This window comes from Nomascus leucogenys, chromosome 10, assembly GCF_006542625.1.
Source record: "Nomascus leucogenys isolate Asia chromosome 10, Asia_NLE_v1, whole genome shotgun sequence".
Lineage (NCBI taxonomy): Eukaryota > Metazoa > Chordata > Mammalia > Primates > Hylobatidae > Nomascus > Nomascus leucogenys.
Window position 1 is genome coordinate 93,501,167 of NC_044390.1, and position 144,179 is coordinate 93,645,345.

The 144,179-nt window shown below is 41.0% G+C and overlaps 1 long non-coding RNA gene across 1 annotated transcript; it reads left to right on the plus strand.

Moving 5' to 3' along the window:
• The first annotated feature begins 128,543 nt into the window (after window positions 1-128,543).
• LOC115837091 lies at window positions 128,544-130,305 on the plus strand. Its single transcript, XR_004032130.1, has 2 exons — window positions 128,544-128,882; window positions 129,337-130,305. It is a non-coding gene; the product is annotated as an uncharacterized LOC115837091 (long non-coding RNA).
• The last annotated feature ends 13,874 nt before the right edge of the window (window positions 130,306-144,179 follow it).

Below are 144,179 nucleotides of genomic sequence, written 5' to 3' on the forward strand. Positions count from 1 at the left end.
AATCAGCTGACATTGAGATGGGAGATTATTGTGGATAATCTTGGTGAACCCAGAGCAACACAAGGGTCCTTAAAAATGGAAAAAGGAGGCAGAAGAGGAGGTTAAAGTGATACAATGTGAGAAGGACCTGAGCCACCGTGGCTAGCTTTCAAGATGGAGGAAGGTGCTACCAAGCCAAAGAATGTAAGCAGCCCCTAGAAGGTGAAAAGATACGGGAAATGGACTCCCTGCAGAGCCTCCAACGGGAAGACAGCCCTGCCAACAACCCGAGTTTAGTCCGGTGGAACCCATACTGAACTTCTGTGCTAGAGACCATACAATAATCATTTTGTGTTGTTTTAAGTCACTAAGTTAGTGGTAATGTGTTACAGCAGAATAGGAAACTAACACACTCATACACACAAATCAAAAGAATTTCTGTGTCACAAAAAACCATATACATGAAAGTGCTCTGAAGAGTAGAAAGTATTGAGCAAGCAAGATTTTCTTAATATTGCTGCAAATCAATATCCACTAGTGACTGACACATACAGCAATACATAAATATCTTTCAACTTGATGTAGAATGAGGGTGAGGTAACTCTCACCAACTATGAACAATTATAAATGATTTGCATTTGTCAGCATTCCTAGAGTTTCAAGTGACAGAACTCCAAATTAGAGGGTTTAAAAAAACATACACACAAAAAGGAAAAGCGTCGGCTCATGTATTAAAATCTTCCAGAACAAGTATATCTGGATCTAAAGTAAAATAAATTTTAAAATGTCATTTTATCTCTACTTCTTTGTTAGTGTCTTCATCTTAAAAAGGCTCTTTTCCCATGGTGACTCTCAGCAGCTCCAAACCCATAATATTTTTTCCCCAGCAATTTCAAAGCAAAGAAAATGTCTTTGACCCCAAATTCCATTAAGATATCCAAGCTTGATCTAATCTATGTGTCCAGGGGATTAACAAAGCTGAGTGTGCAGGCCTGAGTCCTAGGGCCACACCACCTTGGGGCCACAGAGTCCATCAATCCCACCTTAATAAGCAAAGGGCTGTGGTGGGAAGTGGGGATGTGTAACTGGTTCCTCAGGAGGAAGTGGTGAGATTACTCTCAGTTTCTTTTTTCTTTTTTTTTTAAATTTATAAAGAAAGGAGCTTTAATAGGCTCATGGTTCTGCAGGCTGTACAGGAAGCATAGTGGCTTCTGCCTCTGAAGAGGCCTCAGGAAGCTTACAATGGTGGTAGAAGGCAGAGTTGGAGCGAGGAGCTTCATGTGGCCAGAGCAGGAGGAAGAAAGAGAGTGGGGAGGTGCTACACACTTTTATTTTACTTTCAGTTTCTTAAGAGAGACACAGATAGTGGGAAAAAGCATTGTTCTCACTTTACTGTGATGGAAAGCTAGACCAAACACCGGTGTTGTCGACTTCTCTCAAACCCGTCGGAGAGTTAAGTTCACAAAGCAAACAACAGGACCTCAAATCTAAGGAGAAGCAGGTAAAGTAAAGATAGACAAAGTGTGAACCTGGACTTAAATGAGGCAGATGTCCACGGACACTAGTAAGGGGAGGTTGGCTGGGATGATTGGCAAATGGTGAAGGTCAAGAGCACATTGGTGAGATAGTGTGAAATCATCGACCACCACAGAAATCCAGAGTCTGAACTGCCTTCGGGGTTTTTCTCGAAAAACTCTAACAGGCACTCACAGAAAACATTAGAGAGAGTTCTAAGGAAGTCTCATTTAACAGGGCTGAGGACGTGTATTGAGATCACTTGTAAAAGTAACAAATATGCAAACAAAAGCATAGAGAATTATAGGAAATTATTGGGAATATATTGTTATAAGGAATTTATCTTACACGTGAAAGGTATAATATTATTTGGAAGTAGACTCTGGTAATTCTAGACGTATATTATAAGACTTAGGGAAATCATTAAAATATTTAAAGAGGTTAAATAATAAATCAATAAAAGAGACAAAATGAAATCATAAAAATTTTCTCAGTGAGCCAAAAAAATGAATGAAAACAAACCTAACAAGATGGTATATTTTAATCAAATAATGCATATAATCACATTAAATGTGCATGGCCTAAACCTATCAGTTAAAAGGTGAAGATTGTCGAATTGGGTTTACAAAGTACCTAATTATATATTGTTTAAAATAAAGCCATTAAAAAATAAAGACATAGATAGGTTAAAAGTAACTTGTACGTGGTGGGGAAAAGATGTATAATGGAAACATTAACCAAAAGAAAGTTGGAGTAGATGTATTAATATTAATATCAGGCAATGTAACTATATTACAGGGGATAGAAAAGCATTACATAATGACAAAGGAGTCAGTAATCCAAGAAATGACCATTCTGAATGTGCGTGACCTTAACAATGCATGAAACAAAAACCAGTAAGAACAAAAAAAATTGGCAAATTCCAATCCAAAATAATAACTTGATATTTTAGTGCTCCTCTCTCAATAATTAATAGAACAAATATATAGACAATCAGTAAGGACAAAGGAAATCTGAACAAAACTATAAACTAGCAATGACCTTAATTGACATTTATAGAACACCCCATCTAACAAATAATATATACACACTCTGATCAAGAACTCATGGGGCATCCACCAAGCTGGACCATTTTTTCTGAGACACAAAAAAATCTTAGCAAGTTTAAAATAATGTAAGTAAGAATACTAACTACGTACATGGATTATAACAGAATTAAACTAGAAATAGATCTGAAAACCCACTAAATATTTGGAAATTAAACATCTCACTTCTAAGTAACTTATGGGCCAAATTTGATAGAAGGCTTTTAAAATATTTTTTAACTGAATCTAAATGAAAAAAAGCTTTAAAAATATTTTTAACTGAATCTAAATGAAAATGCTTTTGGTAAAAAAAAAAAATCAAAACTTATAGGATGCAGCTAAATTAGAGTTTAAAGGAACTTTTGTAGCATTAAATGCTTGTATTATATATTTAAATATCTAAGCTTCCACCTTAGAAAATGAGAACTAGAAAAGCAAATTAAGCCCAGAAGATAAAGAGAAATGATATTCAATAATATTGAAAAAATAGATTAAAACCAATGAATCAAATCTGATTCTTGAACAGAGACTTTTCATTTCATGAGTGAATACATTTCCTTTTCTGATCAAAAACCTCTAATTTGTATTACTGTCACTTGCAACTGAATAAATCTAAAAAACTTAAAATTGTTTATAATTGTTTAAAGTTGCAAAGTATGTTCTCTTTTCTACAGGCAAGAAAGAATGGAAGGAGAGAGGGAAAGTGGGAGAAAGGGAGAGAGAGAGATCAAAATATGTACTGATGAACTCACAGCTGGATAGACCCAGAAAAAAAAGAATACACAAGCTACCAAAATTGGCAATGAAAAAGGAGACATCATCAGCAATATTACAAACATTAAAGGGATAATAAGAGATGCTAAAAACAATTTTATGCCCATAAATTCAATAACTTCAATGAAATAAATTATTTTGAGAAACACAATCTATCAAAATATAATGAAGAAGAAACAGATAACCTGAATACATACATACCTGCAAACACACATAGGTGTGTGTGTGTGCATTTGTGTATAAAATTAAATTTGTGGTTAAAAACCTTCCAACAAAGAAAACTTCAGGGCCAGATAGTTTCATTGACATATTTTGCCAAACATTTCAGAAGTAAACATGGCTTATTCTAGATAATATATTTCAGAAAATAGAAGAAGGAAACAGTTTTCAATTCATTTTATTAAGCCAGAACATGGATTAAAACCCCAAGGCTTTAAATTGCACATGGTGGGTCCTGAATGCATGCATGCCTCTGGATCTCCCCAAAACACAGTGGGAGGAAAGAATAAAACAAAACAAAACATAAAAAAACAGGAACCAGGCTTCCAAATATTCACAGTCATGTACTTCGACTTAACAAAATGATTAAATTAGATAGTTTTTAAACCAAAAGGCTAATTTGAAAACTTATTTTCAAGGAAAGTTCCCTGTGGCTTACTTACAATACGATGGGGGAGTATGAGAAAAAGTTAATAGCTTTGTAATTATACCAATTTTCCATTTAAAAAATATGATTCTCATCTATTAGTCTGTCAAGGGATTATCAAGCTAGTTGCTTTATGCCCTTAATTCACAGATCACAAATAGTGTGAATGCGTTGGATAGTTTTAACTTAAATTTTCCTTTTTTATATTGAAACAATTAAACGCATTTACTTTTATGGAAGTTGTTAATAAACACATTTATCAGAAATTTGACTGTATTAAGCTTAAATAGTCAATGGTTTTCCTGAATAATCTAAGGAAGATTGCACAGCTTCCACCTCATATCTGCACATCCGGTTTCATCTCTTCAGCAACACACACGATACGAACAAGAAACAACAACAAAGATACCCAAATTTATGGTCAGATTGTCTTTAATTCAGCAAATTAATGTTTTACAATAGTAAGAATGTTAAGAATGTTGACTAATCACACGATGAGAAAATCTCATAACATCCTTAATTCCTATTGCAGGTCACCTGTTCCTTTCTTTTCTCTCACGTTTCCAACCATCACTGACTGAAATGTTATTATGCAATGCATGACTAATTATATCCCACTAAACCCAAATTAAATAGTTATCTGCCTTAGCTTCCCCTTGGTCAGTTTCCCTAAATTATCACAGCCACTTCAGGACCACTCAGCATGAGGTCAAATGTAACAGAGGAGAAAGTGGAAGTGGAAAGAAACAGAGATCTCAAGCAGCTGACATTAAAATGTCTTACTTTTGCTAATTGTACAAAAATGTGACCATGTGTACATGTTGTTGGGGCCATTCCCGGTGCATTTCTGCATAGACGGTATTTGAGGGGAGGCATGAATAATAACTATTAACCAGACATACAAAGTTCTAAATATAGAGCATGGATATAATAATGTTATCATAGAATCATGTATGATGAAGGTTGATCATATGCCCACTTTTTTGTATGAAGGAAAAAGGCACATAGTAGACCCTCAGACAATAGGAACTAAAAATAAAAATATGTATGAATGTGTAAATAAATAAATGAATCAATTAATCAACCAACCAACAATGTACCCAAGGTTAGAAGGCTGAGCACTTTGTTGCTTGATAGATTAGATTGGGTTAGATAGATGCTCAACCAAGAGAAGGAATAGCCCTTTTTAATGTGTACACGCATGTTCCACACAATCTTCTGATGCCTTCCAAAGACCAGGAGGGCACTGGCCTGGATGCATCAATGGGGTGAGCCACTTGTTGCCCTGGTAGTGCCTGCACAGTTTCATGGAACACAGACTAGCAAGCAGAAGGAGCGCCTCAATGAGCAACAAGGTCCGAAATGATGGAGACGAGATTCTATGTTCTGGCACATTTCATATTCAGGCCTGACTAAAGCTATTAAGTAAATTATGTCCTTTAAATTCCATCAATTTTTTTGGTTATTACTGGTCATTAAGAGGAAGGCAAGAAACAAGGATCTACAAGAAGATTCCTTTGGTTGGAAGGATTTTCTTGTTTTACTATTGTCAACCAGCCGGTCGCACTAAGTAACTGAGAGGGGTGGGACTTTGCCAGATAAGGTGCAATTAATTAAGGAGGAAGCGTTTAGGAGGAAAGCTCACCCTAGATTAAGACAAGAAAATAAAACCCATGAGAATTGGATAACCTATGATGTTACTGACCTGCTGGGAGAAACAATATATAACTTTGAAATTTCTCATGTAGAAATCACTGAATTTTATTGCTAGACGGCACTTTGTGAGATCAATGGGCTCCCACCCCAGGGTTCTGTCTTAGTCATTCCCTCCACCTGGAATGCTCTTCCCAAATTTCTGAAGCTGACTCTTTCTTATTATTCAAATTTCTGCTAATAGGTCACTCTCCTTGAGAAGCTTTCCCTGGCCATCCTCCTTGTAGGAGGCATTCTTGAGGATTTCTTAATTAAATTACCCAATTTCCTTTACCTACAAAAAAAAAATTATACTTAGCTTGGAATATCTTAGGCACATACTCAGTTACAAGCTTCTTGTCTGTCTCTGCTGCTAGAAGATAAGCTGCTGTTAATCAGGAGCTCCGTCTAGTCCCGTTTGCAGCTCTATTCCTAGCGCCCAGGAAAAAGCCTGGGACCCTTACGCAAATATTTGTTGAATCCACAAATGAACCTAGATATGTTGCCCTTGAGGAGACTGGGGCCCAGCAAAGCATTTGACCAGGGTCATGTAGATGACTTGTGGCAGAGCTCAGATACAAAATGGGGCACTCGACCATTTGCGTATTCAGGTTTGTAGGCTCTTGGTGAGGAATCTAATATTTGTAACCTTGATGCTTGGTAAGAATTTGAATGCTGATGATGTGGAGATACACTGAGATGTCAAAAATGCAGTTTTTACACACTCTCAAGTCTTGCCACCTGGGAAGAAATTAACAGTGAGAATTTTCTGAAGCACTAACATTTCACCTCCACAAGAGAGTTTGGGAAATTTTCTCTCCCACAAATGACATTAGCAATTTAGAAAATGATTTAAAGCAAAAGGACATTTCACAATTTTGCCAATAACACTTAGCAAATCTCATTAATGAGATACTCTGATGTGGAAATCACTACAATTCTATTTCACAGCAAAATACTGTAATTAAGTCATTGTGTGTCTGTGTTATTTAGCAAATGAATAATTACAGGATGCCCTGGAGACTTTCTGCTACTTTGGAGCATCAGGCTAATGCCCTTGCAGTCGTGTCTGGAACTCACTTTAATGAGCAATATATTCTGAGCCATGCTCAGGGCAACTGACTGCTGCATATAAGGAGATAGTGGAACAACAGCCAAGTATTCAGTGTGCTGCAGGCCATAAAGCATCAACGATGACTGATATGTACTGATATATATGTACTAGGACATTGTGAAAAACAGAGAGTTCTTAATTCACCAATGGCAACTGAGTATCTTGTAAGGATGTACCAGACTCTGTACTAGACACTAGAAATATGAGGATGACACAGCTCCTGATACTCATAGACTCATTGTCTGTTTAAAGGTATTTACAAATAAATCATTCAATCAAATTAGAACAAATATAATATCACCATCTGTGCCATGTCTAGCTTCTGCTTTTCCTCCAATCCCAAATGTCTTTACCAAGGAGACATTTGACCTTCTGGATCTAGAATTCTGTCCAAGAAAGAGGTGGATTGTGCCAGAGAAAGAATGATGTATTTAATTTAATTTTAAAAATATATTTTCAGCAGGTCAACTCTTGGTCAATGAGACACTGGAAGAACAAACATGATAGAAAGTAGAATGCTATTGAGTATGTATGCTCCTACAACCTCTGGTGCTTTGAGCCAAGACAGAGTTGATATTTTACCAAGTATAAAAGGAGGTCTGGCCCTATTTGAGCTGCAGTCAGCAATGTATTACCCAAGCTTGAATCACCATCTTTCCACTAATGCTGCTACATTACATGTTCACATCGAAAGTAGTAATTAGGCAGGGATCCCTGTGAGGTCTAGCTAGCCTCACATATGCCCTCAGTTGGCCCCCAGTGATCCCAGCCTTCTGGTAGACACACCCAAATATAAATCCTCCCATATTAGACCATAGTTAGTCTGTGATCAGCATTATACAGAACAAGTGGTTGTCTGTCACCTCTGAGATTATGTTATAAAAGACTGTGACTTCTGTCTTGGGGCTCTCTTATTCTCTCTATCTCCCTTAGGGAAAAATCTACATTGTGAGCAGCTTGATGGAGAGTCCCAGTGGTGAGAAAATGAGGCTTCCTCCATCAGTTACTTGAGTGAACAGGGAAGTGGATCCTGCAGCCGAAGTTGAGCCTTTGGATGACTGTTACCCTGAAAACATTGAAATGCAACGTTACGAGAGACGTTGAGCCAAAACCATCCAGCTCATCCCCTGCTAGGTCCCACACCCACAGACGGTCTGAGATAATGAAGGTTTGCTATTTATACATGTAAGTTTTAGAGTAAGATACTACACAGAATATAGAACCCATACATTGTCATTCTTCAAAAGGGAGTTATATAAAACATCCTGTGTCCAAACTTATTTGAACATGAGCCCGTTGGACACAGAACATTTCATGGACTAGTATTCCACAAAACCCACCGTGCTTCAAGCATTTAATAACTCTGAAAACTCAAGCTATAATCGAGTAATAGCTAGTTCTCGCTTGCCTCCAATTCTAAAGAAAAAGAGTCAAGAAAACAGGTAAGTTTAAAAAGAAGAAGAAACAAAGAGACAGCTTTGGTTGTCAAGTGAGAGTCCAAGTGTCAAAATTCACATTGGTGACTTACTCATTACTACAGGGCCTTTAAATCTCAAGTGACAGGAACTATTTTACAGACACAGGCCCTTAAATCCCAACTGAAGGAATAAAGTCTGCAGTTTCCTCTTTCCTCCAGAGACTGAGAAGATGCCCCGTAAAAATGTAGCTGCCCGTTGAAGCATGGGTCACCCTCTAGGAAGATTGCCCTGCCTGTGACATACCAACACCTAAAGATAGGGATGCTGAATTAAATCGTGTGCTCAGGGACTCTCCGGTTTCATAAAAGAAATTGCTTCTGTTTATGAGGATCATTTTGTACCCTTGCCCTCAAGTTGAACTTCTCTTTCAGATTCCACAGCAAAATGGGCAAAAAGAAAGAAAAAAGAGCTTGGGAGCTTCTTAGTTTACTTTTCCGTGTTGGAGTGGCGCTGACAGGTCATGGATGTTGCACCAGGACAATGCTTCTCAGCTGGCAATTCTTGGAACCCATGGTCCAGTTACTGGCCTGGAAGTTCTACTTTGTGCACAGCTAGAGACAAACAGAAAGGTTTAGATCCATGAATGAATGTCATGGGATAGAAGTAAATGTCCTTCCAGGTACACAACAAACTGAGATGACTTTAAATTCCAGCTACAAGCTGCTGACTTCCGAAGTGACCTTTGCCTTGAACTCTGGACTTCTATATATCCAAGTGCCTATTAACATGTCTGATTGGATGCCTGATCGACATCTCACACAAAAACCACCCAAAGTTGAACTCTTGATCTTCTCCCCTAAACAAGTTACTCCCCATTCTCTCTTCTTTGAATGAAACCCAGCTCCTTCAAGTCACTCTGATCAAAACTACAGAGTCAATGTTAAAGATCCCCCCTCCACATCCTACACAGAGTTCATCAGCGGCCCCTCTCAGTTCTGTGTTCACCTGCATCTTCCACCTGACCATGTCTCCTTACCTGCACTACAGGCATGCCCATTCAGGGGGGCAAGGGTCTCCCTGATGCTGCCTCCCCCTCCCACTTCTGTTCTTCACACAACAGCCGAGTGCTTTTCACAACAGAAACTGGATGTCAAATGGCTCAAAACCCTGCAGTAGCTTCCAATCCTACTCGGAATAAAATCCAAAGTACTTTCAAAGCCTGCAAAGTCATGCAAATTGCAGGCCTCAGCCACCTCCATGACCTAGCCCCCTCATTGCTCCTTCACTCACTCCACGCCAACCCCCAGCCCCAGCGCAGAACCCTGGCCACACCAGGGCCAGCAGCTTCAGGGGGGCTGGGGAGACTCTCCCGTCCTCCATCTCTCCAGCGGTCCTCCCCACACTCCCTTTGGGGCTCTGCTCTTCAGGGAAGCCCTCCCTGACCACTGTGTCTGAAGGAGAACCCCTGTCCTTCTGTTCACTCTGTCCCTTTACCTGCTTTATTTTTCCTATAATCTTTTAGCATTTATCACAACCTGACATAATTATAAATTTTTCAATAGTTACATTATTTTTTCAGGGATGCCATGGAAAGTATTACAAACTGGATGTCTTAAAACAACATGAAATTATTCTGTCACCATCCTAAAGGCCAGAAGTTGGAAATCAAGGTATTGGCAGGGTTGGTTCCAATTGGCAGCTGTGAAGTGGAATTTATCTCAAGCTTCTCTCCTTGCATCTGGTAATGACTGCTCATTCCTGGGGCACATAGGCTTGTAAATGCATCACTCCACTCTCTGCCTCCGTCTTTAATGGCATTCTCTCTGCATGTCTGTGTCTCTTTGTGGTTGTCTTCTTATAAGAACACCAGTCAGATTAGATTAGGGGCCCATGTTACTCCACCTATTATTAATTTAACTAATTAATGACCTCCTATTAATTTAACTAATTACACCTTCAATGACTCTACTTCCAAATAAGGTCATAGAGATATATTAGGACTTTATCTGTTTGGGGGGATACAATTCAACCTTTAACAGTAGATGTTTATTTCCTCCCACCAAAATATAAGCTCTGGAAGACCAATGAAGGACTCATTGCCTTTTTTATTAGCTGGCTTTCCAGACCCCAAAACAGCACTCAGGAGGTGGGTGGCACTTAATAAACACTTGCTGAACTGAAGCGCAGGATGCCTGATGCAGAGACAACCTTAAAGACCTGGCTGAAGCTCAGCTGGTTTCTGTGCTGCCCAGGCCTTCAAGCTACCAACCCAGCACATCTTCCCTGTGAATCCTTGCACTTGCTCTTCCCTCTGCTTGGAAATTCTTCCCCAGGTCACTGCGTGACTGGCTTGTCCTCATTCCTTTTATCTCAGAGCCAACAACACTTCCCCAAACAGGTCTTCTCTGTCCATCCAAACTCTTGTAGCCCTCACCCCAGCTTCCATCATATAACCTATTTTAAACTCTCTGCATACTACATCTGAGCTATAGTTATATGCTTATCAATGGCTAGAAATTTAAAACCACCAGCATACCAAAGGATCTGGCACACCTTGAAACAAACACTATAGCTATGATCTGACCTGCAAATAGATACAACAGAAGAAAACAGGAAGTCGACTGCCAACCAGATCATTCTCAATTATACATTAAGTACTCATTCGTTCATTTATTTATTTAATAATTACTTAGGTGAATACCAACTGCATCCAGACTTTGCTGCAGACACTGGCCTCTGTGTTTAAATAAACTGGTGCAGCCTCTGTCCTCCGGATACTCATCATTGCAGAAGAGATGAGCATGAGAAGTGAAGGTGCGATGACAGATAAGACAGAAAGATATCTTTGCTCAGGGAAGGCTGTGAAGCTCTCCTAACAACAACTGGAAGTTGCACAAATGGTTTTTGTTCACATGCAACTTGCAAAGTCCACAAGGCTCCAAGTACTGTTCTGGAAACTATGAAGTCAGGTTCAAATCCAGCTTGGCCTCTCATAACTTTCATAAGTCCCAGCCTCACCATCTAACAGAGCTGATACTGCTATTGTCTTCACTGTGGCTTTGGTTTTGGTTTAGTTTTTTTTCTTTCTTTCTTCTTCTTTTTTTAGAGAATAAAAGGAAATGATATGTAGCAGCAGTTGGCAAACTATGGTCCATGGGCCAAATCCAGCATGCTACCTGTTTTGATAAGTAAAGCTGAACACAGCCATGCCTATTTGTTTACCTGGTTGTCTGTCTACTTTCACACCACAACACCCAAGCTGATGAGTTACAACAGACACTGTCTTGCCAGTAAATCTTAAAATATCTACTTTCTGGCCCTTTCCAGAAAACCTTTACGAACCCCTAATATATAACATAGGGTCACCAGCAACTGATGGAAGGAGCACATGTCACTCTGCTGAAAATGGTACCATTATCTCATGCCCCTGGATGGGAGAGAATGCAAGTATCTAGACAGCAGCACTAAGGACTTCTGCATGTCTTCCTGAAGGCTTGTTCAAAGGTGACTTAGCAGTCACATGGAAAACTAAGCCCAAAATGTAATCCACCCTCAATCATCCACAACCTTCATAAGATCTACCTTTGAGATGCTTCTCTTAATCCCTTACTGCTATAAACTCAATGTTTATTTCTCCAAAAAGTTTATATGTTGAAACCTAATCACCAATATACTAGACGGTACTAGAAAGTGGGGCCTTTGCAATACCATTCAGGACATAGGCGTAGGCAAAGATTTCATGACTAAGGCATCTAAAGCAATTGCCACAAAAGCAAAAATTGACAAATGGGAGTTAATTAAACTAAAGAGCTTCTGAACAGCAAAAGAAACTATCAACAGAATAAATAGACAACCACAGAATGGGAGAAAAATTTTGCAAACTATGCATCTGACAAAAATCTAATATCCAGCATCTATAAATTTACAAGAGAAAAAAACAAAGCAACCGCATAAAAACGTGGGCAAAGGACATGAACAGATACTTTTCAAAAGAAGACATACATGCAACCAACAATTTTGTGAATAAAAAGCTCAACATCAATGATCATTAGAGAAATGCAAATCAAAACCACAATAAGATATCATCTCACACAAGTCAGAAGTGCTACTATTAAAAAGTCAAAAAATAACAGATGCTGGCAAGGTTGTAGAGAAAAAGGAACACTTATAAACTGTTGGTGAGAGTTCAGCCATTGTGGAAGACAGTGTGACAATTCCTCAAAGATCTAAAGACAGGAATACCATTCAATCCAGCAATCCCATTACTGGGTATATACCCAAAGGAATATAAGTTATTCTATTATAAAGACACATACATGCATGTATTAATTGCAGCACTATTCACAATAGTGAAGACATGGAATAAACCTCAATGATAGACTGGATGAAAAAAATGTGGTACATATACACCATGGAATACTATGCAGCCATAAAAAAAGAATGAGATCACATCCTTTTCAGGGACATCAATGGAGCTAGAGGCCATTATCCTTAGCAAACTAACACAGAAACATAAAACTAAATACTGCGTGTTCTCACTTGTAAGTGGGAGCTGAATGATGGGATCACATGGACACATAGAGGGGAACAACACACACTGGGGCCTTTCAGAGGGTGGAGGATGGGAGGAGGGAGAGGATCAGGAACAACAACTAATGGGCACTGGGCTTAATACCTGGGTGATGAAATAATCTGTATGACAAACCCCCATGACACAAGTTTACCCATGGAACAAACCTGCACTTGTACCCCTGAACTTAAAAGTTAAAAAAAAAAAAAAAAAAAAAAAAAGAAAGTGGGACTTTGGGAGTTGATTGGGTTGTACGGGCAGAGCCCTCGTGAATGTCATGACTGCCCTGGTATAAGACACCACAGAAAGTTCCCTCCTTCCTTCCAACATGGAAGGACACGCACACTGGGCCCTTCACTTCATCTTTTTGTGAAAAGATGGCCATCTATGGACCAGGAAGTAAAAACTCAACCAATGCTGAATCAGCCAGCACCTTGACCTAGGACTTCCCAACCTCCAGAACCATGAGAAGTGTATTTCTGTTGCTTATACGCCATTCAGTTTATGAAATTCTGTTATAGTATCCCAAATAGACTAAGTTACTCACCAGCACCATTAAAAATGGAAAAGAGAGAGGCTCACCCTTCACTCAGGATGGGTCACATTGGTACCAAAGATAGGATCCAGGACAACTACATAAAAGATAATATTCAATGGGGTACTTAAAAATCAACATCTAAAAAATTTACATATATAAAGTTTTTCTGTGAAGATAAGAGAGAAAAAGTCATAAATCAATGCTTTGTAATATTTTCTCCAGGCTCAACTCTCCTACAGGTATATAATGAACAGTGACTCAGGCCAGCAATTCCCAAAGGGAATTGGGGGCAAGAGTGGAGCAAGTGGAGCAGAGTTCTCAGCAGCAAGTCAGAAAGTCCACTGGAATGGGAACAAGAGTAAATGTGTAATAAACCAACAAAGAAGTTTCATAATGTCCCATTCCATTGCTTCCCTCTCCATAGTTTGAAGGGGGTCCCTAACTTACAGAAAAATTATGACTAGCTTTGATCACAAAAAAATAAATGGCAATAATCTTCTAAGGCAATAATAATAATAATAAAACTAAAGATAAGAACATATTTAAAACCATAGCAATTTTTATAAAACAGGATAAAGGTTAAAACCCAATGCTGTAAAATCTCATCAGAAATTAAATAAATGCAAATAATAAAAGATTGTATTTGCTTGCATTTTATTTGCTTATGTTATGTAATCATGCTTGTCTCAGTATCTTAGTTTTACTAACGCTTCTTTTTTTTGGCATAGTGTTAAATGTTTAATTGCACAAAAAGCAATGGATCTCAAATTAACCAACAATGTGAGTCCATCCTCTGCTCAATTGCTTAAGATATTTTCTGAATCAATTATTGTATGCAAATAGGCACTTCGGAAAGATTGCTTTCAGACATCCAAACACAGAAGCACCCCTAGTGAGAATTTGACTTTGCTCTTAAATTTTTCTTGAGTTGGGATCATAACAGAAAGAACTGTGCTGTCTCTTTAAGATATCTTGGCCAGGTGTGGTGGCTCATGCCTGTAATCCCAGCAATTTGGGAGGCCAAGCCAGCAGGATCCCTTGAGGACAGGAGTTCGAGAGCAGCCTGGGCAAGATGGTGAGACCTCATCCCTACAAAAAATATTAGTTTGCAAGGCATGGTGGCACACACCTATAATTTCAGATACTCAGGAGGCTGAAGCAGCAGGATCCCTTGTGCCCAGGAGTTCAAGGCTGCAGTGAGCTATAATCATGCCACTGCTCTCCAGCTAAGCAAGATGCATCTCTTAAAAATTAAAAAAATAAAAATCTGCACTAGGGTTTTGCTATTCCTCTATACTATAAAGAAACACAGACTTTTCTTTCTGTGGTGGACCACTGAGCTTTTCACTCAGTTTCTACTTGAATTTTTAGTTCAAGCCATGCTCTATAGAATTGTTTCTGGCCACATAAGATGATACAGTTTATTTTCTCTGGAAATTGGTTCACAAGAACACAGATATAAATCATTCAAGGACAACACCCTGTTCATGTTATCTGGTGACATGAAGTTGCCACATGACAAATCTACCATGTGTCTTGCATTTCCTTTGGTCTGGTATTACCTGTCAAAACACTGCCAACCTTGCTTGATTTTTCCTCATCTCTTCTCCTTTGGCAACATTAGTCTTTATTGAATGGCTTATACCTTCATCATTCACAATTCTTCATGGCGAGAGTTCATCAAAATATGAAGTTTTTTTCTATATTTTTAACAAAATCCAAGTTTTCACCTACAAAAGTTTTTAAATTGGTGGTTTTTTTTTTTTCCTTAGAACAGTTTCAGATTTACAGAAAAAATAATGAATGGAAAGTGCAGAGAGTTCCCGTATACTATAACCCTTACAATACTTTTTAAACAATACAGACATACCTCAGACATATTTTGGGCTCAAGGCCAGGTGTGGTGGCTCACACCTGTAATCCCAGCTCTTTGGGAGGCCAACGTGGGGGGAACACAAGGTCAGGAGTTTGAGACCAACCTGACCAACATGGTGAAACCCTGTCTTTACTGAAAATACAAAAATTAGCCGGACATGGTGGTACGTGCCTGTAATCCCAGCTACTAAGGAGGCTGAGGCAGGAGAATCACTTGAACCCAGGGGGCGGAAGTTGTAGTGAGCTGAGATGGCGCCACTGCACTCCAGCCTGGGAGACAGAGTGATACTTGATACTCTGTATCCACCCCCACCAAAAAAAAAAGAAAAAAAGAAAAAAAAATATGGTGGGTTCTGTTCCAGACCACCACCATAAAGTGAAAACCACAATAAAATGTGCCACACAAACATTTTAGCTTCCCGGTTGATACGAAAATCATATTTACACTATATGGTAGTCTGTTAAGGGTGCAATAGCATTATGTGTGAAAAAACAATGAATGTACTTATCTTAATTTTAAAATACCTTATTTTAAAATAAATGCTCATGATCGTCTACGCCTTCAGTGAGTTATAATATTTTTGCTGGTGGAGAGTCTTGCCTCCACGGTGCTGCCTTCGGACTGATCAGGATGGTAGTTACTAAAGGTTGGGTGGTTATGGCCATTTCTTAAAATAAGAAACAATGAAGTTTGCGGCAGAGATTAACTTTTTTTCAATTCTTCATCCATTTAAATTTTATTATGAGTTTGCAGCAATGCAGTCACATATTCAGACGCCACTTTTAATTCTAGGTATCTTGCTGTTTCCACATCTGCAGTTATTTCCCCCACTTACACCCCGCAAGATCAGCCATGAGGGTTGGAATCAACTTGTCCCAAAGTCCTGTGGATGCTGATATTTTGTCTTCTTTCCACGAATCATGAATCTCCTTACTGACATCTAGAATGGCGAACCTTTTCAGGAAGGTTTTTAATTTACTTCACCCAGATCCATCAGAGGACTTACTCTCTACGGCAGCGATAGCCTTATGAAACGCATTCTCTAAATAGTAAGACTTTAAAGTCATTATTACTTCTTGGTCTGTGGGCTTCAGAATGGACGTTGTGTTAGCAGGAGTGAAAACAACATTATATTGTTTATATTTAAAACATAAATATTTAAATATATTTTGTAATATATAAAATGTAAATATAATATATATTTTAAATATGTCATTTCAAATATATTAAATATGTATATTATATATAAAGTATATGAATATGTTAAACATATATAATGTTAACTATTAATTTATATATAAATTACATATATTAATTATATAAATATATAAAAGTATATTAATATTTATTTATATATAATTTTATATATTAAAACAACATTCTGTTGTTTATATTTATAATGTTGAAAACAACATTAGTCTTCTTGTACATCTCCTTCAGAGCTGTTGGGTGAGCAGTAGCATTGCGAATGAGCAGTAATATTTTGAAAGGAACCTTTAGTTCCTCAGCAATGGGGATCCAGAGTGGGCTTGAAATACCCACTAAGCCATGCTATGAACAGATGTGCTATCGTCCAGGCTTTGTTGCTCCATTTATAGAGCACAAGCAGAGTAGGTTTAGCAAAATTCTTAAGGACTCGAGAATTTTCAGAGTGGTAAATGAGTATCGGCTTCAATTTAAAGTTACCAGCAACAATAGCACCTAAGAAGACAGTCAGAATGTCCTTTGAAGTTTTTAAGCCAGTCATTGACTTCTCATCTCTAGCTGTGAAAGTCCTAAATGGCATCCTCTTCCGATGGAAGGTTGTCTCATTTAGACAGAAAATCTGTTGTTTAGTGCAGTCACCTTCATCAATGATCTTAGCTGGATCTTCTGAATAATTTGTTGTAACTTCTCCATCAGCACTTGCTGCTTCACCTTGCACTTTATTACGAAGATGGCTTCTTTCCTTAAACCTCATGAGCCAACCTCTGCTAGCTTCCAACTTTTCTTATGAAACTGCCTCACTTCTCTCAGCCTTCATAGAATTAAAGAGAGTTGGGGCCTTGCTCTGGATTAGGCTTTGGCTTAAAGGGATGTTCTGCCTGGTTGGGACTTCTATCCAGACCAATCCAACTTTCTCCATATCAGCAAGAAGCTTGTTTTGCTTTCTTATGATTCATGTGTTCACTGGAGTGGCACTTTTCATTTCCTTCAAGAAGTTTTCCTTTGCATTCACTACTTAGCTGTTTGGTGCAAGAGACCTAGCTTTCAGCTCGTCTGGGCTCCTGACATGCCTTCCTCAGTAAGCTGAATCATTTACAGCTTTTGATTTAAAATGAGAGACATGTGACTCTTTCTTTTACTTGAACACTTAGAGGCCATTGTAAGCTTATTATTGGGCCTAATTTTATTACTGTGTAGTCTCAGGGAATAAAAAGTCTTAGAAGAGGGAGAGGGATGAGGAAATGGCCAGTTGGTAGAGTAGTCAGAACACACACAATCTATTTATTGATTAAGTCCATTGTCTTATATGAGTGCAGTTTGTGGTGCCCTAAAATATTTTATACTAGTAACACCAACAATCACTGGTCACAGATGACCATAACAGATATAACAAAAATAATAAGGCTTCGAATATTATGAGAACTACCAAAATGTGACACAGAGACATGAAGTGAGCACATGCTGTTAGAAAAAAATGGCACTAATAGACTTTCTCAATGTAGAGTTGCCACAAACCTTCAATTTGTTTTAAAAAAGAAACCAGAAAAACAAAACAAAACACAGTATCTGAGAAGTTCAATAAAGCAAAATACAATAAAATGAGGTATGCTTGTACTTTAAGGCACTTACCACATTATAATGTACTAAAACTCTACCCACCCAAGGTTGACAGGCTGCAGAGACTGCAACTTTTTGTATAATGTTTTATTAGGACTATATTCATATTCATATGGTTTGCAGTCAAACACATTCATCCTGTTATCCTGCAATTCACATCTCACTTGATAACACAATCTGATGACAGCCAATGAAAATACGTACATTCATATTTTAGAATGGATTTCAAGGGAATATTAGCAAGGAATAAAATGCAATTCAAAAGAAAAAAAGTGCTTTTACAGAACAAGTGGTTTCAAATTAGAAATATGAAAAAGAATAAGAAAAGAGAAAGGACATTGAAATTTAAAAGTTTTTTTATATTTATATAACTCTAGTTACATACTTTTTTCCTCATGTAATCTTTTATCTCTTCTAAAGAGATCGAAGTGTTCATCCTCACAAATCAAAGGGATGACTATGATAGGAATTCTTCTTTCATTTAAAAAACATTACAACTTGATTAGTCACATAGTTCAACAAAATATATTCCTTATACAGAGACCAGAAATATCAACACTATGAACCGAAACTGTGACTCCTGAGTTTGCAGAGCTGGAGAATCCCATTTCGACTCCTATAGCACAATTCCAGGACCCGTGAGACTATGGTAACTGGCATGGCACCCACTCCAGCTCCTGTCTCCATCAGTATCCACTGCCCACCCAGAACCCCTCCCCTACTCTTTGCCCAAATCCCTCAACTAGGGGCTGATCCCTACCCCTGGTTCAAGGCTGGCTACAGTGAGTGGTTCAAGATGGGTACATGATCCCAGTTATGCCAAACAGCCTGTGATGAGCAACCCCAGGACTTGTGCTGGGCCCATGTGGGGACAGCAGCTTTCTCCCAGAAGTGACCAAGTCAGCAGACGTTTGCTGGGAGCTGTTGGCAATCATCCTGCCTCCAGGAGAAAAGAGTCTGCCTGAGAAAAACCAAGACAGGGAGACAAGTTGCTAAGGACACTGCTTGAGGACATGGACCCCACATCCCTGGTACCAGTCCACCCCTGAGCTTTTCCTTTTGCATGAGGAACATAAGCCATCTTTTATGTTGGGTTTTATTAGTGTAGTACCAGATAAGCAGGCCAGCAAACAAGAGGAAGTATTCCACTTTGAAACACAAATTCCCCTTTACAAAGCTAGGAAGAAAACCAGTCAAACTCCAATCCTCTTATAATCAACTTTGCAGAGTGTAACAGGTGCTGCTGGCTGTCCATTCTCTCACCTGTGTGCCAGGGAAGCAAAGCTGGCCTCCAAGGCACAGCCAGATAATGCCAGGCACCACTCTTCAAGGAGAGGCATGGGATCTATTGCTCACCAGTGGGATCTGAGGGAAGCCTACTCTAAGTATTGTGGGAAAGATTTTATTTCATGGCTAAAGTGAGATGCACGAGGACAATGTCCTCTCCTGCTGATAGACCTGGGTAAAATTTGTGATGCCTGGAGGAGCTGCACTCATCTTGAAATCAAGATACAGTCAGCCTATGAATGTGGTTGAGTGGAAAGAGAGAGCCTCTGGGTGACATTGTTGTGCTGCTGAATTTACCAACCATAGAATTACCTGCCTCTGCACTTCTTATAAGAGATCACAATCCCCTATTGTTTCAGCCACTGTTAATGAGGTGTTCTATCACTTGGAGCTGAAAGCATGCTAAAGGCAGGAGAGCTGTCCCTGAGTAGCTGTCACTCCAGCTCTGAAAGTTTTCAGCAGCAGACAGAGATTTCCAGAAGTACCACAGGCTAAATGAGGTTGCAGACTTAAAGGCATAGCTGTAATGGATACAGACCTAGATATGCAGCTTGGGATAGGAGGCATCGGATTGCTTGATCACTTTTCCCCTCTCAGATGAAACTTCAAAAAGCTACAAAATTACAGACAGGTAGGAAGAAAGGCTTCTAGTGCTCTATGCCACAGTTGGATGACTACAGATAACAATACATTACATAGTTTCAAATAGCTAGAAGGAGCACGTTGAACATTCCCAACAAACAGAAAGATAAATGTTTGAGATGATGATATGCTAATTACCCTGATTTGATCACTATACATTATATGTATTAAAACGTCACTATGTAACCCATAAGTACAATTATTATTTGTCAATTAAAATATGTAGATACAATTATTAGTAAGCTTCAAAAGGTGGCAGAAGTCCTGAATGAGGATTGCTCTAGTCTTCCAAAAATGTAGCAACCCTGTACACCAACACTGGAAAAAGAGAGCTCTGGTCATTGTGCAATTCCTTATCCATCCTCTCAATCCCTCATTCCATCATTCATTCACACAACAGACATTTATTGAGCATCTATGTTGTTTTTAACACTGTGAACTTTTAAAAGAATGTGTGTTCTAGAGAAGAAGAAAAGATGACAGATTGTAATAAAATATATGGTCATGGGTACCAGACCCCACATGGCATGCACTGTGAGTTGACAGTGATTTTAAAGCAGGCAAGGACCATGTCCAGACCAGCCCTTTGGCCAGACCACCTTAGCAATCCCCAGAAGATGTGTGCTCAATGAAAGGTACAAAGCGTTCAGACAAAACAATTCTGAAGATGGCTTTTACAACAAGAGTGACCATTTGCTCTGCCTGCTAGATGCTTTGGTGCGAAGTTACTGTCAATTTGATTGTTTTTTCTGTTTCCCAATGAAATCAACCGCATAAACTCCAAGAATAACTTTCAAGATAGCAAAGAAAATATGCCAGCCAGCAATGCGAAGCTCACCTCACTAAATATTCTGAAGTCCTGAGATACATTTAGTCTCGGTAAAGAGCAGGTACCCAGGTGTTATGTCTGCAAAATGATTTAAGCACAAAGGTCCAATTACCAGCCAGTGCTACCCTAGTTTTGCACATAAAAACCTACATCTTATACTTGCCTCTTAAATCATTTCCAGTTTTTTCCTTTTCAATCCTTAACTGCACTGCAAAGTATAATAATAACTATAATTTTTTTAAAAAGCCCATGTTGTTATCCAAACTCTTTTGGTGACAAATGTGAACGAAGCTAACTTTTGCCACCTCGACTCTAATTAGGTCATTTGTATATAAAAAGCATAAAGAATAAAAGCCTCAGATAGCAGCACATCCTCCCTGTGATGGAGCCACTGGGAAACTGTATGGCTGGAGCTATACTGATGAGTTGAAAGAAACACGTCACCCGTGAAACTGAGAAGCACCGTTTCATAAGACCACACTAACTCATTGTTTTGCTATCAGGTCTCGCAGGCATCCTCTGTGGCCTTGAGGACTGGGCGCTTTCCTGATGTGTGTGCCTAGGTGACAGCACAGGCAGGCAAGGGTGGCAATTGTCTGAACATTGCTACTTCATTCCCTCCAGCACTTCCCACTGGTCTTTGTTGCTGATTTTCACTGCCATTGTCTGTATACCTGCGACTGTCTTCATTAGGCTGACTGGAAAATGTATCCATGAAATTTTGGTTCTAAACAGGTGGTGAAATTTGGTATCTGTTATGAGAGCTGGTCCCCAGTGAAAGGCAGACTTAATGTGGCCCCTAGTGAAAGGCAGTCTCCTCTGGGAGGTGTGGGGAGAGTGGCTCTGCTTGTAAGAGTGAAACAGCCCTTTATTTTGCAAGCACCCTGATGTAGGAGCTGCAGAAGTTTCCCACGTGCATTAATTTTACGTTTAATCAGTGTTTCGGGAATCAGATGACTTTCTGCTTCAGGGTCCCTAGCATGATGTGAATGAGACAGATGCCTCTGGGGGAAGTGATGGAATCTGCAGGGCCTGTACTTCACCTGTAGAGGTGGAAGCATCATCAAGGGAGGGGGGCATGAGAGGTATGGGGCTGTGGAAGCTCAGGGCATTGAATAGTTGAGGGGACAGAGTCGGAGGCTGCTGCGCTGAGCACACTGTGAGCAGGAAAGGATGGGAGCGCCCATCCTCGGAGCACTTTAGGCTGCTGCGCTGAGCATACTGTGAGCAGGAAAGGATGGGAGCGCCCATCCTCGGAGCACTGGAGGCTGCTGCGCTGAGCACACTGTGAGCAGGAAAGGATGGGAGCGCCCATCCTCGGAGCACTGGAAAAAGGCACTAGAAGACCTCAGAGCCCTGACTTCTTCCTGCGCTCCTGCAATATCCTCATGTTGCTAAAAACCAAAGTACATCTCCACAATAGCAGAAATTTCACAGGCAGCATCCAAGAGCCCCCCTAGCCTCAGGAGCTGCTGCGATGCTGTGGATGTGCCTGGAGAACAATCAGGGAGAGGGCAGGGCTGTGGAGCACCCACCCGTTTCTTGCTGTGCCTCAGTGAAATGTCAGTGATGCCCCACAGATGTGCGTGGACTTTCCAGGACAGGAATGCTCAAGAGGTCCGTGGTGCCAGCTGTGAAAATGACCATCTCCCCTTTGCTTCCCAGAGGCCTATGGACCAGTGAGAAATGCCCAGTGAGGCTCTGGGAACCCTTTCCCACAGGATATATCCAGATGAATGCCATGCTGCAGGAAAACAGTGCATGAGGGAACTAAAGTGGCTGCCAGCACAGAGAGTATACATCACACCAAACCCCTCCACCCTGCACCCAAGCAAATTGGAAGCAAAGCTTCCTTGTGAAAAATAAACTAATGAAATCCACACACCAACAGCTAGGCCCAAGTCTCCCATTATCAAAATGTCATGACTCCTCCTGTTTTTTTTTTTATTTAAGAAAAAAAAATAAGGTTAAACCACTTCCAAGACTCAGATAAATAAAGCTCTAATAAAATTTAAGAACTCTAAATAGCAATGGGAAAGAGATTCCTGAACTAAAGGGTTTTCCTGGGAATGCTTCCATTTTTTCCTGCTGTAAATGAATGCTTTTGTGAAAGATACGGAAAATACGAAGGCCTACCCATCTAATTACTCTTTGTAAAAGGATGCTTTACCTTCCTAAGCTACTTTCCAAATTACATTGAGAGGATTTTCCCCTGTAGGTTTTTAAATAGACTCTAACACATTCACCTCTACTTCTTGCTTCCATGTGTCCTAATCACTGCCCACTTTTACTAAAGCAGTTTCCCTCTGGGGATTTGGATGCCCTGACTTGAAGAATTATCTTTTACTAACTGAACCTGGTACCTCCTCAAGCCTTTCTTTCTTGTTACCATCATATTCTAAGAATCTATGTCTGTGAACTGTGGATAGAGGTGTCCTGTTCTGCCCCAGCCTCCAGCCATCCTGTCTGCTGCCTGAAGGGCAATTGAGAATGTCTCAGAGCCTGTGTCTAGACAGCCAGAGTCCCTCCCAATGTGGCCATGGCACCGCCTCATTTCTTTTTTCTACTGTTGCCTCAACCGCCTGGGCTCAAGCAAACCTCCCACCTCAGCCTCCCAAAGTGCTGGAATTATAGGCATGAGCCATTTATCTGGCTAAAGTTCTATTCAGCAGGCTTACTCTACAACCGTGGGTGTCTGTTTTCACTACTGTTCTTTTGCCATGGTTCACTTTTCCAAGAGCAAGTAGATAAAGAACTTAGCAATAAAACCTAAATTTTATTGAGTACTTGCTACGTGCTAAGGCATTGTTCTAAATGTTTTGCTTTTAATTTTTCATTCAATCCACCTTATATTCCCATAGTATAGGTACTACTGTTATTCCTATTTGCCATATGGAGAAACTTGTTTGAAATATCACCATATAAGCAAAGCAGATGGTGGTGGTGTAACCGAAAAGCATGTCAGTTGCTCACTGCATGCAAAGTGTGATTAACAAGAGTGAGGTCTAACACCCAGCATAAGTAAATGTATTCCAAAGCTAGTTTGGGGGAAGGGGCAGAAAGTGGCCTGCCTTTAAATGCACCACCTTCCCTTGGGGGCAGAGAGCGGGCACTTTTACAAGGAAGGGTGGAAGTGAGCAAAGGTAGAGGGTCTCCCTGCTAGCCTGGTGCCTTATCTACTGAGCTGGTGCTGAGTTGGCACCTTCCTGGGCAGAAGTAAGTTGTGAAAGAGGCCAAGCGGATATGCTTTCCAACAAGCCCTCTGGGGGCAAAACCCCCTGGAGGTGAGCGTGCCATGGCGACTTGCTTTCCTCTGCAAATCCACTGTCAGCTCTATGGGGGGAGGAGAGATCCCTCTTAGAACATATACATGAACTGGCCCTGTAGGGAATATCTGATGAGGAGGAGGTGAAAGGTTATATTTGCATTTTCTAAAAGGCTAAGCAGGAAGCCAGGAAAGGGGAAAGAAGAAAAAGAAGAGAAAACCAATTAAAAACTAATAATTAAACTATCTCTTAGAAAAATGGGAGTATTCCATTACAGTGGTGATCAGGGAAGAAAAATATTGTATTCTGTTTTGTGTTTTTTAGATTCTTTATTTATATTTGTTTTTTGAATAGCAGCGGATATTTTCTGAAAGTTTAGTTATTGAAAATATATTGGCTGCAATGTACAGATTTATTGACCAAAATATACCATTTAATCTCAGACATACTGTGTCTTACAAATCCAGTAAATTGCTTCATCCTTATGAGTTAGTTTTAGGAAAAACCTATTCATGAAGTTTGGTGGTATTTGCAGCATTCACTACAAAAAATAAGATCTCAATAACAACATGAAAATGGTCGATGATCTCACTACCCTTAGCCATGCATATTATGCATCTTACATTTTATTTAGATTTCTGTAAGGTCTTCATCATCCCTGCATTTGTTGTCTGATCCTCTCAAGTTATCAGATTCCATAAAGATGGAATAGTTGTCAGCATAAGCAATGTCAATTGCTGAAGTGACCTCTAATAAACTAGTCCTGTATGAAAGAGCGATACCTGTCTTCTCCAATCCCGTCAACATCTCTGCTATCTTCCCTGGTCAGACTGTAGCCAATCGTCCAATATATACAGGAGTAAATCAATTGCAATGTGATTTGTATACCTTTCAAGATTACGTAAGGTCAGTACAAGTGATATTGGAGAAGCCCCGGAATTAAACAAAGCTATTGACAACGAAGATCCGGGCAGGATCCAATCTGCTGCGAGACATACAAATGCTGAGTTACCCACTGATGACAAAAAAAAAGTCAACAAAGGCAATTAGTACCGACTGATGACAAAAAATATCAACAAAGGCAATTAGTGAGCACAAAGCTTTAATTTGAATATCAAAGTGTGACAGACTCTCCCTAGGGTGGCTCCTTATAATTTAGATATCAAAACATATACCAATAGATATTTTGAGTGTACCTGAAACTGCACTAACATTTCTTATTAACGGGGAATCAGCATCCCTCTCTGATCTTTGGCCACACACTTGTTTCTGTCCATGCTGTTTTTCTTTTGAAAATGATCACTTCACTCTCTAGGCTCAATTGACTTTTGTCCATCCTTTAACGCTCAGTTCAGTTGTGACTCTCTCAGAGAAGACATCTATGTCTCCATCCAGTTCTGGTCTGCCTCTTTCATGTCATTGCACGTTTAATAACAAACCATAATTAAATACTTAATCATTTAATTGGCTATTTAATACTGCTTCCCTCGAAAACCTCTAATTTTTATAGCATCAAGGACTGTGGTTGCCTTATCACTGTTCACCCAGCACTTAGCATGGGTGTACAGCAGGTGCTGTATTCCCAGCGTCTGTTTAATTATGCAGCGAGTGAGCCCCAGAGGCACTGTAAACATGTTAGTCTGAGATGTGTTAGAGTAACGATTGGAAACTAGCAATGTGGCAGTCACTGAAGGCTTGTAACTAACACCCACTCTTAATTCTTTTGTGCCTTGTCTACCTCCACTACATTGGTTGAAAAAGTAAATACTCATTTTTCCAGGTGCTGATATCACACGCTCTGACCGATGAGACAGAACGAGGTACCTGCCGGGGGCTTCTGGGACTGCGTTGCTTTCTTGATAAATGAGACAAACATCACTCTTCCACATTATATGGCCTGCTTGAATATGGCTGTGATGCTTGGAATTACAGCAACAACCGTTCTATGGCCCTGAGGGAACGCCTGAGCCAATCATAGAAACTCCAAGCCTAATATTTTTTTTTTAAAAAGAACTGATGCCAGTAGCTGCTCACCTCCAGGCATCTTGCTACACCAAATAAAATAAAGCACTATCAGTCTAAGCTGCTTGAGTTATCTGTTACTTGCAGTCAAAGCATTTGTAATAGACATAAGCAATGTGTATTTGATTAAGGCATCTCAACATTGAGTCTCCATTTCTCAATTTAATTTGTGAAATTAAAAAAGGATCTAATGCTTCTTACATCCAATAGTACTAAAATGAATTCACAGGCAATTCACAGTTTAGAATCTGGTGACTTGTAGAGGAAGGAGAAGGAAAGATTAAAACACAGAGTTATATAGGAGACATTTTAATTTATATGCTGGTCTCACCAAAAGTGAGTCTATCATTTTCTCTCACTCCATCAATATTACTATGAATAGTTCAGCAATATCAAATAAAACCTTCTAATGATGTGATGCCAAGTATAATGTATACTTCTTCAAAACAGTAGGAAGCCACTAGCTGTTCCTTCATCCCTGACATTAATTAACTAATTGACATCCAAATACTTGAATTCTGATCTTTTGATTTCTTCATGTCAGTTCATTTTTTGAATAAAAAAGCAAAGAATGGTGTTTCTCTATCCTATGAATAGGTATAAGTAACTCCAGAAATATCTGTCATTTAGCAATACACAGAATTTCTTACAGTCATCAAGGGTGTCACTGATGAAATACACATTGGCATCGCACTCTAAGAGCTACTAATAAGGAAAGGTTTAGATGTTACTTCTCCACTGAAAGTTTATTTCCTACCTTTGAGTGGCTGCTAAATTATCAGCAAACCTCAACCACTGTGATCACAGATCAATTTCAGGATCCGAGATTTGGTTACTTATAGAAATCAAGAATGAGCTGGATTTTTCATATGCACATTACCCACAGGCTGCCTTTTGTTGTATCTTTGTTCAAATATTATAATGCATTGTGTGCTAACTGCATTTAAATTTCTAACACAATATCCATTATATGGGAAATTTACCTAGAAATAGCAAATAAACAAATCTTGCTTCTGTTCCTGTGGTCTGTGGTTCTTATTGCCAGTAAATTTTATTAAGGTCTTTATTAACCTACTCAGTGATGAAAACATTATATATGCTCATAGATTTTCGCTGTGCAATCCAGCTCTGTTGCAAAATGGAATCTAACTCTTTATTTCTCTTTTTTCTACAGAGTGAAGCCAACAAAATTGAGTTATTGAATTTATGCCATAAGAAACTTTGGAAATAACCACCCAATTTCATTTCTTATCAAGTCACCAATATTCTCCTTTCCTCCTTCATTCAGCACATAATTATCAGTGGCTAATAATCACCAAGGGGTACAAGTTGACCAACTAAAACTTCAAAATATTGCCAAGCAGCAGTAAGACCAGACCAGAAAAAAAAAGGAATAGGGGTCTTTGCATTAGAAATTGCATTAAGAAGCCTTGGACAAATACCCTAGAAAACCTCTTTAGTGAGACAATATTCCACCTCTCTCCCAGTCTCAGGTTGAACCGTGGAAAGAAACATCTAGGACCCACAGAACTGATAAATTACAAGGCTGCCAAATTGCTATTACCTTTAAGACTAACTGCCTTCTATTTCTAGACAGTGAAAAGAAGACTATAGTTCTTGAAGATGAGTGGAGCTGAGATGTGTATCATACAAATCCTCAAGAAAATTGAGATGCTGAAGAATTTCCTTTTGCCTTAGTAGAACTTAGGTTTAAAAATTTATTTCAGATTTAAGGAGGAAGAAATTCCAGAGAAATGGATTTCAGGAAGTTGGAAGATTTTAATGCCTTTCTTGTTTGCTAACAATTTCTTCCACACAAATCCTAAAGGAAAATCACTGATAAGGAAATCCAAAGTCCAGAGCAGGATCCTGTGTATCTGCCAAGCAGAGGCACCAATTAATTCATTCATTTCACAAAACTAAAATCTGTCTTCTTGAAATCTCTAAACTGATGATGATTATGAAAAGTATGAGTCATGCAGGCAAGACAAGGATTGAGGTTCTGACTTAGAGAACCTGGGAGTTGGTTGGATTTGTCAAATCTTACTTTATTACTTCCTATCACAAAGTACGACAGCACAAGAGTTAATTATTAGATTCAAAAGCTGAACCTGTGTCCATTTCACAGATACTTACCAAACACCTATTACATGTTGAGTACTGTTCTTAGCTCTGGGTAAATAAAGTTGGAAAATTCAGACACAGCCCCTGATTGCATAAAGCTGGCATTCTACAGGGGATCACGGATGCGAAATAAATGAGTAGATTATTTCAGGGAATGAGAAATGCTAAAAGCTGAGAGATAGGGGAGACAGAGGGAGTGTCATAAGGTGTCTTTGGTATGGAGAGGAAAGGCTCTTTAGAAGGAGGTGTTGTTTGGGCTTAGAACTCACTGATGAGAAGCCAGTCATGTAAAGACATGAGGAAACAACCTTTCAGACAATGAAAAGGAGCAAACAAAATGTCTTGAGGTGAGAACAATCTCGTGATTCAAGAAACCCACAAAGTCCACGTGACTGGAACACCAGAGCAAAGGGGTGGAGTGTTGAGTGTTGTAAGAGGGTGTCAGAAAGGTTAGCAATGTGTTAGAGAAGTTCTTGTGTTAGTGAACGTAGGGTCTGGATTTTTCTCACATTCTGCCATGGCCCACATATTCACAGCCCAGTCTTTATCAAGTTTACAAAGAGAAAAAAATTCCTTTTCCTCTTTAAGCCCAATCAAAATTTCAGATATCAAGATGATCATTAAATCGGATCCTTTGGCTATGTAATGAGAAGTGGGACTGCTGGATCACATGGTAGTTCTATTTTTAGTTGTAGAGGAATCTATACTGTTTTCCAAAATGGCTGGACTAAATTATATTACCACTAAGAGTACACAAATGTTACCTTTCCTTCGCATCCTTGCCAACACTTGATATCTTTCATCTTTTTGGTAATGGAAATAATAAGTATGTGAGGTGATGGATATGTTAATTATCCTGATTTGGTGACCCTAGGATGTACACATGTCATAACGTTGTACTGGAATTCATAAATGTATACAATTATTAGTCAATGAAAAATTTGTTAAAAGTTAAAAAGTTCAGATCCTAAGCAAGGTGAAATCACTCAGTAGTATTTCTTTCTCCTAAGGAAGTAACTCCTCATATTGATCCTGAAGTCTCAATACCAAGAGCAGGCAGAAATATCCTTAAGTGAAACTCAGCAGAGCACAGGCACCGTATAAAAGTTCGGGGTTCCATTTGGAGGAAAAGCATCAATATATTTAATAAGTGTGGAATGCGACTACATTGCCATAGTGAGAACAAAAATCACCGCTGAGGACCCTGGAGGTTGGTGCAAGATTTTTAATACTGTATTTCAAATTTAATTCAAATCGACAAATATTTAATGAGCTCTAACAAGCTGCCAGTCCTGTGCTGGGGATGCAGAAACAACCAGTCAGCAACTGTCTGCAAAAGGTACATAATCAGAGTGGCAGACACAAATTCAGATAATGCTCTGAATAAAATATAAAGAGAACAAAGAAGAAAGTGTGCATAATGATTTGCAAAGAGCTTTTTGGATTTAGACTATGTGGCTCAGAAAGCATGCAATCTTACATAATTAAAATATCTAATTTCATAATTCTGGATTATAAATTATAATAGTATGTAATACATTATCTTCTTCCGTTCTCTAATTAGGTGATCTTTGAAGACTTCTAAGTGACAATAAGCTGTAATCAACCTAAAACATGACAGGAGTAGTTTGTTTTTAATGGAATTACAGAACTAAAATGTATACCCCATTTATAGAAGAAATCCGATGAAACTGTCACCAAATGATTCCCCTCTAGGTAGAATAAAAAATACCACAAAATGCAATTTGTAAGCCTTTTTAGCGCAGTCCTCTTGAATTTCTTTAGACTTGCTTGCTGCACAACTCATTAGTAGACAAAAATAAAACTTTGAAATGTGGAAGTGGCAAAATAAACCAGCTACCTATAAATGAATTAAATGCAAAATTGCAAAAATCTAATAGACCCAGTCAACTACTTTTTTTTAAGTACAAATTTCTAAAGTGAGTGAAAAAGGGAGGTAGCTATTCAATGGTTTCCTGGAAATGCACATGGAAAACTGACAAAGTCTTTTAGGCCCTCAGGAAATAAGCCTGTCTTTACCTCAAAATTCTGAAACTCACAATCTCATTTCTGCCTTTGCACAGGGTCAAGTTAATTTCAGCATTTACAAAACAAGAAAATAAAATCCGAGTTAGATATTGGGTCCCTCTCCAGGTATAGGGTGTGTTTTCACATCTACTTCCCAGCAAAAATGTCTTGAAAGAAAATGATTTTGTCTTCATTCTTTTTACCACATTTTATGTGACAGAGACTGCTCTCTGCGTATTCAGTAGAATTCCACTTCTGTTTCTAGGGAACAGAACCCTGATTTTGTTGGGGCTGGAAATACATCAAACCTTAAAAATTACATCATCCAGATCCCCTTGGGATAAGATAGCTAAATGTCACAGTTCAGGGCAAGAAGATATGGAAACAGGTGCTGGGTAGGGGAAATGGGAAAGTACCTTAAAGGGATGTGGACTCAGTTGCTATGCGTCTATTTGGCACCTTCTTTTCCTACTATCTCTTGCTTGGATGATGTGATGACTGCCACTTGAACTACCACCTTCTAGGTCTTTTACACCTCAACTCAAATATCAGCTCCACACGTAGATCTTCCCTGACCCCATCAAATTGTGGTACATGATAGAAGCTTCAAATCAGCCATGCTGAAGTATTACCACAAACATTGGCAGATGCTATAAATTGTGGGCTTTTCCCCAGAGAGCTACTTGTTAATCATTTACCAATACAACCCTGCCTCCCATGCAAGATCAGATGACCTCCTTAGCAGGCTTCGATTTTCTTGTTCAATATTATAGTGCTCAAAAATGAGTTAAATATGCATAAGGGAAGATATTATACCTGACATGCTCTATTCCTACCACTCAGAAACATTAGCAACTAGAATAAGTGCTTTATAACATTCATGGAAAGAAGGTTGGGAGAGAAAAAAGAGATTCTACAAAGCTGAAAAATGAAAAGCAGGATAAGTAGGTAACAAATTCTGGGAACATAGATTTTAAAGTGCATGCCACAAGTATAAAATACTTACAACCACAAAGGATTAAAATCTAGAATATATAAGTAATTTTTGCTAATCAATGCAAAAAAGGAAAGCAACCCCCAAGGAAAACTGGACAGAGGAGATTCACGGAAGAGGAAATCCTGAAGTCTAACATGAATATGAACAGCACTTCCAACCCATAGCTGTCAAAGAAATGCTCCTGAATATACACCGTAGAAATTCATACTGGTATCCATAACGTAATCCTCGTAAGAAGATAAACATCACAGAATTATTTGGGGACCAGGAAGTCGGAGACAATCTATAACTCAATTTGATGGGTGACCCCCATAGACAGCAGCCTTCAGAAGCAATGATTGTACCACAGCAAGATGGACGGGTATAAAAAACCCAATGTGGAATACGGACCCATATGTATATATAATTTTATAAAGCAATAACATTTATGCAAATTATAAACACATGCACAAAAATCAACAATATACATCCTGAAAATAACACCTACACCTACACACACACCCATACACCAAGACATGCATTACCTATGGGTAATAAAACAAGAATGGAGAATGGAAATAAGATGAAGAGATGAATGAATCAACCAATCAGTCAAAGGATTGGTGTTGTGTGGGGTTGACTAACTGTAATAATCTGCCATCGACTGAGTTGTGTGATTAACTCAGCCTTTGAATCCTGGGTCCAGCAAACCACACACAACCCCAGGCTCTTCTAGTTCTACACATTTCTGGCAGCAAGCTCCACCAAGCCCAACCCCAAGCCATTTCCTATTTCCTCTTCTCCTGTTGCCTCCTTCTCTGTCCATTGACCATATGCTCATCTACCAAGGTAACAACTTGGGTTCAGAATCCCCTTGACTCTCTCTCACATTCCAAATTCAGTTGGTCACTACGTTCCAGTGTGTACACCTCCCAGAGAAGACACAAATAGTCCTCGCTGTCCATACCCCACCTACTCACTGCAAAGAAGGACCTGATTCAGGCCTTGGGCATCCCTGTGGGTACTGGTGGCATGCTCTCCTACTGGTCTTCTTGTATTCATTCACCCATCCACTACCACAGTGACTTTTCACAGCAGGAATAGTTATTACTCCATTCTTGAAAAGCTACAAGTTGCAACACTTTACCTATAGATTTACTTAGCTAATTCTTTGCCAAGACATACTATGTCCTGCCCACACCTCCTAAAGCCCTGGGCTCCAGCTGCCACTGTCCCTCTACTGGTGCTTTGGGTCAACTTGTCTTCAAGACTTGCATGCTCATCCTCACCGTGTGCATTGGGTGAAACTTTACCATCTTTTAAGGTCTTGGTCAAATATCACCTCCTCCCTAGTTAGAGTTTATTTGTCCCTTTTCTATGATTTGAGCCTCCGTCATGCCCCTTCTCTCACAGATCTCTTGTGAAATGCTCCTGCCTCAAGTCCTTTGCACTTTGTGGCTTCTTCCGCCTGCAATCCTCTCCGCTGACCTGCCCATGGCAGGTTCCTTCTCATTATTCAGATCTCAGCTTCATCTCCTAACAAAGGCTTTCCTTCCCAGATTACGGTTTCTGACTATCCCTCTTCACCACTCAACCCTGCTGATAACTCTATCACATATTACTGGGGCTCATCTTCTCCACATTGCTTTCTACCATTTGAAGTGAGCTTGTGGATGGATGGGCAATTATGTTCTTATTCTGACTTTCCCTCTACAATGTACGCACTTGACAGCAAGACATGTCAGTTGGGTCACCGTTATATGCAACATGGGCTAGAACTGAGCCTTAAACAAAGTAAACCCTTGAATCTCCCCACACTGTAGATGAGGAAACTGAGGAAGAGAGATGTTAGGGGACTCACCCACAGTTGCAGAGCTAGAGAGTGCTGGTGCTGCAATTCCAACCCACATGGTCCCAAGCAGCAGTGCGCTGCCCCCTTGCTCACACTCATGTGGGGGCTGGAACTCAAAGAGGAGTTATGTTTCCACCCTCCCCAGGCCAGGGTGGCTTCTCGAGCCCTGGAGATCGTTCCATCACCTATAGGAGAAGGGGCAGAAATACATCTTGCTCTGTTAGCAGCAGGCTCCCAATACAAAGGAGAGAGATGAGGAGGTCAAGTCAGAGGGTGACTTCAATGACCTCAAATTTCTACCCCAACACAATATCTCAACATTTGGATTCACCTTCATGGTAGGCATTGTCCCCAAAGATGTTCATGACCTGAAACTGAAACCTGTGAACATGTTACATCACATGACAGAAGGAAATTTGCAGATGGAACTAAGATTGGGGGACTTCAAATGGATTATTCTGGATTTTCTTGGTGAACTCATAGTAATCGCAGAAGCCCTTAAAAGTGGAAGAGGAAGGCAAAAGAGTCAGACAGGGAGAGGTGAGGCCAGAGGAAGAGGCGGAGGAGATCTGAAGCATGAGAGGGACTCTACTCCCTGTCTTTTGGCTGATAAGATCTGAAGCATGAGAGGGACTCTACTCACTGTCTTTGGCTGATAAGAAGGAGAAAGGGAACTATGAGGCAAGGAGTGAAGACATCTTCTGTTAGTAGAACCTGGGGGTGGCCCTCAGTTAACAGCCAACAGGGAAACAGGAACCTCAGCCTACCAGCACAAGAAAGAACCTGAATGGGCAAGGAAACGGATTATCCCCTAGAGCTGCCAGGAAGAAACACAGCCCTGCAGACACCTTGATTTTAGCCTGGTGGAATTCACAGTGGATTTTCAACTTATTAAAAAAAAATGTGAGATAATAAATTTGTGCTGTTTCAAGGCACTATGTGGTAATGTGTTCTGGCAAGAATCAAAAACTAATGCAGATTTAGGCAGAAAATAATGTTTTGCCTAGATCACGGAGCTCATCAATCTTTCGGGAGACTCATGAATTGATAAGCTTGAATTTGTAAAGAGACCAGCAGGGGTTGCAGCAGGCATCCTCATCAATCAGATGCAACTTGACTGGCAGGCCAGGAGCATTAAAAGCAGTGCATTGCCTTCAGCCTCATCTTAGTGCATTGCAGATGTTTCTTTCTGCCTCACAGATGTACCTGGGCACGGGTATACTTCTGATTAATCATTATATTAAAAGAAACCATTCAGCATCCCAGTGGAGGGAGCCTTGTATTTGTCCTGTGAGCCCAGGCTGCATGACATGCCATCCCTGGAAACCACAGAGCTGTCAGCCAACCACAGCAACCACCCGTAAAGCGAGGAGTTCTGGCTCAGAATGTGTGGCCGGAAGAACTGAGGCAGAAGGAAAGGCTGTGGTGAATGAACTTCAGGAAATGAAGAAAAGTTTGCAGATAATGTCAGTAGAGTCTTATCACCTAATATCCAGTTATCTCCTGTTTGTGGAAATGTCTCCTATTTTCTTTCTGGGAAGCCACCCTGACTTGAGTAAGCCCATGTGGCCTGGGTGCAGCCCAATTGCTCTAGGGATGGACATAGGACGAGAATATTCCATTCTCTGTGTTACAGGAGTCTGTCCAGGGATAAGCTTCTATCTCAAATTTAGCCAGTGAGAAGCAGTCCCAGTATCTGTACTACAACCTCAGTGTTTAGGACAGCAGCTAGCACATAGTAGGTATAAATAAATACTCAATAAATAAATGAATCACAGTAATTTGTGCTGTTACTTAATAGATGTATTTATTTGTCAATGGTTTAATTAACGTTTCCAAAAGTTGGAAACGTTAATTAAACCATTGACTAATAAATTGTCATGGTTTTGTATGATTTGACAATGGTTTAATATAATTCATATATAATACAATTAGTCAATGGTTTAAATTGCAATATAATAACAAAACCATGACAAATAAATTGTCATAGTTTTGTATAAATTGACAATAATTTGTCAATGACTTAATATCATTCACTTATAATTTGTCAATGGTTTAAAATAATATAATTTTGTTAATAATTTGTCAATGGTTTAATGAGTGTTTCCAACTCTGGTCTGTATAGGTTTGCTTCTCTCTTTTGGTATATTTCCCTTGATAGAGTCTATGTTCCACCAGGGGAGGGACCGTATTTCTACTGCTTCCTGTTGGATCCCCAGTGCCTAGTAGAATTCCTGGCACACTGTCGGCACTCAGGAAATATTTGCTGAGTGAGTGAATGAATGAATGAATAAATGAATGGCCTCTTATTCTCAGCCTTAATACTGTTGTTCTTGCTGGATTTTTGTTTGACACTCTCTGGGTATTTAGCTTGGCTTCTGGTTCTTTGATTTGAGATTGTGAAGCCCACGGACATACAACCTTTTCACTCTAATTCAATAACAAACAAGCACTAACAGCAGATCCACACTCTCTGGCCTCTAGGAAAGCCCTGGCCAGCTCGTGAGGTCCACTGGGGTCATAATTCAGTCCAAATAACTGAATATTTAATATGTATTATATGCCAAGCTGAGCCAAAGCACATGTTAATTTACCTACCTGTCACCAACCACTTCAAAAAAAATCCCTTTATTTTGGAATCTACAGAAAATGTGCCAGCAAGACCACTTGACTGCCATTACTTGAAATTTATCATAATGTAGCATACAGAAAATAATATGACACCCATGTTCCTACCACAAAGATTAAGATTTGTCCATGTTGAAACATGCAGCATGAATTAATTTTCCCTGCTGATTAACATTTGCTTATATGAATATAGGAATACATGTGTATCCGTTCACCTGCTGTTGGGCATTTGAGATTAACTGCCCTGTGATGGGTGCCTCTATGAGCACAGCATAGCAGTGAGAATTCAGATCCAAGAATAAAAAGACCTGGGTTCAAATTTAGCTTGTTTAACTTTATTCCTTTATGAAAAAAAGACTGAGCCTCAGTTATCTCATCTGGAAAATGGGGATCATAATCATTAATGCTTCTGAAAACTGTTGTGAGGAATTGAATAAGATGGGTGAGTAAACAACACTTAGCAGTTTTCACACCTCTGTCATATGGACAGAGTTGAAAATTCTAGGCGTGTAGAACTTCCAACCACATTTTACTAATGTCCCGTGAATACCACTAGACTTTCACCAGGTTGCATTTTTCAAACAAACTCTGACTCCTCCCTTCAAGCCTCCTCCTTTAGGAAGGTTCCTGCGGTTCCCCCCTGGGCTACACTGATCTCTTCCTTTTGTGAGGTCACACCCTGTCTGCATCACTTCCTCAAAACCTTAAACACGAGACCACATGGTCACAGAATCTCTGGCTCAATGGTTTGTAACTCTCACTGCCCTGTGAGATCTGAGGCTCCTTCTGTGATGGGAGAAAGGGCTGTTACTAGAAATCAGGAATGAATTTTCACAGGATCTCACATTTTCCACATACCAAGCTCAATTTGATTCCAATTCAGCATTGCCCTGCCCCTAGTACGACACCCACTCCAAAGCACTTATTTAATGTATCTAAATATATCTCACTGAAAAATAAATTCAGTTTTGGCTAAAGCTGTTGTTACTTCTCAAATTCAGACTGAATTAGCAATGTAACATGAAAGCAGAAATTTCACAAGAAAGGACACAAAAATGGCTCTCAGACATAAAAATGAGTTCAAATTTACTCATAATTAGATGACTATTAAGAAAACACTGGCCGGGCGCGGTGGCTCACGCTTGTAATCCCAGCACTTTGGGAGGCCGAGGCGGGTGGATCACGAGGTCAGGAGATCGAGACCATGGTGAAACCCCGTCTCTACTAAAAATACAAAAAAAAATTAGCCGGGCGTGGTGGCGGGCGCCTGTAGTCCCAGCTACTTGGAGAGGCTGAGGCAGGAGAATGGCGTGAACCCAGGAGGCGGAGCTTGCAGTGAGCCGAGATTGCGCCACTGCACTCCAGCCTGGGCGACAGAGCGAGACTCCATCTCAAAAAAATAAATAAATAAAAATAAAACACTGAGATATGCAGATTGGTACAATCCTTCTGGAAGGAAATTTGGCAATACTTGGCAAAACTTCGTATTCTCTTACTTTTTGGCCCAACAATCTTACTTTTAGAAATCCACCCTGAAAATACACCTCCAAAAGCATATTTTTAAAAGGTGCAGTTTATTCACTGCAGCATTGCTTGTAATTGCAAAATATCAGAAACAATAAAAAATGTTCATACAGAGAAGACTAAATTGTGTTATACCTACATGAGGTACGATGCAGCTATTCGAAATAATACCGAAGAATGCTATGAACTAAATTGGAGTAATTTCCAGGATATACTGTTAACTGTACAAAGAGAGAGAAAATACTATGCTGTCCTTCATATAAGACAGAAGATCTGAGAAAATGTACAGCTATTTGTTTATTGCTGCAAAACAATTACAAGAACGATAAAACAGAAACTGAAGAGAATGAAGGTGATGTGAAAAGAAGTGGAAATGGTGGGACAGGGATGGGGAGGAAGGCACTCCTCCCTGAGTAGAGTTCTTATATAATTTTAACTCAGAACCACAGTCATGTTTCTACATACCAAAAACTAATAAATGGTTTTAAAAACCAGGATGCGAGGGAAAGCAAAATGGAATATAAACAGTAACACTGAGCCTAACTATATTACAAATGAGTAACATGACCACACGAAAAGAAGTGAGAAGGAAAAGAGCTAGGCTAAGTAACTTTAGAAACTACATTTTGCCGGGCGCGGTGGCTCACGTCTGTCATCCCAGCACTTTGGGAGGCTGAGGTGGGTGGATCATGAGGTCAGGAGATCGAGACCATCCTGGCTAACACGGTGAAACCCCGTCTCTACTAAAAGTACAAAAAAATTAGCAGGGCGTGGTGGCGGGCGCCTGTAGTCCCAGCTACTCGGGAGGCTGAGGCAGGAGAATGGTGTGAACCTGGGAGGCGGAGCTTGCAGTGAGCCGAGATCGCGCCACTGCACTCCAGCCTGGGCGACAGAGTGAGATATTGTCTCAAAAAAAAAAAAAAGAGAGAAACTACACTTTGACTCTAGTAAATGTAGAGTAAATCTAGTAAAGCAAAATACAGTTGGCAATTCTGAAACAGACACTAGGATTAAGCCAATAAGTAAATACATAAGGAACATGAGAGCAAGTTTTCTCACTGTCAGAGGAAGAAATGTCAAATAAGGGAAAGGGGAAACCTAGAATGAACCTTGGTGCTATATCCAAATCAGGGGTGCCAATGCAAATCATGTTTTTAATAGATAGAAGACAGACAGATAGATAGAAAGACAGATGTATATGTGTGTACAATAATTAGTATAACATGTATATTTCCTAGCTAGCTTTCTGTACCAAAGGGGATTAAGAGCAATGACACCCCAGTGGCAATAAGCACACCTGTGAGACTTAAGTGCAGAAGGACATTCAGCAAAACTCCATAAGAATATTCTCTCCAGGCACGGTGGCTCACACCTGTAATCCCAACATTTTGGGAAGCCAAGATGGGAGGATCACCTGAGGTCAGGAGTTCAAGACCAGCCTGGCCAAGATGGTGAAACCCCATCTTTACTAAAAATACAAAAATTAGCTGGGCATGATGGCTCATGCCTGTAATCCCAGCTACTGGGGTGGCTGAGAAGTAGAATGGCTGGAATCCGGGAGGTAGAGGCTGCAGTGAGCTGAGGTCGTGCCACTGCACTCCAGCCTAGGTGACGGAGCGAGACTCTGACTCAAATATATATATATATATAATTTATATATATATAAATATAAATTTATATAAATTTGAATTGAATAAGATGGGTGAGTAAACAACACTTAGCAGTTTTCACACCTCTGTCATATGGACAGAGTTGAAAATTCTAGGGGTGTAGAACTTCCAACCACATTTTACTAATGTCCCGTGAATACCATTAGACTTTCACCAGGTTGCATTTTTCAAACCAACCCTAACTCCTCCCTTCAAGCCTCCTCCTTTAGGAAGGTTCCTGCGGTTCCCCCTGGGCTACACTGATCTCTTCCTTTTGTGAGGTCACACCCTGTCTGCATCACTTCCTCAAAACCTTAAACACAAGACCACATGGTCACAGAATCTCTGGCTCAGTGGTTTGTAACTCTCACTGCCCTGTGAGATCTGAGGCTTATTCAATATATAATAATTTATATATATAAATATATATAAATATATATTTATATATATATATACTCAAATATATATATATATATATATATATATACTCTATTATGCAGGATAAAAATATTTGAAGCAGACATACTGACAATCAGATTTGGGAATAAAACATTCAAACTGTATCTTCTAAGTAAATATTTAAATTATCCATGAGTTTCACACACAGAAAAGGAAATTAAGGAAATGCAAATCTTAAATATGTGTTCTTTAATTATCAATGGGCTTATTAACTCTAAACATATACGTCCCAAACATTGATTTACACAAGAAATTTCAGGCAGCATCCTCCCTCTTCACGATCACAGTAAATTCCTCAGGGAGTTCCGGGAGGTTTATACTCCTGTCCCACCACGCCGCAAGCAAAATGTAAGACAAATTTTGTCTGAAAGCTTTTATGGAAAGTCATAAACATCAGCTGGCAGGTCCTCGTTTTTGTCCTCGAACCAGCTTGCCACAAAATGTGATATCGGAATTTAGGAACATTTTATGAAGCCACAGGGCTGTGTATGGAGAAATGGCTTATGCGCTGACAAGCCATCATTCCTCCGTTTAATCTCCAATGCCAGTATACTAGCATCAGTCTTTTTCCCATCAGTAGGTGACACAACAGATGTCTATGTTCTGAAAGAGAAGTGAAGCTGTATTTGGCTCAATATTTTCGAGATCGCGTTCACCACCCTGCTGTATGAGATATCCTTAGCCAGGAGCGTGAGAATGCCTTTTCAGGGGCCCATCTATAAGAGGCTTCTTGACATTGCCCTCATTATAAGCCATATGAAGAATTAAGTGCAGAGCTTCTAAAAGAGAGCAAGACCCCATAATGTGCACCAGACAGAAAGAAGCTCCCAGAGAAGATATCCTACCCTTGCAATGCCAAGAAAGCTGGCTTCCAGAAAGCCCCAGAGAGCTTCAAGGAAAAGCTCATGGCCTTCTGCTATGCTGGGCACAGGAATCCTGCCAGAAACGCCACGACACAAAGGGCTTGAGTGCACAAAACTTCCTTGCGCAAATCTTTACCTGGAACATATGAATCATCCTGGAAAAGTGTCATATTCAGGATGGGCACAACCTCTCCCTCCAAGTACACAGGCAGTGCAGTGTGAACCCTGCTACGATATCCAGTCTTAAAATTGACCCTTTTCATTAAAATTCCACATGTCCCTGCAGAGCTAACTACCAATCATACGGCTGCTGGTCACCAACCTGAGAGTGAGGACCTGGGTGTTTCTGCAGTTGAGAGCATTTTTCTTACTCATGAAGGACAGTTTAGGACGACTAAGCTTATTTTTAATGGCCTTACTAGTTGTAAGGTTGTGAATAAGTGTATGTTAAGAATGTAACAGTATGACCTCTAAATTGGTTTCCTATACTGCTGCATAGGAAGAAAACTATCATAAACGTAGTGGCATAAAGCAACATGAATGTATTATTGTACAGTGCTGGAGGTCAAAAGCCCTAAAACCAAGATATCAGCAGGGCTGTATTACTCTGGCAGCCCTTGGAGAGAATTCAATCCCTTGACTTTCTCAGCTTCTAGGGCCACCCGTGTTTCTTGGCTCATGGCCTTCTTCCATCTTCAAAACCATCAAGCTCATCACTTCAGCCTCTGCATCAGTAATCACATCTCCTTCTCTGATGCTAACTATACAACCTCTCTTTCACTTATAAGTACCCTTCCAAGATAATTCCCCATCTCAAGATCTTTAATCACATTGCAAAGTCCCTGATACTATGTCAGCAAACGTGTTCACAGGTTCCAGTGTTTAGAACATGGACATTTTTGGGGAACTATTATTTGGCCTGCCATAGACCTCAACTGCCTTAAACATTCACCCTTTTAAATCTTGTTTATTTGTTCAGCAAGCCCTTGTTTTAACCTCTAGTGCAAATAAAAACTTAAACCCAGCGTCTAAATTAATTTCCCAAGAAATGGTGTAAATGTTCCAACAGAGAGTATTCCATACAGAGCTGTCAAAACAACAATGAATGGAAGAAACGGTCCTGCTCTCAGAGAATTATAAAGGCACAGAGAATTTAAGTAGCTGGTCCCACGTCACAGAGCAAGTGGTGGAGTTGGGATTTGCAGCCAGCAGGCTAGCTCTGGGGTTCACACTTCAACCAACATTCTATGCTACCTCCTTTAACATTTTAGAGATGGTTATTCCCTTTTGGCCAAGGAACTGCTGGAATCCTAACCCTCATCTGCCACTTTCTTTGCACCCACACAACAGCCAGTTATGGAATTTAGTTTAGTCAGGTCTTCATCATCGCTTCTGACCTCCAGTGAGAAAACTCTGTGGAATAAATTCAATGAAGAGAAACTCAGGAAATAAACACACACACACATCATCATCATCATCATCATCATCATCATCATCATCATCATCATCACATTAATCTCAAGCATCCATGCTATGATCTCCCCAGTCAAGGGATCAATTTTCGGCAAGATTTGCTGGGGTTATTGACAGCTAAAAACCCAGTCCTTCATTCCCTATACGTAACAAAGTCCTTGCTGTATCAGGCCTGAACTAAACACTATCGATGTGAAAATGAAAAGGACATAACCCCTGGCCACAGAAAGCCCTTAGGCTGATGGAGACAGCAGATCTAATCAGAAATTAATTAGACACCTTAGGACAAACCATCAATGACAGAAGAGCAGACCAAGAGTGGGGATCAGCAAAGGAGCAAGGACTTCTCTGAGAAGGCACAGCCCGAGCAGACATGCAGGGCCACAGCAGGGCCACAGCAGTTAATTAGGTGTGAGTGGCAAGGTGCTTACTCCTTTTATCTTTTTATTTTGAGATAACTATAGCTCTGCAGGAAGTTGCAAAAATAATAGAGAGGTCTCTGTGTGCCTTCACCGAGTTCCCCCATGGTGGTTACATCTTACGAAGCTACGGTATAGTATCAACATCAGGAAACTGGCATTGGCACAATGTGTGTGCATAGTGCTATGCCATTTTATCACATGTAGACTCTCTTTCCCAGCCCCATAAATTTATCATTTCAATAAATTGTATATACATGGAATCATGTATGGCATTTTGAGAGTGGCTTTTTTTTTTTTTCCACTCAGCATAATGCCCTTGCGATACATTTGAGTTTCTGTGTCTGTCAGCCGTCCATTTCTTTCCATTGCCGAGTCGTGTTACATGAGATTTAACCATTCGCCTATTGAGGGAGTTGCTTTCAGTTTTTGGCTATGACAAATAAAGCTGCTATGAACACTCATGATAGTTTTTTTTTTTGGTGTGGATATGAATTATCTCTGTGACAAACACCCAGGGGTACAACTGCTGGTTTGCATGGTAAGTGCATTGAAATGTTTATGAAATTGTCAAACTGTTTTCCAGATTGGCCATAGCATTTTACATTTCCACCAACAATGTATAAGAGATCCAGCTTCCAACATTCTCACCAAGCATTTGGTATTTTATGTTTTCGTCATTCTAATAGGTGTGTTATTTTTCATCTCATATTGGTCTTAATTTGCATTTCACTAATGGCTAGTGATGTTGAACATATGTTCATATACTTATTTGTCATCCATATTCTTCAATAAAATGTATTTTCCTATATTTTGCCCATTTTCTACTTACATTGGCTTTTTACCGTTGACTTTTCTATCAGATATGTGGTTTGCCAACATCTTATCCCAGTGTATCATTTGTCTTTTCATCTTCTTAACAGGCCCTTACATAGAGCAAACATTTTTACATTTAACAGAATCCAGTGCATCTTTTTTTCTTCAATGAATCATGCTTCAGTGTCATGTTTAATAAATGTTCACCAAGTCTTAGGTCCCAAAGATCAAAGATTTTCTGCATTTACTTTTAAAATTATATTGCTTTATACAATGATACATTCTGAGTTAACCTTTGTATAAGGTGTGACATTTAGGTCAACATTCTTTTTTTTTTTTCTTTGCCTTTGGATGTCCAATGGCTCAATATATTGAAAAATACTGCTTGTTTTTGTTTTTGTTTTTTTGTTCTTTTGTTGTTGTTTGTTTGTTTGTTTTTTAAGACACACTATACCTCTACTGAATAATTTTCTTCCCAACAATTTTATATGAGTATGCCACTGCTGCCCTGCTCTATTAAGTGAGATTTTCCCAGGTCTTAACTTGCTAACACTACATCTCGACAAATAAAATGAGTACAGGTTATTGTCATCTTTTTTAAAAAATAAAAAATGGTATGTAAAAATACCTTTCCCTTACACTCTCTGCATGCATTCTACCATTCTGCTAGTATTCTCGTTTCTATGAAGGAAAATGGCATTTTTTTTCTCTCCTGCACTGATAACACACGCTCCGTTTGGCATGTGAAAGTCCTCTCTTTTTGTTGATATAATTGCGGCCCTCTCTTCCTTTAAGTCCACAAGATAGAGCGTGTACATGTACATGCACATAATTTGGTCTTCAGTATTAAGACAAAGCCTCCCTGAAATTAGAAACTTAATTTTTTTTCTTATTTTGAACATGCATCTCTCCAATACTGAGCAGACTCTTACCCTCTTCATGCCTCCTACCACTGGCTGACCACAGGACAATTTCCTCAGGATGAATGAATTAATGATGAAATGCTGGTGATTGTTATGGGGGCACTGACCACCACATCTTCATGTCTGACTGCCTTGGATAGTTGTCCTTATAACAATATTATCTCCAACCACAGCTCACTGAGCTAAGAACGTTCCTGATCTTCATGAAGGCCAAGGGCACCTCTTCCCTGCAAGCTGGACATGGTTTTATCCAGGCTCTCTTTTCCTAGCTGGATGGCATTGTCTATCCTAACATTACTGACAACACAGTGACAGTGTGGTTGTCTGTAGAATACAGCCTTCAAGACTTCATTCTGACTGGTCCACAGACATCTCCAAGCAACCACTGTGGGTGCAATGAATCATCTGGACAGGGGCTCCAATTCCTCAACACACAGTTCAAGGCAGCTCTTCACGCCTTTCTGATATCTCTGAAAAACAGAAATTTTTCCGTGGTGCCATGATTGTGCCAGTTCCCTTGCGCAATGCAGCATAGAATCTGTATTATAGCTCAGCTCAAAAGAGATTTTACCTCTTATGATGCGGACTCAGGAAGATTGTGTCTCTTCTGATGTGAACTTTTGGCCTCCTATTGAAAAATAAACTTGCTTGTTTGCCCTAAAAAGCTTAAAGTTGACATTAATCTCAGAGATACAAATTTAATTTTTCAAAAGACAATAAAAGCACAAAAACATAGCTAGCATTTATTCTCTGCAGCCATTTAATATAAATAACAACTCTAGATTGTGAATTTTAGTTTCTCATAAATTCCTGGTTTCTTTCAGAGGAAAAGAGGTCTCTTCACTGATGCTTTAACAGATCACAGGTAGATGGGTTCATAGTGACAAAAATCTTTGTGTACTCCGACTTCTTTTGCCTTTTATCATTCAACGTGAAAGGGAAGGAAGGAAGGAAAACCACAAAGAAAGTATTATGAATGGGTTCCTTGGAAGCTGAGTTAGGTCGACATGCAGCTTACAAATGAGGTAGAGAGATTCCAAATATACTTCATTAGAAACATCACATTTTTCTGTGATCAGCCAGAAAATAAGTCTCCATGGTTGGTTAGCCCCGTAGAAGGGAAGCATGTTACACAGGAGCAACATTTGCATGAATCATGATTGGCGTGTGTTTGAAACGTATTTGAGTGGCCGTCTCCCTCCTCTTCTCTTATTCAGAGTTTGCTATTTGTGAGCATCCAGGACTGCCAGCCCACACATTTCCACTTTAAACTCTTACACTCCCTCCCTCCCCATCCTTGAGTAAATCTGTCTGCCAATCCAGTCTCTGTCCACTGAGGCCTCTTAACCCTGGGGTCACCGAGCTGGGATCCATTAAAGTCCAAGCAGACTAAGGCTCTGGGTAAAGGCCAGCCCAGCTTGGCCACAGAAATTAATTCCAGGATCCCCATGTGACCCACAGGGAAGAGAGGGAACATTCTCTGAGAAGGAAATTTTCATTTCTTTTCTTTAAGGGACAGGTTCTCACTCTGTCACCCAGGCTGGAGTGCAGCGGCATGATCTTGGATCATTGCAGCCTCGAACTTCTGGGCTCCAGCGATCCTCCCACCTCAGCCTCCTGAGTAGCTGGGGCAACAGGCATGTGCCACCACACCCAACTAAGGAAACTTTTTGTTAACAAAAGAAGCTGAGAGACCAAGAACTCAGTAGTTGCCTCAACTGTTCACACAAGTCTGCACTAGAACGAGTGAGAACCCAGCTGGAAGTCGAGGCCTTCTCATAAGCTGTGACATTGAGAGGTGGCCATTCCAGGAGTGGGGGCATTTCCTGTCCCACCATCTTGGATTCCATCCAGGGCCCTGGGCTTCCACAGAAGTCCCACCCCTGAACTTTCACTTGTGTCTTATTGGGCAGATTGCTATCACATGACCACACAAAGGTCACTGGGAAATGCAGTTTTTTTAAAAAAAGCTGAGCACATTATAACACAAACAAAACCTGGATTCTATAGATAAGAAGAGGGGAGAATGGTCACAGGCCAGTCAAGTATTGGCCACATGAATAAAGAGCCCTATAAGGAGGTAAAGGTAAAGATACTTTTTTTTAAAATGAAGAGTTTAAAATAATCCCCCCTTTAGGAGCAAGGCTAGAAACAGGGAACAATGGAAAAGAACAATTGCATTCTTCATTGCTTGCCTTTCTGGATCACTGTGTTTGATTATAAATTACATATAGTCCCATAAGCTGAGAGAAGTCAGCAATACTTCCACTCAAGTGCACTTCCTTACTTTGTTCCCATGTGAAAATTGCACTTTGCATATTTGTTCTGACTCTGCAGGGACTTCCTCTTATCTGGACTCTTGACTGACTTGAAATCCACTCTCTGAAAAGTGTATAATTTTTTCTATACCATCTTCTTGAATAAGAATATACATTTGCATTGAGAGTAGCAGGTGGATTTAGGGTAATTACAAAGAAAATATTTTACCAAGACAAGAATTGTTTAAACACTTAATTTCAAAGAAAAGAAAACCAACTAAGGTCAGAAACATGTGTGTTCACTCTAGGCACATACATTCAAATGAAACAGAGAAAGATAATCCCTACCACCATGGTCACAGCCCTGCTTACCACCAGAAGCATTTGTGAGGACAGGATACTGTATTTCCTGGAGTGTTTGGAGGTGGGTGGGGGGAAACCTGCACCATTTTAAAACCATAGAGAGCAATATTTGTAAAGAACTGAGTCTGTTGAGCTATCCAGGAGCCTGTAGTCTCAAGAAAGGTAGATTTTCCTAGGATTCTGGGCTGTGTTTAATAATTTCTGAAACGCAAATGCAACTGTTTAACATCAGCTGGCGGCAGTTTCTACCAAAGTGTTTCCAGCCAAGCTTTAAGAGTCTCAGGAAGGAGGATGGGAGGAAAGAGCAGATGATTCCCATTGAGGAGGATTTGGCTTTTATTGACTATCAGGCCCAAGGGACTGGAATCTAACCTGAAGCCCAGCAGCAAGAAGCAGCAGGTGCAGAGGGGCTGTGCACCCAGCCAACCCAGTGAGTATAACCCACCCGGCGGCAAGAAAAAGACATTCTAGCTTTTTCCTCCTAGGACCTCAGCAGTTGCTGTAGGCTCTGCCACCTTTCTGGTCAAGCTGAGGTCTCTCTCCTTGCCTGCCCTGTGGCCACCACTTCTGTGCCAGGTGGGAAAGGCTCCTGGTGCCCGCTGTTCCCGAATAACTCGGAGACTGCCTGTCCCACGCTCCCTGCGTAGTCTGCCACTGGGCACTACCAACCTGACCCCACTTGCACATCATAAAAATGGCAATAGTCATTATGCCAGCTGGTCTCCTAGTAAACGCTCCAGAAACTATGCTAGGTGCCTACCTTGCCCATTAAATTCCCTCCTATCCAAGAGGCCATGGACTCCCATGTGGAGACGACAGGACTCCCGGGAAGCCCAGGCAGGTTCCAGAGACTCATACCCAACGCCCCCAGACACCAACATCTCTGAGCTCCACAGTCCCTACCTGCCAACTCCAAATCACACCAGACCGAATTTGGCACTTAGGAGGAGTCGCAGATTTCTGCCAAGCTGGGGTTTGCGGTTAGCTGCGTTGTAAGCACGGGTTCCTCCTTGGTTGGAGGGAAGACGCTCAGAAAGCCAGGCTCTCTGCCTGGGCACCCCAGTCCCAGTGTGACAAATTGAGACTCGAGTCGGGATGGGAGGTGGGATGCGACCCTATGCTTTGGGCAAAGGAGATACACATAACCGGGCCCCACTTCCTGGATCTTGGGTGCCACGATGTGTCTCAGTTTGGAGTGGAGGACAATCAACACCGTACCTCAGCCATTCCGCCTCTCACTTCCCGACAGCACCTGGCCTGATTCCAGTGCTTCAGGTGGTTCCAGTTTCGGGATCTGAAGATCTCAGAATGGCCACATTTGCCCCCACTCTCCTACCTGGTTGCTAGCCGGGTCCGCCCAGTGAGGGGAGGAGCGGCTCCACGCCCCAAGGCAGGCGCTCCTTGTGGCACCGGCGTCCTTTCCGGCTCTCCCCAACAACCTCAAGTTCAAGCTCCCTCCGACCCAGCGTCCCGCGAGAAAGACGCCCACTCCTGCCTTACCTTTGCCGGGCACCGCGCCCAGCAAGCAGCTCTGAGCCCCGCACAGCCCGGGGCCACACCCTCGAAGCGCGCCCAGCATCCCGGCTGCTCCTGTGTCCCGGCCCCGGCGCATGCCCCATGCAGCCGAGTCCGCTGCGCCAGGTTGCGTCTCTTAAGGGTCGCTACCTGCCCCTGCAGAGTCCTGGCCGCGCTGATTCGGGCTCTGGTGGCTGGCGCTGCCACCAGGACAACTCTTCCCCGACCCCGCGGCCACTCTGCCACGCCTGAACCCCAAACCGCGCCCAGGCCCACCTGTGCTTTGCTCCCAGCTGCGCCCGGCCTCAGATGCAGGCGGAGAAAGTGCGCCCGCGGGCAGGGAGGGGCGTGCCTGGGAGAGTCCCGCTAGGCCCAGAGAGAAAGGCTGGAGGCAGAGCCGGGCGGCTCCTGCAAGCCTTCGGGAATTCGCTCGTGCAGTCCCTAAACTCAACTGTAACCACCTCTGGTTTTCGCTGTCTGCGGCGCAGCCCTGGAGAGTTCTAGCCCAGATCCGCGCGTCACTGCGCTGGAGGCTGGAAGGCGCGCTCTCCCTGGGATGTGCGGATGCCTGGAATTCGAAATTAGAGCTGGGTATTTAAGAGTGTTTTGTTTTTTTGTTTGTTTTTTGTTGTTGTTTTGTTTTTTGTTTTTTTTTTTGTTTTTTGACGAGTCTGGCTCTGTCGCCCAGGCTGGAGTGCAATGGCTCGATCTCGGCTCACTGCAGCCTCTGCCTCCTGGGTTCAAACGATTCTCCTGCCTCAGCCTCCGGAGTAGCTGGGACTACAGGCGCCCGCCACCACGCCCGGCTAATTTTTGTATTTTTAGTAGAGACGAGAGTTCACCATGTTGGCCAGGATGGTCTCGATCTCTTGACTTCGTGATCTGCCCGCCTCGGCCTCCCAAAGTGCTGGGATTACAGGCGTGAGCCACCGCGCTCAGCCAAGAGTTCTTAAATAAAGGTTTCTTCAACAAAGGGACTGGAGAGTGGGGATGGAATAAGCAGTAATTCTTCTTGACTGCAGGAGGTAGAATGCGGCAGAGAAACTGCTTCAACCAAAAAGATTACCTGTAAAATATTGATTCTTACAGTTCTAGATGATAGCAGAAAATGATTTTTAAATGAATTATGAAAATCTCTCAGTTCTCCACTACAGATGGCCACTCCATATCTCCACTACAGATGGCCACTACCACTACACTTTAGTGTCAGGGAGGATTATTTTTGCAGCCCAAGAGACTGGAGAATTTTTCTCTTTACGTCAAGCTGAATGTATTTCTAGCCTCTCAAGATGAGTGAGAATTAAAACATATTCCATTGTTACTGACTGAGGGATTGGGACCTGCTGGGCCTTCTCCTACTCCTGTTTAAAAAAATAATAATATTTTTAGAAGCCACGAAATTCTCCAGCCCCTGATCTACTTTCTCTTAGCAGTTTCACGACTCGCAGCTGGCCTCTCCACCTCCCCAGCCCCCCGCCCCCCTCCGCCACACACCTTTCCACACAGAGGGAGCCAAACACAAGTCCTGGACCAAAAATACAGTGAGGAAATCTTCAGGGAAGTCCCAGGCTGGCTGACGTCACATAGTCGGGGAGTCCTGGCTGAGAGAGGCTTCCTTGGCTTTCTCTGTCCCTACCCAATCTCACTCCCTCATGTGTGGCTAAACAGAATACTATTTATTCGCCGTTTATTGTGGGCAGTGCACTTTCTATTATTTTATTTATTTAGTTAGTTATTTGCTTACAGTCTGTCCTGGATGCCTCTGTCTGCCCCAATCCCCATCCAAAATGTAATCTCCCTATGTTTGGCTTCTTAAGTGCTTAACCCTGAATTCTCAGAACCTTAAACCGTACCCGGCACAGTGTATCCACTCAAACAATAGTCAAAGGAATGGATCTTGTGTATTTGCAAAGTATCATGACCCATTTTACCAGTGAGGGAATCTAGATGGAGAAATGGTAAGGGAAGATCAGCTAGTGGTAATGATGATGACGATGAAAATATTTACTGAACACTTGCTTTGAGTAGGGCATTATCCTAAATGTAACACTTGGTTTAAGTCACCATGTTACAGGAAAGGGGTCCGGATCCAGAGGCCAAGAGAGAGTCCTTGGATCTCAAACAAGAATTCAGGGAGAGTCCACAGTGCAAAGCAAAAGCAAGTTTATTAAGAAAGTTAAGTGGTGAAAGCACAGCTACTCCATAGACAGATCAGGGCATTCCCAGAAGCAAGAGGAAGAACGCGTCCACCCTAGGTACAGTACTTGTTTATATACAGGATTAAAAACGATCATGGGGAGATATGCTCTGCTACGAGGGTTTATGATAAAGGATTAACTTTCTTAATTACTATATTTTGCAAGATTGATATTATGACTTTTTAAAGCAAAATTAGCAATGTTTCTGTTCTCAAGATATCGGGATATCAGGACTCTCAAGTCTGGGTCTGTTTAGTAATGTTATCCATCTGTTCCCAGCTAGAGGCTAGGGATACCTAACTTCCTGGGAATGCAGCCCAGGAAGCCCCAGCCTCATTTTCTTAGCCCTCACTCAAGATGGAGCTGCTCTAGTTTGAACGCCTCTAACAATAAGTCTTCATAAACAGCTATGGGTATACACTCTTATTATACCTATTTCACAGGCAAGAAAGGAGGTGTAGTAACTTGCAATGCCACACTGCTAGGACGTGGTGGAGCTGGAATTCAAATGCAGGTGTTCTGCCTTCAGAGTCCACATCTATAACTCCTTCACTAGACTCATTTGTGCTAGGAAGTGTCTGGAATTCATGACCCTCCCTTATACCACGTATCTTGATGATCTGTGTTGCCTGTCCCTTCTAGGTTGTCCTTCTGTGTCAGGTGTTGCCTGCTAGACTTTTCTACTTCGAGTAAAAGGAGGAGAAGCATTCATTGATCACTTCTACTGCACGGTGCAGAAAAGCACACAGAACAATTTCCTCTCAGGGCTGAGATCTACACTGAAGTTATCCTCTGTAAATGTCAAGCTACCCAAGGGGATTTTTTTTTTTTTTTTTTTTTTTGACATGGAGTTTCACTCTTGTTGCCCAGGCTGGAGTGCAATGGCATGATCTCAACTCACTGCAACCTCTGCCTCCCGGGTTCAAGAGATTCTCCTGCCTCAGCCTTTAGCCCAGCTTCCCTGGCAGCTTTTGCCCTATGTTATTAACTTTTCTGATTGATATCCAAATGCCTATTCTTGTCATTTAGACTGGTCCCCTCCTGGCCACTGCATGAAGCACTGGTTTTAGCAGAAAATCTGCGTCTGGAGTGTTCACCCACCACATTCCACTCTGGGCTCAAGATCATAAAACCATCCATTTAGTGCCAACATTAGCATGATAATGCTCAGATTCTGTTACAAATGGAATTAATTCAGCACATAGCCATTTTCTTTATTCCGTTTTCACACATTACGATAAGAGCTAACACTCAAGTGGCCCTTCATATGAGCTGGCTTTGCATGTATTGAGTCCATTTAATCCTCACAGCACCCCTATGAGGTTACTATTTTTATTATTCCTTTTTAAAGGTGAGAGATGGACATGAAGGAGTTAAGGCCTCTAAAAATAGTAATTGGAAGACATAAAATTCAAACTCAGGCAATTTGGCTTCAGAGGCCACATTTCAAACCACATCACTAGTCTGCCTCCCTGTGTGCTCTCCTAAAAATATGAGACCCAAACTCAATTTATCAAAAAAAACCAGGTTTCGGTAAACTTTTTTTCTTTCACAAAACCACATTTAATGCACTTCATTCCAGCAGGATCATAGTACTCTGTTGAGATGGGTTTATTTGTTTTGCACTTAATTTATGATATTTATTAAATGTAAGTCACAGAGAACACAAAATTTGGGGTGGAAACACAAAAAGGACTGTGCTATGAAAGAACTAATTAACCCCACATGACTCAAGGCCAGAGTGGTCACTTGCTGGTCATTTTTCATCGCCACAGCGGTAGTGACAGCAGAATTAGCTCACATAGTTTCTGTTAATAACAAACCAGACAGAATAGTCCACGTTTTCTGTTTCCTCTTTCTTTATCTCTGGAGCTTTGTTGGTTTCTACCATCCCCAGCGCTAGTCTCCCACCGTGCCACCACATGGCTGTGCCTCCGCATCCTCCTGAACACACTCTTATTCTCAGAGGCCAAAGCCAATCGGTCGCTTACAATCCACAGAGCAAAAATTGCACTAGGCAAAATTAAACAGACGTGTTTAATGCATGACTTGTGCAATAGGAGAGAAGGGCCAGAACTTAGACTGAGCTCGACTCAGCTAAAATAAAGGTTGTAAGGATTTTTAAATATGAGAGTAAAGGGGAAAACACAGGCCATCTGCGTTTGCTCTTTGAATAAAAAAAAAATTTAAAAAATCAAAGAGCAAACTTTCTCCTGTCTTTGTAACAGGAGTGAGTTTTACAGCTTAGAGCAGGACTCCCGCCCAAGCTGGGATCCTTTCCCCCCACAGAGACTGGAGATGGGACTTCATCTTCCTGGATGATCTTATTTCAAATCAATGGTTCCCAGGTCCTTGAGAAAGATATTCCTGGGTTATAAAACTGGCAGGAGACTTTCTAAAAGATTTACATCTCAAAGGGGCGGAAAAAGAACGTACTATTGCACGTTTTCTAAAGTAAATGCTCTATAAAAAAGGGAGGGAAGCGGCCTCTGTGGTTTGGGCCACTGGGGTTCTGTAAGGTCTGGGTGAGAGGAAAAAGGCCTAGAATCAGGACGGTCTGGATAAAGTTTAATCAAGCTGAGGAGGACATTAACGCTGTCTAGATTGCAGGGGACAACATGGAACACAGCTGTCATAACTAGATGAGGTTCTAGGACCTGAGCCAGGATTAAATCTTAAAGTATTAATCTGTATATTTTTAGGAATATTTCCTGTTTGTTCTGTTTCTTACATGTATCCCAGAAGGCATCTTTCCCTCCCAAACCACACACAGAAGAGGAAATAAACACTCAAAAAAGACATACATTTGAGACAGAAAATTCCAGATGCCTGTTGGTGGAGATAGGAAATAGGAGAGCTGGAGGAGCAGGGAGTTGCAAGGAAGAGGAGAGACTAAGAGGAGAAGGAAAAGCGATGAAGAGCCTGGGAGGGTCCCATGGGTAGAAGTCCCTAATGCAGCAGCAGCATGTAAGCTACTCAACGCTGAGCTATCCTTGAATGGGGCCCCCTCTGCCCTATAGTCCTGTGACCTGTGGATGTTTTCTCAGCAGCAGTCTCAGACAGAGACAAGTGCTGTCAACAGAGGAGTGAAGAGTTTAGACACCTTTGGAGGTTTGGGGATGTGAACAGAAAACTTTTCCAGGCAAGATGGTCCATGCCTACCATCCCAGCATTGTGGGAGGCTGAGGTGTATTGCTGGAACCCAGGAGTTCTAGACCCACCCAGGCAACATAGCGAGACCCCAAATCTACAAAAATAAAATAAATAGCTCAGTGTGGTGATGTGTGCCTGTGTTCCCAGCACTCTGGGGGGCCAAGGCAGGAGGATCACTTGGGGTCAGGAGTTCAAGACTGGCCCAGTCAACATAGCGAGCCCCCATCTCTACCAAAATAGAATTTAAAATGTAGCCAGGCATAGTGTGTTGTGTGCCTGTAGTCCCAGATACCTGAGAGACTGAGGCAGGATCCCTTGAGCCAAGGAGTTTGAGGCTGCTATGAGCTCACTCAAGCCACTGCACTCCAGCCTGGAAAACAGAGAGAAAGCCTGTAAAAAAAAAAAAAAAAAAAAAAAAAAAAAAAAAAAAAGACAACTTTGCTTTCTGACCAAAGTGGAAATTCTACAGTAAACCGAGTAGAAATGGTCACACCTCTACTGTTAGTTCTGCGTTCCTGGGCTAGACTTCGCCCACCCAAAAACAATAATGATGTCACTTTCTGTGGTTGTTTTAAAATTCAATGTTAAAAGGACACGTGCAAGTTTGTAGAAAAGTTCATAGTGCTGTTCAAATATAGTATCTGTACTAAGAAAATACTTAAAAAATAAAACCTTGGTATGTAGACGTAACAGAGATGTTCTGGGAAGATCATGCTGAGTGTCGTGAACATGTGAGACACTCTCCTAATTAAAAGCGATCATTAATTGATCTTCAAGTCTGTTTACTCAAGTTGGTCAAACACTTTTCACAAAATCCTACTCAATTTTTAGGAAACCCTCTGGTTATACAGTAAATCAACATCCTAGTTTGTAATTACTGCAGCCTGGGTTAAGTAATTTTTACTGGATGAGAATTTTAATTAATGAAAACAATTCAAAATGTGTGTCAATATCTTAGGATAGTGATAATCCTGGGCTATCAAGTGTGGGATTTCTGGGAGGTCAGATGGTACAAAACAGATGGTGGGAAATGAGGCAGGTGGATTAGCATCATTATTGAAACCAGTAATAATGTTAAATATAACCAAAATTGGCATAATAACTTTCAAGCATGATTACAGCTTTATTCCTCACATCCCCCAAATGGAAATACAACACACAAAAATTACACTTACCGACTCTTAAATTTTTCAGTTGACATGACAGATGTTAAATATCCTCCTCTCATGTGATGCTAAGACCTTGGCTACTTTATTACTTATACCTCGTTTCATAATATAGTACCCCAAAAATCTCATCTCATTACAGCATTACAACATCAAGTCAAAGTCCAGAATCTCATCACCTCTGTCAGATAATGATGCATGGCTCCCTACATATGGTTCCTTAAATAAAGCTATTTGTGTGCAGTTTCTCTCAATTTTAAGGCTTTTGGAACTAAATATATAACTTGTGTTCCTGCCCCCATGCACCCAATGTACAAAGCTTAAACAAGTGTAGAATAATCATTGCAGATACTCTTGCTTAAAAGGAAGAAAATGAGATCCATAGGAGAGTAACTGTTCCATAACAACTCTGAAATACAAGCAGAGGCATATTGGGAGTTTCTTGATTGGGGCCCAAGACCTGGGAATAATTCTCTACGGCGCCCAGCTCCAACCCCAGAATGGAGAAATGGTGAAAGAAAGCATAGGTTTGTAGCTGAGTTGTTTCCTTAGCTTGCTCTCTACCTGTAGAATTTTGGGGATAAAATGATGTATTTTATTTGATGTTCAAGATGATGCTATTTCTGCTAATATGATTTTCTCAAACTCTTGTGGAACCCCTGTGAATCACACTGGTGTTCACGCCATTAAACAAAAGCTACCATCATGACAGTCTCTTCTTTTTTTTTTTGAGATGGACTTTCGCTCTTGTTCCCTAGGCTGGAGTGCAATGGCGTGATCTCGGCTCACTGCAACCTCCACCTCCTGGGTTCAAGCGATTCTCCTGCCTCAGCCTCCTGAGTAGCTGGGATTATAGGTGCCCACCATCACGCCTGGCTAATTTTTGTATTTTTAGTAGAGACGGGTTTCACCATGTTGGCCAGGCTGGTCTTAAACTCCTGACCTCAGGTGATCCGTCCGCCTCGGCCTCCCAAAGTGTTGGGATTACAGGCGTGAGCCACTGTGCCTGGCAGAAATTCTTTTATATAAGATATAATCTCATAAATTTCCCAGAAGCTCACTTGTGTAAGAGGCAGACTCTAGATTTTTCTAAAGGGCCTTTTGTGTGACGGAATAATGCTCTAATGTACCACCTATGAATTTTCTAAGGTCTTCACAAATGTTCTTATGGTCAGATCCTCAGTTTCAACTCAAGAAAATATTTTTCTGCTAGTGCTTTGGATTTCTTCTTTGTGTGAGAGCCATTTCTTAATTTTTACAATCAGAATTAATGTTTGCAATCAGAAGAGATTGAGAATTTTAAACATCACTGAACTCCGGCTAATATTTTTTAAAGTGCTTCCCTCATTTTGTCTCTTTCTTCACACATTGTACAATAATTAGCACCTTCAACATTTTGCTTGGGAACCCTCTTAGCTAGATCACCAAGTTTCTACTTTCCACATTGTTGCAGGTGTCAGTTTTGCTAAGTTTCCGCCACAACATAACAAAAATTCCCCTGTTCTGCTTTCTAATAACGTGTTTCTCACTTACTTCTAAATTCCCAGAGCCCAGAACCACAGGACTACAACAATCGATTCAAGGCAACCTAAGCCTTCGCTTATACACTCCTCAGAATCATCTCGGCCTCTGCCTGCTGCTCGGTTCCAAGCAATGCTCATATTCTTATATTCTTTATGATTAACACCTCACTTCCAGGAACTAACATATTAATTTTTTTATTGCTTCATGAAAAATTACCTAACATCATAATGGCTTAAGAAAACAATGGTTTCTTATTGTATCATTTCCACGGGATAGTTTAACTGGTTGCCTATGGCCCGAGATCTTCAACAAGACTGCAATCATGTTGTTGCTCACAGCTGCAGTCATCCCAAGACTTGATCAGAAGGGATCTGCTCTCTCACTCACTTGCTCTGAGAAAATCAAGCTGCCATGTGCTAACCTGCCCTATAAAGACTCCCATGTTGCAAGAAAATGATGTCTCTGGCGAACAACCATGAGGACTTGCCAACAGCTGTGTGTAATTACAAGTTGGCTGGAAATAGAGTTTGAAACCATATTTGGAGGAAGATATATTTGTTTGGCCACCGGAAAGAAGTTAGGCTGCCTGAGATTTTGTTAACAAATGAAAAGCAAACAAAAGGGCACTATGAAATGAGATAAAAACATAAGTAGGGGAGTAACTGAGGTCTTCACGTAGACGTCCCAGAGCTGCCATCAGCCAAGCCTGTCCCCATGCCAGGGCTGGGGCCTATGCTGGTCAGAGGCTTGAGCTCCTCCCATATTACAGAAACACATGGGAGCTATAAAATAACCTTCCTCTAAGGTCTTATCAATTAGAGTCCCAGGAGAAAATAAATGCATGCTCAAATTGGGTAACTTGAATACAGTTAAAGAGATTGTTTTAAAAGCAGAATAAGGCTGGGTGCAGTGGCTCATGCCTGTAATCCCAGCAGTTTGGAAGGTCAAGGCAGGCAGATCACCTGAGGTTGGGAGTTCAAGACCAGCCTGACCAACATGGAGAAACCCCATCTCTACTAAAAATACAAAATTAGCCAGGCGTGGTGGTGCATGCCTGTAATCCCAGCTACTCGGGAGGCTGAGGCTGAGACAGGAGAATCACTTGAACCCAGGAGGCGGAGGTTGCGGTGAGCCGAGATCGTGCCACTGCACTCCAGCCTGGGCAACAGAGCGAGACTCCATGTCAAAACAACAAACAACAACAACAACAACAAAAAAAAACAGAATAAGTATTTAATATGGTGAAATAAGAATAGCAGATCAGGGGCTAGTAAGAATGGGAAGGTTATATATCTCCTGTTCCTCAAGAGAAAAGAAGGGAATGGTTTCTACAACCAGGAAAGGGGGGCTGTTTGACAGAAGCCATGACCTTTGGTAAGAGGACACAGAATATCTCCAGGGACCTAAAGGGAGAGAACTAGGGAAGTCAACATCCCCCCTTGATCTTCCCACTTGCCAATCTCCTGGAGATGTCTCTCTTGGGCCAAACCCATCAGGGAGCCAGAGGACAAGGAAGCTCATGATATCATCCACACAGGTCACTTTCTCTGGGAACAAGCAGGGTACAGAGGGTGGAAAATTTATCTTGAAGGCAAGTGGAAGATAACTAGCACTCCTTATGGCTGGTAGACACCACCAACGATAGGGAGGTAGACACAGGAACCAGAGAGGTAGAGACAGATCTACCAGATTTATTAATGGTAGAACGCTATCAGAGGATGCCCCTGGCCTGTGCACACAGTCAGGTATCCTAAGTGGACCTCCTACCAGAACTCCATTCTCTCCTGACAGGCACAGGCCATGCCAATACTCTTCCCCACAGAGTTGCGGAGAGGCCCACAACTCTGAAAAGAAAGTGATGAATGGCTGTGCGGAACACGCTTAGTTCCTGATCCCAAGCTTAACTGTCATGTCAATCATTCTCTCCAAGGGCAGGGATGAGGGATGCAGGGAGAACAAGATGCAAAGAGGCCCTTACTATCCTCAGCATAAATGGGGAAGAAGCTCACTACAGGAAAGCAAAACAAAACAAAGCAAAACATGATGGAAATTGAATATCCTCCCTTCAAAACATTACAAGGTGAAAAATGGAAGCTGTACGTGGTCAAGTGTTTGTCTGAAAATCATTTTCCTTTCCTCCAGCGCACAGGAATGTGCTTAATGTCGTGGACAGCTCACACAGAGAGAGGCCTTCAGGAGTTCATGCCATTCATGTGAAAGAACATGAGATTCACACCTCCACCCTCATCACACTCTGAGGCATTTGTTCACACCTCCACCCTCATCACACTCTGAGGCATTCTGTCACAACTCCACCCTCATCACACTCTGAGGCATTTGTTCACACCTCCACCCTCATCACACTCTGAGGCATTTGTTCACACCTCCACCCTCATCACACTCTGAGGCACTTATTCACACCTCCACCCTCATCACACTCTGAGGCATTTATTCACACCCCTACCCTCATCACACTCTGAGGCATTCGTTCACACCTCCACCCTCATCACACTCTGAGGCATTGTTCACACCTCCACCCTCATCACACTCTGAGCATTCTGTCACACCTCCACCCTCATCACACTCTGAGGCATTTGTTCACACCTCCACCCTCATCACACTCTGAGACATTCTGTCACACCTCCACCCTCATCACACTCTGAGGCATTTGTTCACACCTCCACCCTCATCACACTCTGAGACATTCTGTCACACCTCCACCCTCATCACACTCTGAGGCATTTGTTCACACCTCCACCCTCATCACACTCTGAGGCATTCGTTCACACCTCCACCCTCATCACACTCTGAGGCATTCGTTCACATCTCCACCCTCATCACACTCTAAGGCATTCATTCACACCTCCACCCTCATCACACTCTAAGGCATTCATTCACACCTCCACCCTCATCACACTCTAAGGCATTCGTTCACACCTCCACCCTCATCACACTCTAAGGCATTCGTTCACACCTCCACCCTCATCACACTCTGAGGCATGTGTTCACACCTCCACCCTCATCACACTCTGAGACATTCTGTCACACCTCCACCCTCATCACACTCTGAGACATTCTGTCACACCTCCACCCTCATCACACTCTGAGGCATTCGCTCACACCTCCACCCTCATCACACTCTGAGGCATGTGTTCACACCTCCACCCTCATCACACTCTGAGGCATTTGTTCACACCTCCACCCTCATCACACTCTGAGGCATTCATTCACACCTCCACCCTCATCACACTCTGAGGCATTCGCTCACACCTCCACCCTCATCACACTCCGAGGCATTTGTTGAGTGGAAGAAAGAACAGAATTATCTGTCATAGAAAATGTATCTCTCTCTTGCTTTCTCAGTAGGGAACATAAGAGTTAAATTTGTATAAGCTCAAATTTTGTTTCCTGTTGTTCACTGTATAATATAAATCCACTTTGGAAATAGATATGCATAGAAAAAGTCACAAAAATGATCACAAAATGCTAACAGTGCTAGAATGGGCAAAATATATTTGCTTTCTTGGACACTCTATTAAACATTTTTGGCAAGGAACATATCTTGCTTTTACAACTTAAAAATAAATTAATAAATAGTTTTTACTTTATTACAGTTGACTTTCCATCTAGGAAGCTTAATGGAGGGTCTACTGGCACCATATTTTCTGGGACTCAACTCCCAAAACAGCCGTTGAAGTCTATGTATATAGACAGACTAAAATACAAAGGATTGTAAAATCCAAACCCCTGAAATTCCAAGGAGGATTTTGAATAAGCTGATGCTCTTGACTCTACATGGAAGATGGTTACGATTTGCAACTTTTCTTTCCTTTAACCAGTTGGGACCTCAAACTTGATTGTTTCATGAGAGACTCTAAATATACTGACTGTGGTTTTAAAAGATATTTTAAAATCCATCCCAAATAATGACATTTGAGCAATCGAATTTATAACCACGGGATGGCAGCTCCAGGCAGGTAGGACCTTAACTGCAAAGTATTTTATTACCCTAATCTTGATAATTATTTTTCTCAATCAATAAAGGACTCAGATTATGCAAACACATTAAAAATAAACTATACCCACTTTATACTTGAAGTAAAAATGGAGAAAAGAAATGTATTTATTTCCCTCTTAATGTATTTTGTCTGTTAGAGATCTCCGTGCAGGAGCCAAAAGCAGGGAAGTTTCTTGAGACATTATCTATCTTTGTGTTGTTGGTCAAGACCTATTAGTAGGTCATGAAACTGAATTAGTATGCTGCCATCAGCATTCAAAAAATAATATAAACTTCTAGTTTCAGCAGTGACATGTAAAGAACTCAGAAGTCTTGGCTCCCATTCTTACAAAAAGTAAAAGGTGAATCAAGTTAATACCAGCAACTTTTTTCTAACCCATAGGACCTGAAGTTTCAGGGTAACCTTCACCCTAAAGTCTGGAGAGGGAGGTGAATGGAGAGAGTCACAGCTGAGATCTGCTTCCCTTGGGCAGAAGACTCTGGTGCCATTAACTGGCATAAAGACTTAAATGGCAATTCTGGTGGCTAACTGTGGATTGTGTGAGAGTCAGAAACTGGGGTATATTGCATGGGGTCAGATGCTTCCTTTCATGGATTTTACTTCCAGAAACCCCTCTATATTCTTATGGTGAAGATCGGAGAAAAAAATCCTCTAATGGCTCTGGCAGTGGGAGAGGAAGAATAACCATTGTGAAATATTTCCAGGGTGTTGCCCATAACAAAGAAATTATCTTCAAGGAAAAATAATTTGCCAGAGCTCATTCTTGATGTGGGAAGGATGTTGCTTCCATGCCAGCCCCCTAAGATCAGGGATAAGGCAAAGATGCCCCTTCTCACCACATCTACTCCACACTGTACTTGAAGGACTAAGGTAATAAGATAAGTAAAGGTTTTTAAAGGATATAGATTTGGAAGAAAGAAATAGAACTTTAAAACTGTATTTTCTCCCAAAGATGACATGGTTGTCTATGAAGGAAATTCCAAGGAATCAACAACAACAAAACACTCTTGGAATTAACAAGTGATTATAATGAGGTTGCAAGATACAACACTCATAGATTAATTCAATTACAGTTCTGTATACCAGTGATGAAAACTTGGATTTTGAAATTAAAAACCTATTATTGACATTAGCACCAAAAATGAAATATTTAGGCAAAAATCTAACATACTAAGTACAGGATTAATATGAGAAAAACTATAAAGCTCTGATGAAAGAAAGTAAAGAACTAATTAAATGACGATGTTATCCATGTTCATGGATGGAAAGAAAATATGGTTAAAATGTTAGTTCTCCTGAATTTGATCTACAGATTATTTTCAATTTCAGTCAAAATATTATTAAGTTTTTTTGTGGATATTGACAATTTTTTTTCTAAATTTATATGAAAAAAGAAAAAACTCAGAATAGTCAACACAATATTGAAAAAGAACAAAGTCAGAGAACTAACACTACCTGAGTTCAAAACTTATATAGCTACAGTAATCAAGTAGTATTAGCAAAAAACAATAACAGTAACAGAGACATAGATAATGGAACAGAAAGAAAAGTCCAGAAATAGGCCCACATAAATGTAGTGCACTGATCTTTGACTAAAAACAAAGATGCAATCCTATTGAGAAGGATAGTGTTTCCAACAAATGATGCTGGAACAACTGGACATAAATATGCAAAAGATGAACCCAGACACAGGCTTTACACTTTTAATAAAAATCAGCTTAAAATTATTATAAACCTATATATTAAACACACACTTCTAAATTTTTTTTTGTAGAAAACGATAACATAGAAGAAAATCTAGCTGGATTTGGCTGCATAGTTAAAACACCAAAAGCAAAATTCATGAAAGAAAAAAATGATTAGTTGGACATCACTGAGAGTAGAAACTTCTGTGCAACAAGACACTCTTTAGAAAATAAAAAGACAAGTCACAGACGGGACACAAAATATTTGAAAATACTTATTGACTACATATCTATATATATACATATATATGTGGGACATTTAAATATTTTTTTAAATCTTATATTTCCATAGGTTTTTGGGGAACAGGTAGTATTTGGTTACAGAGTAAGTTATTTAGTGATGATTTGTGAGATTTTGATGCACCCATCACCTGAGAAGTATACACTGAACCCAATTCGTCATCTTTTATCCCTCACCCTCCTCCCACCCTTTTCCCTGAATCCCCAAAGTCCGTTGTGTCATTCTTATGCCTTTGTATCTTTATAGCTTAGGTCCTACTTATGAGTGAGAACATAAGATGTTTGGTTTCCCATTCCTGAGTTACTTCACTTAGAATAATAGGCTCTAGTTCCATGCAGGTTGCTGTGAATGCCATGAATTCATTCCTTTTTTGCCAAAAAATACTGGCAAAAACTAGTTAAAACATGGGCAAGAAATCGGAACAGACACTTCATTAAAGAAGACATACCAATGACCAGTAGGCATATGATGGAGTCAGGTTTGGAGTGACACATCTGCAAGCAAAGGGATGCCCGAAGCTACCTGAAACTGGGAGAGAAGATGGCTTGGGTTCTTTCTAATGCTTTCAGAGGGAGCATGGTTCTGTTGACATCTTGATGTCAGATACCTGGCCCCCAGAACGTCAGAAGATAAATCCCTGCTGTTCTAAACCATGCGATCTGTGGTCCTGTGTTATAGTAGTTCTGGGGAACTAATACAAAAACCAATTCCTGAAAAAGATGCACAGCAACAGGAAGCTGTTGTTTATTACTAGTAGAAATGCAAAACAGCATAGCCATTTGGAAGAAAATTTGACAGTTTCTTACAAAGCAAGATATATTATTAACATATAAAAACGAGCAAATTCCTAGATATTAACATATAAAAACAAGCAAATTTCAACTGATTTGAAATTTTATGTCTATGGAAAAGTGAGTGTTTTTAGATGATTATGAATAATCATCTAAAAACTAGAAGGAACATGTGAGTGTCTTTAGATGATTATTCATAATTGCTAAAAAACCAGAAGGAACCATACACTAGGTGAATGGATAAATAAGTTGCTGTACATCCATACCATGCAACAGAATATTACCCACGGAGAAAAACACATGAGATATCAGACATATGGTACATCTTGAAACACGTGGGCGAAACTAAAATGTATATTGCTAAGTGAAAGAATCCAGTATAAAATAGGCTACAAAATCTATTATTCCATTTATATGACATACTGGAAAAGACAAAATTATGATGACAGTTAAAAATATTAGTGGTTGCAAGAGTTTGAAAAAGAAGGAGACAGTGGAAGCACAGAGAATAGTTTATGGCCATAAAGCTATTCTGCATGATATTGTAGTGGTGGATATGTAACACCATGGATTCGTCAAAATCTATAGGACTCAACATCACAAAGAGTTAATGTTCACACATAAAAATGTTAAAAATCATGTAAAGATTTGGAGAAACCCAAGAAGAAATGGAGAAGGTGGAGAAAGAACATATAACTCTATTAAAAATACATGAAACCACCTCACTGAATGGGGTGGAAGTTGAAAATTCGTGGAATCTGTAAGTCTATAGGCAAAAGAAACTGTACATAAGCATTATACCTTGGTTGATAAATGTATCTTCCGTATGAAGTGCTGTTTTAAAATTATGATCACAATATATAGATGTATAGGAATTGAAAAAATAAGCAAAGGGAAGATGCTGAGATGCAGGATTCTCAATGTTGGCATGGACGGTTACAGATAACGAAAGGAAAGAGAACAGAGTGATTTGTGTAGTAATGGATTAGAGTTGGAGACATCAGCATGTATTCATGCTTATCTTAATATAAATACAAATAAATCTAAAATACTTATAGATATGTATACGTGCACAGGTTAGTATACACATGTAGATTTATATGCTCTGTCAGTCGAGAGGCCAAAAAGCAACGATATTGACAACAATGAACACACCTAGTGCTCAAAGGTTGCTTTCTAATGTCATTCTCCAGTAAAATGAAAAATGATTCATTGGAGAAATGCCTGATTATATGACCAGGTCAGGAGAGATATAGAATGAACCTGGGGCCTCTTGCAGGGCATGAAAGAAAGTGTTCAAAAATTAAGAAAAAAATGTAAAGTGAGGTTATATTGAAGCAACACAGGAAGTAACTAAAAGAAATCTCAATAGCTAGAGTTGGAACAATTTGAGCAACAAAATAAAGTAGTCTTTCATTATAACCCACAACATAAATATCCATGTGTCCATACTAATATAAATACATGATTGAATAAGTAAATTGTGAGAATAAAATTTTCCCATTCAGAAGGATTCCAAATAGCTTATGGGAGAATTCTGCCCTCAGAGGCCGGGAACATAACCATCCCCACCCTTGTGAAGGCTGGGCTGTATACGGCAACTTCATTCCCAAGAGTAGAATATGGAAATAAAGGAAAACAGTAACTTTACAGTGGAGACGCTTGCAAGACACTGGCTCATCAGAAGATCAAGGTTACCCTCAACAGGGATAACTCATGGTGATGTGCACCTTTGACATGACGTCAGTAATGCAATGTTAAGAATGGACTTGGCTGGGCGTGGTGGCTCACACCTGTAATCCCAGCACTTTGGGAGGCTGAGGCGGGCAGATCACCAGGTCAGGAGATGGAGACCATCCTGGCTAACACGGTGAAACCCCATCTCTACTAAAAATACAAAAAATTAGCCAGGCGTTATGGCGGGTGCCTGTAGTCCCAGCTACTCGGGAGGCTGAGGCAAGAGAAAGGCGTGAACCCAGGAGGCGGACCTTGCAGTGAGCCGATATCACGCCACTGCACTCCAGCCTGGGTGACAGAGTGAGACTCCATCTCAAAAAAAAAAAAAAAAAAAAAAAAAAAAAAAAAAAAAAAAAAGAATGGACTTTACTTCTGAGGTCTTCCTCCCCAAACACATAACCCTCATCTAATTATTTAAAAAATCAGACAAAACCCAACTGAGGGAAATTCTGCAAAATACATAGCCACTGCTCTCCTCAAAACTGTAAAAGTTATCATGAAAAAGGAAAGTCTGAGAAAGTGTCATAGCCAAGAGATGTGGGAACTCTCCCTATGATTTTTTGAAAGTTTTCTGTAAATCTAATTTTTTTCTAAAACAAAACTATATATACATATATGTTTATATAAATATATGTATATTTAAAAATACATGTAACTCAACAATTTTCTACAAAATAATGGTGTTGGTGATTTTAGGTAATGGTGCTTAATTAAAATTCAGGTGTTTCTCAGTCTGTTCCAGCAATTCCCAGTCACATCCCTCTCTTTGCTTAAATACTGGGTTACTTTTTCTGAGCCTCTCACTGTATCTCAGAATTGTTTTCTTCTACTTCTGAACAAAAAGTCAACACTTCGTCTTCATCCCCTGACACAAGTGAAAAAGTTGCTCTTCAACTCCAGCAATGCAAAAGTTTCTGATAGCCGGTGCATAACTAATGGACTAATCCTTCCGAGGGAAGGAGATGTGTCAGGAGGAATATGATGTGATAAACCAATATTGGCATCTGAGGACAGAGTGAAAAGCCAATTAGCAGAACAGTAAAACCATGTGCTTTATGATTAGCCACCAAGACAATGTCAGTTCTCTTCTTGCTGTGTTCACCTGTCAAAGTAAAGAAAGTTTCTTTGAATCCTTTTGCATGTTCTGAATTTCTAACTCTGAACCCTTGACCCAAGGTAAAGGGAAACTTAAACTTTCCTGCTTGCTCGCACCAAGAGTGAGCTATCTATTTTTCATTATTCTGCTGTGTTTTAGAAGAGATCACACCCTTCTCGGTGTCACTGAGGCTGAGATAATTCTGACCACCCAGGACACTCACTATTACTCTGTCTTGGATTCTGAAGTCCTCACATGCTCTCTCTTGGGTGTGGCCCCTGATGGGACAGCAGAACCTCTATGTGCTCCAGAGGCCTGGACACGCTATACCCAGAGTCACCTCCACCCCACTCTGATTTTCCTGCTCCAAACAAATGCTAAAAGTAACAATCAAATCATCCCCCAAATGGTCAATTTTTTGTTTCCTCTCAAATTCTTTCAGATTATTTGACATATTTTGGTTTTATTTTTTAAAATGTATTTTTAAAATGTCAGCTTCTAAAAAGTACACACAAATCTCACTCCCTTCCTTGCCATTGCCTTTACAGTACATTTTAAGTGGAAATTTGGTTGCATTGACACAAGCCAAGCATTTTCATCAGCTTCTAACAAAGACTTGAGACTATTTATTTATTTATTTATTTCGAGATGAAGTTTCACCCTTTCGCCCAGGCTGGAGTGAAGTGACGCGATCTCGGCTCACTGCAACATCTGCCCCCCTGATTCAAGCGATTCTCCTTCCTCAGCTGGGATTATAGGTGCCCACCAGCACACCCGGCTAACTGTCATGTTTTTAGTAGACGCGGGGTTTCCCCAGGCTGGTCTCAAACTCCAGACCTGACACGATCTGCCTGCCATGGCCTTACAAAGTGCTGAGGTTACAGGCGTGAGCCACTGTGCTCTGCCAACAGAACAACAGAACATTTGAAAGAGACATAGGAATCGTGCTCTCTTTAGAAGTTTCACGTCTGCTCCTAAAACCAGGTCAGGTAACAGTGACTTTTTTTACTTGTTTGGTTTTTAAAGTTTTTTTTTTTTTTTGCTTTTTATTGATACATAATAATTGTACATATGTATGTATTTGGATACATGCATAAAATGTGTAATTTACTATAAATTTCAAAATAGCTATAAAAGAAGATTTGAAATGCTTTCAATAGATTCAAATTTCTGTGCATTTCTGCTCTGGAAAGACAATCAGCAACATCTCTTCTCCTTTATGATACATGTTGTTTCTTCACAGGATATCCTGGAGTCTGAGTTTTAATTCAATAGACTGAAACCAATGCCTAGTCAGAAAGCATTTTTTATATCCACAGCTCTTTCTTCTTTTAAGGGTAGAGTTTTGTAACAGAAACGCTGATAATCAGGTCTAAGTATCCCTGGAGACTGTAGCCCTCTCTTAAGATTAATAAGAAGAGATGCTTCTAATAACAATAGCAGCAGGAGATGTGCTGAGAAGTGATCTGGAGATCTTAAAATGTTTTCACAAATACATGACTCAGACTCTAGGTCACCAGTCTCCATCTTAGTTTTAATTATTTTTTTAAGTCCATCAATTCAGAAAGCCCTCAGTGCTTTGGATGTGCTTTTTCCATATTCCATTCTGCACTCCTAGAGAGGCTCTTGGTGCCCAGTGTTCAACCATAATCACCCTTGCATTATAGATATGATTTCAGCCTGGAATAAGCTTGTGTGCAATATGATGAATCACCCTCCAGTGGGATCGAACACTGAGAAGATTTGCAACAGCTTGTATTTAGAGAATTAATAAAGGCAGTGATAGTGATTCACGTTTTAAAAAAAAATAAAAAATTCTTTCCATTCTGTAAATGTTAGCTTTCTTAGTCCACAGCATTATATTTGCTTACAGATCTTGGGCTATAAATGTCTAGCACAATGCCTCCTCTTAAATTGGAATTGAGCAGAATTTAAAAGCTGGCTTGTGCAAGCATGAGAAACGTTGGGCTAAAATGTTAGGTTTGCATTGGAGATTAGGAAGGGAGAAGTGACATTTTCTGTTAATGTGAAATAGAGGAAAGTTTATCAAAATCGTGTCCCAAAGGCTGAAGGGGGCAGATGCGACATACATTGGTCTTTGGTTTATCTTTGGAAGGAAAGCAGATATTAAAGAGAGGCGTGTCCTCAGGGATCTCCTCTTTTATTGGCCTCAGGAAATACAGGAGGATGAATGAAGAGCATGGAAAATTTCTAGCAGGGCCTAGAAGCCAGAAAAAAAAATGCACATGCTGATTATCAGTGAGCCTCTCCCATACCACCCTGCCCTCCTTCCTTTGGCCCAACACCCTGCATAGCCTCAGCTCATGTAGCTTTCTCTTGTTTGTGTGTCAACTAAAAATATCTTGCACACTTTATATAAATCATATTTTTAAATACGCCAGAGTGGTTCAAATAACCTCTATTGGAGACAGTTAAGAGATCTCACTAGCAGTCTAAGCTCTGCTGTTAACAGGATCTTAGACATATTCTTTTCATCTGTAAAACAAAGTTGTTGGGTAGGATGACGACCAACACTGCTTCTAACATGGCCACTCTATGATTCTAATTTATCAATAAATAATGTGATGCAAGATAAAGATAGCTTTCATTTTGCTATATTTTCAGACATACTAGGAAAAATCATCAATAACCTAATTTTAAATTTTAGGCTACCACATCTCTATTTTGGAAGCTATTTCAAGTTTTCCACACTCTCCCCCAAAATTTTCTTCTTTAGATACTGGGGTTGAAGAAAGTCATGCAGGTTGGAATCTTAGAGTTGTTCAAAGATAGTTTTGCTCAATGTAGCAAATAAAAATACTGGACACCTAGTTCATTCTGAATTTTAAATAAACAACAAATAATTTTAATGTAAGTATATACCATTAAATATTTGTGATATACTAAAAAATGTACCCCTTACTTACATGAAATCCAACTTTAACTAAGCATCCTATATTTGATCTGGCAATTCTATTTGAGGATCAACTAAAAGAGTTTGCAAAAATGCTGTGCTTAGTAAATGCTAGTTTCCGTTTACTTACTTAGTATCCCTTGCAGAACAACCCAGAAGTGGCATATTCCCTAATCTGTGAGTCATTACAGAGTATAAAACACAACCTTATTTCTTTAAGAAAATATTTATGGAAGGGAATCTAACTACCTTCTATCATATATGCATAGGAAATGAATTTTAAGATGGTTTTGTAGGGAAAATACATAATCCCGCTTATGTAAATACAATATGCTATACATTATATATAAGAAAACAATTCTGGATTGGAAGTAATAGCCAACTAGTGCTGAGAAATTATAAAATAACATAGTTAAAAGATATATATCATCATCAGTGAATGCAAAAGCACAGCAGAAAAATACCTCAGTAAGTTGGGTCTATCTCTTCTGTGCATTATTATAAAAACAAATGCCAGTACAGTCATTCATAGATATTGGTAACTAACAATCACGGTGTAATATTAAAAAATGACATTAGGATGAATTTCCATCCTGTACTTGCAGGCTGGGTAAATCAAAAAACAAGGACAACAACAAAAAACATGAATTTTGAATGAACTCCCACTCAGGGAATGTGGACAAATTATATGTAGATTATATGTAGACAAAACAATATTTCAGTAAAACACTAAAAGAACAAAAAACTTTAATGAGATTCCAATGCTATGCTCATGCATGCAGAAAAAAATAATTTTCCTGACAATTACTATAGAACAAACAACAGGGGAGAAAACGAATGAAATCCTGGAAAGACTAGCTTAATCAAGAACTCACTAGAGCTTCTGTTACTGTTTGGGGCCATCAAGCATTGTGGGAGTAATAATTATAAATCAAATCTATACAAGAAACCAACCCTACCTGCAGTTTTCCAGGTATCCCAGGACTTGAAATTTTTGTTAAGCAAACCTCCCTGGGATGTGAGGTTTCTGTGTTTACTCTGATGTTTTTGGCTTGCTTTTCTGGTCGTTATAGAGTAGCGACCTTGGTACTCTCTTGAAATCCACTATCTATAGCTCCTATTAGAGGTGGGAACAACTAATGGCTTTCAATGTGCAATATGGGTTGGCTGAACCCACAATAATGGTAAAATAAGTTGCTTTCAGGAAAAAAGCTAGCATATATATATATATATATATTTATATTTATAATGAGGTGATGACCATATTTGATTAGAGAAGTTAATGAGGAACAAAATATAAAACTATAATAATTACTAAGTGTTGGCAACTAATTTTTAAAAATTCAGCCCTGATTAAAATAAAGGGGCCCAGATACATTTTCAAAGACCAAGCAAAAAGGGTGACTTTAGAGCTGAGAGGCAATAAATTTATAATTGGCACAGAGATCAAGGAACATCGGCCATGTCCCATGTCAGCATCATGGATCAGAAAACAGTGGTAGAAGTTATAACAAAGTGAAAGAACCCAAGAGTCTATTAGGATACAGAGTTGGAAATGACTGGAAAATAATCTCCTGGGCAGTGGAAGACCCATAGACATCACCACCGGCTTTCCCTCTACCCCAGGTCCTGTAAAGGGACTTGGCACCCAAGGAGCATTGGTGAAATAAATGAACAAACAAAAATGAAATTTAATTCCCTAGTGTCCATGAAAATACAGAGTGAAGACATTGAACTTCCCTATGGATATAAAAGTAGACGATTAGCCAATTATCTATTTTTAGTAAAATATCAAAAAGTTAAATTGACTTCAGATGGTGTGTGTGTAGAAAAAAGGGATGTGCTTAACAGAAACAAAACTCTACTATCTTTAAATAGTATATTTTCAGGTGATTTTTAAAGACTTTTTCACAATGCGTATATATAATTTTATGATAAAAATTATGTTCATTTGAATTAATTTTAGGGAAGCACAAACTAGGTGACAATCGAGCAATGAGCAGATAGGATACTGATTGCCAGGTCACCAACTGTTGCCCTAAAATGACTTTCACTCAAATCTCAAGCCTGGTATCGATGCCATAATCCCCAAGAACGGATAAGGAGAAAAATAAAATGAACACACTGCATCACTACTTTGTAAATGCTGTGATGCAGGGGCTGTTTTCCTGATAAGAAAGAGCTGCAGCATCTGCCATCAGGCATCCATCCTGCCTCATTCCTTCCCTTCTCTCAGTCCACACATCACAATTCTGACCCCAGCCAGCCTCGCACCTAAGTGGTCCTGCCAGCTGCTACCTGGAGCCAGAGCTCAGAGGCTAGATTTATTTTCCAGGATGAGGCCCCAATGACCTTAGAAAACATTCACCAAAATGATGGTTGTCTTCTCCATAATTCTGTCTGGAAAGCAGCGTCTGACCTGTAGCTTATGTTATATCCCAGGGCTGGTGTGTCATGACAGAGGCTATCAGGGTAGACAAGAGGCATCTGGGAAAGGGCGATGATCCAAACTGCAGGGCTCCAGAAGAGGGATGGGAGAGCGCAGGGCCAGGCATCCAGCCTGACTTGTGCTTTCCCATCACCGATTCCCCACCTCTCTTCGGGAAATGCTCCCAAACACAAATGCAAGTAAATGAATGAGCCTTTTGCTTTGATACCAGTGGCTGGATTTGCCAGTGTCCAACCCTGCAGGAGGGTGTGGGTGGGGCTCAGGCCTCTGTTGCAGTCACCAGAGACGGTGTGCTGCTTCCTTCCTACGTGCTAGAGTTGTAGGCTTGAGATTAAGGAGGGCTGAGATAGGGGGATGGGACCCCTGAGAGAAGAGAGACATTTTTTGCTAAGGTAGTCCTTTAGTTAAGATGTCAGCACCTAAACAAAACAAGAAGGGTTGGGTGCAGTGGCTCATGCCTGTGATCCCGGCACTTTGGGGGCCAAGGCAGGTGGATCACTTGAGCCCAGGAGTTTGAGACCAGCCTAGACAACATGGTAAAACCCCGTCTCTACAAAAATTAGCCAGACGTGGTGGTGTGTGCCTGCAGTCCCAGCTACTCAAGAGGCTGAGGTGGGCGGATCACCTGAGCCTGAGGAGGTCAAGGCTGCAGTGAGCTATGATTCTGCCACTGCACTCCAGCCTGGGTGATAGAGTGAGACCATGCTTAAAAAACAAACAAACACACAAACAACAGTAAAGAAGAGAAAAAGAAAAAAATAAAGAAAACAGGAAGGTATCCAAGAAGAGACTTGGCAGGCATGGGTGAGTCACAGGACTTGGGTTCGAGTCCCGCCTCTGTCATCTGTTGACACAAGGATCTCAGGAGAGTGGCTTTCCCTTTAGGCTGTGTGCTTCTCTCTATGGGGGAAATAATAGTTCCTACTTCACTACGTTTAGCAATATTGATAATACACATAACACACTCAGCACAGCATTGACACATTGCAAATACTTAAATAAATGTTACTGCTTAAAAAACAAAACAAGAAAAGCAGAAGGAAGAGCCAGAACCCCAGAGTGAAGATCAAAGTTTTAAAGATGTCAGAAGTGCAATGTTTTATGCTTATACACTTGCAGGTCCATGGATCCAAATGTGGGTAAACTGAGGCAGTGTGCGTCATCTCTACACCACCTCAACAATCTGAACAACTGGGCATCAGCATGGCGGACAGCTTATTTTCCTTTAATAACTTCCTTAATCATCTCTGGCTACAGATTAACTAGCCTATTAAAATGAAGACAGACATGAGTTGCAAACCTCACGCTCTTTCTGCAACCGAAACTACAACCAAGGTTATAGCTGGTTGCCTTCTCAGGGTGGTACTGAATCCTCCTCCGAGTAGCATTTGGAAGGTAATTTTTCTGAGCGTCCTAGTGGCACAGACATCTTAAAATCCAAAAAAGGTGAACTGTGGTTAAGCATGTATTGACAACTCATAGAATGATAATTTTCTCCCATCGCTAGCAGGAATCTAGTAGGAGTCTTTTGAAACAACTGTTGATTTGAAAGTCCAGAGTCTTGTATCCTAAACCAAGAACATAGTAATGAGATGCAAAGAAACTGGAAACAAAGGAAGAGATGTATACATGACCGTAAGCTGATCTTTTAGGATTTTGTTGAAATCTGCAAACCTTTTTCATTTTGCTCATTTGCCATGATTTGTCACCTTCACCAAGATAAATACAATTATCTCTTCCCCCAGTTCTTCTATCACTGCCTGGTCTAAGGTGAGAAAAACAACCTTAACTCTCTTTTGTCTTTGGAGTTTATGCAGGATATTTATGAGGAGGTGACTGGGTGACTTTATCCAGGGGCCACTCATGTGATGTATGCCCTTCATCCGTGGTTCACTAAGCAACACCAACTGGCCCATACCATTTACTCACTTTGCATAAGAATAAACAGTTACTTGGAGGTATCAAATAGATACCCACATTACAGTCACACTGAATGAGTTTATCACAGAATTTTCTTTGTCCTTGGGTCTGTAGAACTGATACTGGACATCACATTCCTCCTTGTTTCAATGGAACTCATCAAAATCTCCAAAAATAAGTTCAGAGATGTCTTTCTTAGCCTGTTGTTCGCTGATGCGCTCATGAAGGTGATGTTCTGTGGGCGTCCAAGGATCATCACCTGCTCCAAAGTCTGATCCATCATTGGCTGGCCAGTGGCCAATCAGATAATCTCAATGGCATGAACCAACAGTGAGCTGTGGGCACTGCACTGTGATGTCACAGAACCTGGGACCTGCTGCCCTGCTGGGCTAGGCCAAGAGGCAGAGGCAGAGAGACAGAGAGGAGCTACCCTTAGAAGAGAGACCAGGTGGGCTTTTCTATGTTGGTGCCTTGCAGTTTAGCTCTTTTTTTACTGTATGCTCCCAGATCAACCCCAGATGAACTGCTATAGCTTTCAAATACCTCTTGTTTCTTGGGCTTTCCTAAGTAATCATCTCTCCTTCCTGATACAAGATAACTGTCCCTGGAAGACCACTCCACAATCTTCTGGTAACTTTGTGAACTTAGACAAGTTACTTAACTTCTCTGGGCCTCAGTTTCCCCATCTGTAAAACAGCAACAATAACCCTCCCCCTATCCCACAGAGTTGCCCTGAGGGCCAAAATAACAAACTCATGTGAGAGATTTGTGTGTATTGCCTGAGACGTAAAGCACACTTAATAACAATGACTGATTATTATACTGGGTACTTCATTTTTCTGAACGCCTACTGGAGGGTTGGAATTAGGATAGGGTCCACCTGCATCCAACCTGCTGCTCCCTCTGGTTTGGGAGTGGTGCAGTGCTGTGGTAGTTAATAGCAAAAACGCTGGGGCTGGTCTGAGGTTAATCCTGGTTCTACCACTTACTAGTTGTGTGGCCCTGGGCAAGTTACCTAACTTCTTTGTTCTATAATTTCCTCACTTGTGAGATGATAATAATAGTAACTATCTCACAAAATACATTTTCATAAGAAGGTAATGTATCTAAAATGTTTAAAGCAATGTCTGACACATATTGTGAGTGCTGTACCAAGGTTGAATATAATTACATTAATAATGTTATCCTCCCAGTTGTCCCCAGCATCCAGACTGGTCATTCTAAATCACAGGTCTCTCCAGGCCCCACTTCTGCTCCACACACCTCAGTGACCCCTCAAAGTGCCCTTCAAGCTTGTGCTCCTTGGCTCAGATATCACACTAGTGACCTGACCCCTGCCATATCTCCAGCCCCATCTTACTCCACACAGCAGCCACAGATGCACTTCCTCCCCCACAGTATTAGTCCATTTTCACACTGCTGATACAGACATACCCAAGACTGGGTAATTTATAAAGAAAAAGAGGTTTAATGAACTCACAGTTCCACATGGCTGGGGAGGCCTCACAATCATGGTGGAAAGAGAAAGGCACATCTTACATGGTGGCAGACAGGAGAGAATGAGAGCCAAGTGAAAGGGCAAATCCCTTATAAAACCATCAGATCTCATGAGACGTATTCACTACCATGAGAACAGTATGGAGGAACCTCCCCCATGATTCAATTATCTCCCACCAGATTCCTCCCACAACAAATGGGAATTATGGGAGCTACAATTCAAGATGAGATTTAAGTGGGGACACATCCAAACCATATCATCCACCCACTCTAGGCCTAGACAGATGCTATGGCCTCTGCCTGGCAGTTGTTCCCAGCATCCATGTCTTCTACGGTAGAGCAATGACTCCTGTTCATCTTTTGAGTCTCAGCTTAGGGTCCACCTCCTCCAGGAAGCCTGTCTTGACTTGTCAGGTTACGTCAGATGCCCACTCTCTGAGCTCATCTCTGCCAGACCACTTACCACCTGTGCTGTAATCCTTGGTGTATACATCTGCTCCTCCACTAGTGTGTGTGTTTGTTTGTTTGTTTTGTGTGTGTGTGTTTGTTTTGTGTGTGTGTGTTTGTTTTGTGTGTGTGCGTGTGTTTGTTTGTTTGTGTGTGTTTGTTTGTTCGTTTGTGTGTGTTTGTTTGTTTTGTGTGTGTGTTTGTTTGTTTGTTTTGTGTGTGTTTGTTTGTTGTGTGTGTGTTTGTTTGTTTTGTGTGTGTGTTTGTTTGTTTTGTGTGTGTTTGTTTGTTTTGTGTGTGTGTTTGTTTTGTGTGTGTGTATTTGTTTTGTGTGTGTGTGTTTGTTTTGTGTGTGTGTTTGTTTATTGTGTGTGTGTGTTTGTTTGTTTGTGTGTGTGTGTGTGTTTGTGTGTGTGTGTGTGTGTGTGTGTGTGCTTGGATGCTATATCTGACTAAAGGTTACCTCGTCACCAGGCAAATATTTTTCTCACCTAACAAGAGGCAAGTGGTTCTGGGGTGGGCTTGTATAAGGTACATGGATGTGCTTTGGTCAAGAATTAGGCCGAGGCAGACATCAGGCCTGCATGACTCCGCGGGATTGGTGAGCAGGTGCACACCTCCACTTGTTATATAACCTGTTTGTGTAAGCTCATGCATGGATCTACACCACTATTGTCTGTTAAAGATATAACTAACCTGCTGATGCTGTACAGGTGCTGTTGGTCTTGGCTCAGCTCTGTATGGCACAGCATGGCATGGCACAGCTCGGTGCTGGTGCCCAGAGAGAGAGTATGAAACTGCTGATGCCTGTGAGAGCTACCCACCTTGAAGGTGGGTAGTTGGGAGCCAGGCACTGGCGTGTGCCCGGAGAGAGAAAAAGTTAAGCTGTGAACCCTGACAGAGCTGGCCTCGCAGGCCAGGAAGAGCAGCTCCTGGCATTGGGGTGGCAGGAGCCACAGAGCCGGAACAGACAGCTGAGATGAAGGTGGGCGGTGTGAGAGAGCTGCTGAGAGAGCTGCTGAATAAACAATATTCACCTGCTTGCAGCCCCCCAAGTGTTCTCCCTCTTTCTTCTTCCTCCTCTTCCTTATTCTTCACCCCCTTCTCCTTTTTCTTCTTCCTCTCTCTCTCTCTTTCTCTCTCCATCCCTCCCTATTTTCAGGAATGTTAATAATGCCTAGAAGTCTCAAGCAAACTTTCTCGCTGCAGGCCTCATTCCCATGCACTAGCACCAAGAGATGCTGAGAGATGGACATCTGGGAGAGAAGGGATCCATGGGCAGGGAGAGTGGGCCGGGATGGATGCCACCTGGCCAACCCAGAGTGCCATCCCTGGGATCCCTGAATTCTGTAAGGATAGGACATGAAGCTGTGTGTATTCCCTGGAGGTGCTTATTGCCTGTCTATTAATAATAACATTAAAAACAACAGCAAGCATAATACCTATTTCAGAGTCACTATATTGCAAAGTTCTAGGAGGCTCATTTACCCTGAGTGTCCTGGGATGGGTCCCCTCTGGGAAGGTGTGATTGGAGCTACTGCCGTGCATTGGTCCCCACTGTGCAGCGTCTGTACCAATGACCTAATTCATTCCTCACAAAACAGCACGATGGGAGTGGGTGTGGCTACAACCCCCCTTTATAAATGAGGAAGTGAAGAATTGGGAGGGTTTTTTCCATAGGGATGAGAGATTCTGATTTATTCTGGGCTTTATCATCATTAGTACCTGCAGCCAAAACACGTTTATTGTAGGGATTTTCAAACTAGTTGGACCAGGGGCAAGGATAGCAGAGACGGTTTACTCCCTAAACACAGGTGGTTCTCTTAGGGTTGCCTAAGGGCCTAACCTCACCTGGACCAATTCAACTTCTGCAGTTTGCCAGCTACTTGATTAACAGCCACTGTCATTCACTCTGGCCGCAATATAAACCCAGGTGTTGAGCAATTAAAGTCCTAGGGAAAGATGTATACAGTTTGTTCTCCTTGAAAATCATAAGCATCACCAGTCAACAATACAGGCTCACACAGCAAGGCAGAGAAATCTGGATGATTGGCAGCTACTTGTGTGTCTCTTCTATAATGCAGGGTCATCACTAGCCATCTGAGGGCTTCTCTTTGCAGACCCTGTGCATGTGGACAGGGCCTTGTGGTTAGTTCCTGCCAAAAGATGTGTGCAGACTGGTGTGTTTCACTTCAGAGATAAGGACTTTCTATGCTGAAGAGATGGGCATCCGGGAGAGAGGAAATCCATCAGCAGGGAGAGATTCCTTCTCATACTCTTCTTTTTTTGCAATGACTTTAGAAGCCATGTGTTGACTATGATGAAGCTACAAGAGGGAACACATCAGACCCCTTGACTCACCATGTGAGAGAGAGGGCTGTGAATGAAAGCAGCTAGAGATGAAACAAGAGTATTAGGCTGTATATTAAAAAACAAACAAATAAACAAAAAATCCCATGCTTTTATTGCTGGGCTACTGATAGGTGGGGGATGGTTGTTACCCAGGACATTAGCCTATCTGGCTAATACACATATCCTGTCTCTATGACATGGACTAATTTAAAGAGGAAAGAAGCTCAACATCCAGTTAATATCTGGTTACTGACCAATTTCAGTACAACAGTTTTATCTGCAAACAAATTTGTGTGTAGATGCAGCCAAATATGCACAATTACACCTTTCTGCTCATTGCAATGATACAGAAAAACAGTACATAGAATGATCCTTGAATTGTGAATCTTTCAGGGTATTGGCAGGAAACACATGATGCACTAAAAAGGGGAAAGTGATGAGAGTGTAGGGAACAGACTATTTTCATAGATGAGAGGAGACTTGAAGGTAAAAACAAGGGACAGGGAAGCACATCAGGGTGATAGTAGGAAGCCCACTAGCTCTGGGCCAGAAGATAATGGAAAGGAATACGTGAGTGGAGCCCAGAGGGAGCTGCAACTGTCAGATCTGGACACCCAACAGGAGCTGTGGTCTCTGGTAAAACAACTCAGGCTCTGCTACCTGTGGCCAAGCAGACAGCGTGGTAGGCACGTTGATATGCTGCTGTCCAGACCCTCTTTTGATGAAAGGTGTGTTGCTGCAGCTTCAGGGAGTGCTGTCCTGAATGCAGACTCCAGCTGCAGCCCCTTCAGGGAGTGCCTGAGCTGCTGAGAGTCATCATCTCCAAGGGCAAGCCCCTTCCCAGTGGGCCCACAAACAGTGACTTGCCCTGGGATTATAAAGGCCTGACCATCTCAGACCACCTTGCAGAAATCACTATGACCATCCTAGCTCCCAAGCTCACTCCAGAGTTGGCCATGCTTTTCTGGGCCTGCTTCACAGCTCAATATATCCCTCTGCCCACTCCTGCTTCCTTTTCTTCCTTTCCAAGGAGTGGGTCCCGAAGTCACTCCCCAATAAGCATCCTGCACACTAATCTGCATTGCAGAGTCTTCTTTCTCAGTGAACCATCCAGCGACTTGGGGGCGGGGGGAATGTGGGGTTGTAAACACCCTGATCTCTCCCTCTCTTCCTGCTCTTTTACCTGCAGGCACCACTCATTGGCCAAACCCAACTGAAAGCAAGAGGGTGAAGAAACTGAGGTGATTTTCAGAACTTGTTTAAAATAGGGCTGGACAAGGGTGGGGAATACATGTTTGTTCTTTTAACCATAAAAAGAGATCATGTATCTAGGGAGGAAGGAGAGGGGGAAGCCATTAGCTGACGGTGTAACAAAAGCAGTGCCCCTGATGAAAACAAATGTCTGGATAATAATCTGTTCCAGATGAACAGCCAGATGCTGATGAGAGTTTCTACAGTCCCTTGTTAATATGAATCTGTTTTTCTTGTGTGGTTTCCTTTAAGAATCAAAGCATCAGAGCAAAACGTGGATGATGCATGTTATCCACAGACTCATGTTCCTGTAGTAGGATATCTCATTCCAGACAAAAACCTAGAGGTCACCTGCAACCCAGGGTTGTCCCTGGTATGCTCCAGTCTGGTCAGTGAGCATCCATCATGCATGTGCCCAGCAGTGGGTTGGTTTGCATGTGGCACACCTGAGACCCTAGTGGCCTACAGATGTATTTGTTTATCCTGTACAGTATTTAGAAAATGAAGTGTTTGGCAACAATTGCAAATTGGAAGATTTTTAATAAAAATATGCAATTATGGTTTCCCTCGGAAAGGCCAATGCTGCAGTGCCACTGGGACTCCAAGCCTACTGAGTGGCAGGTGTCCTGCAGTCCCCACCTCTCCCTATTGCCCCTGTCACAGAAGCTGAGTGTTAGATGCTGTTTATCATTGCACATGAGCAGACCTAAGGGAAGAGCAAAGTATTTTTTCTACCAAAGTCCCTGTCCAAGTGGGAAAACAAAAACGAGCGTGGACCAGGTGTTTCAAGAAAAGTGCGAAGGAGCATATTTCTTTGAGGTAATGATAAATATTCCTTCATGCCCCATATGTAATTGTGTCTGTGCGATAAGGGTATATATTATGCTCCACTTGATTACTTTCCAGGTTGGCCTGAGGTTATTTCTGCTTGGAATCCTGCTATGGGGCTCTATATTATACCAGAGCCACTGGAAAGAGGAATAGTCATGTAGGAGAGGAAAAACTCATAGGAAACAATTGTTGACTGAACAATTGATGGAAATTTTATGCAGACTAACAAAAATCAGTGCAGGGAAATACAAATACAAACCTAGGCTTTCAATTGGCTGGTTCAAAATCTTCAGAGATCAGAGCAGATAATATGAGCTGGAAGAGAAAGGGAAGACTCCTGGAAACCGTGAAAGACGGGGTTAGGAACAGCAGACTAGGCTTGTACTTTTTAGCTTCTTCATCATAATCCATAATAAGAAATAATGCTGGACATGGTGGCTCACACCTGTCATCCCAGTACTTTGGGAGGCCAAGGCAGGAGGATTCCTTGAGGCCAAGAGTTCCAGACTACCCTGCGCAACACAGCAAAACTCCATGTATAGAAATAAAAAAGTTAGCTAGGCGTGGTGGTGCACGCTTGCAGTCCCAGTTACCTGGGAGGCTGATACAAGAGGATCACGTCAGCCCAGGAGTTCAAGGCTGCAGTAAGCCATGATGGAGCCACTGCACTCCAGCGCGGACAACAGAGCAAGACAGTCTCTTTAAAAGAAAAAAAGGAACACAAACACAAATACAAACACCTAAACAATTTAAACCAACATTTCATTAAGAATATACACCTTTGTTCCAAGAATATACCCTGATATATTTTATTCTATTCCATGCATTTTAAAAATGATAGTGATCCGTAAATTGATGTCATTGATTACTAACAGTTGAACCATGGTTTACACCTAGGAAACAGTAATACCCACTGAATTAAGTACCTAAAACTGGAGCATTCTACAGCCTAGAAATATTTCAGGTCTAGCTCTTTTCTCCTCTCTTTTCTGAATTATCCCTGTCTCAGGCTCTGTAAGACTGCCCATCAGGGAGGGTCCCAGCGTGGCACAGATCTGGGTTTTTTTTTTTTTTTTTTTTTTTTTTTAGTATTGCTTGATTTATTTTAAATTTAATACAATTAGACATGGTATGCACTATACATGCTCTTTAGCTATTTTTTTCACTCTACATTGTGTTTTGACTTTTTTCTTTTTTATTATACTTTAGGGTTTTAGGGTACATATGCACAATGTGCAGGTTTGTTACATATGTATCCACGTGCCATGTTGATTTCCTGCACCCATTAACTCGTCATTTAGCATTAGGTGTATCTCCTAATGCTGTCCCTCCCCCCTCCCCCCACCCCACAACAGTCCCCGGAGTGTGATGTTCCCCTTCCTGTGTCCATGAGTTCTCATTGTTCAATTCCCACCTATGAGAGAGAACATGCGGTGTTTGGTTTTTTGTCCTTGTGATAGTTTACTGAGAATGATGTTTTCCAGTTTCATCCATGTCCCTACAAAGGACACGAACTCATCATTTTTTATGGCTGCATAGTATTCCATGGTGTATATGTGCCACATTTTCTTAATCCAGTCTATCGTTGTTGGACATTTGGGTTGGTTCCAACTCTTTGCTATTGTGAATAGTGCCGCAATAAACATACGTGTGCATGTGTCTTTATAGCAGCATGATTTATAGTCCTTTGGGTATATACCCAGTAATGGGATGGCTGGGTCAAATGGTATTTCTAGTTCGAGATCCCTGAGGAATCGCCACACTGACTTCCACAATGGTTGAACTAGTTTACAGTCCCACCAACAGTGTAAAAGTGTTCCTATTTCTCCACATCCTCTCCAGCACCTGTTGTTTCCTGATTTTTTAATGATGGCCATTCTAACTGGTGTGAGATGGTATCTCACTGTGGTTTTGATTTGCATTTCTCTGATGGCCAGTGATGATGAGCATTTCTTCATGTGTTTTCTGGCTGCATAAATGTCTTCTTTTGAGAAGTGTCTGTTCATGTCCTCTGCCCACTTTTTGATGGGGTTGTTTGTTTTTTTCTTGTAAATTTGTTTGAGTTCATTGTAGATTCTGGATATTAGCCCTTTGTCAGATGAGTAGGTTGCAAAAATTTTCTCCCATTCTGTAGGTTGCCTGTTCATTCTGATGATAGTTTCTTTTGCTGTGCAGAAGCTCTTTAGTTTAATGAGATCCCATTTGTCGATTTTGGCTTTTGTTGCCATTGCTTTTGGTGTTTTAGACATGAAGTCCTTGCCCACGCCTATGTCCTGAATGGTATTGCCTAGGTTTTCTTGTAGGATTTTAATGGTTTTAGGTCTAACATGTAAGTCTTTAATCCATCTTGAATTAATTTTTGTATAAGGTGTAAGGAAGGGATCCAGTTGCAGCTTTCTACATATGGCTAGCCAGTTTTCCCAGCACCATTTATTAAATAGGGAATCCTTTCCCCATTTCTTGTTTTTGTCAGGTTTGTCAAAGATCAGATAGTTGTAGCTATGCGGCATCATTTCTGAGGGCTCTGTTCTGTTCCATTGATCTATGTCTCTGTTGTGGTACCAGTACCATGCTGTTTTGGTTACTGTAGCCTTGTAGTATAGTTTAAAGTCAGGTAGCGTGATGCCTCCAGCTTTGTCCTTTTGGCTTAGGATTGACTTGGCGATGCGGGCTCTTTTTTGGTTCCATATGAACTTTAAAGTAGTTTTTTCCAATTCTGTGAAGAAAGTCATTGGTAGCTTGATGGGGATGGCATTGAATCTATAAATTACCTTGGGCAGTATGGCCATTTTCACGATATTGATTCTTCCAACCCATGAGCATGGAATGTTCTTCCATTTGTTTGTATCCTCTTTTATTTCATTGAGCAGTGGTTTGTAGTTCTCCTTGAAGAGGTCCTTCACATCCCTTGTAAGTTGGATTCCTAGGTATTTTATTCTCTTTGAAGCAATTGTGAATGGGAGTTCACTCATGATTTGGCTCTCTGCTGGTCTGTTATTGGTGTACAAGAATGCTTGTGATTTTTGTACATTAATTTTGTATCCTGAGACTTCGCTGAAGTTGCTAATCAGCTTAAGGAGATTTTGGGCTGAGACAATGGGGTTTTCTAGATATACAATCATGTCATCTGCAAACAGGGACAATTTGACTTCCTCTTTTCCTAATTGAATACCTTTTATTTCCTTCTCCTGTCTGATTGCTCTGGCCAGAACTTCCAGCACTATGTTGAATAGGAGCGGTGAGAGAGGGCATCCCTGTCTTGTGCCAGTTTTCAGAGGGAATGCTTCCAGTTTTTGCCCATTCGGTATGATATTGGCTGTGGGTTTGTCGTAGATAGCTTTTATTATTTTGAGATACGTCCCATCAATACCTAATTTATTGAGAGTTTTTAGCATGAAGGGTTGTTGAATTTTGTCAAAGGCCTTTTCTGCATCTATTGAGATAATCATGTGGTTTTTGTCTTTGGTTCTGTTTATATGCTGGATTACATTTATTGATTTGCGTATGTTGAACCAGCCTTGCATCCCAGGGATGAAGCCCACTTGATCATGGTGGATAAGCTTTTTGATGTGCTGCTGGATTCGGTTTGCCAGTATTTTATTGAGGATTTTTGCATCAATGTTCATCAAGGATATTGGTCTGAAATTCTCTTTTTTGGTTATGTCTCTGCCAGGTTTTGGTATCAGGATGATGCTGGCTTCATAAAATGTGTTAGGGAGGATTCCCTCTTTTTCTATCGACTGGAATAGTTTCAGAAGGAATGGTACCAGTTCCTCCTTGTACCTCTGGTAGAATTCAGCTGTGAATCCATCAGGTCCTGGACTCTTTTTGGTTGGTAAGCTATTGATTATTGCCACAATTTCAGAACCTGTTATTGGTCTATTCAGAGATTCAACTTCTTCCTGGTTTAGTCTTAGGAGGGTGTATTTGTCGAGGAATTTATCCATTTCTTCTAGGTTTTCTAGTTTATTTGCATAGAGGTGTTTGTAGTATTCTCTGATGGTAGATTGTATTTCTGTGGGATCGGTGGTGATATCCCCTTTTTCGTTTTTTATTGCATCTATTTGATTCTTCTCTCTTTTCTTCTTTATTAGTCTTGCTAGCGGTCCATCAATTTTGTTGATCTTTTCAAAAAACCAGCTCCTGGATTCATTAATTTTTTGAAGGGTTTTTTGTGTCTCTATTTCCTTCAGTTCTGCTCTGATTTTAGTTATTTCTAGCCTTCTGCTAGCTTTTGAATGTGTTTGCTCTTGCTTTTCTAGTTCTTTTAATTGTGATGTTAGGGAGTCAATTTTGGATCTTTCCTGCTTTCTCTTGTGGGCATTTAGTGCTATAAATTTCCCTCTACACACTGCTTTGAATGTGTCCCAGAGATTCTGGTATGTTGTGTCTTTGTTCTCGTTGGTTTCAAAGAACATCTTTATTTCTGCCTTCATTTCATTATGTACCCAATAGTCATTCAGGAGCAGGTTGTTCAGTTTCCATGTACTAGAGTGGTTTTGAGTGAGTTTCTTAATCCTGAGTTCTAGTTTGATTGCACTGTGGTCTGAGAGACAGTTTGTTATAATTTCTGTTCTTTTACATTTGCTGAGGAGAGCTTTACTTCCAACTATGTGGTCAATTTTGGAATAGGTGTGGTGTGGTGCTGAAAAAAATGTATATTCTGTTGACTTGGGGTGGAGAGTTCTGTAGATGTCTATTAGGTCCACTTTATGTAGAGCTGAGTTCAATTCCTGGATATCCTTGTTAATTTCTGTCTCGTTGATCTGTCTAATGCTGACAGTGGGGTGTTAAAATCTCCCATTATTATTGTGTGGGAGTTTAAGTCCCTTTGTAGGTCACTCAGGACTTGCTTTATGAATCTGGGTGCTCCTGTGTTGGGTGCATATATATTTAGGATAGTTAGCTCTTCTTGTTGAATTGATCCCTTTACCATTATGTAATGGCCTTCTTTGTCTCTTTTGATCTTTGTTGGTTAAAAGTCTATTTTATCAGAGACTAGGATTGCAACCCCTGCCTTTTTTTGTTTTCCAGTTGCTTGATAGATCTTCCTCCATCCCTTTATTTTGAGTCTATGTGTGTCTCTACACGTGAGATGGGTTTCCTGAATACAGCACACTGATGGGTCCTGACTCCTTATCCAGTTTGCCAGTCTGTGTCTTTTGATTGGAGCATTTAGCCCATTTACATTTAAAGTTAATATTGTTATGTGTGAATCTGATCCTGTCATTATGATGTTAGTTGGTTATTTTGCTTGTTAGTTGCTATAGTTTCTTCCTAGCCTCGATGGTCTTTACAATTTGGCATGTTTTTGCAGTGGCTGGTACCGGTTGTTCCTTTCCATGTTTAGTGCTTCCTTCAGGAGCTCTTTTAGGGCAGGCCTGGTGGTGACAAAATCACTCAGCGTTTGCTTGTCTGTAAAGTGTTTTATTTCTCCTTCACTTATGAAGCTTAGTTTGGCGGGATAGGAAATTCTGGGTTGAAAATTCTTTTCTTTAAGAATGTTGAATATCGGCCCCCACTCTTCTGGCTTGTAGAGTTACTGCTGAGAGATCAGCTGTTAGTCTGATGGGCTTCCCTTTGTGGGTAACCCCACCTTTCTCTCTGGCTGCCCTTAACATTTTTTCCTTCATTTCAACTTTGGTGAATCTGACAATTATGTGTCTTGGAGTTGCTCTTCTCGAGGAGTATCTTTGTGGCGTTCTCTGTATTTCCTGAATCTGAATGCTGGCCTGCCTTGCTAGATTGGGGAAGTTCTCCTGGATAATATCTTGCAGAGTGTTTTCCAACTTGGTTCCATTCTCCCCATCATTTTCAGGTACACCAATCAGACGTAGGTTTGGTCTTTTCACATAGTCCCAAATTTCTTGGAGTCTTTGTTCATTTCTTTTTATTCTTTTTTTCTCTAAACTTCCCTTCGCTCTTCATTTCATTCATTTCATCTTCCATCAGCGATACCCTTTCTTCCAGTTGATCACATCTGCTACTGAGGCTTCTGCAATCTTCACGTAGTTCTCAAAACTTGGCTTTCAGCTCCATCAGCTCCTTGAAGCCCTTCTCTCCATTGGTTATTCTAGTTATCCATTCTTCTAATTTTTTTTCAAAGTTTTTAACTTCTTTGCTGTTGTTTTGAATTTCCTCTCGTAGCTCAGAGTAGTGTGATCGTCTGAAGCCTTCTTCTCTCAACTCGTCAAAGTCATCCTCCATCCAGCTTTGTTCCGTTGCTGGTGAGGAACTGCATTCCTTTGGAGGAGGAGAGGTGCTCTGTTTTTTGGAGTTTCCAGTTTTTTTGCTCTGTTTTTTCCCCATCTTTGTGGTTTTATCTACTTTTTGTCTTTGATGATGGTGATGTACAGATGGGTTTTTGGTGTCGACGTCCTTTCTGTTTGTTAGTTTTCCTTCTACCAGACAGGACCCTCAGCTGCAGGTCTGTTGGAGTTTACTAGAGGTCCACTCCAGACCCTGTTTGGCTGGGTGTCAGCAGTGGTGGCTGCAGAACAGCGGATTTTCGTGAGACCACAAATTCAGCTATCTGATAGTTCCTCTGAAAGTTTTGTCTCAGAGGAGTACCCGGTTGAATGAGGTGTCAGTCTGTCCCTACTGGGGGGGGTGCCTCCCAGTTAGGCTACTCAGGGGTGAGGGACCCACTTTAGGAGGCAGTCTGTCCGTTCTCAGATCTCCAGCTGTGTGCTGGGAGAACCACTACTCTCTTCAAAGCTGTCAGTCAGACAGGGACATTTAAGTCTGTGGAGGTTCTTGCTGAGTTTTTGTTTGTCTGTGCCCTGCCCCCAGAGGTGGAGCCTACAGAGGCAGGCAGGCCTCCTTGAGCTGTGGTGGGCTCCACCCAGTTCGAGCTTCCTGGCTGCTTTGTTTACCTAAGCAAGCCTGGGCAATGGCGGGCGCCCCTCCCCCAGCCTCGCTGCCGCCTCGCAGCTTGATCTCAGACTGCTGTGCTAGCAATCAGCGAGACTCTGTGGGCATAGGACCCTCCGAGCCAGGTGCGGGACACAATCTCCTAGTGTGCCGTTTTCCAGGCCCGTTGGAAAAGCGCAGTATTAGGATGGGACTGACCGGATATTCCAGGTGCTGTCTGTTTCCCCTTTCTTTGACTAGGAAAGGGAACTCCCTGACCCCTTGCACTTCCCGTGTGAGGCTATGCCTCGCCCTGCTTCGGCTCGCGCACAGTGCGCTTCACCGACTGTCCTGCACCCACTGTTAGGCACTCCCTAGTGAGACGAAACCGGTACCTCAAGCAGAAATGCAGAAATCACCCGTCTTCTGTGTCGCTGGGGCTGGGAGCTGGAGACCGGAGCTGTTCCTATTCGGCCATCTTGGCTCCACCCTATATCTTTTTTTTTTAAAATAAGGTCTTGCTCTGACACCCAGGCTGGAGTTCAGTGGTGTGATCACAGCTCACTGCAGCCTCCACCTCCTCAAACTCAATCAATCCTCCTGCTTTGGCCTTCTGATGTTTATCTTTCTTTAATAAAAATGGGATCCTTTTAAATCTCAGGAAGCTTCAGCCAATTTAGATGACCCATAGATTTTAGTACCTGCACCACTCCTGTAATTATATTAATTTACCGTCTTATCATATTCTCCAATTCTTCCAAATATCTCTATCATAAGCACTTGAAGGAGAAGAGCCTGATGCTTGCGGTTCTTCAGTGCCTGGGCAACTGTCCCGGTCCTAGTGAGACAGCATTGCATAGAGATCACGAAACTGGATGCCTGCAGGACCTAGGCAGGTAGGATGTGTGGGTGGGAAGGATTGTTTTGTTTTGTTTTTGTATAGTAAAGTTATAGACATATTGTTTACTTTTATAAAGTGCTATGTTGACCCTATGTTTTTTCTTCTAAACAGATTCCTGTATGGTTCTCTTTCACGTCCCCACTTGAGGGAGGTGCGGACGGGAAGCAAGCATGAAGATAAACCACAGCTGACAGTCAGTTCAGTGGTGGAGCCAGACTTGGGCCAGTGGCCCTGATGTGTAAGACATTGTTACTCAGTTCCAGCCAGCTGCTGCCATGCGGGATTGCGGATTTACTGTTTCCACTTACTCTATCTTTTTTAAAAGAGACTATAATATTCTCAATTTTTAAGTGAAAGCTGCCAATTAACAAAATTATTGACTTGTACTCTTTTGAATTTCCCAGAGTAAACAAAATAAAATTCCAGGCAAGAAAAATCCATGGACTCACCTATTAGCAACTTCCGGTGCAGATAAATGACTCAACCGAATATTAAATATCTCTACACTTCTGTGATTATGGAAGGATAGATCTGCATTTTGAACAGATTTCAGTTACTTTATTTTTTAGCTTAAAACGTATGAAGGGTTAATTCATTGGCATGTATTTCATATATTTGTCTAAGGTACAGAAGGCATATTGACGATTATATATTCAAGTATGTGTTTTAAGACATATATATGTACATTTGCTTATATATGTGTATATATACCTATATTTTATTATGTATTCCGTTTTAACATAGAATTGGAGTTATATTTGGTTCTGAAGAATATATATTAATTGGATAGTTTAATTAGGTTTGGTGAGGATCTAAAATGGAAGGTGTATGATCTATTATTCAAGATAGATTCTATACTCCTTGCTGATTTACTTTTTCTCATTAACAGTTGTCATCGCCACATTTATGTAGCTGATTTGTTATCTGTCTTCCCCACTGGAACATAAGCACCATGAAGCAGGTTCTCTCTGCATCATTCACTCATGTCCCCAGTGCTCAGAACAGAATCTGTCATAATCTAGGAACTCATTAAATGATGGTTGAATAATCGAATGAAAGAGGCATTTTGTTTTTGGAGACCATTTTTTAGAAAGCCAAGGAAGGATAATTACTGCTCTCTTGCACTGATCACGTATCACCTTGGTCCGTTTAATTCATATGTCTGTAGTAACAAAGACAATTCCTGGTGTACTTATCCCAGCATGGGGATAAGGCAGGCAGGGCTGAATGCCAAGGGCCACACAGCCCAATCCCCTGTGTTGAGGTGGGCTGGACTCAGGCATCTGCACCGTGCTTAGGATACAAAGCACTCACTTTTGGGATGCCCCAGCCTCAAGAGGGTCAAGACGAGGTTTCGTGGTGACAAGGAGAATGAGGTGTTCCGGGTCAGGATATGTATGACCACAAGTGGACTCATTGATGCCAGTTCATTTCACTTTATATTTGACAGACATTACTGAGCATCTATGTTATTCCAGGATCTGTGAAAGTGTGTAATAGAAATAAAACATTTCCATTCACATCTTACGATAAATTTTCTGATCAATTACCTAGAGCTTAGTCTTTGGGGAGGAAGCAGGGGCAATAACTACTCTCAAAACTATGTTAGGAGAGTAGATAGTTAAACAAATAGAGGTAACATTGTGGGGAAAAAGCTATAATAGAGTATCACAGGCACACAAATGAGGAAGTGATCCTGCTATTTGAAAGTTGGACAAAACTTCACAGGAGAAAACACTGAATTGCTTCTTTTTTTAAAGTGGTCCATATTTATAATAACATGACCTAGAATCCCACCAAGCAGAAATAACCACTTTTAACATCAGGAAGCAATATTTCTACACCTCCTTTGCATATATAGTGTGTAGAACATATTACTTGCTTCTCTTTTTACTTAATGGTATGCACAAACATATTTCTGTGGCTTAATTTTTTATGATATCCCATTATTTGTAATTTATGCAATTGCTCTCATCATTTCTCAGTGAGCTACATATTTAGGTTGATTTTAGTTTTATTTTTTCCCCACTGAAAGCAATGCTATGATAAGTATCCCTCTTGCTAAATGTTGTATAAATCCATTTGTTTTGCTAGGCTACATTCTTTGTTTCTCGAGATGTTTTTCTTACACTCTTTTTGACAGTGCAAAAATTTTAAGGATAAAACTTGATAAATTATCTCAATATTAACAGGCTTTCACACATACCTCTGAAATCAAGACTTAGAACATTACCAGCATGTCAGAGGTTACCCTGTGCCCCTCTCAATTGTACTGACTTTCTTCTTTTCCGAAGGAAATCTTAAGCTTAATTTTTGGGTGTGAAGTTATGTTTAAGAGGTAGTTCATTTATTAGGCTTTTGAAACATACTGCTAAATTTTCCTCCAAAAAAGCTTTACCTGTCTATCCCATTTCTGTTCACTTTCTTAAACCTCTATTGTAAATATATGTATATAGTAAATACATACATGTATTGTGAATATATATTGTAAATACATCTGTATTGTGAATATATAGTAAATATATGTATACTTTTTATAAATATGTATCTATTATAAATATGTATATAAGCATTGTCATTTTGATAAATTGCATCTCAATGATGTCTACTGTGTACTCCTTTGACTACTAATGAGATTAAATGGTTTTCCATATGACTTTTTTATTATTATATTTCAAGTTCTAGGGTACATGTGCACAACATGCAGGTTTGTTACATATGTATACATGTGCCGTGTTGGTTTGCTGCACCCATTAACTCATCATTTACATTAGGTATTTCTCCTAATGCTATTCCTCTCCCATCCCCCGCACTCCACAACAGGCCCCGGTGTGTGATGTTCCCTGCCCTATGTCCAAGGTTCTCATTGTTCAATTCCCACCTATGAGTGAGAACATGCGGTGTTTGGTTTTCTGTCCTTGCGATAGTTTGCTCAGAATGATGGTTTCCATCTTCATCCATGTTGCTACAAAGGACATGAACCCATCCTTTTTTATGGCTGCATAGTATTCCATGGTGTATATGTGCCACATTTTCTTAATCTAGTCTATCATAGATGGACATTTGGGTTGGTTCCAAGTCTTTGCTATTGTGAATAGTGCCACATTAAACATACGTGTGCATGTGTCTTTATAGTAGCATGATTTATAATCCTTTGGCCATATACCCAGTAAAGGGATCGCTGGGTCAAATGGTATTTCTAGTTCTAGATCCTTGAGGAATCGCCACACTGTCTTCCTCAATGGTTGAACTAATTTACACTCCCACCAACAGTGTAAAAGCATTCCTATTTCTCCACATCCTCTCCAGCACCTGTTGTTTCCTGACTTTTTAATGATCACCATTCTAACTGGTGTGAGATGGTATCTCATTGTGGTTTTGATTTGCATTTCTCTGATGACCAGTGATGATGAGCATTTTTTCTTGTGTATGTTGGCTGCATAAATGTCTTCTTTTGAAAAGTGTCTGTTCATATCCTTTGCCCACTTTTTGATGGGATTGCTTGTTTTTTTTCTTGTAAATTTGTTTAAGTTCTTTGTAGATTCTGGATATTAGCCCTTTGTCAGATGGGTAGATTGCAAAAATTTTCTCCCATTCTCTAGGTTCTCTGTTAACTCTAATGATAGTTTCTTTTGCTGTGCAGAAGCTCTTTAGTTTAATTAGATCCCATTTGTCTATTTTGGCTCTTGTTGTCATTGCTTTTGGTGTTTTAATCATGAAGTCCTTGCCCACGCCTATGTCCTGAATGGTATTGCCTAGGTTTTCTTCTAGGGTTTTTATGGTTTTAGGTCTAACATGTAAATCTTTAATCCATCTTTAATTAATTTTTGTATAAGGTGTAAGGAAGGGATCCAGTTTCAACTTTCTACATATGGCTAGCCAGTTTTCCCAGCACCATTTTTTAAATAGGGAATTCTTTCCCCATTTCTTGTTTTTGTCAGGTTTGTCAAAGATGAGATGGTTGTAGATGTGTGGTGTTATTTCTGAGGCCTCCGTTCTGTTCCACTGGTCTGCATCTCTGTTTTGGTACCAGTACCTGCTGTTTTGGTTACTGTAGCCTTGTAGTATAGTTTGAAGTCAGGTAGCATGATGCCTCCAGCTTTGTTCTTTTTGCTTAGCATTGTCTTGGCAATGCAGACTCTTTTATGCTTCCATATGAACTTTAAAGTAGTGTTTTCCAATGCTGTGAAGAAAGTCATTGTTGATGGGGATGGCATTGAATATATAAGTTACCTTGGGCAGTATGGCCATTTTCACAATATTGATTCTTCCTATCCATGAGCTTGGAATGTTCTTCCATTTGTTTGTGTCCTCTTTTATTTCATTGAGCAGTGGTTTGTAGTTCTGCTTGAAGAGATCCTTCATATCCCTTGTAAGTTGGATTCCTACATATTTTATTCTCTTTGTAGCAATTGTGAATGGGAGTTCACTCATGATTTGAAACTCTGTCTGTTATTGGTGTAAAAGAATGCTTGTGATTTTTGCACATTGATTTTGTATCCTGAGACTTTGCTGAAGTTGCTTATCACCTTAAGGATATTTTGGGCTGAGACGATGGGGTTTCCTAAATATACAATCATGTCATTTGCAAACAGGGACAATTTGACTTCCTCTTTTCCTAACTGAATACCCTTTATTTCTTTCTGTTGCCTGATTGCCCTAGCCAGAACTTCCAACACTATGTTGAATAGGAGTGGTGAGAGAGGGCATCCCTGTTTTGTGCCAGTTTTCAAAAGGAATGCTTCCAGTTTTTGCCCATTCAGTATAATACTGGCTGTGGGTTTGTCATAGATAGCTCTTATTATTTTGAGATACGTTCCATCAATACCTAGTTTATTGAGATTTTTTTGCATGAAGACCTGTTGAATTTTGTCGAAGGCCTTTTCTGCATCTATTGAGATAATCATGTGGTTTTTGTCTTTGGTTCTATTTATGTGAGGGATTACATTTATTGATTTGCATATGTTGAACCAGCCTTGCATCCCAGGGATGAAGCCAACTTGATCTTGGTGGATAAGCTTTTTGATATGCTGCTGGATTCGGTTTGCCAGTATTTTATAGAGGATTTTCGCATCAATGTTCATAAGGGATATTGGTCTAAAATTCTCTTTTTTTGTTGTGTCTCTGCAGGCTTTGGTATCAGGATGATGCTGGCCTCATAAAATTAGTTAGGGAGGATTCCCTCTTTTTCTATTGATTGGAATAGTTTCAGAAGGAATGGTACCATCTCCTCTTTGTACCTCTGGTAGAATTCAGCTGTGAATCCATCTGGTCCTGGACTTTTTTTGGTTGGTAGGCTATTAAATATTGCCTCAATTACAGAGCCTGTTATTGGTCTCTTCAGTGATTCAACTTCTTCCTGGTTTAGTCTTGGGATGGTGTATATGTCCAAGAATTTATCCATTTCTTGTAGATTTTCTAGTTTATTTGCCTAGAGCTGTTTATAGTATTCTGTGATGGTAGTTTGTATTTCTGTGGGGTCGGTGGTGATATTCCCTTTATCATTTTTTATTGCGTCTATTTGATTCTTCTCTCTTTTCTTCTTTATTAGTCTTGCTGTCAGTCTATCAATTTTGTTGATCTTTCCAAAATATCAGCTCCTGGATTCATTGATTTTTTGAAGGGTTTTTTTTGTGTCTCTATTTCCTTCAGTTCTGCCCTGATCTTAGTCATTTCTTGCCTTCTGCTAGCTTTTGAATGTGTTTGCTCTTGCTTCTCTAGTTCTTTTAATTGTGATCTTAGGGTGTCGATTTTAGATCTTGCCTTCTTTCTCTTGTGGGCATTTAGTGCTATAAATTTCATTCTACACACTACTTTAGGTGTGTCCTAGAGATTCTGGTATGTTGTGTCTTTGTTCTCATTGGTTTCAAAGAACATCTTTATCTCTGCCTTCATTTCGTTATTTACCCAGTAGTCATTCAGGAGCAGGTTGTTCAGTTTCCATGTAGTTGCGTGGTTTTCAGTGAGTTTCTTAATCCTGAGTTCTAATTTGACTGCACTGTGGTCTGAGAGACAGTTTGTTGTGATTTCTATTCTTTTAACATTTGCTGAGGAGTGTTTTACTTCCAACTATGTGGTCAATTTTGGAATAAGTGCGATGTGGTGCTGAGAAGAATGTATATTCTGTTGATTTGGGGTGGAGAGTTCTGTAGATGTCTATTAGGTCTGCTTGGTGCAGAGCTGAGGTCAAGGTCCGGAATATCCTTATTAACCTTCTGTCTGGTTGATCTGTCTAATATTGACAGTGGGGTGTTAAATTCTCCCATTATTATTGTGTGGAAGTCTAAGTCTCTTTATAGGTCTCTCAGGACTTGCTTTATGAATCTGGGTGATCCTGTGTTGGGTGCATATATATTTAGGATAGTTAGCTCTTCTTGTTGAATTGATCCCTTTACCATTATGTAATGGCCTTCTTTGTCTCTTTTGATCTTTGTTGGTTTAAAGTCTGTTTTATCAGAGACTAGGATTGCAACCCCTGCTCTTTTTTTTTTTTTTTTTTTTTTCTTTCCATTTGCTTGGCAGATCTTCCTCCATCCCTTTATTTTGAGCCTACATGTGTCTCTGCATGTGAGATGGGTCTCCTGAATACAGTACACTGATGGGTCTTGACTCTTTATCCAATTCACCAGTCTGTGTCTTTTAATTGGGGGTATTTAGCCCATTTACATTAAGGTTAATATTGTTATGTGTGAATTTGATCCTGTCATTATGATGTTAGCTGGTTATTTTGCCCGTTAGTTGATGCAGTTTCTTCCTAGCATCAATGGTCTTTACAATTTGGCATGTTTTTGCAGTGGCTGGTACTGGTTGTTCCTTTCCATGTTTAGTGCTTCCTTCAGGAGCTCTTGTAAGGCAGGCCTGGTGGTGACAAAATCTCTCAGCATCTGCTTGTCTGTAAAGGATTTTATTTCTCCTTCACTTATAAAGCATAGCTTGGCTGGATATGAAATTCTGGGTTGAAAATTCTTTTCTTTAAGAATGTTGGATATTGGTCCCCACTCTCTTCTGGCTTGTAGGGTTTCTGCCGAGAGATCCACTGTCAGTCTGATGGGCTTCCCTTTGTGGGTTACCCGACCTTTCTCTCTGGCTGCCCTTAGCATTTTTTCCTTCATTTCAGCCATGGTGAATCTGACAATTACGTGTCTTGGGGTTCTCTTCTCGAGGAGTATCTTTGTGGTGTTCTCTGTATTTCCTGAATTTGAATGCTGGCCTGCCTTGCTAGGTTGGGGAAGTTTTCCTCGATAATTCCTGAAGAGTGTTTTCTAGCTTGGTTCCATTCTCCCCGTCACTTTCAGGTACACCAATCAAATGTAGATTTGGTCTTTTCTCATAGTCCCATATTTCTTGGAGGCTTCGTTTGTTTATTTTTACTCTTTTTCCTCTAAAATTCTCTTCTTGCTTCCTTTCATTAATTTGACCTTCAATCACTGATGCCCTTTCTTCCACTTGATCGAATCAGCTACTGAAGCCTGTGCGTGCATCACGTAGTTCTTGTGCCATGGTTTTCAGCTCCATCAGGTCATTTAAGGTCTTCTCTACACTGTTTATTCTAGTTAGCCATTCATCTAATATTTTTTCAAGTTTTTTAGCTTCTTTGCAATGGGTTCAAACATCCTCCTTTAGCTCAGAGAAGTTTGTTATTACTGACTTTCTGAAGCCTACTCTGTCAACTTGTCAAAGTCCTTCTCCATCCTGCTTTGTTCCGTTGCTGGTGAGGAGCTGTGGTCTTTGGAGGAGATGGGGCGCTCTGGTTTTTAGAATTTTCAGGTTTTCTGCTCTGGTTTCTCCCCATCTTTGTGGTTTTATCTATCTTTGGTCTTTGATGATGGTGACCTACAGATAGGGTTTTGGTGTGGATGTCCTTTTTGTTGATGTTGATGCTATTCCTTTCTGTTTGTTAGTTTTCCTTCTAACAGTCAGGTCCCTCAGCTGCAGGTCTGTTGGAGTTTGCTGGATGTCCACTCCAGACCCTGGTTGCCTGGGTATCACCAGCAGAGGCTGCAGAACAGCAAATAATGCTGCCTGATCTTTCCTCTGGAAGTTTGTCTCAGAGGGGCACCCGGCTGTATGAGGTGTCAGTCTGCCCCAGCTGGGAGGTGTCTCTAAGTTAGGCTACACGGGGGTCAGGGACCCACTTGAGGAGGCAGTCTGTCCATTCTCAGAGCTCAAACACCATGCTGGGAGAACCACTGCTCTCTTCAGAGCTGTCAGACAGGGACGTTTAAGTCTGCAGAAGTTTCTGCTACCTTTTGTTCAGCTATGCCCTGCCCTCAGAGGTGGAGTCTACAGAAGCAGGCAGGCCTCACTGAGCTGTGGTGGGCTCCACCCAGTTTGAGCTTCCTGGCTGCTTTGTTTATCTACTCAAGCCTCAGCAATGGCAGACGCCCCTCCCCTAGCCAGGCTTGCCGCCTCGCAGTTCGATCTCAGACTAGCAGTGAGCAAGTCTCCATGGGAGTGGGACCTGCTGAGCCAGGCGTGGACTATAATCTGCTGTTGTGCTGTTTACTAAGACTGTGGGAAAAGCACAGTATTTAGGTGGCAGTGTCCCGATTTTCCTGGTACAGTCTATCACAGCTTCCCTTGGTTAGGAAGGGAAATTCCCTGACCCCTTCTGCTTCCCGGGTGAGGTGAATGCTCCACCACGCTTCGGCTCCCCTTCCGTGGGCTGCACCCACTTTCCAACCAGTCCCAATGAGTTGAAACAGGTACCTCAGTTGGAAATGCAGAAATCACCCGTCTTCTGCATCAATCATGCTGGGAGTCGCAGACTGGAGCTGCTCCTATTTGGCCATCTTGGAACGGACTCCGGTTTTCCATATGATTTAAAGTGCTTTACATTTCCTGTTTGTGAATGTCAAATGTCCAATCATGTGTGTGTCTTTGTGTGTGCCTGTGTGTGTTTCTATCTCTATGCATATCGTGTGTGTGTCTTTGTATGTCTGTATGTGTGTCTGTGTGGCCATATGTGTCTGTGTATGTCTCTGTGTGTCTCTGTGTATGTCTGTATGTGTGTCTGTGTGTCTGTGTATGTGTATGTGTATGTGCCTGCATGTGTGTCTGTATGTGTCCCTGTGTATATATGTATATGTTTGTATGTTTATATTTCTGTGTGTGTTCGTGTGTGTGTCTGTGTATGTCTGTATCTGTATATGTGTGTGTGTCTGTGTCTGTGTTTGTCTCTGTGTGTGTGTGTCTGTATGTGTGTATGTGTTTGTCTGTGTATGTGTGTATCTGTATGTATCTCTGTGTGTATCTGTGTGTGTATGTGTGTCTGTGTATGTGTGTGTGTGTGTCTATGTTTGCAATGTGTATATTTCTCTCTGTGTATGTCCACGTGTGTGTCTATGTATGTGTGTCTGTATCTGTATATGTGTATGTGTGTGTATATCTGTATGTGTATGTCTTTGTGTCTGTCTCTGTGTGTGTGTCTGTGTATGTGTGTGTGTCTGCATATATGTGTCTGTATATGTGTGTTTATGGGTGTATCTGTGTGTGTGTGTGTATGTGCGTGTGTGTCTGTAATGTGTCTTTGTGTCTGTGTATGTCTGTATGTGTGTGCCTATGTGTGTGTCTGTATGTGTCTCTGTGTGTATTTGTGTGTCTGTGTATGCCTGTATGTGTGTGCCTGTGTATGTCTGTATGTGTGTGCCTATGTGTGTGTCTATATGTGTCTCTGTGTGTATTTGTGTGTCTGTGTATGCCTGTATGTGTGTGTCTGTGTATGTGTGTGTGTGTGTGTGTCTGTGTATGCCTGTGTGTGTGTGTCTGTGTGCGTGTGTGTGTTTTTCCTTCTATGTCCTTCTTGGGGCTTGCCTTCTTGGGCACATCTTTAATGACCTGGATATAATTTTTATGAGGACTTAGACATTAGCTATCACTTTCCATTAACATCTTGCAATAAATTTTCTGATCAGCTGACTAGTGCCTACACTGTGGGGAGGAAGCAGGGGAGACAACTTAGCTCCAAAAATTAACTAGGCCTGCCTGAAATTATTGTTCAGACAAGCCTCGGGTTGTGGTTTTGCATAACAGAGTTCCAAATTTAATATCATTCTGACTTACAATTTCATCTGGTCTTCCAGTGATGACCTTGATTAATTGTGCTTAAAGATTTCTGAAGAGATACCATCTCACACCAGTTAGAATGGCCATCATTAAAAAATCAGGAAACAACAGGTGCTGGAGAGGATGCGGAGAAATAGGAACACTTTTACACTGTTGGTGGGACTGTAAACTAGTTCAACCATTGTGGAAGTCAGTGTGGCGATTCCTCAGGGATCTCGAACTAGAAATACCATTTGACCCAGCCATCCCATTACTGGGTATATACCCAAAGGACTATAAATCATGCTGCTATAAAGACACATGCACACGTATGTTTATTGCGGCACTATTCACAATAGCAAAGAGTTGGAACCAACCCAAATGTCCAACAACGATAGACTGGATTAAGAAAATGTGGCACATATACACCATGGAATACTATGCAGCCATAAAAAATGATGAGTTCGTGTCCTTTGTAGGGACATGGATGAAACTGGAAAACATCATTCTCAGTAAACTATCGCAAGGACAAAAAACCAAACACCGCATGTTCTCACTCATAGGTGGGAATTGAACAATGAGAACTCATGGACACAGGAAGGTGAACATCACACTCCGGGGACTGTTGTGGGGTGGGGGGAGGGGGGAGGGACAGCATTAGGAGATACACCTAATGCTAAATGACGAGTTAATGGGTGCAGGAAATCAACATGGTACATGGATACATATGTAACAAACCTGCACATTGTGCACATGTACCCTAAAACCCTAAAGTATAATAAAAAAAAAAAAAAAAAAGATTTCTGAAGACATGTGTAAAATTTTGAATTGAATATGACAGGGATTTTAATATATTCAACCTCCTGCATTTCATTTTTGTGACTGAGGAGACAGGGTCAGGTTTTAGCATCCTATAAATTACCTCGTCTTTACTCTTGCTTTTTTTTTAAATAACAGCTTTATTGAGATATAATTCACATTCCATATATATATATACTTCCCTAGTTTAAAGTATATGATTCAGTGGTTTTTAGTATATTCCCAGAGTTATGCAGCCACCTCCACAGTACATTTTAGAACATTTCCATCACCCCAAAAGCAACTCCTTCCCATTATCAGTCCCTCCCCATCTCTCTAATCTGCCCCCTCCCTCTCCTCGAGATCCTGGCAACCAATATTTTTTTTCTGTGTCTATGAATTTGTCTATTCTGGATATTTCATATAAATATAATGATATAATATGTAGTCTTTTGTGACTAGCTTCTTTCACTTAGCATTTTTTTTAGGTTTATTCATGTAGTATTAGGTAACAGTACTTCATTTCTGTTTTTTTCCTGTTAATAATACTCCATGATAGGCGCATACCACATTTTGTTTATCCATTCATTAATTGATGGACTTTTGAGTTGTTCCCAATTTGGGCTATTATGAGTAAAATGTTGTTATAAACATTCTTGCATAAGTCTTTGTATGGACATGGGTTTTTAATTTTCCTGAGTATGTACCTAGGAGTGGAAATGCTGCGTGATAGTTTTACTCCACATTTAACCTTTTGTGGAGCTGCCAGCTGTCTTCCAAAGTGGCCGAACCATTTTACTTTCTCACTGTAAGTAGATGAGGTTTCCAATTTCTCCTCATCTTTGCCGGTATTAGTCATTTTATGTTTTTTTGTATACAGCAAACCTAATGGGTGTAAAGTAGCATTTCATTTCCATGTATTGCATTTCCTTCATGGCTAATAATTCCAGGCATCTTTTCCTGTGCGTATTGGCCAGTTGTATATCTTCCTTAGAGAACTACCTATTCAGATCCTTTCCCCATTCACAAATTGGGTTACTTTTTATTATTGAATCGTACTTCCTTGGTCTTCTATTTCACTTGCGGATGAGCTACTGGTGTGAAGGCAGAACTTCTGGGCAGCGCACGTGCTCATCTTTTGCTTCCCCCACGACACAGAGAGGATTTTGTGTCCACATTGCACCTAAGAGTCAATGAAAGGACCGGGGCTGCCAGCCCCTGTGGAAACTTCTCCAGCTCACTCCAGTCCCCACTCAGCCTGCTTCCTGCATCAGCACTACTTGCCTGGCCCTGGTGGCATCAGAGTTTAGAATCCTTGATGGAGAATGTGGGGGCACTTAGGGAGGTAAGCACTGCAACTTCTTATGGGAAGAAAAGGTAAACAAGCCCAAGTCTTGAATTTAATGGTCAGAGATAGCACTTCTTATGTGCTACCCTCCTCTGAGAACATCACTAGAAGATTTTACTCTACAAGTTGTAGAGCCATGATCTCATTTCTTTTAAGTATAGGAAATTTCTCATACAGCTGTCTATTACTTTGTTAATTTGGGCATAGAAATGCATTGTAGTATTATAAATTTGGCCAACTCCTAAGTATCAATATAAGCAGGTGAGATATATATGCTTTTTTGTAAATATGTTTTGCTGAATTATGTACCTGGATTTTATAGATGATCATTACAAAGATGACTCATTTTTCATAATGCGAACATTCCATGAAAACATCTTTAGCCTAACTTGCCTATACAAATTTCTAGAGAAATCTATTAAGCAGTCAGGTGTTTACTTATGCTATTTAAATTATTAATTTAATTGAACATATATGTGGTTTAAAAAATCATATCCACAAAGTACATTAATTCTAAAATACAATTGATGGTTAACCATTTCACATTTCTTGAATAATTTTATTGCCCTCCTCACTGGCACCTTTAACATTAGCGTCCACATCGCTAGAGGCACATTCGCAATCCCCTTATAATTTTTCTGAGCAAAACAACTTACTTCAGTTGAAGTAATTTGAGACATAGCATTGTTTTTAAAGGTTTCAGTGTGGCCACTGGAAATTCCCACACATAGGTTGCTGAAGTTTTGTCTTCCTCTAGGTGGATGTTTACTACCACTACAACGTAATTGCTTTCCATGTTGCTTCTTAAAGCAATGTTTAATTGACTTTTTAAAATAACTTAAAAAATGACTTTTGCATTAACATTCAACACTTATAATTATGAAGCTACATCCCAAGTGGGGAAATACGAAGCCTGTGTTAATTATTTCTGCCTTTTTTCCTCAAACTGTGTATGGCTGTTGACCTCTGTAAATACCTGTATTAGTCTGTTCTCACACTGCTGTGAAGAAATATCCACGACTGGGTAGTTTATTTTAAAAAAAAGAGGTTTAATTGACTCACAGTTTTGCATTGCTGGGGAGGCCTCAGGAAACTTACAATCATGGCAGAGGGCAAAGGGGAAGCCGGCACCTCCTTCACAGGGTAGCAGGAAGGAGTAAGTGCCAGCAGGGGAAATGCCAGACGCTTACAAAACCGTCAAATCTCATGACACTCACTCACTATCAGAGAGCAGCACGAGTGAAACTGCCCCCATGATCCAATTACCTCCACCTGGTCCCGCCCTTGACGCGTGGGAATTATGGGGATTAGAATTCAAGGTGAGATTTGGGTGGAGATACAACCAAACCATATCAATATCCAAAGTAGTGTTGGGTGAGAGTGTTTCACACATTTGTCTCCCCAAGCATTACTTGTTTTTTGTACAGATTAAAATAAATGAGAGGACGCTGTGTCATATGAGAGATTTCTTGAGGATTTGAATGTAAGAAAACTTTAGTTTCTGTTTCCTTAGGGACCAGAGGAAATGAATAGTTTAACAGATTTCCTTTTAGGGGAAATCTTTTGCCTTCTATTCAACAATATCCAACAGTCTGTTGTCCAACATTTTAGATTGGGAAAGTTCTGTGATGCATTGCTGATTCAAATGCAGACGTTTCATCCATTTTTCTCCCTTCTGAATAACTCTACCTCTGCCCTGCCACTCTTTTGTGTGTGAAACGTGTGTCAATGGAAAAGACTTGAGGTCAGGATTTAGGAGGTCTGTCTTCCTGTCTAAGCTTCAAAAGCAATTCCCAACAAAGAAAACCTGCGTGTGCCAGGTTCTGTGCTGATTTCTGTGAATAGGTGGTCCAGGCCTTTAAGGAGCTTACAGCCAGGCAAGGGAGAAAGGCAATGAGTTGATAGTAACATTAAAAAAGAACTAGAGTGATGTGTAATAACAGAGGTCAGACATGCCTCATGTGGAAATCTCTGAGCAAAAAACATTTGGACTGAGATGAAAAGAATGAGTAGTTTAACAGTGTGAAAACTGTGGACGAGAGGAAAGGAAGATATTGTTCTAGGCAGAAGGAAATAAGAGCTAAAGGGTCTGAGGTGGGAAAATCATAGTACACTCATTGTTGGTGGTCAGTGGAGCACCATGAGGTTGGAGCATTGAACAATAGAAAAGAGTGGTGTGAGATGAACCTGCAGAGGTAAGTGGTGTAAACAATGAAAAAAGATAGTTCTTTCTTGATATGAATAACTATAGGAAACCATTGATGTGTCTAAACAAGGGCAAAACAATATATTTTCATTTATAAAAGTGCTCTCTGGCTACAGTGCAGAATTGGGAGGGGAGGTGGTTAGAAGTCAACTGGAATTGTCCAGGTGAGAGACGATGGAGGCTTGGATTAAGAAAGATACCAGTGGAGAGAGAAACTGGCATACTCAAGAGAGATGGAAGAGTAAAATCAAGAGAACTAGTGATAGATTGGATATGGAAGATGAGGAAGAAGGATAGATTGAGATAGAAAGATTGGTTTCTGGCTTATACAATTGCTGGTTACTATATGTGAAAATGATGGATGGGTCATGAACTTGAAGTTGGACATGCTGAGTTGAGATACCTCTGATCTACTCATGTGAAGATGTCAAAGAACCCAATGGACATGAAGACTTAATCTTCAAGTATAAATTGGGGTAAACAAAAGAGCAATGTCCTGAGGTTTATATCTTGCAAAATGGGCTGTATGGTGGCTCCACTCACTGAGGTGGGGAGTCCTTCAAGCAGCCCAAGCCTGATCTTGCATCCCTAAAAGTAGTGTGTATCTCTGAACCAGTCACCTTGATGGCCTTAGTTGCTTCATCTAGAAAATAAAATTGTAGGTACCTTGAAGTTTTGTGATTCTGTGTTGGATTGATTGTTAATTTTATGTCTTCTGCATATGAAGAAATAGTTGCCCCACCTTCTCTTCCATACCTAGACATACAAGTGACAGTTTCCTGAAATTTTTTTTTTTTTTTTTTAGACAGAATCTCACCCTGTTGCCTAGGCTGGAGTGCAGTGGTATGATCATAGCTCACTGCAACCTCTGCCTCCTGGGTTTAAGCAATTCTTCTGGCCTTAACCTCGCAAGTAGCTGGAATGGCATCCACCAGCACACCTGGCTAGTTTTTGTATTTTTGGTAGAGATGGGGTTTCACCATGTTGGCTAGGCTGGTCTCAAACTCCTGACCTCAAGTGATCTACCCGCCTCGGCCTCCCAAAGTGCTGGGATTACAGGCATGGGCCATCATGCCTGGCTGAAATATTTTATTTGGTCATGAAGATGATGTGGTTTTAAAAAGAAGGGCTTACACTGGGTAAACATTAAACTGCTAACCTTTGTATCTTAAAGAGTTTTCCGAGAGCTGAATCAAAAGATCATAATGAACATGATAGACTCTCATTGCTATTTTGCAAAGTTTTTTTCCAAGGGCGTAAATATAATTATACCCATGTTTCAGTGCAGCTCTGAGCACTTTGCCTACATGTCCTTTAATCTGACAACATGAGTGCTGTGATTTTAACATATAAATTTTGGGAGACACAATTCAGTCCATAGCACTTATGGTCTCAGGGTCCCCAACAGACGTTGAGAAACCAAAGATGGGAATGACTTTCAGAGAGAAGGTTGTGAGTCTGATGCTCTTGAGGCCCAGATCTTAGTGGGAGGCAAACCTGGCCTTTAGGGACCCTGGCCCTGGGGAAGCAACATCCACAGTGTGTGGAAATGGGCTGGGCTTAGGGTTCAGATGGGGCTGACTCTTCTGCTTATTAATAGAAAGAGAAATTCAGAGGGTTGTGAAGATCACAGACTCAGAGCCAGAGGCTGCTCATTAATAAAACTTTCATGAGAGAAAATTACACAAGTTCTTTGAGCCTCAATTATTTCACCCAAAATGTGAATAATAATAGTATTTGCCTCACAGGATTGCTGTAAAGCAGGGGTCCTGAACCCTCCTGCCACAGGTTCATGGCCTGTTAGGAACCAGGCCACACAGCAGGAGGTGAACAGCAAGTGAGGGGGCGAAGCTTCATCTGTAGTTACAGCCGCTCCCCATTGCTCACATTACCACCTGAGCTCTGCATCCCATCAGATCAACTGTGGCATTAGATTCTCATAGAAGTATGAACCCTATAGTGAACTGTGCATGTGAGGGATCTAAGATGCATGCTCCTTATGAGAATCTAATGCCTGATGATATTTCATTGTCTCCCATCACCCCCATATGGGCCATCTAGCTGTAGGAAAACAAACTCAGAGCTCCTCCTGATTCTTCATTATAGTAAATTGTATAATTATTTCATTATCTATTACAATGTAATAATCATAGAAATAAAGTGCACAATAAATGTAATACTCTTGAATCATCCTGAAACTATTGCCCCCCACCCCCTAAGCCCATCCATGGAAAAATTGTCTTCCAAGAAATTGGTCCCTGGTGCCAACAGTATTGGAGACCACTGCCACCAAGACTCAATGAAATGATGCATGAAAAGCACTGAGGTGCTTAACAGTTATTATTTACTCTCTACTTTCCTATTTTTCATAACCTGTGATATTCTTTCTTAGATACCCTACCTGTAAATATCAACCAGTATTTATATAGTATAAGATTGAAAGTGTGGGCTTCGAATTCAGACTGGATTCACCACTTACAGATGTGTGGCCTTGGACAAGTAACTTAAACTCTCTGTTCCTCACTTTCCTGATCTCCAAATTGGGGATGATAATTTCCCATAGTGTTGTTCTGAAGATTTAATTTTATAATGTGTACAACACACTTGGAACAACGCCTGGCACATGGAAGACATGTGATAGACATTAGGTTTACTGCGTGAGTTGGAGTAGTGTACTTTATTGTACATCATGTTGTAATAAATAGAACCCAGGGCACATAATGGCCCAAACACAATATCAATTAATTTTTTCGCTCACACAATAGCTCGTGGCTGGTGGGCAAGTCTTTTCTATGATTCTGAGAACCAGCTGAGCCATCTCCCTGGAATCTCAGCACTGCCTGCACCTGGCTGGAGAAAAGGAGACGAGAGCATGGAGGGAGGGGAGAGGCAAAGCACTTTTTAAAAGCCTTGGCCTGAAAGTGGCATGTACCATTTTCTCTCTGGTGTAACTGCAAGAGTTGTTCTCACATCCAAGTCTAAATGAAGGAGGCTGGGTAAGACAAGCCCCATTGGGCAGCAGCTTCCCAGCCACTGCTAGGCACTGTGGAGGAGGCAAGGGCTGGCTTCTTGTGGAGAGCTGGCTGCCTCCTCCACCGTTCCCTTATTAGCACCTGTCATTCTAAGATGTGGTGGTCCATGTTTGAAAAATGGGCCCCCTTCTGTTGGGCCGTCAGGATCTGACCAGTTCTCCAAGATCTCTTTGAGGTCCTATCGGCTGCTGGAAATTACATGGTAACCCAACCTTCTGGTTATTGGTTAGGACACCCAATATTCCCCAAAACAGCCTCAGGTACGTGGCTTCCTCACCCTTTAATCTGTGCGTAGACCAGTGCAGTATCTTTAAGCAGTAATTATTTCCTCCATATAGAGATGACAAACCCAGAGCCAATCTGCACAGCCAAAAGAAAGTGCAGCTATTTCCCTTGTAACAAAGTGTTCCAGTATCACGGGAAAAAAAAAATCCTTCAGTTTCGGCAAAAAGACAAGGTAAAACATAGATTATAGGCTGATATGTTTTCCTAGCGCTGGAATTATACAGCAACTTTGCCTCCGGAGGGTACATTAATAACACATCTCAGAAAATATGTTACTTAAACTGAAGAGATATTTTCTTCTTGAAGGGAAACATTTAATGATGGTATTAGGTTAACACAATCCATTGGCAGTCGCAAGAGCATCACTGTAATTTGGTTGGATTCTAGCAAGTTCAGGAAAGTAAATTATCTCTACTCCCTGACACTGCAGTGTTTAAGAATGTGATCTGTGGCCTGAAGGAGGAATGGAAAAAGAAAATATGTCTTTGATTTTTTAAGGCTGAATTTAAATCGTTTGACTCAAAATAAAAACACAGATTGAGAAATCTAATTATCCTATGCATCCCTACTCCATGCTCTCCAATCTGAAAAATAAGCCATTGCTATTAATTTATATAGACCCCCTTTGTTTTACATTTCAAGTAAAAGCAAATAGGAATCTATGTATTCTTATATCCTTAGGCCCTATTTCTTATACAAAATGTAGCATCCTGTACTTTGCTTGTTTCACTTAACAATGTATCCTAGAGATCTTCCCATAACTACATGGATAGTAACCTCACTTTCTGTAAGCTCATGGTACTTCAGTGTAGGGTATATCAGAGTTGGCTTCCAGGTTTTTTTTAATACCTTTGTGTTAATAAAATCTATTTGCCACATTCACTCCTCCAAGCGGAATGTGGCCTGATATTTGTCCAATCGTTCACCATTTTCAAAGTCCCTCTAACTTGGCGCTTACAACAGCTTTGTAAAGATAATGCTAATGCCCATTTTCACAGTTGTAGCCACACACTCACCAAGTGACACCAACACAACCACATTATTCCCCCCAGAGCCATCGCTGGGTCCTCCGCTCCTGGGGCCAGTGCGGGAGGGCTTCCTACAGCCAGCACTCCTCTCTGATGGCAGCTTCCTTCCCTCACCCTCTACTGGTGAAATATGATTTGAGATCTCCAACTCCCATGAAATTGATTTTGGTCTTTTGAGACTAGAGTTTGCAGAGTGAGTATGAAGTTATACTGTTCAAACGAATTATCAACTTAATAATAGTGAATTTGAAAAAAAGTTGCAAGCCCTCTAAGCAAGCGGAGATTGGAAGAAGGAAGAAAGCCAAAATGGCTCAACTTTTAATTAAATACATCTGAAATTATATCTACCTATGAAAATACTTATCTCCCCATACAAATCTGTCACCCAATAAGATCTGGGGCTGAGTCAAATTTACTCCCACACCCACTAACTCTCCATGCAAAACTTAAGACAAATCATAATACGCAATAGGTGTCTGAGTGGATTAATAAAATCCACATGGCTGGCTCAGCACGAGGAGGGGGAAGAGCCTGGCCCCTGGCCTTTGCTTGACAACATTCCCAAGAAGCTCAGATTTCCAGTGGAACCATGGCACATGCATGTTCTTTCTGGGTTGGTCCATGGTAATTCAGTAAGGGACAACTGATTTGTTTTTGTTTTTGCACATCTGCGTCATTCTGCGTCGTCAGCGAATGCCCAGTACTTGCAAAAGAAAGTGGCTGTCCTGTGTTAGAATATAATAGATGATGCCTCATGGTAGATCTTTAAGCAGGGAGAGTGGCCACTGAGTCCATGAATGAAACAGAAAGAGGGAAGCCAGACGTCCACTGAAGATTCCAATTCGAAGTTAAAGGAGCCACTAGAAATGGTTCTCTTTCCAGTGTGCTGCCATGCAAAGACGTTCACAGCAATGAGTTAGTTAAATTATAAATAAAATTTATTTTTGAGAACATATTAGCTATCAGATGCTGTTTTTCCTGGATTTACAGACATGAATAAAAGGGACACAGTTCTCTGCCATTGGTGGAGTTGTCGGTATCCAAAAACACAAAAATGAGTAAGACATTCTTCCCATCTTAAACCAATTAATATCATATTTCTAAATATTCATGAATTTACTTTCGGAGGATATCACTGTTACTAATATCATCTATGTTGTTACATACTTAGTATGTTCTATTTTTCTTACTTTATTTTATTTTATATTTTATTTTATTTTTTGAGACAGAGTCTCGCTGTTGCCCAGTCTGGAGTGGAGTGGCGTGACCTCGGCTCGCTGCAACCTCCATCTCCGGGGTGCGAAGGATTCTCATGTCTCAGCCTCCCAAATAGCTGGGACTACAGGCAAGTGCCACCATGCCCAGCTAATTTTGGCCAGGCTGGTCTCAAATTCCTGGCCTCAAGTGATCCATCCTCCTTGGCCTCCCAAAGTGCTGGGATTACAGGCATGAGCCACCATGTCCAGCCCCATCTTTCTAATTTTAATCAATTTATTTAAATGAAATTTTTCATCACTCCCATAAATAGACAAGTGCTCTTATTTTTTAATAAATTAAATATAAAAACTAAAGCAAAGAAACAAACTCGTGTTATTAAATTTTCTCTGCACACTGTATGTACTGATACAGTGTACAGATGCAGTGTGGGCTTTGGGCTTCTGAATCTGCTAAATAAGGGGGGTTAGCAAGGGTCAGCGAGGCATTAAAGAATCCTAGAACACAAGAGACGTTTTTGCCTCATCATCATGATCAGATGGACCGAAATAAAATAGAAAGGGAGGAACTTAACACTCCACGAGTCAACGCTACTCAGTTCTGGTCCATGTGTCACCTAATATCACCCCCAGGAATGTGGCCCTGGGGGTGCTCACTGTGCTTAGGCAAGTTCACATGTGAAAGTTTAGTGGTCTTGAGGTTTTTCAAGAGCCTTGTGGCCTGAGAGTCAGATGAAATTAGACCCAAAACTGCTATTCATGTGCCAGGTGGTTCATGTCGTTTACCACTTTGAGTATGCATTTCATTATGCATAAATAAGATGATACTAACTTCCAGTATATCATATAATTAACACAAACAAGAAAAAAATGTTGTTGGAGTGGGGTGACAGTAACAAAGGAAGGAAGCTGACCTGGTCCTGGATTCCACCTCTGCAGATCACTAGCAATGCAATCTTTAAGTTATTCAACTTCTCGGTGTCTTGAATGCCTCTTCTGTACAAGCAGCATAACAATGATACCACTTTATTAGGTCTTTGGCAAATATTATGTGAGTTAACTACATGCAGCTGACACATAGCAGATGGTGAATTAATGTTAGTTCTTATTATTATATAAAGCATAGAATGGCATGCATTTGGCACGAGGTAGAAATTTGCGCAATCTGAAGCTGCTACCAACCCTTTCACTCAGACATGACTCTGTATCCACTGATCGTTATCGGATTATTCAGCCAGGAAGCAGGAAGAAGGAAGGATGGCTCTCCAAAGACTGAAGGGTGTAGATGGGGGAGGACAGGGTATGAACAGGTTAAAGTTATTTTATGGTTTCCTGTTGCATCAACTCTACTAGTTGGAATTTTTAGATGACAGGAGGAGATGGGCTTTGTGATCCTAGAGAGCATAAATGTCAGAGGACACTATTTCTGTAGAGCTAAAAAAAAAATGGCTCAATGGCATCAGACTGAAACAGCACTGAGCAATGATGAATGATTCTGGGGGATCTAAAATAGTAGACAAGGGGGCACTGTCCGGTCTTGCCTTGCAAGACCCTAGGAGTGAACTTTCGAGAGGGATGTTAGGGCCACTTAAAATGCTCCACCTAGAAGTCAAAGAGATCATTGAAAGTGATGGATTTGGAAGGAATAAATCCAGAGGAGGCTCCAGAGAGGATGCAAACTGCCAACTGAATGTGTTTTTCAGGATTGAAGCAACTGTGGAAATAAAGGAGCCAACTGGAATGAAATTAAACAAATACTGCCCTAAGTAGAGTCACCCATTCCAGGATTGCTTTCCTCACTCTTCACTTTCTCTTGCTCACGCCTTCTTAGAACACAAAAATGGGTCCCATGGCCTCAGATAAAGAACAATTATTCCTACTTTTAATTTTGTATATAAGGGATTCCCCCTCAGCCCCCCTTCCAGCCATAGGCAACAACAGAGACCTTCTCCCATAGTTCTTTGCAATTCATAGAAAGACCACTGGGATTTATTTTAATCTGGTTACACAGATGTGAGATTGGCAAAGGCAGGTCAATGTTTTCTTTTACAAGATATAAGAACAAAATAGTTTCAGACAGACTCCAGTCACATGGGTAGTTAGTGCTGGAAACAAAAATCCAAGCAGGTCTTCTGTCTTAGGATGTCATATCCCATTAACAGACCGGGATTTCTGAATTGTGACCATCTGAAAATACTTTTTCATTTCAATGGAAATTACATGACCTTGTTCTCTAGAGAGTCTAATTTAGTTGGTCTGAAGCAGAGCCCTAGAAATTGTAGTTTTTTTAGAAAGCTCCCTGGGTAATAATAAGATTTGGAAATCACTGAATTGTCCATAATCTGTCCCGTAGCTGAGTTTCAGATGAAGAAAATATTTTTTCCATTCAATCTCAGAATGACATATAATAACATTCTCTTTCACAGCATTTAGAAAAGAAATGGGTATTTTTTGTGTGATTTTTTTTACTGTGCTGTTGCTCTTGTTGTTGTTATTCTTGTGCTCTAGGTCACAGAGTATTTTTATTTTCATTTCTGTTTCATAACATTCACCTACTCATTCATTCAACAATCAACATTTTCAGCCTTTTCTAAGAGTGAAGCACTATGGTACACCTGGTAGGGATAAACCAATGAATAACTTGTGGTTCCTCCACTCAAAGGATAAGTGCAACATGTCTATAACTTCTATAAGAAAAAAAGGCATTAATAATGTTCTTACGAATGTTATAAAATGGTGATTTATTTTCCAATATGCTTTTAACCTTGGTGGTGAATTTGTTGAAGTTTCTGCCCATCCTTGCACTTGAAGCAGACTACAAAGCTTTTATCTAAAGAAATTAGGCTTAATAGTCTGGAAAAATATGAGTCGGGGAAGATTGGGATTCCACTAGTATATTATTCTGTTCTCATGGTGCTGATAAAGACATACCCCAAACTGGCTAATCTATGAAGAAAAGAAGTTTAATTGACTCACAGTTCCACATGGCTAGGGAGGCTTCACAATCATGGCGGAAGATGAAGGAAGAGCAAAGGAATGCCTTACATGGCAGCAGGCAAAGAGAGAATGAGAGCCAAGCAAAAGGGATTTCCATTATAAAACCATCAGATCTCCTGAGACTTATTCACTACCATGAGAACAGAATGTGGGAAACTGCCACCATGATTTAATTAACTCCCACTGGGTCCCTCCCACACATGTGTGTATTAGTCTGTTTTCACACTGCTGATAAAGACTTACCTGAAACTGGACAATTTGCAAAAGAAGGAGGTTTAACTGGACTTACAGTTCTCTGTGGCTGAGGAAGCCTCACAATCAAGGCAGAGAGCAAGGAGGAGTAAATCACATCTTATGTGGATGGCGGAAGGCAAAGAGAGGAGCTTGTGCAGGGAAACTCCCCTTTATAATACCATCAGATCTCATGAGACTTATTCACTTCAGGAGAATGGCATGGGAAAGACCCACCCTCATGATTCAATTACCTCCCACTGGGTCTCTCTCACAACACGTGGGTATTCAAGATGAGATTTGGGTAGGGACACTGTCAAATCATATCAGTGTGGGAATTATGAGAGCTACAATTCAAGATGAGATTTGGGGGGGACACAGCCAAACCATATCACCCAGCTTCAGAGGGGACACCCATGCAGAGCCACAGCATCACCTGTTGATGGAGCAAAAGATGATCTATCTGGAATATTTTTAAAGGAGCTACCTAAAAAGAAAGATGCAGCAAAGAGTCATAAACAAGTTATTTATTTATTTTTTTTTTAGAGACAGAGTCTTGCTTTGTCACCCAGGCTGGACTGCAGTGGCACAGTCACGACTCACTGCAGCCTTAAATTCCTAGGCTTAAACCATGCTTCTGTCTCAGCTTCCCAAGTATATAGTATATAGGACTACAGGTGTGCCCCACTATGCCCAGCTAAAGAAAATTTTGAAAAGCAACACATGTGATGAGAAAAGTGGCCAGTGTAGGAAATGCACATATACACCAAAACACGTGAGTGTGTGAATCTGTGTTGTTGGTGTTGGGGAAGAGGATGGAGTGGGCTGGAGACACAGGAGGTGGCATACAGGACACTGACCAATGGCAGGTGTGAGCTTCCCTCCATGCATCATCCTTGTGGAGTTGCAGGTGCTGTCAGGACTTGTCTACATGGGGCTCCTTGTGTGTTTTAAGGGAAAGGAGATGGATCCTCCCTGCCTGAGGTGGGAGCTAGGGGGTCTCAGGACGGAAATGCCTCCCAGAAGACAGGGCATCCTATGAAACACTGTCCTTCTGTGAGATGGTCCATAACTCCCAAGGAAGTTGGAGAAAGGAGACAGAACAGGACTTATTTGGAAAATAATTCCTTCATTGTTTTCATTTCTATGGATGTTAAGAGAGAACTTTTTTGTGGTCAGTTTTGGTGCTTGTTTTGCCTTTTGAAGCAGCAGGAATAGAATCTTTTTTTTTTTTTAATTTAGAAGAGATGAACATTTTAACTTTTATGTTCAGGGGCACATGTGCAGGTTTGTTACATAGGTAAACTTGTGTCATGGAGGTTTGTTGTTTAGATTATTTCCCTTCCCAGGTATTAAGCTTAGTACGCATTAGTTATTTTTTCTGATTCTCTCCCTCTGCCCACCCTCCACCCTCTGAAAGGCCCCGGTGTCTGTTGTTCCCCTCTGTGTGTCCATGTGTTCTCATTATTTAGCTCCCACTTATAAGTGAGAACATGTAGTGTTTGGTTTTCTGTTCCTGTGTTAGTTTGCTAAGGATAATGGCCTCCAGCTCGATCTATGTCCCCGCAAAGGACATGATCTCATTCTTTTTTATGGCTGCGTAGTATTCCATGGTGTATATGTATCACATTTTCTTTATCTAGTCTACTATTGATGGGTGTTTAGGTTAATCCCATGTCTTTGCTATTGCGAACAGTGTTGCAATGGATAGAATCTTGATGAGTGGACTCATAAATCCTTCTTAAAGACTTGACCACACTTTGAGTGACTGAATACTCACCGGCCCCACACTCTCACTCTGTTCACATATTCAGGGCTCCAGTGGAGTTCTTAGGAAAAAGGGTTAGGCAGGGGCTTGGGATAAATTCCATGATTAAATATGTCCTCCCCTTCTCCTCTGTTATTAACAAATGATGCTGCACATCTTCCTTGAGAAAATATTGGGTGGATTTGAGTGAGAAGCTACAGTCCCACTTTGCAGAAGGTGAATGTTTTGCTCCAAAGAAGTGAGATGACCTGGCTTTAGACAGGGTTACATTGTTATAGAGGATGGGGCACAAAATGTAAAGAAATGTCTTGAAATTCAAATTATGAAAAATAATTTGGCTACATCTCATCCATTCAATATGTTTTGGTAGCTTTGAAAAAAATATAGACAAAATGAAAAAGAGGCTGGGCGTGGTGGCTCACACCTGTAATCCCAGCACTTTGGGAGGCCGAGGTGGGTGGACCACAAAGTCAGGAGTTCGAGACCAGCCTGGCCAAGGTAGTGAAACCCTGTCTCTACTAAAAACATAAAAATTAGCCGGATGTGGTGGCATGCACCTATAGTCCCAGCTACATGGGAGGCTGAGGCAGGAGAATCTCTTGAACCCAGGTGGCAGAGGTTGCAGGGAGCCGAGATCATGCCACTGCACTCCAGCCTGTGTGATAGAGTGAGACTCCATCTCAAAACGAAAACAAAAACAGAAAAAGAGTTACTGTTTAACAATAGATTCCACAAATTGGGAGCTCTGACCCCACAGAGAAGCAGACCAGGGGAGGAAGGTTGCAGGGCCAAGTGCTGGAGGGAGGAGGTGTGGGTGGGATGGAGGATGCAGGGTGGCTGCCCAGCATCTGATATTGTGCCCATGTGTTTCCTTTCCCATGAGAACTAAACAGGTAAACATACCATCACCCCTTGCTGTGACCAGAGATTCTCTGCAGGGTATCCACTCAGAGGGGACCAGTGCTCAAAGCTGGACGGGTCAGATATGGAGGCACTTTCTAAAATCTGTGGTTCCTAACCTTGCCATAACACAATTTACAGCAACCACAATTCACTTTTATGATAGTGTTTTCACAACGAGTGTATCAGAGAGTCTATAGAAGAGAGGTGCATTGTCAACATATTAGGAATAAAAGGAAAAAAAAATCCTCAAACATCATCAAAAGTGAGTGTTTTCCTTTCCTTAGTTTTGGAAATCATTATCTGCTCAAGAAATCAAGTGTCTTGGAGCAAAGAATTTCCCAGCATGGGGCATAATGAGAGGAAGGACGGCTGCCAGGGGGAGCAATATCTGATTTTCTAGGCAGAAGACCCAGGACAAGGGGCAGAATATGCTCTCCTGTTGCGCAACTCCAGAGTGAATTAAGTGAAAAAGTGTTTATGTTGAATGACATCTTCTAACTCTTTATTTGGATGGCGTCATCTGAGAAGATAGAGTTTGCTGCTAATGGCCACCCTGTTCATCTCCCAGCTTGGCAGCTGCTCAGATTATAAAAGGCAAAAGAGAATAGTCACGCTCCCACATAGGTCTGCCCATTCCTGCCATCAATGGGCTGTCTCACTCTGTGGGGAAGATCTGCTGCCCCTTTAATCCCAGCACTTTGGGAGGACAAGGCAGGCGGATCACCTGATGTCAAGAGTTCAAGACCAGCCTTGCCAACATGGTGAAACCCCGTCTCTACTAAAAATTACAAAAATTAGCTAGGCGTGGTGGTGTGTGCCTGTAATTCCAGCTACTTGGGAGGCTGAGGCAGGAGAATCACTTGAATCCAGAAGGCAGAGGTTGCAGTGAGCCAAGATTATGCCATTGCACTCCAGCCTGGGTGACGGAGTGAGACTGTCTCAAAAACAAACAAACAAACAAAAAAAAGGTGAGCGGGGTGGGGGTGCATCATGTGTGGTCAGGAGCAGGAAATGAGGGCCGTTATGCAAAGGTTGAGGCTTTTAGGAGAGCAGACCATGTGTGCTTCTTTCTATTTGTTCTATATGTGTTAACTTATTAATCATTACAATCTTCTTGGGCAATAAATATTTTCTTAGCTAGCTTTACAGATGCGGATCTGGAGCATGATATGTGAAATATTTTGCCCAATTTCTCATTCCTAAGCTATGAAGCCAGAATGGGAACTCAAGTAGCTTGGCATCGAACTGTTCTGTCTCTTGATAACAGACCTTACCAGGAAGAGCAGGTATTATTCCTGGGCTCCTGGTCCCCCATGAAATTTTGTCTTTCTTCCTAGTTCTTTTTCTAATGATTCTTTGCTCAGAGCTTTGCCTCTGGCTTTAGTTCTCCAAAAAGATAAAGAAAATATCATTTTCTTTTACTTCAACCTTTTCTGAACTTGTCTATTATTCAAGATATTTACTGAGAAGCAACCAGGGTACATGCAACCCCTCTTGGAAGGAGATGGGATCTCATGTTGAGACTTATTTTGTCTTTAAACTATGTGTGGAAATGCTCAGTTTCCCCAGGAGGAATAACAAATTTAGGTAAACCCCTCAAATTCGTTAATTCTCTGATTGCAGTTGAAGAAAATCCAGCCAAGACATGCAGAAGGTAGGAAGGAATGAATGAATGAATAAATGAAGGAAGAAACACACAGAGAGAGAGAAGAGAAAGAAATGTATTGTGTATCCTAACTACACTAGAAACAGACAGGGCTGAGTGTGAGAAGAACTTTGTTCTTGGGCTCAAACAGCATTTAAAATCTTTCTTTCTTTTCCTCCTCTCCTTCCTCTCCTCTTCTGATCTGAATCAGTCTCTACACTGCAGTTGCAGACTGGCCTTTGCCAAGCCATAGGAAATACAACTTCTGACAACTATAGGCTCACGTGGGAAAGGTTTCACCTTTCAGAAAGGACAGAAGAGTCTTTGCCATCAGCCTCAGAAAGAAAAACCACAAAGAAGGACTCTGAATGGCTCAGCTTGGGTCATATGCCCATCCTCGGACCAATCGCTGTGGTTTGAAGGATGGGCGTCTGTAATGGCCCTGCCTTGTGTGCATTTGTGGTCAGGGTCCTGGATCTGTGCATTAGTTCCTCATTGCTGCTAAAACAAAATGCCACAGACCAAAGGATTTAGACAGATGTATTCTTTTATATTTCTGGAAATCTGAAGCCCGAAATGGGTGTTACTGGACTAAAATCCATGTGTTGACAGAGCTGCATTCTTTCTGAAGGCTTCAGGGAAGAATCAATTTCCCTAAATTTTTCATCTTTGTCTTCTAAATGCCACCAGTATATCTTAACTCATGGTCCCTTCCTTCATCCTCAAAGCCAAAGTGAAGCATCTTCAAAGCTCTCATTTTCATCACCTACTTTCATCATCACATCTCCTTCTTTGACGTTCCTGCCTCTCATTCTTTACTCACGAGGACTCTTAGGATGATATTAAGTCCACCTTGATAATCTAGGACAATCTCCCCATCTCAAGAGCCTTCACATAGTCACCTCGGCAAAGTCCCCTTTGTTACGTATGATAACATATTCACAGGTTCTGGGGATTAGGCATGGACATCTTTGAGGGCTGTTATTCTGCCTTCCACCACCTGTTACTAGGGGACAGAGGGCTCCCACACCACTTCAGACATCAGATGCTCCAAAGCAATAGACTCAGATCATGGATTTGGTGCCTGAGCATAATGGAGTGAGTTCCTTTCTTGGAACAGGCAGGTTTTGTATTGGTATCATATGTAGGCCTATTGTATAGTTGGAGATTGATACAAGTGATATTTGCACAGGGGAGAACCAGCACCTATGGCTTGGGGTTTTGTTTATGCTTCTTTAATCAGAAAAGCACTTGCTTGAGAAGGAGAGATCAAGAGTCCTTTTTGCAATGGCCGTCCCTCAAGGCATCAACTGTTGCTGGGGAGATGTGGCCTCTAGTAGCCAGACCTGTGTTCAAAAGTTAGGTGTGCTACCTTTTCTTTGGAACTCTCTAGCAGCTTGCATATAGAAACACAATTTTAAGAAGCATATTCATAATGAAGCAGCCTAGTGATGTAGAATTTGAGATTTGGCCTAGAAAGCCTGCGTTCAAGTTACCACCAGGCCCAGGTGAACGTGAGGAAGACCTTTCACCTCTCTGAGCCCAGATTCACCCTCAGCAATCTCCTTGCTCTTTTCACCACCAGAGGCCCCCTTGGACCTTCTCATGGCCACTCCCTTTCCTGCCAGGCCTTCCTTCACCTCTCTCTTTGAAGCAGTGCCCATCCCCATAACCATTCAGCCCATCACCTTCCCTGCTTACTCACTTACTTGTTTATTTATGTCTCTCCCCAGGTAGGATATTAGCTTCCTAGAGTGGGGCCTGTCTAGTTGATCTGTGTATCTCCAGAGCCTAGAACCGTTCCTGATTAATAGTAGGTGCATAGTGAATAGATTTTTAAGAATATAAATGAAAGGTTCAATTTTACAGATAAGACATATAAAATCCAGAGATGTTAAATATAGATCCAAATCTAACAAATAGTACAATTTAAATTAAAGCCTGTCCAGTCTTTCCATTTCCTAGTTCTGTGTTCTTTCAATTATATTAGTGTTTTTCCAACTTTATCGATGATGGCCCAAAGAAAAATATACATTTCATCTATCATACACACATGTATATGCATAAAGTTAAAAAAGTCATATAGAAAATATTTTCCCTCACTATTATATGAAAACAAAATAGTTTTATTTTATATCAAATGTGATTTTATTACTATTGAACTCTTTTATTTTTTATAATTTGAAAGTTGTGATCCACTAAATCATCAGAATGGGCCGGCCATTGTGTTTCACACTTCTAATCCCAGCACTTTGGGAGACCAAGGCGGGTGGATCACCTGAGATCAGGAGTTCAAGATCAGCCCGGCCAACATGGCAAAACCCCATCTCTACCAAAAAATCCAAAAATTAGCTGTGCGTGATAGCATGTGCCTGTAATCCCAGCTACTTGGGAGACTGGGGCAGGGACAACTGCTTGAATCCGAGATGAAGAGGTTGCACTGAGCAGAGATTGTGCCACTGCACTCCAGCCTGGGAGACAGAGTGAGAGTCTGTCTCAAAAAAATAAAAATAACAATAAATCAATTTAATGACCCACTAATGATCTGGCATCCATAGTTGGGAAATATTCCCTTGCTTTGTTTTTATGAAAGATGTGTGAAATGGACTGTAATAGAGATAATATCTAATTTTTTTCTTGTGTGGGCATTAGCTAGTTAAGGACCTTATTCACGTGGTCATATGTCTTTGATTTGCAACTGTTATTTTGTCTCTTAAACATCTCTTGAATTGGTTTCCTTCCTCTGCTACCTATTTGTGTAAATCAAGTTTTAATGAAACACGGCCATGTCCATTCACTCTGCAACAGCCAAGTTGGGCAATTGTGCCAGAAACTGCACAGACCATGAAGCCTATTGTATTTTCTATCAGGCCCTTTACAGACAAAGGGCCGCTGACTCTTAGTGTAGCGCCTCGTCCTGGATTGTCCAGATGGGTGCAGGCCCACATCCCCAGAGCTCACACAGGGAACAATGACTGTCCATCAGGGGCTTCCTCAATCACATGCAGGTGTCCATGCCTGCTCACATGTCTAGAATTGGATAATTTGAAGGAAAAGTTGTATTTTGTCCCATGCTGTGGGTTTTATGCTCAGTATATCAGATCCTTGTGGTGTTGGGAGGAAATGTGAAAAGGTAATGCCTAGCAACAGCACCAGGATGTCGAAATCATTATCCATGTTCCCTCCCCTGGTCTATCCTGCCCTTGGGTGCTCCCATTCCGGTGACGGGCAGCACAGCTGGAATTGACTCCTCCTCTCCCTGTGTGGTCTCACAATTCCAGGGTCCATGGGAACCCAACATGATGGAAGTTAGAGGTGTTCATTCAAATGTGACAGCTACTTAGCATTTTTTCTTAATTTGTATACATTAAGGAGTACAAATGCAGTGTTGTCACATGGATATATTGCATAGTGGTGATGTCTGGGATGTTAGGGTAATCATCACCTAAATAACGTACGTTGTCCCCATTAAGTAATTTCTCATCCCTCATCTCCCTCCCATCCTCCCTCCCTTCGAGTCTCCAGTGACAATTATTCCATATTCTATGTCTGTGCATACACATTATTTAGTGCACAGAGTACACAGCTCATCTCATTTGACTTTTTCAAGGCTCTTGGGGAAGATAAGGTAGGAGTTAGCATTTATTTTCTGAGTGGAGAGACCAAATGTGTGTAATTTGATGAGCCTGGCAGATCTGTATTCACCCCAAGGTGATGACCCCTTGCTGCCCTTGACACATAGACAGTGAAGTGGCCAGGCTGTGTGGTTAAGAACAGCAGATAATTCTGTCTCACTGCTGGTGTCACCCACGCACAAAATGCTGGCTGGAGGAAGGGCTGGCAGGTAGTTGTTTTAAGTATGGAAATTGGTTAATGCCCCAAAGCCAATGCATTGAGTTGAGATTCTTCCTGTGAAGCTCCAAAAGCTTTTACAAAAGCCATCAATCTCAGCCCAACAAGGAAAGAGAGAGAAGAGACCCTGGATTTTGAAGAAGGGGAATTGAGGTGTTTCAGCAGGTCCTAAAACTATAGTCAAACCTCAGTCCAGAACGAATGGATTTTCGTCTCATCAACATTGGTAGATGCAGCCCATTTAGCATGACATCATCAACTGGAGGAAGAAGAGCGCAGAGAGCTCATTAGCATGAGTTGTCTTGGAAAGCTTTGGGAACAAGTTCTGAATTAATTAAAATTTCATTTGAATAATGAGCACATGGTTATATTTATTTTATTCTCAAGCCTTTCTATAGTAGCTGAGGAGGCTCCCCTCTGCAGAATGCCTGGTGGCAGTGGCCCTGCCATACATCATTTGGAGGAACTGAGAGGGTTATTTTTAACTCTCCATTATTGAAGAAAACACACATATCTGGAACATTGTGGGGGTGATGATCAGCTGTTCAGATGAGAAATGGTTTGTGGTAGGCCATGCATCATTTTCTTATTATTTTGACACTGCTCATTGCCGTAAACACCTTGGGCATCTAAAATCTGTCCCATTTAATCTCTAAATTGTATGCTCTCAGTCTGTCATGGAGTCTTTGTTTAATGCAATCTCTACTTTTATCAGGCAGTAAAACCAAGACAAATGGAATTCCAGTGGGTGCAGTAGGAGACCCAGCTGCGGGTGGAGGGTTATGACATGGAAAATGTCTAGGGGGCTTGATGGTAGCTGGGGGTTTGAGAAAAGATGGATAGTTTTGAAGTGAAAAACAATTATTTATTTGCTTACAGTTGCCTAAGGAAGCTCGGAATTTTTTTTAATAGGACCGTTTATGAGGTTGACAAAAGAAAGCTTGTTGTGACTATTTTCCACATGAACTTCCGACAGATGGTGTAGAGTGATTACACCGGCCACACAGGATGGAAGGAAGTCAGCCAGATTCTTGCACTCCTTCGTTTTCACAAAGCTGTGGTTCTCTCTGCATCTGGCAGTCTTTTTTCATTGAAACCATCCACTTCATGAATTCCAGGCAGGAGCCTGAACAGTGAATAAAAGCGTAAGAGTGCCTGTTCACTTTTGTGAGGTTGTGTCATGACAACACACACCAGCACTCACAGAGACTCACACAGGTAGCAGACGCCATTGGGAAATTACACCGGAAAAGTCAGTGCTGCCATACTGAGGTCAATTTCATATTTAATTTACATAGGTGGTGCTCTACATTTTGCATTTTATTTTATTATTTTATTTTATTTTATTTTATTTTACTTTATTGTATTGTATTTTATTTTTCGTGGAGATAATGTTTTGCCATGTTACCTAGGCCACTCTTGAACTCCTGGGCTCAAGCAATCCTTCCAACTTGGCCTCCCAAAGTGCTGCGATTACAGGCTTGGGTCACTGCACACCCAGCCCACGTTTCACATTTTAGTATCTCAGGTCCTTTGTGAATCATTTGACATTACCTCATTATAATAGAATATTCAACTAGAAGATTTTAAACAAGAAAGATTAATTCACATGACAAGAAGCTAAAGCTGGGAAAGTTCAGGTTTTGTTCAGCCATCTCCCAGGTCTCCAAGCACCCGGTTCTTTCTATCTTTCTACTGTACCCACTGCATGTTGGTTGATCCTTGGTCTAGTCTCCTCATGGTCACAGACGGCTGCTGGAGCATCTCACAGCATATCATCACCCGCTTACTTCCTTTCAGAGGCAGAAAACTGGCAAGTTTTACTTTTTTATTTTTATTTTTTGGCAAGAAAAAGCTTTACATAAGCCTCAATTATTGTCTTTCTTAGGTCTGCCTATGCAATATTGGGTCACCTGTCATCTCCAAAGGGCCTGGGAAAGTGAATCTTTATTCAATATCTATTTGGGATGGGAGCTTGGTCAATCAGGAGGAAAGAGAAGGGGACGTATGGACGGACATTCAAGAGGTGGCTCCAGAAAAAGGTTTTTAATTTTTGTTTCTCCAGAGAGGGGTCAATGATTAAGCTTCATCTGTCATCATCTCTGGTATTAATTCATTTATTAGATTCCATTCCTTCTGGAAGGATCTTCAGGTCTGATGAAGCTGGGGAAGGGATTTGGGATCAGTAAAGCAATGAGGTGGGGTGGGGAGGGTTCCTGGCAGGGCTGGGCTGGAGCTGTCAGTCAAAAGGACAAGGTTGTGCAGAACTGCAGTGTGGAGGAGAACAGAGGCCTGAATGCAGCATGCTGACCTGCTGTGTTCAAACTGTTCAGAAACAACTTTTTTCTGTTTTTTTGAGACGGAGTCTAGCTCTGTCACCTAGGCTGCCGTGCAGTGGTGTGACCTCGGCTCACTGCAACCTCCACCTCCTGGGATCAAGCAATTATACTGCCTCAGCCTCCTGAGTAGCTAGGACTACAGGCGCCCACCACCACGCCTAGCTAATTTTTTGTATTTTTAGTAGAGACGAGGTTTCACCATGTTGGCCAGGTTGGTATTGAACTCCTGACCTTATGTGATCCATCTGCCTCGGCCTGCCGAGTGCTGGGATTACAGGCATAAGCCACTGAGCCCGGGCCAGAAACAACTTTACAAAGTCATGGTTTAACAAAATTAGAAGCTCTCATATATGCAAATGAAAATTCCAAATTTTGGCCTCCTGTGAAAAATAGAAGACAGGAGATACTGGGTCTGTGTCCTGGAGGCAGCACCTGAGGGGACATCTGTCATGGCCTCAGATCCAGGTGCACTACCATCCCCCTACCCCTTACACCTGTGTCATGGCCTGGGCTCCAGGTGCACTGCCATCGCCCTACGCCTCACACCTGCTCCCCAGGACTCCATCTTCCTGAAACATATGCCACTCCCACCTCTCTCCTGGGTTGGGTAAACCAACAGACTCAAGAGACAGCTGCCATTTGGAAGAGGGGCACCTGGAGCAGGCCCATGGCTGAAGCCCAACCAGAAATGCTGTTCCCTGCAGCTCATGGGGAGCCTCCTGCAGAGCTCCAGGCTCTGGGGCCATGGAGTAAAATGGTGATGCCCACACAATCCACAAGGGTGCCTGTTGTGCTCTGTGAAAGGCCTCACCTGCAGCACTGATTCCTGGACGCTGTGAAGAGGGGTTCTTTGTGATCCCCGTTTTATAAACGAGGAGACTGAGGCATGGGAAGTTGAGTCACTCTCCTTCATAACCAAAGGAGGACTCAGTCCCAGGCCTGTGTGACCTCAGCTTCTAAGTCCTGGCCAAGAAACCTGGTTCCAGAAACAGGAGCAAACACTGGCTTCAGCCTCTGGTGGACGTGGCCCGATGCTGGGTGGAGATCTCAGGGACCTGACTGGTCTTTTAGGGTGGAAAAGGGGGAACCAGTGGGTCTGGGAAGAGGGAGGATGGAGGATAAGGGACCATGGCAAGGTTGAGTCCGGTGTGATGCCTCCTATACAGAGAGACCCCATCTGTGGGGAGGTCATGGCTGCCCACCTCGTGGTGGTTCTGATGGCAAATGGGCAAATGTAGCGGCGATCTCAGGGCAAGTGCAGACACAGTCAGTGCTCAGGAATGGCAGCCTATGAGCTGGCTACATTTCTCTTAAAATCACCAGTTTTGTTGTTGCCCAGCATGCCATCAGCCTATAGAGTCAGGTGCCCCAGATACTAAATCCCTGCTAATTAAGAGGGTCAAGTTATAAGTTCATTCCCCAAACACTTGGTAAGCAAGTCTGAAGTAACAGCATAAGCAAGTGCAAGGAGCACAAATATCATAACCTCTTACAGGAAAATAAACACACAAAAAACATACTAGCAGGTCCCCATTAATACGGCCCCAAACGGCTAATGGAGATTCATTCTTATCTAATTATTAAAAGGATTGTTTTTCAATGTTGGTCAATCTTGTTTGAATTACCATGGCTACTATACACAACAGTACAAATCATATTTTTTTACAAAATTTGATAATTCAAGCATTAATAAACATAGTCTTGTTTCCCTTAATTGATTAGCATTGAAGAGATATTTTGCTGAACTTTTGAGCCCTCCTTGGCGTTTTCTTTGTAAAAGATGCATGAGACTCCATAAAGAGGGAATCTGTAGCATAAATTGATGCTTGGTCATACTCCAACTTACCAGGCACTTGTCTACTCCCCCAAAAGAACTTATTCTCTCTTGTTAACATGAAATCTTAAGTTAAGTAAAAGGATAACAAAAAGATGTCTACCCTACAGTTAAGATTTGTGTGCCAGGCTGGGCTCGGTGGCTCACACTTGTAATTTGGGAGGCTGAGGCAGACGGATCACAAGGTCAGGAGTTTGAGACCAGCCTGACCAATATGGTGAAACCCCATCTCTACTAAAAATGCAAAAAATTAGCTGGGTGTGGTGGTGCATGCCTGTAATCCCAGCTACTTGGGAGGCTGAGGCAGGAGAATCACTTGAACCCGGGAGGAGGAGGTTGCAGTAAGCTGAGATCGTGCCACTGCACTCCAGCCTGGGCGACAGAGCAAGACTCCGTCTCAAAAAAAAAAGATTTGTGTTCCAGCCTATGTTGATGCAGGAACGAGCCATGTTTTGTCTTGGAGAATGGCTGTTGCACTTTTCATATTAAAGACAATATCAGATTCATGGTGTGCTACTGAGGAATTTTCTAGACAAAAACACTTCTCTGCTCCCTAGAATGGATTCAGTTTGATTCTAATGGTGACAGGAGATACTACCTGGGTAGACCCTTGGTATTCAACCAAGGGTCTCTCTTATCTCTGTCAACCCAGGGGTCCTGATGGAATGGGCCTAAACTGCTGCCCTGACCACTCCGGGGCATGGGTCAGAGTTGGCCTGAAATACAGTGACCCCACCCCGTTTTGCCCGTGACTGGACCATGGTTGGGCATAAGCTGGAGTCCTGAACCCTTAGACAAAATTGAGGTCAGAGCAGGGTAAAAACGCTCAGATAAAGCCAGTCTTTCCAGGAAAAAGCCTTTCCTGGGGTGAGGGAGGAGTGACTCTACCCACCTTGCTTCATGTTTGGGATGCCAATGTGTCAGAGTTTGATGTTTGAACTCGCCCATTTTATAGCCACTTGGAGAAAGTCCAGCAGAATTGCAGAGACAGAGTCAGATACTCTTGGCATCTTCCAGCTGCTGAAAAACCCTGGGGCTGCCTGCTGCAGGCTGCCCCTCATGTGGGGAATTAAACATGTGTTGTTAATGTTGTTATTGGTGGGGATTCTGCTAACTGTAGTGACACAAAAAGCTACTGTGACACTCACATATATGCACGTGTTTTGGGTTAGAATCTGAATCCTGCCTGTGGTTTTGGGCTTGAGGCCAGGCCTTTCTGGGTTGAAAATAGACAGCAAATGTTAGAAATGGCAAAGCTGTCTGTCCTTAAATGAAATTGTTTTCCTTTTTATAATGGGAAGGATTGAAAAATAACTAAAAATGAAATAAAATGTCTCAGTCCATTTTTATGCTGCTGATAAAGACTACCTGAGTCTGGGAAGAAAAAGAGGTTTAACTGGATTTACAGTTCTACATGGCTGCAGTGGCCTCAGAATCATGGCGGGAGGCAAAAGGCACCATATCACTCTGTGATTCTGTGTTCTAACATTTTTTCTGGGACCACCTAAAATCGCACTGCACATAAGCCATGGGGAAGATCCATATTGTGGCAAACACAGTTATAATACAGTGAACAGAATCGACATTTTTAATAATACTGAGCACATGGGAACTATTTAGGCCCAAACAGAGAGTTTTAGAGGGTATTGCTGCTACCTAGCATAAATTAGTTCAATGGAGTTTTAGTCACTATGACACACACACACACACACACACAGAGGATTGTGGACTCCTCTGTCATTTTAGTACCAAATTTAAAGTCAAGGAATCAGTACATTGTTAACCATGACCTTGAATATCTCAGCTTATTTTCAGAAACAAAAGTAATTGTGGCAACAACCACCAGTTAGAATGCCAATGAGAAGTGCCAACATGGCATTTAAAGATTGATGAAATAATACATATCTTTTAACAAGCACATTTATTACGACTGGGGGTTTTCTTGTGGATTTTCATCAGACTAACAGGATGGTGTCACAGAGAAGAAAGTCCATGCAAAGAGCTTAGATTTCCATGCATTATTTTTCCTGAGAAATTAACCTAGATACAGTGTTCAGGTTTCTCATGTAGGTTCTAGGGAATTCTGGAAGCTCCTGTTGTTCTCAGGCTTTCTTTCTCACTTTTCCTAAAGACAAAATTGACTAATTTTCAGCATTTTATGCAATGCTCATGACTTTTGTCATATTTGCCATAATGCAGTATTTACCACAGTATAACATATAATGATATTTATGTTATTTACTTAAAATTATCTTTAAACATGCCTATTTAACTCTGATACATGTATTTTAAAAGGAAATGACAGCTGCACTACAAATGGAAAACCGCGATCACTTACTGTAAGTAGAAGACAATTATAGAATAAATGTAGCACAGGCAAAACATTTCGCTTAGATTCTCTGTCTGCTTACTGCTTTGAGGCTGAGTCCTGCTTCCTCTTGGTAAAAAGAAAGGTTAGTAAGTGTCAGATTGATGTTACAGACACAGAAGTAACAACAGCCTGAGCCTTCCTACTCAAGGTCATCAGAAAAGCCCACTGTGTATCTGAAAGGAGTCACTTCATTACCGTGTTCTTACGTGTTATTTAAGTTTCAGTTACATCACACTGAAAACCATCTGGCTTGCCATGTGAAGCTTCAGAAGTACACATCCCCCACTTTGTTTCTGACATTACCAGATGCACATGGGGATGGGCAGCCCCAGCCCCAGGGAAGCTGTCATGAGTGATCGAAAACACTAATGTCATTTTATTCCCCTGGGACAAGGCTTGGTCTAGGGATGGGTCATGGGTCCCAGTTCTAGCCACTGAGAGACAAAGAGAGACCCACTGGGAATTCTTGGGAGATTTTTTTTTCCATGATAAAATCAAATGCAATGTACGAAGCCTCTTCTTTCACCACACTTAGAGCCACAGTGTAAAGAGCTGATGTCTGGTGCTGTGGCAGCCATCATGTTACCATGAGGTACCCATCTCATGGTAAACCACTGTGCAGAGGTTAGAGGACAAGAGGACGAAAAGAGCCTGGAGCCCTGGTACCGTATTTGAGTTTCTGGACCAATGTGGAGTTCACCTCCAGATATCTAATTTTCTTTTTTTTTTTGAGGCAATATCTTACTCTGTCCTCCAGGCTGGAGTGCAGTGGCACAATCTCAGCTCACTGCAACCTCTGCCTCCTGGGCTCAAGTGATCCTCCCACCTTAGTAGCTGGGACAACAGGTGTGTGCCACCATACCCAGATAATTTTTGTATTTTTAGTAGAGACAGGGTTTCATCATGTTGCCCAGGCTGGTCTTGAACTCCTGAGCTCAGGTGATCCACCCACTTCAGCCTCCCAAAGTGCTGGGATTACAGGCGTGAGCCACTGTGCCTGGCCACCTCCAGATATCATAATAAATAAATGCCAATAATCCTTATGTCCCTACCCTTAAAGAACATGGACATGTTTCCTGAGTAGTTGGTCAGCTATTTGCAGCTAAACACATTTAGAGTAATACACTAGCTATTACTCATGATCATTACCAATGATTATCCTGTGGTATATACCACCAGTGTGCTTTTCTTCCCCTTAATCAATACAAATTCCAACTATCTTTCTAGAAACTGCTCAAGATTTAATTCCAGGGAGCAGAAGCCAGGAAAGAATTTTATGGTTAGAATTCTTAGGGAAGTGACTTTGATAAAATAAAAACTACGCAGCACTAGAGAAGCACTAGAGAAGCAGGACCTCAGGAAGAAGCTCCCTAAGCTACCACGAGCACACGTGGAGGCTCCTGGAGAGGACGGTGAAGCCACCCCCCGGGCAGAATGGTGTCCAGGGGTCGATGTCTTCTGCTTCTTTTTGCCTACCAAATCACTCCTGGGTTCCCCTTAAACCAAGCTCTGACCAGTAGGCTCAGAGGCAAACAGATCAGGGAAATGTACCTCCCAGCCTTAGAAGAAGATGGTGGCACTGAGGTGTCAAGAGGAAATATAGCACCTATATATATGTACCAAGGGAAGAGGGGGGGAGATGTTCAAAATTACATTTCACTCATTCATCCTTACAAAAAATACTTAACAATCACCTGCTTTATAGCAGTCACTGTCTTGCACTGGGATATAACAAGGTACAAACTAGGTGCAATCTTTGCGATTATTAGCTTTATTGTAGCAGTTGCTGCTGTTACGTCTCACTGCTCTCATTGCAAATGTTGATGATGGCTTTTACATCTGTGAAAATAAGAAATATGACCTTTTGATAGTTGTTTGCCGTACGGAATCCTATTTTACTATGTTTGCATGCAAACTTCTATCTGACCTTAAGCTAATGGGAGCTTGTAAAGAGGTGGAATCAAATGTAAAGTTTGAAAAGACAAGAAAAGAGAAAAGGAAAGGGAAGGGATGGGGAGGGGAGGGAAGGAGAAGGGAGGGAGGGGAAGAGAGGGGAGGGGGGAGGGAGGGGAGGGGAAGAGAGGGGAGGGGGTGGGAAGAGAGGGGAGGGAGGGAAAGCGAGGGGAGGGAGGGGAAGAGAGGGGAGGAGGTGGGAAGAGAGGGGAAGGAAGGAAAGAGAGGGGAAAGAGGGGAAGAGAGGGGAGGGGGTGGGAAGAGAGGGGAGGGGAGGGGAGGGGAAGGGAGGGGAGGCGAGGGGAGGGGTAGAGAGGGGAAGAGAGGAGAGGGAGGGAAGAGAGGAGAGGGAGGGGAGAAACAACCACCATATGTCTTTATTTCCTGTTAGCTCCATTTCTGGCCTTTGATCTTTTTCTCAGAAAGCAGGCTTCAGTAGCCTCAGTTTCTTCCCAGAACCTGGAATGCCTCACCAAGGTGACAAAAAGTGCAAGGTAGTTAGCTCTCCTTCAGTGCTTATGAGTTAAAGGTGGTAAAATCTGAAGACTGGTTATCAGATTTGAATTTTTCTTTTTATTTCAGAAGTCGGTTTTCACCGCCAACCAACGAGGTGACCCCCGCAAAGCAACCATGTTGAGACAGTCCATTTGCTGCGTTTTGATTACTTGCTAAGAGCAAATACCTTTTCTGTTTGGGTTTTGCTTTTAGAAAAAAAATGTGGCAGATGGTGTTGTCTTTCCCCCTCATTGAAAGAAGGAAGGTAGTAACTCTACTGGTACACTCCTCTGAGTTGTGCTAACAAAGAAGAATGCTGAAAGAAAAGGGAAATGAACACCGTTTTCAGGCAGCTTCTCCAAGTTTGTTTTGACAGTGTTATAGTTTTCCTTTAGCGACTGTTGCAGCAAATACCTGTATTTATGTTCAGATTAAACTGAGAGAGCAAAGACTGCTAGAGCCAGTAATTTCTGGGCTGCAAATGCAGGATAGCTCCAATGAATTTCAGATTCTTAAAGGTTTTTGCTGTAGTGAATTCATGACACAAAGCATTTGGAGGGAAACCTATTAGAGAAGAAACACATCTTAAATGAGAGTTACTGAGGATGGGAGGCTCTTGTCATTTATTGGATTAGTTATAGCACTTTACGCGAGCCTGTAATATTTGTTCTGCTGCTGTGGTGTGACTGGTAAAATGAAAAGGTGTGTCAAGGGAGTGCTTGAGCGAGGTTCTTATTTCTTCCATCTTCTTATATTGCTGGGAGTATTCTACCACTGCAGGGCTAGAAATTAATATCACACTCATTTGATATGAAGAGCAAAAGCAAGGTTATGAGTCAGAGACATTTTGGTCCCAGAACAATAACTCTATTGATTGAGTCAAATTTGTTTAACTCCAACAGCAAGACCTTCCATTTGCGTGAAATAATCATGTCCGTTAATTGTAAACAGGAGCATCTTCGAATGCTGAGCTAGAGGCGGAGCAACTGGTAAACCAGATGTCCCAAATTTCTAGATTTGAACATTGTAATTGTTCTAGACTTCTGTGTGGATATTGGTAAAATGACGTGGTTAGCGATCTCACAGATTTTGTGAGATATGTCCAAAGTTCCCAAGTTAATTTATTACTAAAGTTAGAATTTCATTTACTGTGAGATTGGAATGCCAGCCAGCTACTGAACCATATGTGTACCTAGGGGCCATTTTGAGACAATTTGCTGAATATTAAAAGTACAACCGATAATGTTTCTCTCCACATCCACAATAGCGCTTAGAGGAAGCATCTGGGATTGAGCCATCTCACATCTGTCTAATCACATTCATTCAAATGTGATGGACCCAACTGGCCTACGGACATGGCTGCATATCACCATGGGTGGAAATTAAATCAGAATTGGGCTCAGGAGAGAGATGAAGTGAAAATGCACATAGATAATTGGCTCAGATAACATTCTGTTTCTAGAAGTCACAAAGAGTGGAAATTGGAATATGTAAATTAAAGAAAAACAGGTAAGAATTCACATGAACCCCAACCACACACCCTGTGTGTGTTCTCATTCTCATTCTCTCTACTGTGCCTGTGAGCAGTTGGAGTTTGAGTTTTTCAGTCAGTAAGGTTTGCTGTTTATTCAAGGGCTGCTGCTAAAAAAAAATCAAGTCTAGTCAAGAATATAGAAAAGTGAAATTATGCATATTTTCCTGGGGAATATAATAGATGTTCTCATAGTCTTACAATGTAAAAAAAATGAAGGTAAGACTCTAGCTCCCTTTCTTCTGTCTTTCTGGCCTCATTTTAGGCTAATATTTTCTTTTGCAACCATATACCAGATTATTACATATGGAAGCTGTGAAACTGAAAGTTCTGTAAAACCTTAAAGCCAGAGAACTTATGACTTCTCCATATAGGAAGAGAAATGGGAGAATATTAGGCTGTTTTTAATATTAGGCATCTGGTATTTTTCAGTCCTTAAGATCAAGTCCACAATAGAAGAAGAGCATTCATCTGGTACAAGTTGATGATTGCGTAAGCCCAAGGAGTGATGTCAACACTGAGGTTCACCTGAGAACATGGACACAGCTGATGAGGGTTTAGGAGATGCTCATGTGAGGTCTTCATATGTTCCCTGGATCCCAGCTCTGCCTTCCCACCAGAGAGGATGTAATTCAGCCGAGATGTCCCAGAGTCAGCTCTCTGCTCATATCTGTTCTGCACTGAAGCCAATCATCTGAGAAACCCAAGAAGTGTTTAATGTAGTTAGGAAAGTGAAGGATGGAGACCATAAATTCCTTTTCATGTAGCAGAGTATATATGTGATACTCATTCTGTGGTATTTGGGGCATAAGTGAGTTGATGAAGGAATGTGAGGGCACTCCAAATCTTGACTTTTATCTCTATAAAAATGGCATAGGGACGAAACACACTTGGTTGTTATGACTGTACTCTTTTCAGATTTACTACTTGCCTTTCTACTGATTTTTCTGTGCCACAGGTCTTGACTCCTGTAGGCTAAATTTCTCAGCCCCTTCTGCTCACTGATATATGGGAAGGTTTGGCCAAAGGTGGGTGACTTGTGGGGAGAAGGATGAGGGAATTCAGGGGATTGCTGAGCCCATTCTCTACTTTAGACAGTGCTGCTGGCACTGGCTCTGTCTTCTCTGTTTCCATCTCCCATCAGACAATTCTTCCTTCTATGGGCCTAGCCCTACCTAGACACTTTCCGGTTGGATTCTAGTTCTGGGGATGCTCCCTTCTCCAGGGATCTGAGCCCTTCCCATTGTCTTCAGCTCCTGGGCTCAGCCAGAACCATCTTTTCCTATTGTCCCTATGGTGCTAGGGCTTTCAGTGGTTATTAACGTCTATGTTGTATCATGTTGCCTGAATTTCAGCTCTCTGTAACCAGTTCCCCAAATAAAATTCCCCCCATTTACCTACCTTCTGTGAGTCTGTTTGCCTGACATGACTGTATTAAGTATACCCGGTGCATTAGTGAGCTTCGGATGATATCACAATGTGCCATAGACTGGGTGGCATAAAAAACAAACGAATGTATTTCTCATTGTTCTGGAGCTGGGAAGTCCAAGATAAAGGTGCTAGCCGATTCTATTTCTGATAAGGGCTCTTCTCCTGGCTTGTGGATGGCCACCTTGTCACTGTATTCACAGATAGTGAAGAGAGATAGAGAGCAAGCTTTCTGCTGTTGCTTCTTATAAGGGCACTAATCTCCTCATCATGGCCCAAACCTCTTGACCTCATCCAAACCTAATTGCCTCCCAAAGGTCCCATCTCCAGATACCATCATGTTGCAGCATAGGATGGTCCACAAACACATGTGGGACTTAGTACCATCACTTGACTGAGCATGAGCTCGAGAGCTCCTGAGGGCTGTATGTCATCACCACCTCCCCAGACAGTGGTCCCCAGACTCCAGTGATTTAGGTAATCCCACCATATTTTTTTATCATGCCACTCAAGAGTTTATTCATAACTGTGAACTTCCTATCCTGTTGTTAATGTTTTATTCCTTAAGTGAACTCAATCTTTTTTCTTAAAAATAATTTCCATTTCAATTTTTAGATGTTTTTGAAGTAGAAGAACACAGACAAGTTGCATAGCTTACATTTTACAAATTCCACATACCCAGAACAAGAAACAGAATACTACCATGCACCCCCTCCCAGTCACCAATTCCCCTCCAAGAGTAACAGCTACACTGATTCTTTACTTACAATCAAATAGAAGAATGAGGAAATGCTATGAAGGGGTTCCTCATCAAAGAGGCTGTCCAAATAACTACTAATCACATGATACGTTCTCAACCTTCACAAGGAAATTCAATACAATATCTCTATATACTCACCACAATGACTAACATGAAAAAGACAAATATGCAAAATGCTGGCAACCAAAGTTTCCTTATACTGCTGTACGCTTACCTGTAGTTGGTACATCACTTTAGTAAACTCTTTGGAAATATCTATCAATGCTTGCACATATGCATATCCTGTGACCCAGCAACTCCACTCCAAGGTACACATACAACCTAGAAGTACATGCAATTTACGATCTAGCATGCCCACAGTAGCTCTACATGTAAGGAAAAAAAAGCAGCATGAACAATAGAGTAAATACAATGTAATATATTTACATAATGGAAAAATACATAATAATGAGATTTAAAGATATCCAACTATACATAATAATTGCAGTATATCATAAATATAATATTCAATGCAAAAAGCAGTCTTGAGAATATATGCTTTTGACTGCATATAAATAAATATATTTAAAAGGAAATTTTCTACTGCTACCAGAAATGGAAAATCAGAATCACTTAAAAAGCAAACCTCCCTCCAAATTATTAAATCCCCCCAAATAATATTAAATCCTACTTATATTTGGCTGCCTACCAAATTTCCTGACCTAAGACCTCTTTGTTAAAAAGATTTTCTAGCATAAGAGAGGTTTAATGAATATACTAGCATTAAAATGAGTCTTTTTTCTTATAGTCACATGAGGTATTGAAAGAGAACTGGAAATGAAATTGCCTAATGAGTCATCAGACAACAACTAGAAATCTTGAACTGTGACAGCCACCAAAACTATGAATAGCTCACATCCCTCCAGTGGTGTGAGCCTGACATTTGATAGAATAAAGTGGGTATGGATGGCTAAGATTCATCATTATTAGTTCCGAACATAATAGTGATGTGGGTTCAAGGCTCTCTGGTTAATGAATTCATTCCGTTTGAAAAGGCAAATGAGACTTCTTCAAGTAGCAAAGAACAGGCAGTGGCTCCATGCTGTGTGCCTCTTCTCTCACTCCCCCTTCTGTTACTCGCTCATTCTGAAAAAAGCCAACTGCCATGTTGCGAGCTGCCCTACAGAGTGGTTCATGGGACTCGAACCCGAAGGATGCCTCCAGGCTCCAGTCAGTGAGGAACTAAGCTCCTCAGTCCAACAGCCCATGAAAAATTGAATGCCCTGAAGCTACTGAATGCATTGGGAACTGTGTCTCCCCCAGTAGAGCTTTCAGATAAACCTGGATCCACAGCCACACCCGCCTGACTGAACCTCATGAGGGCGCTATAGCCCGAAGCACACAAGTAAGTCACCTGCATCTGACTACTGACCTACAGAAACTGTGAGAAATGAATGCTTCTGTTTGAAACTGCTAAAACAAACGAAAACCCAACAAACCAACACAGCAAAAAATATTGCCTGAATAACTTTAATGCAAGCAGCATGTATTTTATGTTACCTGTGAGGTTTCTTTTTCTTTTTTCTTTCTTTCCTTCTTTTTTTGAGAAGAAGTCTCTCTGTCTCCAGGCTGGAGTGCAGCCGTGTGATCTCAGCTCACTGCAATCTCCACTTCGAATTATTCTCCTGCCTCAGCCTCCCGAGTAGCTAAGACTACAGGTGTCCACCACCACGCACAGCTAATTTTTTGTATTTTTAGTAGAGACGGGATTTCACCAATTGGCCAGGGTAATCTTGATCTCCTGACCTAATGATCCACCTGCCTTGGCCTCCCAAAGTGCTGGGATTACAGGGGTGAGCCACCATGGCTGGCCTTCATTTTTAATTTATATATTTTTGTTTCCTAAGATGAGATCTCTCTGTAAAAAGAAAAATGATATCCAGGAACTTCCAAGATGGTAGCTTGCCCGTGGTTGAGAAGATAGTCTTACAGGCTTCAAGATCAATGTGCAGTCAAGGTGTGTCTCCAGAGTTATATCTTTTGTCTCTTTATGTACTGCTTTAACTTGGCAGTTTATCACTGAAAAACAAAAATGTGCTTTTCAATTACTCTTATTTCCTTTAAAAAGTAAAGTCAATGCTGTTGGTTGGAATCCCATTTTTTTTTTTCTTTCATTGCCCAACGTATTTCTTCTTTTTCCTTTTTACCTTTCCCTATGGTTGAATTCTGAGAGTAATTTCTGGACAGTTTGGAAAATTGAATTGTAAGGTTGGTTTTTTTAAGAAAAAAAGAAAGAAATCCGTATTCTACATTCCCCTAATAGAAGTGTCCCACAACCGCTTCTTACGATTTATTGATGAGTTCAGGGTAAGTATTCCTCGGGAGTGTCCTTTTATTTGTTATATTAAGAGTTGATAAGACAGTGAGGAATTTAATAATTTTCAGCTTAAGTACTGGAGCTAAGAAAGAAGTAACAATTTTTAAATATAAAAATACAGTTAGGCACATATTTTCTTTTTTTCCTAGCATGATAATTGCATGCACTTCAGATATTAAATATCAACTGGTAGATGAATGGGCTTGACTCTACTAATTACAAAATAAGACATTCCATGGCCCATGGTCCAATCATGGTCAGTGGCTTGGAAAAAATGAGAGCTAAATTATAAATAAAGATGATAATAGCAAGACCTCCATGGAGAAGTCTCTAAACGGGTACCATCCATGGCTTCCTGTGATACAGCAGCAGATTCTGTGCCCCAACCTCTACCCTTCTTCCCTGAACCCCCATCTCCTCCTGCCCATGGAATGGGGTATCATCCTCCATGGGTGGGAGGAGATGCGGGTTGAGGGAAGAAGCCTGAGGGTGGGGCACAGAAGTTGATTCTCCCTACAGGACTCGCTGGGGTAATCATAAAATTTTATTCTTGTTCTCTTCCTCCTGTTTACACATCTCATCAATTTCTATTACTTGTTTGCAATAGAAAGGCCAATATCATATCAGGGATTCAGTTTCAACATATTAATTTTGGGTAGACACAAATATTCAGTCCACAACAGATACCGTTTTAGGGGAAACTTTTCTAGTTAGGTTACATAAACTCAATGTCCCCCACCAAAATTCCTATCCCCCATCTTGCTTAATATTTATATTTGTGTTCATACCATGGAAATATGTTACTTTATTGACTTTTCATGACCTTCTCTGTCTTCTTGAATATAGCTCTAAAATATGAGCTTCATGAACGCTCAGGAAGTTAGGGTTTTTCATTTGCTGCATGAAGTCAGGGTTTTTCATTTGCTTTGCTCCCAGCTACAGCTGCATGTCTTGAACAGTGCCTCCCACAGAGAAGGGACTCAAACATTTAGTGGATGAATTTTACACAACACTGGGATTCAATCACTGCAGCTCACTGTCAACCTTAGAAGCTGACCCCTCTCCAGACTTTGCCCAAGTGGCATGTTTTTGGTGTGATGCGCTTTGTGGGAATCACTTGGTCCTCCCGAGACATCCTTCCTCTCTCACAACAAAAGACCTTGGACATATCAGTCACCATTTGGCAACCTGATGCCACATCCAGCAACCTGAAAACTGACCATTTTACAACCAAGTATTAATATTCCTGTCCACTTTATGGAGCTGTTAGAGGAAAATGCCTTCAGCAGCAAGATTTCTCAACCTTTGGAGCTCTAGAGTCACAGTTATTCAAGTGACAAGTTCATGACATTTTGCTTGGATGATATTACATTGATTTCTAGGAAGCAAGATGGTAATGATAAGACCTTCGTGAAATAAACATTCTGAACATTGGAGGCAAAAGAGAAGATTGCATAGGTATAAAAAGGTTGGCATTCATGGGCCGTTAGAAAGGGCTGTTAAATAAAAACTTTGGCTTCTGCCCAGATGGAGAGTGGAAAGGGCATCGTCAGGGTGAACACTGAAGATGAGGATGTGAAGAGGTCAATCTGATCTTGAGAACCTCGAGGAGTGAAAAGGGTGGAACACAACCCCCAGCTCTCATTTCACTTGGCTCCATAATCAGCAATAGATCCTCTCATGAGGACTTGGAGTCCCTGAGCAAACCTTCTCATAGGTTGGGTGAAGGAAGTGAAGTGATCAATTACATGGAAAATCAGACATACCTGATAGTGAAGCATTGTTTTACTGTCAAGCATGATCTAAGATCCCACTGAGGTCTTAGATCAATCATTAGCAGCTAATCAATCATTCTCTGCTTCTGGCCTAAACGATATACAGCTACTTATTCTTTCTTTGAGTTTTTCATTTCCACACTGTGCCTCAGTTTCCTCATTCATAGGATGTGACAATACCTATTTCACAAGTTGTGAATATATCAATAAAATCCTTAGAATAGGGTCTGGGACACAGTATGTGCTTAATGAGTCTATACTAGTACTATTGTATCATCTATTATTTAAGTGCTATTTTCTTTTCTCTTTTTTATTCTGATTTTTCACATCCATTCCAATATCTAGTGTTTTCTGACTTCTTAATAATGGCCATTTTGGCTGGGGCAAGGTAGTATCTCATTTTGGTTTTAATTTGCATTTCTCTGATGATTAGTGATGTTCATGTTCGTTGGCCATTTGTATAACCTCTTTTGAGAATTGTCTATTCATGTCATTTGCCCACTTCTTCATGGGATTATTTATTTTCTTCTTGCTTTTTTTTTTTAGTTCCTTGTAGATTTTGGATATTAGCCCTTTTTCAGATATATAATTTGCCAATATTGTCTCACATTCTATAGGTTGTTTGCTCTGGTGATTATTTATTTGCTGTGCAGAATTTTTATAGTTTAGGTCACATTTATTTATTGTTTATTTTGTTGCATTTGCTTTTGGGGTCTTAGTTACAAATTTATTGCCTAGGCCAATATCCAGAAGAGTTTCTTCCTAGGTTTTATTCTAGAATTTCTATGGTTTCAAGTCTTAGATTTAAGTCTTTAATCCATCTAGAGTTGATTTTCCTATATAGCGAGAGATATGGCTCTAGTTTCATTCGTCTACATATGGCTATCCAATTCTCCCAGCAGCATTTATTGAATAGGGTGTCCTTTCCCCAATTTATGCTTTTGTATGCCTTGTCAAAGATCAGTTAGTTGTAAGTATTTGGCCTTCTTGGGGGGTTGTCTATTCTGCTCCATTGGTCTGTGTATCTACTTTTATATAAGGTTCTTCTTTTACTTGAAAGAGATTTCAGAGGAAAGTGGATTTTTTCCCATGTCTCTTATCCAAAATAGATGAAGAAAAGCTAGACTGAGAGGGCCAATTGTTTCCACAAAAGAAGTAGAACTTATAATTCTTTATGAAAATAAAGAGTATCCCTGAATCTTTTGTATGCCAATAACAGTGTTTCTTTAGAACGACCAGAATGTTCCACTCAGTTATATTCTTTGCCAGGTTCTTGTAAGCACTTGAACTGGAGATGCTTGGTCCACAGCTTCTGTGTCTAGAGACCAAGGAACCCCAGAAAGCTTCCAGTCCAGCCAGATTCCAGAGCTTTCCAGCTTCACCTGAACACAGGGTTCGTGAAACAGACATTGGGACGGGCACACATGTAGGTTGAGGTCAATGTTGGAGGTTTTCTTATTCTTTCTGCTCGTCTAAGCTTAGATGAACCACATAAATGTTTATTTGGGGATAACATGTTTTTAAGTAAGTTATTGGGATCTCATTTGGCAGATTAAGTTAAAAATGGTAGTGGATCACCTTCCCTAGGGTTTGGCAAAATTGGAGTTTATTCTATCTCTACTTTGCAGAATGTCCAGTGTCTGGGAACATGAGGAATTGTATTATTTGGGACGGATGATTGCATTTTATAGAATGTATCGATGGGTATGAAATAGGAAAATAAGAGTTGCAGAAAGATTAAACCTGTCTTGAGCTAATGAGAATCTTCTGTTTATTCCTTTCTTTGGCAATGTGCTGTTCCTCAATAGACAAGATTTGTTTAAAAAGATACAGATAAAAGTAAAAGGAGGAAACATCAAACAAGGCTGCCATGACTTTGGGAGCAATTGTAAGATCCACGGCCATCTTTGTTTTAAAGGCTGTATTTAATCTGCCACAGGGTTCCACATACTGCTCCTGATTAACATGTTTGTGTTTCTACCTTGCAATTTGCTTTATAATGTCCTGTTCTTTTATCTTTCCACATTTGTATGTGCAGCGTCTCCTACATGCCAAGCATGATACTAGATGCTGAGAACACAGTGGTGAATTCAGCATGGTCCCCATCCTTACAGAGAAGCACAGACCATCAGGGCTCAAAGAAAATGCAATGATTAATACTCTAATATCATCTCCTGTGAGACAAGCAATTTTCTGAGTATTTTGTATATGGTAACTTGTTTAATCCTCAAAATAATTCTACAATAGGTACTGATATGATCTGCCCTTCATAGATGAGAAAAGGAAGTCACAGAAGGGATTAGTAACTCACCCAAAATCCTTCAGCTGGTAAGGCTTAGGAAGTGATCAGTGGTATGAAGACCAAAGCAGTGTGGGGCGATAGGGAACTGAGGATAAGAAGAGTTTTCTCACACAGAATGGACTTTAAGTCAATGATATTGGAAGGTAGATCTATAAAAAAATGAGAGAAAAATAAGCAAATCTGGCAATAGACTATTTGAGGCCATTACAGGAAGAGAAAGAGGCTAGAGGAGAGGAGGGTGGTGGACAGGAAAGGAGTGGCAGGGGGTGAGGCAGGAAGTGTGGCAGGTGCAGGTCAGTACGGTCCTAAACGCCCCCTTAGAATTTTGGTCTGAGTGTGAGAAAAGGCAATGGAGGTTTCTGAGCAGTGAGAAGGTGTGAGGCGATTCTCGCTTCCCAGGCCTCTCTGGCTACTTTGGGAAGCAGCTGCATAGAGAAAGAGGAGCAGGAGGAGGCTGTACTGTCCCCAGGATGGAGGTGAGGACAGGGCACCAGGGCAGTGTTAGAGAAGGTGAGGAGTTGTGGCTGGGTTCCGGGTGTGTTTCCAATGTGGGGAAGCAAAAAATATTTGGCGAGGAACATTCCTGCCAGGATTATGCAAAGAAGAATGCCCCTTAGGAATCTATGAAGCACATTTCACTTATTTATGTTAGCTACCTGGCTAGTCATGTCCCCAGATTCTGCGCTGCACAATTGGATGACAGATGGAGCCATTTATTGGGAGGAGAATGTTTGTAGGAGGAAATAAATTTGGGGAAGGGAAAACTAAGTGCATGAAAACTGCCTAAGTGGTAGAGGCAAAGTTCAATTTTAACTTGATTCATTTTCAGAAGGACCAGGGAAATCTAAACAGCAGAACCTTTGTACAAAAAAAAAAAAAGGATAATAATATCAATACTAGTTCACCCCTACATAGTGCTTAAATGTGCCAGGCGTATGTAGAAAGACTTCACATGCATTAGCTCCCTTCATTCTCACAGCTGACACCATCGTCCCCATTTAACAGATGGCAGAGGTGAGGCACTGGCTGAATGTGCTGTTTGAAATTAGGCACAGGGAGAAGGTGGAGGCATGATGTGCCCCAGGCAATGTGGGAAGACAATGTATTATTATTATTATTATTACTTATATGCCAACCTGTCAATTTTTCTCAAAGGCTTATTGACTTAAATTAGTTTAAACATCCAAAATGTTCATTTCTTGGCTAAACAAATCTTCTCATGTTAGACATGCCAAGGTATAGTTGATCTCAGATTATAGTGATTGATGAGGAATTCTGCATGAATCATCATTTTGAATTAATCCTACTTAATTGAATTTACAACACAATGTAGGTTGCTAACTCATTTGACGTGAGCACAAGTAAGGTACTTTCCATTTTTCCTAGGAAGAAAGTACCCTGCTATCTAAAAATTTAAAAATCTGTGTAAGTTTTAACTATATAATATTACCCAAATATACATATATTTGGAAATTCTGAAGTCCCCCTGATTTCTCAATTTTGTCTTTAAACTTAATTGTTTTATCTCCAGAAACTCCAGAAGCTGACTCAGAGGTAACCACTGCTTTAGAACTTATTTAAAGGCAAAAGCTGATGAATTCAAACTCTTTTAAAATCCTCCCTTAGGCAAAGTTCTGAACTCTCATGACTCATTTTACTGACTTTTCCTTCAAACTTTAATTCAAATTTGGTGATATAGAGGAAGTGTTGTTGTTTATTTTTTCAGCCACCTTTCCACTGAGAGTTTGTGATCACTATTATGTAGGACAAGGTCTTGATTCTCGTTTTCTCCTGAAGAAAGGAGTCTGATACTTTTAAAAGAATCCATCGTTTGAATTGCATTCTCCACTGTCTCCAGTAGGAGGATGTATTTATATTAATTCCACAGGAATGATTCAGGGGTTTGTCCTAGCCCTGGCCTTAGTTAAATGATCAAAGGTAGAAACTCTAAGGAAAGCTGCTATTTCACTATTTAACATTTTATTATCCATGTGTCCAAATCTCCAAGGCATTATGGTAGATAATTTTGAACCATTTTTTTCCCCATAAACAATAGGTTTTTTTTTCCCTCATGCCTGTCTCTCTGGTCTATGGACTATGGAATATATAGAAATTTCTTTGAAATAATGGCATCTTGAGGACAATATTGGGAGGGAAGGTAGACCATGAGAAGAAGAAATGACATTACAAGATATCCCGAAGTCACTAAAATGTACTTGCTGGAATCAGGGAAGTATTTTAGGTATCTTTACTTTGTACCTAATCCTGGGCCCGTTATAGGTTCTTAAAACAAAGGAAGAATGAAGAAAATCTTCCTTTAAATACTTCTTGACTTTTTTCCCTAGAGACTCATACAAACAGAGCTGCCTGTGCCAATGCTACTCTGGGATTTAAATGTACAAAGATATTTTAAAATATTTTCATGTTCAAAGAAAATAATGTCTGAGCTAGAAAAAAAGATTATGTCAGGCACTATCTTGGGTGCTCTACATATTTTATGCATTGAATCAACCCAATGGTCTTTAATTTTACCATTTTACAGATGATGACACTAAGGTTTAGAGAAGGTGAGTGAGTTACCCTGGGTCACATTAGTGGTGAGGTCAGGGTTTATACCCAAACCTTCTAAATCTAGAATTAGAGACCTTACTCATGAGGCTGTCTTAAACCTGGCAATCTCACTAAATCAGTTCAGAATGTTGCCACTTCCCTATCCACCCAGGCACAAAAGATCAGAGAGTAGAAGATTAGAGGCAAGCAGAGGTCATTGTTTTCTCAATTGTGAAGGGTCAGCCTTGAAAACATCATTAACAATTACACATGTGACATTTAAAAAAATATTTTCAACCTCTTAAGGATATTATCTTTGGTTCCTAAAATGCAGTTAGAAATTAGTATCTGGATGGCCTCAAAGAGAACAATTGAAGTAGAAATTTCATCCACAGGAAAGATCAATAATGAAGACATAACAGCAAGCTTTCCTGGGGCCTGGAGGAAAGAAACACTCTGAGTTCACTTTTCTAGTATTCATGGGAAGAATGTATTTGAGATCATACATATTTATATCAAGTAACGTATTAGAGTAAATGTCAGTTTTTCACTCTCTCTTTCTTTTTAACTTAACATGCAGAAAACTAAATGACCCATAAAGGAAAAGAAATGATTTTTTTCTACCATGAAAGTTTTAAAATATGCAAACATCTTAAAACCTAATAGAGCAGGTTATAAAGTGAGTTTGGTGCATTTTCTTAACAGAGATTTTACAAGGTTTTGTAAGGGTTTGAGTTGATGTAGAGTGTTCAACATTTTATTCCATTGCATTTAGAAACTTATTCATTGGGCGACTCATACTTCATAGCACTGTCATCTTCATAAATATTTGCTGTGTTGGGGTAAAGACTGAACACTAATAGATTTCTAAACCTATAAAGTCTGTAATTGAGGGACAATCAGGATGATTCTTCCAAAGCTGTATTAGTCTATTCTCACACTGCTAATAAAGGCATACCTGAAAGTAAGTAACTTATAAAGGAAAGAGGTTTAATTGACTGACAGTTTAATATCACTGGGGAAGCCTCAGGAAACTTACAATCATGGTGAAAGGGGAAGCAAACATGTCCTTCTTCCCATGGCGGCCAGAGAGAGAAGTGCCAAGCAAAAGGAGAAAATCCCGTTATAAAACCATCAGATCTTGCGAGAACTCACTCACTACCAGGAGAACAGCATGAAGGGAACTGCCCCCATGATTCAGTTATCTTCGACTGGGTCCCTCCCATGACATATGGGGATTATGGGAACTACTGTTCAAGATGAAATCTGAGTCAAACTATGTCAAAAGCTACCTGTAATTTTTATGATTAAAACTTTAATTCAAAGTTGAGGGCATAGCGCTTAGCTAAGGGACATTTAATCATTATTTGTGTCTGCCATTTATTAGTTTACATTAATGCTAGCTGCAGACACAGATACACCCTTTAATCTCTGTGGCTTAACCCAGACAGAGTCCAGTTAGCGGCAGGAATATGGGGAATTCTGCTCCACACAGTCACTGAGGTTCCAGGTTCCTTTCATTTTAGGCTCTGCTACCCCCTAGGGTCCTGCTTCCCCCTAGGGTCTTAACTGTCCTTGGCTGAGTTCTGTATATCTCACCAGGTGGTGGGGAGACAAACCAGGAAGAGGATTATGTGGGAAGATTTTATGAACTATGTCTAAAAGTAACACACAAGACTTCTGCCACATTCATTAGACAGATCCTAGGTACATGAATTTGTCAAACTACAAAGGATATTGGAACATGCAGTAGAGCTGTGTGCCCAGAAGAAAGTGGCACTGGGTTTTTGCAGCCAGGTATCAGTATATTCCAGTTTCCAGCTGTATATTTTGGTAGTATCTGCTGCTGTGAATTGACATTCCTAACACAACATGCAGAAAAAAGATGTTCCCAGTTTCTCTGACACCAGGGTATGAACACATGAACTTGCTTCTACCGTTCAGACACCTCAACATGAGGCATGACTGAGCAGCAGAGAGAAAAAGCACAGAGCATCTGTTTTGCAGTTATAGATGTCTGAAGTAACATATTTGTGGAGTCATGGGTAGTGCTGGGTGCTTCCCTTTTATGTCAGAGACATTGAGAGTCTGTTAGCAAGCAGGTCTTAGGAAGGGGCTCTGGAGTGGGCGGTGTTCCTAGAAGCTCAGACTAAAATCAGTCTCTCCATTGACTCCAACAATGCTGTGAGCCTCTTCATATCCCTTAATACTCTGAACCACAAAAATTTGAGACAGGTCTCAGTTAATTTAGGAAGTTTATTTTGCCAAGTTTGAGGATGCGAGCCCATGACACAGCCTCAGGAAGTCCTGACGACATGTGCCCAAGGTGGTCAGGGCAAAGCCTACTTTTACACATTTTAGGGAGACACGAGACATTGATCAATATATGTAAGAAGAACATTGGTTTGGTCTGGAAAGGCGGGAAGACTCAAAGCAAAGGCAGGAAGACAGGAAGCTGGGGGGGGCTTCGAGGTCACAGATAGGTGAGAGAGAAATGAACCTTTGCATTCTTTTGAGTTTCTGATCAGCCTTTCCAAGGAGGCAGACATGCATGTATGTCAGTGAGCAGAGGGGTGACTTTGAATAGGAGGCATATTTGCCCTGAGCAGTTCTCAACTTGATGGGGTCCAAGATATTTTCCTTTCACAATACATTCTTGCTGCTTCAACAAAAGTGAATCTTGTTTTCTGCAACTAAGAATGTTGTTTTTATTTAATTCATCTCACTTATGAGGGAAAAAAAGCAAAAAGACACATGTACTTCAGTGTATAAGTCCAACCCTATCAGACTTTGGACAGCAAAGGGATTTCTCTAGAACATTTTTATTAATTGATCTCCTAATATTAAAACATTGTGGGATTTCATCCAATATTTTGGCATTTTACTTTCCTTGAAAAATCAAACAACACGAAGAACAGTAAGGGTTGTGGAATTGTAGCTCCTGAGTCCTAATCCCGCAGGCCAAGGGTACAGCTGGAGTCACTACGCAACGAACACATCTCCGTTCCATGACCTTCCGCTCCCTTATTAACCATAAAGAGAGCTCTGAGCACACCTGCCCAGGCACTGCTTTTCTGAATGGTCCCTCCCCACAGAACAAGGAGGAATCACTGGGGGCAGACTATGAGCCTTGGAAGGTTCATCTTGATTTCTTCTGTTGAGAAATCTCATTTTGTGCAGTGCTTCTGTGTTCTGTGTGTCTCTGAAATCCCATATGGACTTGACCTCGTCAGAGAGCAAGTGAGTGAGGAATCCATCCCCAAAGAGGACTTATTTCTCCTGGTTGGATTTTTCCTCTTGGTGCACATGGAAGCTCTCACTTCACTCTTTTTGTGTGATGATCAATGATGCCTCACACATGTTTGATCCACGGTCATTCATGGGGATGGGTGTCAGTGGATTCCTGAACTCTAGGAACCAAGCAAGTGTCCACCCCAAGTGAGCCTGTTTGGTGGTGTGGGTGCATCTTTACATAATTACATGAATCCTCATCCTTCCTGGGGCTGGGTAAGACTCAGCATTGAGTATTTATTCTTAGTCATTTCCAGTGCACATCAGTTTTTAAAACTACCTCTTGGATACTTGAGGAGTGGCTTTATAATTGTTAAATTCCCTTAAATATATTCTTTGGCAATATCATGCTATTGAAAGGGCTTTACCATTTGAGACACAAGGTAATAAAGGTCTCATTAATGCACATATGCCTCACTCTCCTCTTTACAAGGGATTTGGCCCAGCACCAGAGGAAAGCAACTGGGCAAAATACACAGAAATAACAACTACCAGCAGACATACGCTCTCGTACTGTGCTTCTGTGAATGTGGAAAATAACTATTTTTCTGATGATGTGATTTCACACAAACCTTTCATTCTTGGAAGAGACTTTATAACTAAATAGGAGTTTGTAAATTATAAAGAATTCACTGAGGCTATTAAGGCTATTAAAGTTGATCAAAGAGAGGTAATAATTAGATCACAATCACTTATACTGGCTTTTACCTTCCCAAGATTTTGAAACATTTTCATAGGCATTATCTCTTTACCTAGAATATTAACATCAGACCCCTTATTTTTAATAATTGCAGAATAATTTTAATAACTCCA